The sequence below is a fragment of the Canis lupus genome, chromosome 4 (genome assembly GCF_048164855.1).
Source record: "Canis lupus baileyi chromosome 4, mCanLup2.hap1, whole genome shotgun sequence".
NCBI lineage: Eukaryota > Metazoa > Chordata > Mammalia > Carnivora > Canidae > Canis > Canis lupus.
In genome coordinates, this window is record NC_132841.1 from 6,283,501 (window position 1) to 6,405,396 (window position 121,896).

General features: G+C 42.6%; 2 protein-coding genes across 8 annotated transcripts; one reads left to right on the forward strand and one right to left on the reverse strand.

Annotated features, from left to right (window-relative positions):
• The first annotated feature begins 27,718 nt into the window (after positions 1-27,718).
• On the forward strand, positions 27,719-109,561 carry TARBP1 (tRNA guanosine 2 -O-methyltransferase TARBP1). Of its 6 annotated transcripts, XR_012029304.1 has the most exons (31): positions 27,719-28,662; positions 34,096-34,193; positions 35,573-35,642; positions 37,950-38,098; positions 39,002-39,054; positions 40,744-40,841; positions 43,555-43,690; positions 44,257-44,353; positions 45,484-45,573; positions 50,969-51,110; positions 56,643-56,742; positions 57,724-57,896; positions 67,101-67,198; positions 70,542-70,703; positions 73,230-73,417; positions 73,787-74,048; positions 74,142-74,330; positions 75,848-76,038; positions 76,213-76,284; positions 77,565-77,685; positions 84,277-84,387; positions 86,734-86,883; positions 92,454-92,540; positions 99,602-99,798; positions 102,781-102,862; positions 103,075-103,172; positions 104,767-104,938; positions 107,863-108,054; positions 108,220-108,344; positions 108,740-108,876; positions 109,196-109,561. XR_012029304.1 is itself a non-coding variant. In XM_072823030.1 (30 exons), the coding sequence occupies exons 1-30, from the start codon at positions 27,738-27,740 to the stop codon at positions 109,362-109,364; spliced, it is 4,836 nt and encodes a 1,611-aa protein (XP_072679131.1). In that variant the 5' UTR covers positions 27,719-27,737; the 3' UTR covers positions 109,365-109,561. The 6 variants fall into 6 exon arrangements, 4 of the variants coding, with proteins under 4 accessions (XP_072679131.1, XP_072679132.1, XP_072679133.1 ...); XM_072823030.1 differs by lacking the exon at positions 103,075-103,172; XM_072823032.1 differs by lacking the exons at positions 27,719-28,662; positions 103,075-103,172 and adding an exon at positions 30,465-30,492.
• A 4,852-nt stretch (positions 109,562-114,413) lies between these two features.
• Positions 114,414-121,685, reverse strand: COA6 (cytochrome c oxidase assembly factor 6). Of its 2 annotated transcripts, none has more exons than XM_072823041.1 (3): positions 121,532-121,685; positions 120,978-121,136; positions 114,414-114,761 (listed from the first exon to the last, which is right to left on the reverse strand). In XM_072823041.1, the coding sequence occupies exons 2-3, from the start codon at positions 121,119-121,121 to the stop codon at positions 114,666-114,668; spliced, it is 240 nt and encodes a 79-aa protein (XP_072679142.1). In that variant the 5' UTR covers positions 121,122-121,136; positions 121,532-121,685; the 3' UTR covers positions 114,414-114,665. The 2 variants fall into 2 exon arrangements, with proteins under 2 accessions (XP_072679142.1, XP_072679143.1); XM_072823042.1 differs by lacking the exon at positions 121,532-121,685 and adding an exon at positions 121,371-121,517.
• Between the last annotated feature and the right edge of the window lie 211 nt (positions 121,686-121,896).

Here is a 121,896-nt window from a genome sequence, read left to right on the forward strand (position 1 = left end):
CACACACACACACAAATTGGGTCTCAGAAACACAGAACAGAATGGTGATCTCCAGGGGCTAGGGTGGATGGGGGAATGGGAGAGGTTGGTAAAAGGGTTAAAGCCTTTCAGTGATAAGATGAATAAGTTATGAGGATCTCACGTATAACACAGTGACTATAGTTGATAATGCTGCATTGTATAATTGAAATTTTCTGAGAGAGTAGAATTTATGGATTCTCAAAAAAAAGCAAGTTAATATCTGAGATGTTGGATGTGTTCATTCACTCAATTGTGGGATTTCTTTTACAATGTACATGTTCATCACATCACCATGCTTACATTACAACAATTTTTTTTAATTTTTAAAAGTTTCCTCTATAATATTTGAAAGCTTATAATTTAAATACTTGTAATTTGCAGCACTTTAAATATATATTTAAGACTCTGCAGTGTTCTTACTCCTAATTTTAGTCGTTAGTTATTAAAATGTATTCAGTCATTTATTAGAATTTATTCATAGAATCCATTATTCATTATAAACATCTGGGGAAGGGAAGGTACATAGACCTTCCCGAGTGCCTGAGCTCGAGCCAGGGATGCTGCTGGGGATCTCAACTCAGGACACGGCTGTGTGTTTGGAGGACATTCAGTTTCGTTTGCTCTCTCCTCCATTCCTGGTTGAGGCTTCTGGACCTGTTTCAGTTGGATGGGAAATGAAGGAAGTTATGTCAGATGAATCATTTCACTGTGTGTTGCTTTATAGAATCACTTCCCCTGGATAATTAATAAAAGATTGACAGGAAGAATGTCCCTGGAATAATTAGCAGGCAGCTTCAGAATAGGAACTTCTTTTTTTTCATTGTTCAGTCACACCGAGCACCTAGTTTTTGCCATTGGAGGATTTTTGACAGAGGTGGAGGCAGCCTTAGAGGGATGACATGGCTGATTCTCATTAGGACACAGCCTGTGGGCTCCCAGAGCAGAGACCCCTGTCCTCCTTACCACGGAGACACATCGGAAAGCAACCATGACCAGGGAAGAGCCCCTGCCAGACCTCAAGGCCACCTCTCCAGAATCCTCTGTTCTACACACTGGTTTTGGCATTTCCTAGCTCTGACTCACATCTTTTTAATGAGGGCAAGTTTCTAGTTTGTAGGCAAATAAGTCAGGCAGTGCAAATTCAAGTGGCATAAAGGTTTCTGTTTTTACAGAAGATGGTGCCAAAAGTTTTCAGGGACTTGTGGAATCCTAAATCCTGTTTGGTCAAAACCCACATAGAGCTCACACTACAACAAATTGCCTTAAACTCTGTAAACTAACATGGGGACAATCAACTGATTTGCTTTTGGGGTCAAAATGCTGACCTGACTGGAACTCCTCTTTTTCATTACTATGGTTTTCATAGTTTTGCTTTTAAATGAATTTTGCTCCTTTTTGTGATTATCCTTTCCCGTCTCTTTAACTTTAGCGGAATAACATCTTCTGATTCAACTGCCATGCTGATATGTGTCACAACTTTATTAATAATCTTGAAAATATTCTTCATATAAAATTTAAGTCTGGCACTAATATGGCCTGTGACTTCTTGCAAGTCCCTTAAAGTCTTTGAATTTCAGATTTCCCCACTGTAAAAGGAGGCAATTAGAGCAGGATATTTCTAGTTCCTTCAAATGAAAAAAAAAAAAAAATCTGTAGTCCTGAAGTGTACCTGGTTGGCTTGACTGTGAGGTAGCCAAGGACTCCTTGAGATCCCTCTAGGGACTCTGCTCACTACCCTCTCCCAACCTCCCCCCTTCTCCCCCTCCATCTCTCCTTCAGGTATCTCTACCAGGCTGACCTACCAGCCTCCCAGAGCTCTGCTGCCCCAGGCCAAGAGCTCAGACTCCCAGGCAGGCTGCAGGGAAGAGGAGGCCACGGGACTCCAGCCCCAACCTCCTGGTGGGGTGGTGAAGGGACGCTTTGGGGCACACAGATTTTCTCACTTTTTCACAGGTCCTGCCAGGTAAGGAGTTGTTGGCTTTACAGTCCTCAGGACCGTTCTGGGTGACTTGGATCCTTGCCACTCCCGACAGGATGCTTTCCTAACCTGTGACCATGGGGCACCCCATTCACCCTCTTCCACAGGTCACTAACTTTTTCAGCCCTGTTGGAAAAGTCGCTTTTGCCAGTCATTATAACTGTAACTTAAATAAATAAGTTGTGCTATCACATCTTTAACAGGGTTTCTGCCTCTGAAAGTAAGAGGAACAGCCAGTCACCTTCCTGCTAGACCTCTTGGGGGCTGGGGTCTTGGAAAGACTGCTGCCTGTTTACACTCTCAGGGGCCACAGAGACCTGGGGGCAGGAGTAGGGAGGATGATTTCAGATCAAAGCCAAGTGTGCCTTAGCCAAGCCAGGCACCCCTCAGCTGCTCTGTTGACAACAGGGTGCTAATAAGGAACCTACCTCACCAGGGGGTGTGGGTGCACTTGAACTGATTTTATGTAGCAGGACACAAGTGCTAAGTATTATTACAGTAATAGGAAGAGAGCCACCATTAGCATTTTTAAGCCCTAGGGATACTTGAAAATCAGAAACTCAGAGAGGTACTGATAATGGCTGCCTGAGAGCTGGAACTTGCATATGCACAATCACCAAGCTGCCAGCATTTAACTCATCATCGTGCACAGTAATTTGGATTACATCAGTCTGAAAGGGGGCTGGGGATCTGGAAGAGGTAGCAATTAAAAAAAATCCTTTTCTATGTGTTCATTTAATCAACAAATATCAGGCTGAGTGTCAGGCTTTGCTCCTGGCAGGGGGTGTAAGGCACCCTGCAGCGTAGCCAGCCTTGGAGAACAGAGGGGAGGAGAAATTCTGAGCCTGGGGGTTATTCTGGAGCCCATGGAGAGCAGCAGGATCCTGGGGAAGATGGACAAGTGCTGGGGGCCTTGGAGCCCTAGGACAGGGCCTGGCGCCCTGTGGATATTCCCACCCCCTAAAAAACATTGATGGAATGAATGAAATAAGTAAATGAAAAAGAATGACATGGGCCCAAGGGTGGCTCAGTGGTTGAGCATCTGTCTTCAGCTAAGTCAGGTGGTGGTCCTGGGGTCCTTTGATCAAGTCCTGCATCGGGCTCCCCTGCAAGGAACCTCTTTCTCCCTCTGCCTATGTCTCTGCCTCTCTCTCTCTGTCTCTCATGGATAAATAAATAAAATCTTAAAAAAAAAAAAAAGGAACGATAATCAGAAAGTCCAAACAGGTGTGGGATAAATTGTCTTGTTAGGGGCAGCAAAGCCCAGGAGAAATCATGGCGTGATGGCGTACCTGGCCTCCAAGGGACAGCACAATGGTGGCAAGAGGTCCCAGAGGCAGACCTGTATTGTTCACAAGAACCCAGGGGCCACAAAAGGACAAAGAGAACAGAAGCAGGGCCAGGCCCTGGGAAATGAGCTGACCCAAGTAGCTCCTCTCAGCAACAACGCTGAGTCCCCTGGGCACCAGCCAAGGGAACTCACAGTTCAATCTCTGAGTCCCCACACACCACACCCCCGTGGCCAGTCTTCTCTGCTCAGGCAGGCCTCCTCCCAGCTGCCCCAGCAGGAGATTTTTCTGACCCATTCTTCCATTTCCATCCTCGCTGTGTGTTTCATAAATATTTTTCCATTTCATCCTCACAGCAGTGATTTGGTGATCAGCAAAGGGCCAGTTTTTCAGATGACATACCTCAGAGAGGTTAAGTAGCTTGCCCGAAGTCACACAGTGAGTAAACATGGGAGCTAGGAGTTGGGACCAGGTATGTCTGACTTCGAAGGCAGGATTTGTTCTCCACCATCAGGGGCATTTCATAGACTCACAGAACCTCCAGACTGGGAGGGATCTGGACTATCATCTAGATGAGCCTCTAAGTGAGGCACAAATCCCTTTCCAGCATTCTGCATAAATTGCTTACGCTCTTGCTCGGGAAATTACAAACAAGGACAAAAAGAAAGAAGAGGGTGGAGAGAGACATGGAAAGAGGAAGAGAGGGAGGGAAGGAGAGAGGGAGGGAGGAAACCAAAGTCCAACTTCAATGAACATATTTAGAATTTCATTGACAGAAAAGCCTAGTGAGAAGCTGTTTTAATTTGAGCATGCCTGAACAGTTTGTATGTTATGTTTAGTGTTGTTCTTGTATCAAGTTACATTTGGAGAGGGGCCCCGTCACCTTCTTGGGGTTGGGAGTCTCAGGCGGCGCTGGCCTGCTAGGCTTTGTCCTGGCCTCACAGATGTGCTCTCTTCTTCCCAGGCAAACGCTTTGTGTCCTCTTGACAAAGGTCCTAATTTGCTGCCCTCATAATGCAGCTTTTCGATCACATTTCTCAGTTTGATCCCATGTCAGTAGCAGCCTAGGGGGCCCCATCCGGACGGCCCTGGCCTCCCCAGTGAGACCAGACCCAGGGATAAAGCAGGAAACCAGTGGAAGGTACTCCTCCAGCAGGTTTAGAGAAGAGGTGGTAGCTTTCCCAGATCCAGTTCCTCAGGGAGACAGAAGCTCCAAGAGCCTGGAGTGGAAATGGGGTGCAGAGAGGTGGACTGGCTACTGTGCCCAGTATTTGTGGGGAGACAGCTCTTGGACCTAGAAGAAGAGTAGCAAGTCTATTGCAGGTTGGCAGTTACAGGGGCTTTTGTTCTGTTTACCAAGGAGCCTGTCTGGACTTCCAGGTGAGTGGGGGGACAGCCTGCCGGCAGCCCCACGGCCTTCTGAAGAGGAGACAAGGCTGTGGCTGGGCCACAGTCACTGCCAAGCACCTCCTGATGCCTAAAAATGGGCCAAGCAGCACTGGCTAAGAGCGCAGTAAGGTGGGCTTCCCACCCTCAGGTGGCCTCGGATCTAGGCCAGGGACCAAGTAGAAGGCACTTAGAAGCTAAGCTACATGAAATAACCATGAGGGTAATAGGAACTTAAAAAAGAAGAGACAGATGTGGATGCAGGTACCTGAAGGAGCTTCTGGCAGGAGGAGAGTCCTGAAGAAGGTACGAGAAGCCTGGGATGGATGTGGGTGGAGAGCAAGGAAGATGGGAGGAAGGACGTGGAGAGAGTAGAGGGTATAAGAGCCAGAAGGGTGGAAAGTCCTCACCAGGGTGTGACAAGTCAAAACAGAAAACAGTGCTGCTTTACGTTATCACAGGTCTCCAAGTCACTTCACATACGGCATCCTGTGACGTCAGCACACACCACAACTTGTCAACCTTTCTTGACAAGTTTAGGAAGCTATGGCCCCATTCTTCAAGCACAAGCTGATTCGGGGGAGGGTCGGGGCACCTGCCCTGAGGCTGGACTTTGGGATTTGGAAACCCAGGGTGATTCTGATGAGTTTCTTCCTGGTGGCTGGAGCTATAAGGGGCAACGTTTGGAAGACTGGAAAAGTAGAGGTAGTGGGTCTGAAGGGAGGGAGAGAGTGGGGGTACAGAAGAAGCAGGTGTGCCCAGATTCAGGGGGAGTCCCCCTTCACAAGCCATTTCGGTCTCGGGAAAGAATGAGGCTCGGTGAGAAACTTGTCCCAAATAATTCAGCTGAGAAGTAATTAAACCTACATTCAAACTCAGATCTGTCTGATCTCAAAGCCCAGGGTACCCAGCCGCTCCCCCATAGTGCCCGCATGTCTGTTAGTTGGCTAGGGCTGCTCTAACAAAGTAGCACAACCTTGGTGGCTTTGACAACAGAAACTTACCATCCTGTGGTTCTGGAAGCTACAAGTCTGACATCAAGGTATTGCCAGGACCTTGCTCTCTCTGCAGCCTGTGGAGAATTGTTCCTCACCTTGTCTGGCTTTTGGTGATGTGGGCAACCCTTGCCTTGTGGCTGCAGTACTTGTCGGTGGGTGTTTCTTCTTCCTTTTTAAGGACACCAGTCCTGCTGGATTAAAGACCCATCCTACTCCTGCCCGACCTCCTCTTCACTTGATTACATCTGCAGAGATCCCATTTCCACGTAAGGTCACATTCACAGGTATTGTGGGTTAGGACTTCAACACATCTCCTTCGGGGACACAGCTCAACCCATAACACTCCTCCAGAGAGTGAGTTCTCACTCGTGAGGGAGCTGAAGCTAAGAGATTCACGGACTGACCCAGGCCGCCAGGCCATCTGCCCACAGGGAGCTGGTGCTGGGAACGCTCTCTCCCCTCTTTCATGTTACAGGTAAAGCCATCTTGTAGCCACGGGAGAAAAGACACAGAAAATAACATAAATTGGGGAGGAGTGAGGAAAAGCAGATATTTAAATTCTCGATGATGAAGTGAAAAGATGAGTGGGAGCCACGGGTAAGGGAAAAGAGGAGCCAGCAATGAAATCACAGCGATCCATCTGGCTGGCCAATCACTTATTCCATATTAAGAGACTCCTGTGTACACAGCCCACAGGAACACGTCTGCCACACAGTAAGCCTTAGATGGGTGGTTCACCATTATAAATGCATTTGTGCATTCAGACTCCCTCCTGACATCTTTTCCTCCAGTCTTCTGTTATGTGTCTTCGGGTAATTCTGAAAGATAACCGTGCTTTACAGTCTTTTAAGAACCAAGGTTTTGGCCTGCTGCTTAGTTTCGGAGATTGGTAATAAATTTGTAAAACCAACATCATTGGGGAAGAACCTGAATTAGCCAAGCAAGAGAAGAAAAATGTAGGGAATTATACTAAACATGATGTGGCAATTCAGTTCATCTCTGGAAATCCCTAGCAAACAGTCATCTTCAAAATATACTTCACATACTATTCTGCACTAATAAAGATCTTGCTCCTACATGACTATATATATGTGCCTACCATAGGTCCTAAGTATGTATGTACACGTGTGTATGTATGTGTATACAGGCTGTAAGTGTGTATATATAAGGTTTGTACGTGTGTGTATATGTGTGTGTGTGTATATATGTATGGTATGTGTGTGTGTTTTTATATATACACAGCAGATTATAATTAACAGGCCTTGGTTAAATGTTCATTACCTTCAAGATCTCCAATGTCACTTTAGTCTCAAAACACCAGTATGACACTGGGGAAATGACAAAGGAAAGCTCCTGAGAACATAGAGCGTTACACCATTTGGGCTTGGGAGACTAGAATCGAGGGACCCCCAGAAAGAGGAGGTGCATGCCATAACATTCTGGATTAAGCACAAATCTTCAGCAATGAGGTGCTTCCCCCGAAATGTCTTCCCAGATTCTAAATATTCTCTCCCCTTATATTTCTGACACCACTGTCATCATTCTTCCAGTTCTCCTCCCCGCATAGCCAAGGGCTGGACCCCAGTCGCTCTTAGTTTTGGAGGCACCCCCTCCCCTTTCATGTAAGTCATGTTCAAACACCCCCACCCTCCACGTCAATCGATAACTACACAATGGCTGGGTTCCGTTGCGATACTGCGTTGGCACGTTCCACTTTTAGACATCTGATGACACATTTATTAATTTGGCTTATTTTCTATTCAGATTCTGAGGACAATAAAGTCTCCTCTTGAGTACACGGGCACGTTTGGAATTCCTTATCCGGCATCCGGCCCTCTGATTTGCCTCTCCCAGTGACCTCTCAGTATTGACAAGGCACCAGCGGGCCCAGCCCAGCTTTGATTCCTGGATCTCTCTTTTTTCTCCCTCCTGCGACCTTAGTCATAGGTTTGCTTCAGGACCCAGCACGACCACCTCCTCTTCTCTTTGAACTTCCCTCATCTTGCCACAGCATCCAAAAGAGGCCCCCTCTGAACTTCTGACGGTGCCTCTTGTTTGGCACTTTCTTTTCTATTCCAACTAGATAGATATCGAGCGAGTGTCTGATATGGACCACCGCCGTGCTTTTGTGCCTCACTGAATCCCCTACTACGAGGTTTATTTATAGATGTTGGCTGCAGATACCAACCCAAAGACGCAAAGGGAAAAGTCAGCACTTACCTTCTTTCACTGAATCAAGGTGCACCATAATTTTCAAAACCTGTCTCTCAGCTTACAGACGTGCAAGCCCTCGAGCCCTCGCCCATAGAACCGAAAGAATTGAAAGAGTATTTTAAAACCCCAAAAGAGGACAAACATGAAAAGAAGCTGAGCTTTTCAGCACTCCCCATTAAGCAGGCTGCACCTCGAATGTTCAAAACAGTACATTATCTCTTCAAGTGTCTTCTACACGCTTCGTCCTGGGGCTGAATATTTATTTCGACTTTCACCATTTATTTCCTTTCCACCAAAGGAAAAGAAAGAATCAGAAATCAGAAAGCCACAGCCCATCACTTTCTAAGAAATGGCCCTCATTCTGGCACACATATGTAGATAAGCGAGTCTTTCTGTCTTTCCAAATATAAAATAACATATATAGAGAGAAAGCAGCTATTAATTAATCTAATTGAGGACTGATTATCCAGTCTGGATTGGACTCAGACTCTCACTTTTCTCCTTTATTCTTTTCTCCCACTCTAGTGGGTATCCTGGCCCCCATGGACAGCTGGCTTGGGAAGACAGCCATCACTCTTTTACACAGCAGTTTGGACTTGAACTCTTACAAGATCCTTGCACAGTGTTTGTACCTGGTTTCTTCATAGTTTGCTTGGTCCCCTTAATTAAACTGGATCACTCTAGGCTGGTTTTTCAGAGGATCTTGATGATTTAAAACAAAACAAAGCATTCTCTGCTTAGCCAGGCCAATCGAAGGATGTCTTCTGGTCCCTCCTTCAATCGCCTGGGGTGGGAGTGGGGGTGATCTACTATGTGCCCTGCATGGAGACCACCAGTCTTTGGGGGATGCCCTCCAAGGGTGCTTTGAGGAGTCACTATTTAGCAAGTACAAAGTACTGTGGAAACCGAAATTGTTTTTGAAAATGCTAAACAATAAGACATTGCTCAAAAAGGCCTTGGTCCTTTCAGTTGTTTTACAGGAAATCCAACTCAAGCAGCCTTACACAGCCATTATCACTTAATTACCTATATAAATCTCACTAGCAACTTCCATAACTTCATTTGCAAATGAATAGGCACACCTCCTAAATCATCCCCTCCCCTCCTTTCCTCTCTCTCCGGAAAGCCATTCCCCCCAAACCCAGAGCTCAGAGAAACTCCGCAGCTGTGATTTGCAGAGGCTCCTGGATGCCCCGTGTCACACCAGGCCAGCCTGCACCTGGCACATGGCAATGTGTGCTCCACAGGTCCCGCTTCCCGCTCACACCCATAAATCCCTGCTGGCATCAGTGGGGGCAGAAGTATGGCAGGAGCCTGGCTCCATCTGCTTAAAAGGTTCACAAACCACAGTGAACCTCTTAGTGATCTGAGGCCAAGTTTCCGGTATGTAATGAAAACTGAAACCTGGTTTTGGGTTTCCTCACCAAATTCACACAGAGCTAGTCATGGTGAGAGACGTGTGAGGTAGCAAGGACAAGCAGCACGAGGGTACAATGGAGACATGGCAGTAAGTGGCAGAAATAGTTCTGGCTCTGCCACCAACTTGTGTGGCCTGAAGCCCGTCACCCACACTCACTCCACTTAGGTGGCTTTCTGTAGATTTGAGTGGGTGCTATTGAGCATGACTTTTCCTTCTGGGACCTGTAGGGGGGATCCAGGGCAGAGGACTCTGAGATAGTAGCATTCCCCCCAAGTCTCTTATTTACAGCACACAGAACCTCAGGATGCCATGGCCATCCCACTCATAGCAGCATTATGTGTTGCCCTCTGCCTGCATTCTGAAGAGTTGCTTTTATTTCTTTAGGCTTCAGCTTTGGATTTCAGGCATATTTATACCTGTTTGGCTTTTGACTTAGTGGAGAACACCAGAAGAATGGCTACATTATTTCGAGGGTTCGCCTAAATGACCTCCTAGATCATTCCCAGCGTGGCGCTCCTGCGCGTTTGCTAAATGCCGTGGCGGAAAGAGAATGGACCCGGGCTGTGAAGTCAGGCATACATGGTTCCAACTTGTAGTCCTGGAATCTACTAGCTGTGTGACTTTAAGCAAACTACTTAACCTCTCTGAGCCTGATTTCCTCATCTGAAAAACCAGGCCAATGCCAACGATCACACTGAAGAGTAAGCAAGTACTTCCAAGACCTGGAACAGAGTGCCTAGACAGTAGATGCCGATGTCAACATTAGATTCCGCTTTTCTGTATTCACATGCGTCTCCTATGAGTCAAAAATGTAGGCCATCCTACATTTGAATATTGCTTCTTTCTTCTCACCCAGGGTCCCACTTCAGAATGAAGGAAATAAGGAAATAAACAATAACCCTCAGAGGGCCTTCTGAAAGCATCACTCATCCATTGAAATGTACTTTCCATTCAAAAAGTGGGTTATTAATTATTCATTCCTATTGGAACTGAAATAAGAACAGAGCTCACTGTTACGACCTGGAGCTTGACAAGAACAAGAGTTTTCCAACTGCTTGATTTCAATCATTTCCTGTGATCTTTGTAACATATTCCAAATCTCAGATTTGCAGCATTGAGAATCAGGCAAACTTTAGACTGAATGACTGTCAGGAATATTTAGTAAATGCCCTGGAATGACTGTTCGCTTTACTTTCATTTCCATTCCAGGCAGTGCATTTCTTGAGGATTATTTCACTGCATGGGTGGCCCGAGTACCTTGGCCCTCAGCCTGATGGCTCATTCCAACGCTCTGGGCAAGCAATAACCACCCAAAAACGCAAGCTTCTCTTTCATGCCCCAGTGGCATGAGTAACATCATTAACTCTTCGAGGCTGAGGTTTGGGATTACGTAAAAACCATTCGCCACCCCCCCCCCTTAGCAGTCAGAAGACCTGAGTAACAAAGTGTTTGCAGCCTCTTTTCATGCCAGATGTGGTTGCCCTAATAAACAATCCTTGAGATATTTTTTTTCCCCAGTGATTACATTTCATCGGGATTGGGGGCTTCAAAATGGAAGCTAAGTGCTGCCTACTTCGAGTTCCAGCAGAACAAACAGGCAAGAAGAGACTCGGCTCTGAAACCCTCAAGACCAGGGGAAATGCGGCTGACATGTCCCCAGGAGCGAAAGGGCAGGAAAAGCACAGCTGTGCAGTATGGGGTTTCACGGGCTCCTCTGGAGATGAGCTTTCTAAAGAGTGAAAACCTTGCAGGACGCTGGCAGGAGGAGACACAGGAACACATTTCCTACGGGCCTTGGGCCTTGGGCCTTGGGCCTTGGGCCTGCGCCGGGACCAACCAGAGGCCGGCGCTCGGGCACTGCGGGTTCCGCGCGCCATCTGGTGGCTCCGGGCTTGCATTGCAGGCACCATCCCCGCTTTCGCCCCATCGGGGCGTCGTTCCCGCAAGGAGGGCTTAGAGGGCTTTGAAGTCCTGTTGGGAGGTGATCACCAGGGCCCCAGAGGAAGACACCAAAGGCCAGGTGTTCTGAATTCCATTACTTATTCTACAACAGGATACTGAGGCCCCAGTTTCTCCTGGAAAACAGAGATAACTACCCTTCCTCTGACACAGCACCGTGAGCAATCATCTCTGAGCTGTCTGGCCCTTCACATTCTCCTTCCCATGTCACCGTCTCCCAGCTCTGGGCACAAGAGTCCCCCTCTTGCCCCTGCCTGGAACAGACTTACATTCTCGTCTTAGCCTTCTGGATCCTCCACTTCCCAAGAATCAGTCCACAAGTGCCTTTACATTCCCAGAATACCTTTTGCTCGCCCTCATGTTTCCAAAGCATATTCCAAGAATATTGGATTCATTATTAAGAATTGTAACCTTGGAGCGCCTGGCTGGCTCAGCTGGAAGAGCATGTGACTCTTGATCTTGGGGTTGTGAGTTTGAGTTGGATGTAGAGATTACTTTAAAAAAAATAAACGTTAAAAAATTCAGGGGCACCTGGGTGGCTCAGTGGTTGAGCATCTGCCTTTGGCTCAGGTCATGATCCCAGGGTCCTGGGATGGCATCCTGCATCAGACACCCCTCCGGGAGCCTGCTTCTCCCTCTGCCTATGTCTCTACCTCCCTCTGTGTGTCTCTCATGAATAAATAAAATCTTTAAAAAATAAAAATAAATTTTAAAAAATTTTTAAAAATCACATCTTTAAAAAAAGGCATTCCACTTTGGGAAACTCTTGGTCATACCAAGTTAAAACATGTGGGACATCTCAAGAGCTTCGACCTTCAGAGATCAGAGCAGATTTTTAAGAAGGAACTACTGTTTGCTATATTGCTAAACTTACTTGACATCAAAACCTTTTCCCCATTCTTACTTTGAAGTGCTTCTTGACATATTGACTTGATAAGATAACTTTAGGGAGAAAAGTGTCTAATCTACTCTCTTAATTAGATAGCCATCTTTTCACAAGTGAAAGACATCTGTGTGAGTCTCCTCCAGCTGCCATAACAAAAGTACCATGCTCAAGGCAGAGGTGGGGGTGGGGTGCTTACACAACAGAAATTTATTTCTTACAATCCTGAAGCTAAAAGTCTGAGATCAAGGTGTGGTCAGGGTTGGTTTTTCCTGAGGCCTCTCTGCTTGGCTTATGGAGGGCCATCTTCTCTTTGTGTCTTCTCACGGTCTTCTGTCTGTATGTGTCTGTGTCCTAATCTCTGATTCTAATAAGGACACCAGTCCTATTGAATTAGGGTCCAACTTCATGATCTCATTTAACTTAATTACTTTTTTAAAGATCCTACCTCTACAGACAGTCACAATCTGAGGTACTGGGAAGAGGACTTTAATATATGAATTTTGAAGAGGGACACAATTCAATTCATGATGGCATCTCAGTTTTATATCTGTTGGAGAAAATTTGTGCATCAATGGGAAATTATGCATTCTTTAGGGAAGCGTCCCCTCAACTATAGCTAGGGTGTCAGATAGGGACTGCCACCTATGTTTATAAACAAAGTTTTATTGGCACAAAGCTACACTCATTCCTTCACAGACTGTCTATGGTTACTTTTGTGTTTAAATACCATATGGTTTGCAAAAACCTAAAATATTTACTATCTGGCCCTTTATAGAAAACACTTGTCAATGCCTGGTCTAGAGCACATCCCTCAGGGTTATTTAATTCCATTTCTGTAGGGGCTCTGTCACTTTCATTGCCTTTGGGCTGTTTTACAACTCAGTAAGTTGTAGATGGTAGAGAGCAATGCAAAACAATCTTGATTCATAGACACAAAGCCAGTTCTGCCTCCACTTGCTCATTCCTTTCAACATTCCTCATCTATAAATGTGATGGTTCTTTGGATTCTCTTTTGAACTGGTTGTGACACCTTGCAGTGCCCTCATTAATCATGAGTTAAATAAAATCTTTGACATATATTCATTTTATATCTGGATGAGAGTCATGATTTAACCTTTTTGAAAATTTTCCTTTAACACATCAACGTTATTATTCTCGGGTCTGATAATAGCATTGGGATTATGAAGGACGATGGTTTTGTTCTCAGAAGATGCGTACCAAAGCATTTAGGAGGGAATGTCAGGACACTTATAATTTACTTGCAAATGGTTCGGCATATATGTATATATACACATGTGTGTACATATTCACATACATATAAGGTGCATGTTGAGGAAGACAGAGAGAAAGAGAAAGGGTACACGATAAAATATTAACAGCCAATGAACCTAGGTGAAAGCCACATGATGCACTAGAATGGTATACTACTCCTTCAACTTTTCTGTAGATTTGACAATTTTCGAAATAAAAAATTGGAGGGATAAGATTATGTCACATTCCCAGCTCTGCATGCAGCCAACCTCACATCTTGTGTCTGTGGGTGTTTCTCCAGTACCTCTCTTTTTTTTTTTTTTTTTCTTTTTTGAGACTTTATTTGTTTGAGAGAGAAAGTGAGAGACAGAGAGAAAGCATGAGCAGGAGGAGGGGCAGAGGGAGAAAAAGACTCTCAGATGAGCAGGGAGCCCGATGTAGGGCTTAATATCAGAACCCCGGATCACGACTTGAGCCAAACGCAAATGCCTAACCAAGGAGCCACCCCAGTGCCTCTATTTCTTCAGTACCTCTGAGAGTAGCCAATTACAGATCTTTGTTAGCTCCGACTCTGGAGTTGGTGCCACAAAGAATAGGCAAATGAAACATTGATGTTTCTATTGTCATGTGGCTCCATTTCTTTAGAGACCTTAATGGTACCAAGTGAACAAGATAATAAGGTAGAGATTTTTTTACTAGATTTCTCATGTTCCTAAAGAACTCTCTTAAAATAAATAGATATTGGAGTGCCTGGGTGGCTCAGACTGTTAAGCATCTGTCTTCTGCTTGGGTCATGATCTTGGGGTCTGAGATGGAGCCCCCTCCCCCATTGGGCTCCCTGCTCAGCAGGGAGTCTGCTTCTCTCCCTCCTTCTGTGTTCTCTCTCTCAAATAAATAAATAAATAAACAAATAAATAAATAAATCTTGAAAAATAAAATAAATATTTTCAAATGAGCCCAGGATCTGAGGACCACTTAGAAGATGGTCATGTTCAAGCTTACCGTACTACTTTTGAGGGTGGGCAATGAGGTTTGTGTCTCTCCATTACTGTACAGATATTGTATTAACCCTCCCCCCCCCCCCCAGAATGGCATCACCGCCTTCACACAGTTAGGGACCCCATTAATTGTAAATTCGTCTGGTACTTGAGTTGGGACTGTAAAATTTGGAGCTTTTCACATACTTTGAGGTCTGAACAGCAAGGTATCAATGAAGGAAGAAAGGCAGCTAAATTCTCAAACATTGTGCCATTTAGCGTGAAGGTTTGGGATTGAAATTTTCTGCCTGAGGGAAGCTGAAAAAAATGAATTTTTAGAGAATGCTTCCTGTTTCTAAATCTAAAAGTCACACTAAAAATAGCTAATGGGACGGAGCTGCCCAGAGGCTTCTGGAGCTGCCCAGTGGGGCTCCGCGGGGGGACCCTGGCTGCGTGGGCAGCCCCGGGTGCGGGTGCGCTGAGCCACCGTGTTCTCCCGCTGCCTTTCATCTGCGCACAGGAAGCAGGGGCTGGAGCGGAGGGAGATGCTCCTGAACCGTAGGAGGCCCTAGAGGAGGAGACCTTCGACCTCCGCCAAAGCCGTGGTCCCGAAGGGAGACTCACCATGTGGACTCAAAGACCGGACCACCCCGAAATCGACCAAGAACAATCGGCCTTTGGCCATGACTCACACTGCCTCGAAGGAAACTCTGCCTTTCGTTCCATCCCCACCGATATCATCCTGTTTAAGACACTGGTTTTTCCTATCTGGGTTATCCCCATAGCCTCTCATCTGGGTCCTCTGTATCTAGGTTTGCCCACTCCAGTGCACCTTACTAATGGACCCCAAATCATTTGACTGTCGTCCACTCCCGCTCAGCTTGTTCTAAGTTTTCCTGTCTGTGTCAGGATGGCAGAGGCAGTGGAATATTCATTTGTCTAAACCTCCACAGTGTTGAGTGTGGTGTCATTCCTGGAAAGGAGGTTCAAGAAATCGATTTTGAGGGTATACATTCAAAAGAATATTTGAGGGTTTATAGTTCCTCAAAAGCAGGGACTCAGGTAGAGATGCATATCCGTGTTCACAGCAGCATTATTCATAGCAGCCAAGGGGTGGAAGCCATCCAAGTGCTCCTTGATGGATGAGTTGACACATAAATGTGTTGCATCCATATGATGAAATATTATTCAGCCTTTAAAAGGAAGCAAATCCTGATGCTTGCTGCCACATGGAGGGATCTTGAAGATACTATGCTGAGAGAAATAAGCCAGTCACAAAAGGACAAATACTGTCAGATGTCACTCATAGGAGGTTCTGACAGGAGGCAAATCCACAGAAGGTGAAATGGTGGCTGCCAGGGGCTGGAGGCTAAAAGGCGAGTTGTTGTTTGATGGGGACAGAGTTTCAGTTTTGCAAGATGAAGAGTCCTGGAGGTGATGGTTGCACAAGAGTGTGCATGTGCTTAATGCCAGTGAAACATACAATGAACAAGGATTAAGATGGTAAATTTTACATTGATGTATTTTACCATGATTAGAACAGAAAAATAAATCACCTTCAAGGGCTAAATGTTGAATTAGGGAGCTCCTGAATGATTTCTGCTGCATCTGTGCGGTCCTGCTCTTTCAACAATGTTTTAACAGGCAAATCACATCATTCAACATTCCCTCCTATCCCCTGCAAAGCCCTACAGGGGCTTCCCACCTAGAATCAATTATGAAATTCTTAGCCCAACATTTTGGCCTTCCTGGCCTGCCTCATCTCACACATGCATCCCTATTCTTTTGTCTTTCCTCCTACTCCCTCCTGCCTCATGGTTTCCACAGTTTCCTCACAGTTTCCCCTGGCATTAAGCACATTCACACTCTTGTGTGGACAGACACTGACGGCCCCCAGCACAGGCCCTGGCACATCACAGGCAATCAGACATTTGCCAGATGAACCAGCCTGATGTCACATTGTCCTTTGTGTTGTAGATTCTTTCTGCCAGCCCCACTGTCAGAGGTATGACACGTGCTAAGACCCCAGGCAAAGTAAATTCATTTCAGGCCAGCCATCGGTCATCCCCTAATGCGAAAAAAGGTCAAAGTCACAGGCAATAACAAGTTCTGCCATCATTCCTAACCAAGGGGAATCAATATTTGCAAAGAACTGTGGTCAGGTGCTCAACTCACTGCCCCGCTTATTCACACAGACATTGATATTTGTCACAACATCGGCTCCAGATATAAAAAGAAATTGCCCAAATACTAGATTAAATGTTAGTTTACCAACAGCTAATTTTCAAATTGAATGCAAACAAGATCAAGGACTATTTCTTCCACCTCCCCTACAGACAGCCCCAGCACTCTGCTCCCCTTCACAAAAGGAACTGGTGTTGGTGATGGGATGGTCCATTCCATAACAACTTACCATTGTTTTTCTCCCACTGTTTATTTGTCCTTTTTACCACTTTTGCTCACACCTCTCCTCTCCTCCCCCCACCCCCCCTCACTGCCCCACTCCACCTGCTCCCAAAATCTTCTTCTTCTTGGATCAGGTCTCCCAAAGTTAGAACATCATCCTTTCTCTGTTCTCACCATCTGCTGCTGGATAAGGGGTAGAGCACTGAGTGTGTGTGTGTGTGTGTGTGTGTGTGTAAAGGGTAGGGTGGTCTTCAGTTTTGAGGATGAGGAAGGAAGCAAGAAGAGGGCTGCCAAAGTCAGGTCTCTGGCTAGAGTACCTAAAAAAAACAATTCAATCTTTTTTTAAAAGATTTTATTTATTTATTCATCACACACACACACACACACACACACACACACAGAGGCAGAGACACAGGCAGAGGGAGAAGCAGGCTCCCTTTAGGGAGCCTGATGTGGGACTTGATCCCAGGTCTCCAGGATCACGCCCTGGACCAAAGGCAGGCGCTAAACCGCTGAGCCACCCAGGGATCCCAACAATTCAATCTTTTGCACCAAAAAATCACCCCTCCTTTCAGCATTTCTCCCATACGGTCTTGGGTAAAGTGGCACTCTGTCTCCTTCCACTCAAGCCTTGCCTTGCATTACAAAGGCTCCCTTCTTTCCAGCACAGAGGAAGCAAAGAGCCACCTGAGAGGTAAACCACACTGGCTTCTATAAACCGCTTAAGGGAGTATAGAGTGGATGGATGCTGAACCAATTTATCTTCATTGATAGGTTGATTGAGAAAAGTTAAATAGTGACATAACACCTATTTCTTACAGACTCAGAAACACTGTAGTATTTATTAGCCAATGAGAGCAATGCTGAACTTAAAAAATAAAGCTATCACTAGAAAGATATGAGATTATCAACTGAAAAACACCATAATCTTTCAAATGAACTTCTAACATTCAGCAAATACTTTTTTTTTTTTTTTTACTTAGCATTGCTTTAGCAAACAATGTTTTCAGAAGCACTTAACTGTTTGAGAGCTTTTGTATATCAGTCAACGTTCTCCAGAGAAACAGAACCAATAGGATATGTGTATGTTATATGCAGAGAAAGAGATTTATGATAAATTTGTTCATGTGATTGTGGAAGCTGGCAAATCCAAGCCTGCAGTGTGAGACCCAAGAGGGCCAGTGGTGCAGAGATGTAGTCTGAAGGCCGCCTGCCACAGTGTTTCCTCCTGTTTTGGGAGGCTGGTCTTTTTGTGCTATTCAGGCCATTGACTGATTAGATGAGGTCCACCCACAATCTGCTTTACTCCAAGTCATCAAATAATATTAATCTCACCCAAAAACATCCTTCAAGTTGACACATCAAATTAACCATCACATCTTGTATGTGTACACTGACACAAAAAGAGAACCCAGCAGAGGACATAGTTCAGTAAAAAAAAAAAAAAAAAATGTAGGTGCCCCACTACACACTAGGACCAAGGCTGAGAGCTGCCTTACAGAAGTGACACTTCTGGTATACTTTGTGGGGTGTAAACTACTCTTGCCCTAACTCAACAGGAAAACAAAATAAACCACACAATATCTTTGCATGAAATCTTGCAAAGTGTCTCAATAGTTCACCTTAAAAACCTTGTCCCACCCCCAGTGAAGAATCAGCAATATCTACTTAATGCCCTCTGGCTCTGATCCCAGGTATAAAAATTTAAATCCATACACCAAACCATCTCTAAGGACACCTCCATGTCTATGAGGGAAAGGAAATTTCCAGTATTTCAAGAAAAATCTCCCTGGGCCTCAGCTACGATTGGTGAGAATTTGATTGGCCTCGTATGTCCAAGTTTGGTTGAATGCAACAACCGTTCAATCGCTTATCAGTGGGCTGGCAAAATAGAGACAATCCATAATGGATTTTACCCCCTTCTTTATTGCAAATGCAGCCATTAAAGGCCCCTCCCATGCTCACAGGTTGGCATTGGCAAGAACTCCCTCCACTTCACATTCTCCCCACAGTGACGCAGTGCCTGCTCTGGAATAGCAATGCGTCATTTAAAAGGATCCTAGTCTGGGTGGCACAGCGGTTTGGCGCCTGCCTTTGGCCCAGGGCGCGATCCTGGAGACCCGGAATCGAATCCCACATCGGGCTCCCAATGCATGGAGCCTGCTTCTCTCTCTGCCTCTCTCTCTTTCTCTCTCTGTGACTATCATAAATAAATAAAAAATAAAATAAAATAAAATAAAAAAATAAAAGGATCCTAGTGTGACTGTATATCCTGCCATCACCTCCCAGGCAGCAGCAGCAGCAGCAGCAAAAGGAGAGATGCTGACAGCAAGAGCAAAGTTTGAAAATTCTGATTTGGCCTCAGAAACAGGAGCAGCAGCCTTAATCCTGCTCCCTCTGCCAAACTCATAGGGATGCAGGCCCAGGGATTAGAGCAGCCTCAGTGGGTCATGCTTCATTTGCTGAACGGGGAAGCACGTTTACCCAGAACCCCTTCTGTTTGCAGAAAAACAAAAAAGGAGAGGAAAGGACTTAGTGGTAAAAGCAAAGACAATTTTTTTTTTCTTTTTTAAAAGCTCTTAGATTGTGGTTGACTCAGTTGCTTAAGCATCTACCTTTAGCTCAGGTCATGGTCTCAGAGTCCCGGGATTGAGCCCCATGTCAGGCTCACTGCTCAACAGGGAGTCTGCTTCTCCCTTTCCTTCTGTGCCTCCCCACAACTCATGCCCTCTCTCTCTTATGTTCTCAAAATGAATAAATAAAATCCTAAAAAACTAAAATATAAAAACTGAAAGCTCTTAGATTGTGTTTAAAAGATAAACTGAGGGATCCCTGGGTGGCTCAGCGGTTGAGCGTCTGCTTTTGACTCAGAGCATGATCCTGGAGTTCTGGGATCGATTCCCGCATCAGGTTCCCTGCATGGAGCCTGCTTCTCCCTCTGCCTGTGTCTCTGCCTCTTTGCGTTTCTCATGAATAAATGAATCAAATCTTTAAAAAAAAAAAAAAAGATAAACTGAAAATAGCTGAAAATTTGGATGGATGGCTGAAATGGCTGAAAATGGATGAAAATTTCATAGCCCTCATAGCATCTCAGTGTTTCATTGGGATCTCAGGAGAGACAACACATAGCCCACCGAGAATGAACATGTCCCTCCTGGGGACTGCTGGTCACACCTCCTTCCCTCCCCTTAGTTAGGCCACTGACTCTCTAGGTTCTTCACATTTCTCTTTCTAGGCATCTTCAAATGAGTGAGGCAGTCCCAGGCAGGGGTTAGACAGTGTCGGTCTGTAATAGGCTGCTTTGCTGACTATCAAAAGGATGGCTCGTCCCCAAATATTTAAGGGTTTATTTCTCTCCTCCTCCCCTAATTTATGGTGAATATCTACCATAAGAGTGGGAAATGCATGAGGAAGGCCAGCAGTTCTCAGCCAGCTTGTGGAGCTTTAAAAAAAAAAAAAAAACATAACACGGACGCTGGTACCCCCCTCTCTGAGTTTCTGGTTGGTTGAAAGTGAGTCCAGGTGCTCTGTATGAGCAAGCTGATCTGGGGATTCAAGATCCCTGGTGATTCTTCTTGGCACCAAATTGAAAGCCAACAGATTCTGGGTTAGGCCAACACAAGTGAAGATCTGACTTCCTAGAGAGGCAGAATTAAAAGGTCCATCTTCATGGGATGCTAATGGCAGTCCCTCGCCAACTTCTCTGTGATCACCCACTTGAGTACAAGCTGAGAAAGAGAGGAAGGAGGGATGCATGGCCAAGATGAATTGTGTTCCCTCCTTTTGTATTGGGCCACCAGTCCCAGGACTTAGCAACAGTGCATGTAGGGCTCAAGGAAGACATGATCATGGCAGTTGATTAGAAGAGGCTCTTCAGTCCAGAAACAGTGAGATCCTCAGAATCAATTGAGCTAATAGTACTAAATAATGTGCAACTGGACAAGAGTTCTTGACTGTTCCATACTTGACTGTAAGTATGGAAACTCAAGGAGAGATGCTCAAGCAAACAGGGTCTTGTTTTTCTCATATAATAGTTAAGTCCTGACATAGATACTTCCCAGCAGGGGTTGAACAGCTTCAAGGAAGCCAGGTTCTTCCCATGGTTTCTTCTCTGCTACCTTTAATGTGGGGTCTTTCACCTTGTGCTTGTTCTCTGATGGGCTTGAGATGGCAGCCATCGGTCCAGGGAACATACAGTGTTAAGGCAAGAAGGAGTAGAGGCAGGTTGGGGTGCTGATGGTCTCTCTCCTTTCATCAGAAAGCAAGAGCTTTCCCAGATGTATCGCTAGCAGATTTCTGCTGAAATCTCTTTTTCAAGGACTGGGACACTCACAGCCAGTCCCCTAACTCTAACTCCTCCCTAAATCTAAGGATAGAGAACAAGATCATCCTGCTGGCTGCCTAAGCATGAACTGTTGCCCCGGGAGTTAACATGCCACCATCCGGAACAAAATCAGGTTTTTGTGAGCAAGGGAGGATGGAGGATAGATATTTGATTAACAACTAATGGTGTCTGCCACAGACCCCAAAGGAATTCGAGTCTTCTGGATGTTGTCCTTAAAACAAACCTACTCCTGATACTGCTACAGCAATTTGCTCCATGGAGATTCTCTGAGGGCTTTCTTGGGAGACATCACAAAGCAAAAATCTCAGATAGAACCTATCAAGCAGCTCCCTCCCATTCTTAGACCCTCAGAGGTAAACAGCTGAAGGCGCCAGCTGAAATCTTGCTACTAGTGACTATTCTTTCCTTCTATACATGTCTTCCACTTTGCAACTGTGAGCATCAAGGATGGAAAAGCACACTGCATTGACAACCACACCATCCTCTATCCAGAGAAATGTCAGCTTCTAACTAGATGGGTTTTGGTGATGCGACTATGCATCCACTCCAGAGCACGTGTGCCTACAAGATGCAGGCATTTACAAAAGGACTTTTTCAGTGGGTTTGAGCCCTGTGTTCCTATCTCGTGTTATGTGACCAACACTCACTATTTTTTTGTGGATATCTACTGTCCACAATATTGTAATGCTCTTGTTCACTTATTCCTGGCAGCAGCAGGGAAGGATCCAGCTAAGTACCTGCAGGGTGCCTCAGCAACTGCAAACAGAGAGCTCCTATAAACATTCCCATAAGTAAGAGACATTTGAGAAAACATTTACCTGGATGATTTTCCTTAACTTCACTTCCTCTTCCCCCTTCACCTCTCTTCGCTACCCTTACTAAGAGGAAGCAGTATTCATTGTAAATGGGAAATGTGAGAAGAGTCAGTATTAAAATTCAGAGGCACCGCCAACATTCACATTTATAAGCACACTATTTCAGCTTAGAAGGGAATCCAGGATATCCATCTTTAGAGATCTCATGGGAAGATTTAAAATACATGGCGTAGGCAGCTAAAGCCCATAAATTTGAATTATTTGTATGTTGCAACCTGTGTTGTGAGAGCCTAAGCATGGTGGTCATTCAGCTGTGAGAGCCAGAGGTGGAGCAGGGGGCATATCCTGGGAAATAGCACCTCAGGGGCCATCTCCAGACACTTGCACCCACCAGACAAGGCATGGGCAGAGTCTCTTTCTCAGAAGCATACACATTTGTTGCTGGAGGAAACAGCATGCAGCAGGCTTTGGGTGTAAGGGATGCAAGAAAGAATGCTGAATACATGAATCCTTGAACTAAAGTAGCTAAGAAAGCAGGGGAGACTCTAAAACTTGTCTATACTGGCACCTCTTTTTGCTGTTAAAATAATTGCTAGTCATAGACTCTATTCATTTATGGACGAAGCAGGAAAATTGCCAGGATTAGAGACAACAAATGAGTCTAAACTTCACTCTGTCACTTGCAACCAAACATTCACCTTCACCAGGATGAGTAGGAATAGCTAGAGACTCTGGGTCTCCCCTGAAAGCAGCATATTATTACTACATGTTGATCTAGGTGACAAGGACATCAGCTTTCAAATGCTCATATTGTCAGAGTAATTGTGTCCCTGCAAATTTTCTGACTAATGAATTTATCATACTGTCACAATAAAACACTGAATTCTTGGGGCACCTGGGTGGCTTAGTTGGTTCAGCATCTACCTTTGGCTCAGGTCCTGATTTCAAGGTCCTGCACAGTGGGAAGCCTGCTTCTCCCTCTCCCTCTGCCTCTTCCCCCACTAGAGTTCTCTCTCAAGTGAACAAATAAAATCTTTTTTAAAAATACTGAATTCGGGATCCCTGGGTGGCGCAGCGGTTTGGCACCTGCCTTTGGCCCAGGGCACGATCCTGGAGACCCTGGATCGAATCCCACGTCGGGCTCCCGGTGCATGGAGCCTGCTTCTCCCTCTGCCTGTGTCTCTGCCTCTCTCTCTCTCTCTCTCTCTGTGACTATCATAAATAAATAAAAATTAAAAAAAATACTGAATTCTTATTTCTCCAGGTTCAAGTGCCTACTGCATGGTTACCATGTTTCTGGTACTTTGGTGTGTAGAATATGTGAATTAAAGCAAAATCCTAATTCCCAAGGGGTTCATAAGCTGTGGTAGAGACATACATATTCATCCACTCATACAACAATAATTTACTGAGTGGCTACTCTGTGCAACACAGGAAGTGCAGAGATTATGAGGCAGTAAACCTGACATATTGATTTTATACTTTTGTCTCTTGATGTTTTAGAGGTGACATAGCAGGGTGCATGGCTTTAAGTCAGCTCTGCTGCTTTTTTTGTTGTGTAACATTGGGGCAAGTTACTTAACCTCTTCCATTCTTGGTTTGCTCTTCTGTAAAATGAGAAGAATAATAGCACTTCATTTATGAATTGTTTTGAGGGTCAAATGTAATAATGCATATAGAAAAATATTACCATGTCTTCTTTATAGTAAGTATGATGGGTAACTGTTAGCCACTACTCTTACTACAACTGAAGGTTTAGAGACTACAGAAGTAGAAGCCAGTATGATTCAGGGCTTTGGGAGTGAGTGGCTTCCTGGAGATGCCTTGTAATTTGGGTCTTCATGGAGGAATTAGAGATGGTCAGTCAATAAGCATTGCTTTTATTCTTTTTTTTTAAGATTTATTTATTAGAGAGAGAGAGTGAGAGCTCTAGTGGGGCAGGGAGGGGAAGAGAGAGAGAGAGAAAGAGAGAGAGAGAGAAGAGAGAGAATCTTAAGCAGACTCTCCACTCCAGCTTGGAGCCCAATTTGGGGCTTGATCTCATGACTGTGATATCATAACCTGAGCCAAAATCAAGAGTTGGATACTTAACCAACTGAGCCCCTGGTGCCCCTCAATAGCATTTTTGAGGATGATAGAGCTAGAGGTGTAAGTGCTGGGATTAGTGTGAATAAAGACATAACTCCATACCTCCTCCCCATCACCTCCACTCCTCAAATTGTTCATGGTGGGGAGGCAGGTAAAAAAAGTAAACCTGCAATTACATCATAGCATGACAAATGCAGTGTTAGTGATATGCTAGGATGCTAGGATGTTTGGGGAATTTAGAAGAGAGTTACCTAACTTAAGTGGGGGTGGGTGTTGGTGGTGGGAGATATTAAGAAATGACTTTGCATAGAGACAACATTTGAACAGTGTCTTTTTTCTTTTTAAGATTTTATTTATTCATGAGAGACACAGAGAGAGGCAGAGACACAGGCAGAGGGAGAAGCAGGCTCCATGCAGGGAGCCCGACGTGGGACTCGATCCCAAGTTGCCAGGATCAGGCCCTGGGCTGAAGGCAGCGCTAAACCCCTGAGCTACCCAGGCTGCCCTGAACAGTGTCTTGAAAGGAACTGTGTCTAGTCAGGTGGAGTAGAGGTAAGGGCTTTCCAGATGATGGAAGGGCTCTTGAAAGGACAAAGTGAAAGCACATGGCATGTTTTAGGGACTTCAAAAATTCTGGTATATACTGGGCATGTGGAGATAGGGCTGGAGAAATCAGCAGGGGTCACCTCATAAGACATCTTGGATGTCATGCTAAAAAATTGAAACATTATTCTGAGGGTCGGTGTTTGATTTTAAGAAGATCACCCTGGTAGCAACAGGGAGTGTATATTGGAGTGGAGAGTGACTCAGGCAGGAGATCATTGCTGTTATCTTAGTAAGAAAAGAGAACAGTCAAAAACTAAGGTATTAGTTGGGGATGGAGGGACACTAGAATTTTAGAAAGATTCATGGATAGATTTGAGGAGTGGTGTATGTGAGAATCAAGGAAGGGAGTGAGAAGCCTATGGGCTCTCTGGGTTTTGACTTGGGCAACTGAGTGAAAAGAGGCATTCCCCTTAGTGGGAAGAAGTAAGGATGCTGGGGGAATGAGGATATGGACTCACGTTTGTAAAAGTGTAAACTGAGACCGATGCCCTGAGTGGTATGCCAATGGAGATGTCTGGTAGGCAGTTGGGTAGACAGGTTTGGAGCTCAGGAGAGAGATCAGGGCAGGAGATGCAGATTTTCCTCCCCATCATTAGCATGTAAATGGTAGCCCAATCTACAGGTTTAATGAAGTTATTCAGGGAAAATTTATAAAGTGAGAAGAACAGAGGTCTGAAGATATAACTCTGGAAACAGGTTAGGAAGAGGAAGAGGAGTCTTCCTCCAAAGAGGTGGAGAAGAAACAGCTGGGAATGTCGGGAAAATAAAACAATAGGAAGAAGCTACGTAATGAGAAGCAGAGGAAGACATTTTGTGCTTTAGGAAAAGGAAATCCTTAACTGTCAAGTATAAGGACAGAAAAGGCAGCTTTTGTGGTCAGGAGACTAACCCACACCCCACCTTGGTGAGCCGGTGAAGCGGTGGCTGTGGGAGATATTCCTGCAGAGAAGTGCAAACATGTGAGAATGGGGAGGAGTTCCATGTGGCTGGAACACCAGGCGGAGTAGGGGGAATTATAAGAAGGCTGGCTGGCTTTCACCAGATGCCGAGAAGCCTTCAGTGCATGCTCCAGAGTCGGGCTTTCTCCTGTAGGTAACGGGATGAATACATGGGCCAATGTATGAGCATGTTTTTAATGAGTCATTTGTAAAAACTAAGGCAAAGCTTACACGCAGTGAAATGCAGAGATCCCAAGCTTTCATTTCCAGGAGTTTTGACAAGTGTGAAACCTACATCCTCACCCAGATAAAATATTTCCATTACCTCAGAAAGTTCCTCTGTGTCCTGTTTTAATCTCTATTCTCTATAGGCAACTACCATTCTTATTTCTACCCAAAATATTTTCGTCTTTTCTTGAATTTCACATATACATGGAATCATGCAGTACGTAAACTTCGTTCTCTGGCTTCTTTTGTTGAACATAATGTTTTTGCGACTTATCCATGTTGTTGCCTGGATGAGTAATTCATTTTCTATTGCTGAATAGCAAGCGTTATTATAGGAGTAGATCGCAATTTATCTATTCCTCCATCGATGGACATTTAGGTGGTAATAAACATTTGGTTTTAATGACTAATGTCGGCAAAAACATTCCTGCACAAGCATTTTTGTTGGAGTATGTTTTTGTTTATTTTAGGCAAATATCTAGGAGTGGAACTACCAAGTTATAAAGCAGGTGCACTTTAACTTCATTAGAAACAGCATTCTAAAGTGACTGTGCCACTTACACACCCATCAGTAATATATGCAAGTTTCAATTGTCCCACATCCTTGGCTCTTTTCAGTTTTGAAAAATTCAGCCATTCTAATGGGTGTGAAGTGGTATCTGTGTGATACAACGAATAACTTTTCAGAGGTCTCCATTTTCTTGTCTTCATTTGGTGTCGCTCTGAGAGTTTTGTCCATTTTTGTTTGATAGGTACATGAAAAATGGATGTTGAGGGAAACTGATTATTTACTGGCATATTATATGTTGAAGGCAATTGATATTTATTGACATATTGCGAGCGGGTTTACAATAGAACCATTTATGCATTCTGTCAATGAAAAACTGGATGACTGAAAGCGGGGGAAAAAATCTTGCATCTAAGATGTCCGGTAATTTTAAATTTAAGTAAACTTTCAATTACACAAAATCAAAACTATAAAAACGACTTTAAATGATATAAAATAACCTTAATTTTAGATGACTTTAAATTATACCTTACCAATTATGTTTATTACACGTCAAGTTCTTCGAAGGTGGGATAGTGTCTTCTCCACTGACTACCGGAGAGATCTTTATGGTTAGAAGGCAAAGAAAACCCAACTCACAGGTTCAGTTTGCCTGGGACTAAGCCAGGAGTCAAACCAGTTAGGGTCATGCTAATTAACGTGAGGCTTTGTTCTTGTACGTAGCAGTAGATGCTGTCATAAACGCAGGAAATACATAGATGGACAATCTTTGAGATCGCACAGAACACGAGCATTGTGTAGAAACACGTGCATGCTACGGCTTGGGCCCGGCAAAGGCAGGGGTGGGCCTCTTCTTTTCAGCCCTGTCCCCAAAACATAGCTAACGTGCTTTTCAGCGCCTCTGATCCATTCTCACGTTTCCGTGGGTTGGTTTGCTGCTGTTTGGTTTTGGGGGTTCTTGTTTGGCGCGCGTCCCTAACCATCTCAGACCCACCGTGTCCGTATCTTTGTGGGTGGCGCCAGCCTGCGCCTTGGTGACAACAAGCGGCTCGGTGGCTGTGAAGGGCACCCGGGGGCACCCACGGCCCGCGTGCGCACCGCACAGCTGCTTGGCTTAGGGTCCGGGCAGGCCCACCTCCAAGCAGGAAGCGGTGGGAGCCGAAGCTCCACCTACAGAGACGTTTAACCGGGGGCTCGGGTCTCGGAAAAGCTAGTGAGGGCGGGGCCAGGGGGAGCCGGCTGCGGGCGGGGCCCGCGCTCGGCCGCGGCAGGCCCCCTCCCTGCCGACGCGCGCCCCGGCCGGCCGCGCACGCGCACGCACACTCCACGCGCGCGCACGCACACTCCACGCGCGCGCACGCACACTCCACGCGCACGCGCACGCCCCTCGTGCGGGCGCCGGGCGTCGGCGGCGCGCGCGGCAAATGGAGTGCGTCCTCGCCGAAGCGCTGCTGTCGCAGAGCCGGGACCCCCGGGCGCTGCTCGCGGCGCTGTGCCGCGGGGAGGCGTCCGCGGAGCGCGTGGAGACGCTGCGCTTTCTGCTGCAGCGGCTGGAAGACGAGGCGGCGCGCGGCGGCGGGGGCGCGGGGCCGCTCCCGGAGGCGGCGCGCGAGGTGGCGGCCGGGTACCTGGTGCCGCTGCTGCGGGGCCTGCGCGGGCGCCCCGGGGGCGGCCCCGACCGCCGGCGCGTGCTGAGGGCTGCGGGCGCCGCCCTGCGCTCCTGCGCCCGCCTCGCCGGGGGCCCGCAGCTGGCGGCCACGCTGGCGGAGGAGGCGCTGCGCGACCTGCTGGCCGCGGGCCCCGCGCCCGGCGCCGAGGCGGCCGTGGAGGTGCTGGCGGCCGTCGGGCCCTGCCTGCGGCCCCGCGAGGACGGGCCGCTGCTGGAGCGGGTGGCGCGGGCCGCCCTGGGCCTGGCGCTGGGCGCGGACGGGGCCGGGGCCGGGGCCGGGGCCGGGGCCGGGCGCGCGGAGGACGCGGCGGCGCTGGCGGCCGGGCGGCTGCTGCCGGCGCTGGGCCAGTGCGGCGGGGCGGCGCTGCGGGCCGTGTGGGGCGGGCTGGTCGCGGCCGGGGCGCCCTCGGGGCCGGGCCGCGTCGGGCCGCAGCTGCTGGTGCTGAGCGCCCTGGCCGAGAGGCTGCTGCCCGAGCCCGGCGCCGGCCGCGGTCCGCGCGCGCGCGAGGAGGGCCCGGACGCGCGGCGCTGCTGGCGCTTCTGGAGGACGGTGCAGGCGGGGCTGGCCCAGGCCCAGGACGCCCTGACGCGCAGGCGCGCGCGCTACCTCCTGCAGCGGGCGGTGGAGGTGTCGGCGGAGCTGGGGGCCCCCTGCACCTGCGGGCCCCAGGAAGGAACCGGTACTTGCTTGCCTCTCTGCTTCCCGCCAGCCCCGCCTGGCTTTCTGGGGTGCGGGTGCGGGCGGGGGTGCGGGCTCCTGCTTCCAGCCCCCGTGCCTGCCTGCTGTGTATTCCCCGGAACCCTTGGGAGCCTCACCTGGCGGGCGTGCGCCAGGTGACACAGATCCCTGCAGCTGAGAACCGTCAGCATTTCCTGACCTTTCTGACCCGGAGCAGGGCGCAACCCTGCCCCCGCGGAAGGATCAGGAACGTGACTGAGCCCCCAAGCGGGATTTTGCAGCCCAAGTTTGCGCATCTCGTGTAGGTCCACCCTAATAGGAAGGAAGGGTTAGCATCCGTCAGATTGAAAGGAAAATCATTTACCTGTACTGAACACTGAGCTTTGAATGTTAGAATTCTGTCCTAGAAATAAATCTTCACGTTCTTCGTAAGTTAACCTTGGCAATTCCCTTGCTGAGAGGTAGCCACAGTTTATTAAATGTATGGTCCTTAAGTCGATCTTCTGAGGATATTTTCGCTGTTGATTTAATAGGATGAGTCGGAATTTTTTTTTTTTTTTTTTTTTTTTAGCCTTTTGAGACTATGCTTCCTACTCCCTTATTACACAAGTGGCTGAACTAGAAGTGATTCCCTTCAGTTTGGTACTTACTGTTGATTGGTTTGTTCACGGAATTGTGTGAAAGCCTGCTTCAGTCATCTTTTTGAGTCATCCAAGACCAAAATAGATTGATTCAAAATTGTCCCAATAGATAGAAGATTTCGACTTTTTCAACGTAGCTGATTTTTGTTTGGTTGAAGTTGTGAGTAGATTTTCATGTTTGTCTGAAATGTTAGATTGTAAATATTTTGACAGTCCACAAGTCCCTGATCATCCAACAAAGAGTTTTCACTGGAGAACACTTTCTGAATTACCAAAATTAAAGTCATTTATTTTAGAGAGTCATTCTGCAGAGTTTTAAAGATACGCAATAGTTTTTGCTCCCTGGCCACGGCCAGATTCCTCCCTCAGTGAGGAACCACTTGTACCTCTTTTAGCTGATTATTTTGATACTTAACTCTGTGTCTTCCAATAATCTGGACACATCAAAATCATTCGCAATAGTTATACTTTGGTTTAATGTGATTTCAACATTTACAAAATTATGACTGATAATGCTGTTCACAGATGATCTATGAAGTGAATTGTGATTATCCTTTTTCCTTCCTGCAAGGTTTTCCTGGAATAATGTCATTTAAAAAATTGTTTGGTTCTCTCTATATCACTGGTTCGGCTTCAAAGTGTTAGCTAGTTGCCTGAATCTCCCTTGTACAAGCCAGATCACTTTCATGAAGAAGTCTCTTGAAAGCTCAGCCTGGTGTGCAGCTGCCGTTCTTAGGTCTGCCTTCACTTGGAATTTTTGTTTCTTGAAATTCGTATTCCCCCCCCCTTTTTTTTTGGGTTATGCACTCGTTTTGATGTAGGCATCTTCCAGAGATAATTTTTATCAGAGCATGTTTGATAAATCCATCAAAGGATCCTTTGTGTCTGATATGTTTTTAAAGATTATTTGTTTTAGAGAGAGAGAGAGAGAGTATGAGCTAGGGGAGGGAGAGGGATAGGCTGACTCTGCGCTGAGCACAGAACCTGACGGGGGCTTGATCCCGGGACCCTGAGATCATGATCTGAGCTGAAACCAAGAGCCAGACCCTTAGCCAACCGAACCATGCTGGCACCCCTGGTACATTTTTGTTTGTTTATTTCCTTCTGATATTTAATTCCATTCCCTATCTCTTTCTATAGGTTGTCTACCTTTTCCACTAGATCCTTTAACACGTGAATCGTTGTCATGTGTAAGTCTTCTACGTGGGCCGTCTCTAAGTTTGGTTTTGTTTTTCATTTTATCTCTGGGCAGTGGGGTCACTCTTTTCAGTAGAGTGAAGTAGGTATTCATTCCTAGAGACGGGTGATCGTCCTCTTCCGTGAGACCGTTAGTGTTGGGGGTTGGGTCACACTAGTTTATGGGGAAGTTGTATTTGGATCTTTTTACTGGTATGGTTGTGGGGTATCGCTACCTTGTGTTTAATGTGAAGCCAGGAATCCCTAAAGGTTTTTCTCACTGTTCTTGTTTTTCTGAAGTTGTTGATGCTAATACCACAGATGGGGTTTGCTTCATGCTTTCTTTGGTCCTTCCCTTGGCGGGTAGACCGCTGATGTCTACTCCGTAGTGCAAGGCTTGAGATGGAGGGTGAAGGTGGGGGGATATTTTCATTTCTTCCATTCCAGCCTCTTCTTAGGCCCCATTTGCCTGAAACTCAGGGTTCCAGCCTTTTTGCCATCTCTGCTCTCTCCTCAGTGGCAGATAACCTCTGCCACTCTTCCCTACTTAGGGAAGGGTGTAGGATTCCCTCAGCCCCTCCTGTGGTGGCTGCATTCTGCTCCTATCTGTGTTGGGGACCTTGACTTCTGGTTTCCTGCCCTCCCCCCACAGCAGCCGACCTGCTTTTTATCAGTGCAGGACTCCAGGCATGAGGGGGTTTCCTCCTGCCAGTATGGGGTTGGGGAAGCAGGTTTTCTCTTCATCCCCTAGGGCAGCCAGGTTTTGCCTGTGTCAGGACTGGGACAGGCGTGGGGGATGTGGCAGGGTTTCCTCCAGGGGCAGACAGCTTTGGTCTCATGTTGGAGGAGGGTCCTGGATGCAGATAGGCTTTAGTAGTTGACCACCACCTTGTACTCCTGTAGGGCTGGGATGGGTTTAGACCTGTTGTCCTCTCAAACCTAGGTGGGCCTATATGCCTGTGCTCCAAAGTCTCTTGCTTTTCCCACAGTCTTTCTTAGAGTACCTGGGGGATGCCCAAGGAGACAAACTGGTGAGTGGTTGCAGACTCCCTTGGGGAGTTCTCAGCTGTCAAACTAGCCCACACCCAGCCTTGAAAAACTCATCAAATGTTCATTGTCTTTTTTATCCCCCCTTTTTTTTAAAAAAGATTTTATTTATTTATTCATGAGAGACACACAGAGAGAGAGGCAGAGACACAGGCAGAGAGAGAAGCAGGCTCCATGCAGGGAGCCCGATGTGGGACTCAATCCCGGGTCTCCAGGATCACGCCCTGGGCTGAAGGCAGGCGCTAAACCACTGAGCCACCCGGGCTGCCCTATCCCTTTTTTTAAAAAAAGGATTTTACGTATTTAGAGAGAGAGAGAGAGCAGACTCCCTGCTGAGTACAAAGCCCAACATGGGGCTCGATCTCGTGACCCTGGGAGTGTGACCTCAACTGAAACCAAGAGACTGACACTTAACTGTGCCACCCAGGTGGCCCTCATTGTCTTTTTAAAACTACTTTTTGGTAATCACCTCTTCTTCCTGCGCTTGGCCAGAGGTAGATTCATTTCACGTGTCCTGTCTATTCTTGGAGAGAGTTTTCCTGTCTTTTGGAGTTCCGATCCCCTGATGGCATTGCAGTCTCAGGGGTTTAGGATTATGTGTATTATCCAGCCTTTTCTCTGTTAGTATGGCACGAATATTCTTCTGTAGCTTTCTCTATCCTAAGTGGAAGCTGAGACCAAGCATGTCTAAATGCCTTTGTTTTCCCATCACATTTGATTTATGGTTCAATGGGGCGTATTATTCTAGCTTGGAAAATGTTTCCGTTCAAAATTTTGAAGGCAGTGATCTATTGTCTTTGTAGCTCGAGCTTCCAGTGTTGCTCTGAGCTATCTGAAGCCGTTCCGAATTGTGCTTGTTTATATGTGCTCTGTTTCTTTTCCATGGAAGTTAGTGGGGACTGTGCCTCATCATTCTGAAATTTCACAGTTTTGGTGCTGGTCAGTTTTCATCTTGTGCTGGGCACTTGGTGGATCTAGTCAATTTGGAAGTCATGTTCTTTGGTTCTGGGAACTTTTCCTGAATTAGTTTCTCTCCTCCCTTCCTCTCTGCATTCTGTTCTCTTGTTGGATATTGAAGCCCCTGGACTGGTTATCAAGACATGTCTTCTGTCCTGTTTCCTAGGATTTTGTCTCTTGGTTCTATTTCCTGGGTAACTCTGTCAACTTTATTTCCATTTGTTTCTCTGAGTTTCTGGGTTTTGCTATCAAATTTTTATTCTCATGAGATCTTTTTTGTTCTTACAATGTCCCCTTAATAGTATCCTGTTCTTAAGACAGCGTGAGGTTTTCTTCCTCCTGCATAGTTTTGTTCTCTCCAGATTTCCTCTTTTTGTTTTGGTCTTGATCTTCAATGTAGATGTTTCCCCAGACAGCTCATGATCCTTAGATACCTGTTTATATTTAAGAATAAGGAAGCAGTGCGGTGCCTAGGTTGCTTCAACTTCGTTTCAGCTCAGGTCATGATCTCTGGGTCAAGGGTTCAAGCCCTGCTTTGGGCTCCACGCTTGGCAGGAGTTGGCTTAAGGATTTCTCTCCCTCTGCCCCTCCGCCAGCTTGCTCACGAGCTCTCTCTCCCTCTGTCTCTAATACATAAACCTTTAATTAAAAAAAAAAAAATAAGGAACCCAAATCAAGTTTAAAGCTCAGAACATGTAAGTGGTGTTTGCAACCGTGAACTTCACTGCAAGCTGATCTGGCCACGCCAGATTGGGTAATCTCCGGTGGCGGTATTTTCATGTCTTTCCTCTTGGGCTGGCCAGATTCCATGGAGACCTTCTAGGCTGCTGCCATGTAGTGAAGGTCTGGTGAGCATTCTGGGACCTGAGGGGCTCACATGGTGGAAAGGGCAGGTAGAAGGGGGTCTTGGCACCCTGGGAGCACACATGTTCACTTATTCCCAACCCTAGTAGGGTCTGATGCATCTGAATCCAGAGACCTACCACTTTACCTTCTCCAGAAAATAAATTCCAGGCTTTTTCCTAGTCTGAGCACCAGAAAGGGCGCAGAGGGTCTGTTTCTTAAACACACAGAACAAAACTCCCTTAAGTTTAGCCTTGCTTTTCACCTCTACTTTACAGAGTAGCTTTTGCTGCCAGTTCCTTAGGTATGGGAAGATGTTCAAGTGTAAATCAGTTTTTTTTCTTGGCTTACCATTTGCCACTTTATATTCACTTTACTTGAGACTGCTTGGTTTTTCTCTGATTTTCAAACTAAGTTTCACTACTGTTGTGTGCTCCCCTTATCTCCATTCTTCTGGGTTTCTGCCTTTGAAAAATCCTTGACTGTTATAATGAGGTTCTGAGGGAGAGAAAATAGGGTTTTATGTGTTCAAATCCATGACTCCTACCAAAAGCTCTAAAACAGTAATCTTAATTAAAAGAAAACAAAACCAAACCTTTGGAGATTCTTATTAGCCCAAACCTCCTATCTAGACTTTGATACAGGGACACCCTCCATTGTTAGAGAATACAATATTTGGTAGTAGTGGCATTATTTTAAAAATGACTGTCATTAAGAAACTTATCAAGTCTACAAAGGAGTAACTAATTTTCCTTTTTAAACCATATCAGGCCCAAGTCTGTTTTGGTGGTCTGAGAAGAAAAAGGATGAGCTTCTAAAGTTTTGGGAAAACTATATTTTAATTATGGAAACTCTAGAAGGAAATCAGGTAAGCGTTTTCATATTTTAATGAATCCTATGTTGATGCAGTGTTGATTTTTTTTTTCAAACATTTGTAAAAGCAATGCAGAAAGACCAGTTTGAGTAAAGAATAATAGGAGATATGTGTACTTTGTTTTCTGGCATAAATGCAATTTAAATCTGAATGTTAACTCAGGAAATTAAAGCATACTTTTTAATTGACTTCAATTGCCACTCAAAGAGTTTTAGTCTTGACTTTGAGTTCTGAAGTGTTAGTTTGTACTTTCTCAGCGTTATGCATAATCTCCAAAGAAATACAGACTTAGGAAAATGTTACTTAAGGCAATTTGTGGTAAAGTTAAGTAAATAATTGCCCTTTAATTTTGTAGCTGGCCTGCCTACCTTCCTTCCTGTTTTAGTTCTTAGATCTGTGTACCTGGTCCTGCAAGTGGAAACTTGAAAAATCTTTTTCAGTTACCTTTGAATTAACTTTTACAGAATTTTTAAATTGAGCGGAATCTCTTAAGATGACCTCACTTAGTACAGTGGTTCTCAAACTTTAACATTCCTTAGAATTACCCATATGGCTTGTTAAAGTACAGATTGCTTGTCTGGTCCCCAGAGTTTCTGATTCCATAGGTCTGGGGGTGAGGCCTGAGAATTCATGTGTTTTACAAGTTCCCAGATGATGCCCCTGCTGCTCTGGGATCACTCCTGGAGAACCTGTGGTGGTGCAGGCCCCCCTGGTGTGTCAGCTGCAGACTTGTGGGGGGGCTGGCCATCTGTGTCCTCATTGTTAGGTGTCACCCCAAGTGAGCACCAAGCTTTGTTGGTGGACCAAAATAATTACTCATGTGCTAAATATACATGAGGAACAGAGAAAGCATTTCCAAATTCAGATACACTTTTATGGTTTTCCTTAATCAGTAGATACCTGGGACCCCTGTAATTTATTTAGAAACCCTAATTTACCTACATTTATCTACAATAGTCTACACATGTGACCTTGAACATCACTTGAGGGACTCAAGAGAGTATTTTTTTTTTTTTTGCCTTCTTTGTAAGCTGGTGGTATTATCAGCCCTGCGTATTTCCCAAGACAGTTGAGGATTACATGACATGATTTATGATACTCACTCTACAAATGAGACATTCCTGTCACTACATCCTAGGTTGTATTTATTAGCTTTGCCACACTGAGTCTCATATACTGGAATTTATGTGATATAAAAACTGGAAGAATCAGGCACCTTCTGCACAGTTTTTATGTGGGGAGAAAACAGAAGGACTACTGTTGTATAATAGATGAAACTAAGTTTTGTCTTGGTATTTAAAGTTTTAAAGTTCATCTTAATTTTTAAAGGAGAGTCTTTATTTCATAGGGGTTTTTTTTGTTTTTATTTTCAGATCCATGTTATAAAGCCCGTTTTACCAAAGCTGAAGAGTCTGTTTGAATATGCAGTGTCAGAGGAAGATGGTAATGGTTACTTTTATTTTGATTTTTGCAACATTTATAGTTTTCTTTTCCCCCCTTTATATTATAACTAACCATCATTCATTATAGAGAATTTGGAAAAACTATCAAGGTGTAAAACAGAAAACGTGCATCTGCTCCCACCAAGAGAACAACTGTTAACATTCCAGACACATGCCTTCTGGATTTATTGTTCATAACGTTGTGTCTTACTTTGCAGTATGTCCAGATGCGTTTACCTATGTCCTCAAATAGTCCTTTAGAACATACCTTTAAATGGCTGCGGAGTTTAGCAGTATGGTTAATTCTGTAAACTTTTGATTACAAGACATTTCAGACATTTGCAGAAGGAGAGGAATATGTAAACTGAGCCCCACCACCCAGTTCAGCAGTGACCGGCACGTGACCAGCCTGTGCCTTGGTCCTTTGTTGCCTCTCCTACCACGGACCATGACGGTCACCCCCTGACAGCATATCATGTTATCTGTCATTATTTGAGTATACACCCTCAAGAGATAAGAGCTCTTTAGGAATGTTTTAATGATGATATATTCTACATTTTTAATAGTGGTTCTTTGGTATTATATATTTTAACTGCTTTCCATTCTCATTCTCTGTATCTGTTTCATTGTTAGTTACTTTTTGGGGGTTTCGGTTATTCTGTATCTTGGACTTCATAGGAAAGGCCATGATATGATTTTAGGTATGGTTTTTAAGCCTTTAATCAGTATTGTGTTTCAAGAGCTTCTTAGGAGAAATAGAAAAAAACTGGAGGTTCCTAAAATTATTTTATGAGATTAAGTTTGTATCAGCAAAATAGCTAAATGCAGGCTGACCGTGTTTCATATGCGTATAAATGATCAGCTGCTACATTATTGTGTTTACCCGTGAGAATTAACCTGGGTAAATGGATTTTAGTGCCTACTCCAGATAATTACAACTTTAATAGTTCGACCCCTTAGGAGTTGAGCTTTATCCAGTCGAGTGCTGTGGTTGTTTCTGATAGACTGGGATTTTTCACAGACCGTAAGAATCTATAGTCACCTGGGGCTAGAATTTAATTGAATCCTATTGTGACTTCACTTATGCATTTACTATTAGAATAATTCTCTTATTACCACGTTTTGCCCACAGCCCTTGGCAAACCAAATCAAATAGCAATGACAGGTGTGGAAAAATTACCATTGCCAATGCGTTGAACAAGCAAGCATCTTTGGCATAAATAACAAATAATGGACCAGTTCATATCTAGAATGTCATGAGTTAAAAATACTGAATAATTTTTTTCTAGAAGAATTAAAGGATATTTCAAAAGAATTAACAAATATCTCCAAGGTGCAGGTTTATTCCATTTTTGAGAGGCAGAGGTTTTTTTTTTTTTTTTTGACTCATTTAGAAATTCACTTAGCATCCAGTATATGCCTAGTGCTAGGGATAAAGTGGTGAGACAGATGTACTGTTTTTCACTTAAGTTTTGGCTCTTTTCCATGAAAAGAAAAAGTTGTAATGATAAATCGTATGAAGATACCAAACAAGGGACTGAAATGGAATATACATTGGGGTGGGGGGTATACTGGAGAGAGGCCCACCTCAGGGATAACATCAGAGCTCAGAATCGAGACGGCAGAGAGTACAAAAGCTCTTAGGTGGGAACAGCTCAGTGAGGCAGAGGACCAGGGTGGTGCAGGTGGGGGCCATGGGAGGGTGGGGTAATGTTGGCATTATTGTCAGGGTTGCCTCATGACTCATTCAGATTTTCTTTCAAGAGTATGAGAAGCCATCAAGGGTTTTAAGTAGAGGAGTGACAGTTTCAGATTTCTGTGGGAGAAGTGGATTGAAGTAGGGTGACAAGGATTGTTTGAAATCACTCTAAACCCGAAGCTCCAACCTATGTGCATGGGGTAATAGTTAACTTCTGTGTGCTGTGTTCTCAGTAAAGTTGCTTGCAGTCTTTCTTTCTTTCTTTCTTTCTTTTTTCTTTTCTTCATGAGAGACACAGAAAGAGAGGCAGAGACACAGGCAGAAGGAGGAGAAGCAGGCTCCATGCAGGGAGCTCGGAGAAAGACTCGATCCTGGGAATCCGGGATCACACCCTGAGCCAAAGGCAGACAGATGCTTGCTTGGAGTCTTTCTAAACGAAATGCCTGAATGTGGTTTCTTAGTGAACACCCTTGGATGGATTTATAAATTCACTATACGTTCTAATGAAGTTAGCGTGTTTGTGTGTAACTGTGTTGATTTATGAGACTATAGTCTATGTAGAGCAAGAGTGTGAGAATCAGTGTCAACATCAGGCATTTATTTCCACAGGATGTTGGCTGTTTCACCCATCCTGGCATATGTGTATTTATAAAAGAATGTTTGAAAGTGAAAATAAAATCCTGACCAAAGAAGGTGTTATCCATTTTTTGGAGCTGTATGAAACAAAGATTCTTCCATTTTCACCAGAGTTTTCTGAGGTAATGACAGCCTTTTTCTTCCTCCTTGCTCTCTTTGTTAGGAGATGAGAGGTAAAGACATTTGCTGCATCATCATGTGATCTTCAAAAAAATATACAAAGACTCTCTCATAGCAAGTGATATTTTATAGATTTGCATAATGATGCTATTTTCACCATTCCAAATCTTTGAATTATTACTATTTGTTTAGTGATACTTCTCCCCCATTCTGAGCCAGTGAACTATTGTTAGCTGTGATACTAAGCAGAGATTGCCTTTTGAGCTACATTAGCGTCTATACTTCCATTTGTCAGAAATCACACAAAGGAGAGACTGAATAATTGTAGCTGTGATCCTGTAGCGCTGATGAGTCACATGATCCTGTAGGGTATGGTATTTTCCCTCACTTAGAGGGCACATACCCTCTAGTAAACCTAGTAACCCTCCTGATTGATGACATGCTGTCATGGTTTGATATGTATCATTTTCCACCTTCTCTTGTCCTTCCTGCACTTCTTATACACTTGCTTTTTTGACCCAATGTCTTTTAATATTTTTGAAGATCCCATTTTATTTCCCAGGCACAGGGGTTTACATTTTCTTTTGATATTTCTCTTGCTTTTCCTTTGTAACTATGCTTATTTTCTACCATGTATTTCTCCTTTGGGCTCCTTTCTTCCTTTCTGGTCCTGTGTGATCTTTCTTCTAAGTTTTTATCAGATGGGAAAATTCTGTACCTATTTTGTTGTGGTGGCGGAATTAAAGTACCCTCCAGAATTAGCCTTGAATTAGCCTACAGTGTAAGAGATCAGCTTTGCTCAGAACAGCTTGTCTGCAGCCTTGTTGGGATATGCAGCCAGGGCAGCCAACTTTTCAAAGTTGCAGCTGAAACTTATTATTAATTACATCTTTTGTTTGTTTTAGTTTATCATTGGACCACTAATGGATGCACTTTCAGAAAGCTCTCTGTACATCAGGTAAGCAAACATTGTGTTATCTAGCAGCCATGTAGTAATATGTTCTTGATATAGAAATTGAACGTTTGTGAAATATGACCAGGCTGTTCCATATATTTGGTACATCACACATGGTGCTGAATAGACATTCAACTTTTTCTTATTGTGAAGTCCCTTCTGTGTTTGTTCTTTTTGCTCTTCTGTGAGTTGTACCAAGTATTCTTCTCTTTTTGTTTTCTGTTGTCTTTCTGACCTTGAACCCTTCTACTCTTGGGCTTATGGAGAGTATGTCTCGCTGAGCTGACTTTCTTCCCCTTGCTCTGACTCCTGCTCTCTTGGAAATGGTAGTGACTTTGGCTAACCAACATTCTACACCTTTTTTCCCCTTTTTTGAAAAAATTTTATTTTAACTTAGAAACATCTGCGAGGATAATACAGAGAATTCCCACGTAACTCTTGTCCACGTTCCCCCGATGTTAACTTGTTACCACATTTGCTTGACTATTCTCTCTCGGTTTCCCAGCTATGTCTGCTGAGCAGACTTACTCATCTGTGTCTGTTTCAGGGTCCGTCTGTCCATCCATCCACCTCCATCCATGTGAAAAGCCCCACAAGTTCCCAGCAGTACATCCGATTCTAGTCCTGATGCCACAGGGCTCACTAACCTTGCTCTTTCCAAATGTGACAGAGGCTGCCATGACCAAGAGACCAAGAATCTGTCACTTCTTTGCCTCTTCTCTCCCTTCAGAAAGTTAGACAGCGAGGAGAGTTTGTCAGTATTGTGCCAGAGCCTCGTTTTTTTGAGCATTATCTGTACCCTTGAATTACACCTTCAGAATATTTCCCTGCCTTTGAACTTAAGTTGTTTTTTGAATACTGATGAACTAAATTTATACTTGCAAGTCTTCTGTTCTGAATAGCTCTAAACAGACCACCCTCCCCACCCACTGCCAGTTTCTTTAGAATGTTTAAATTTAGTTTGTGCTAAGTTATACTAATATTTAATTTTCTTTAATAAATATTGAAAGAGCATAGCAATACTTGATTTGCCAATTAGTTTTCAAATAACTCATTACTATTGAATAGTTCTGTGAAGCAATTAGACAGCTGGAGAAGCAGTAAAACCTGCTTGGTGCCTCTAAAGGAGTCGACAGACACATTTATTATGAAATGCCTTCAGTTTCCTTGCACTCTAATGTGTTCAATTAGCAGATAATGTTCCTGGTAGAAGCATATAGCAGGAAAAAAAATGACTTTAGTAGATGTTAACAACCAAATGTTCTTGCAAAAGTCATTAATTACTCATATATGTTTTTCTTTGAGTGTTATTTCTTTTATTTAATACTTAAAGATTTAAAATCATTGGATTACATGTTGGGAACAATAAAATATAAATGAAAATGATCATTTTTGACTTTTAAAAAATTATGCTATTTTAGCAAGATTCATATATGTGTCAGGAAAAGTAACATAAAAAGGAAATCTGTGTCTACTTAGTATGTTACTATACTAACTCATGTCCATTTTCCTAGAAGACCCTGATATTTTATATTCAGAAGGATATTCAAAATTTCGCTGAAAAATAAAATGCAAGTTCCAAAAAAAATGGTCTGATTGTTGTTGAAAGACTCTTGAGCTGTAGTTCATTTAGTTTCAGTATACTTATTTGTAAATTTTAAGTATTTGTTTTTTTTCCTCATTTGTCTATAGGTCCCCAGGCCAGCTGATAGGAAGTGGTTCTCCATTGGGACTGAAATTGCAGAAGTTTTTAGTCACTTATGTTTCTCTTCTTCCAGAAGAAATAAAGAGTATGTGTCAGTAAAGTTTAGTTTTTTTAATTTATTAGCTTTAAAATTTTTAGTATATTGTGATAAAGCACTATCCTATGACTATTATAATCAGTGTTATCCTTTTTCCAGAATATACACATTTTATCAGAATTATGCAGGTTTTCATTGTAATTGGGTACACATTTTTGCCTTTATATATAACATGTATTGTCAGCATTGGCATGAATAGTATGGAAGTCATTTTAGAATGTGTGTTGCAGTTGGTCATCTTTTCTAGTTTTCTGTATTTGCTTTCCAAAAAATTAGCAAAATTGATTGAAGACCTGGGTTTAGGAAAAAGTTGTAAGCAGAGTATCCATTGTGGTTAAACTGTCCCTATATAGATAGGAACTTAACAGGTACAAGAAAAATGTACTTGCTTTATGTAAGACCTTGTGTCTTAGAAATACCCACTTCTTCAGATTAGGGATTTATTTTCCTTTCTGATGAGTTAAGTTGGTAAGCAAAGAGCAAAACTATTGTTATTTTGTTTGTTGAGCAGCAGCAGGATTTAACTCTCCTTCCTGGGTCTTTTTTTTTCACTTGTGGCTTTGTGGTTTATAAAGCAAGCCTGGGTAGGAAACACATTTCCTTTTGTATTTCATCTGCAAATAGGGTGAAACAATGACCAATGGTAATATCTATTCAGAAATCAGGGATAAAAAAGGAAAAAGAAGATGTGTGTGTCTCAACTTTCGGTTTCTAGAAAATTGTTTTGATTACTTTTTTAAAAAGCTAGTTCATGGGGAAGCTAACTTAGGTGTTCTTTGGTTTGCCAGAAGTCAGAGAAGTGTAAGCCCTCTGGGGATTACTTTGCTGACCATGTTGGCACATCCCAGATCAGCAGTACAGAGAGAGAGAGAGAGATTGGGAGGGAGAGGGGATGGTAGGAGCACCCCTAGAGTATGAACACCTGCTGTCTGTGGCCCTGGCACACATGGACATTTATAAGTGTGTTGCATGAATGTGAAATGGTAGCTCAGCCATCACCATCTTCCCTGTGCCACAAGTGAGGTATGAGACAAAAGTGGGAACTTAGTCAACAGAAGAGAGAGCAAGTAAAATGTTAACTCAAGTTACTACTTAGTAGGTTTTTCAGTCAAGTTTCCAGTGAGTATCTTAAATGTGTCTAATTTTGTGTTGGGTACTTAGAAGATCTAAAGTACATGGTATTTTATAAATAAATATAAAATATTATTTTATAAATAAAACACAGGCTCCTTTCAGGAGCTTCCAAGGATTTCTTAAGTCTTCTATAGTGATGATCAGAGGAAACAGAATCATACTACTTGCATGATTTGAGAGTCTGTACAAAATCACGTACTAGCAGAGGAGGCACAACAGAGCACCTTATGTTGGTATCTCAAGTAGGCGAATAGTAATCAGATCCAGAGTAGGTAAGAAACAGTGAATGAGAAGGATCTAATGTTATCATATGGCAATACCAGAGGCCAGTTACCATCAATAATTTCTACCGCGTTTTTCTTTAACCTCTCCAACAAAGGAATGGTTTCTAACAATAAAAACATTGATCTTACACCTTAAACTTTTTAGAAAAAATTATAGCTGCACAGGTATCAGAATCTCTGCAATATAGTAGAGTACTTATCTTATAGGAATGAGATTGAAATAACATTGATTTTTTTTTTCCTCTGACAGGTTTGTTGAGCTATAATTTGTGTACCATAAAACTTGCCCTTCTAAAGTGTTCGTTTCATTGGTTTTTAGTACATTCACAAAGTTCTACTACCACCACTAATTCTAGAATATTTGCATCACCCCTAGAAAGAATATTTTCATCACCATCATCGATCATTTTTTTTTAATTTTTATTTATTTATGATAGTCACAGAGAGAGAGAGAGAGAGATATAGAGGCAGAGACACAGGCAGAAGGAGAAGCAGGCTCCATGCACCGGGGGAGCCCGACGTGGGATTCGATCCCGGGTCTCCAGGATCGCACCCTGGGCCAAAGGCAGGCGCTAAACCGCTGCACCACCCAGGGATCCCCATCGATCATTTTCCATTCTCCTTTCCTGCCAGCTTGTCAGCCACTAACCTTTCTCTACACACTCCCTAATTCTAGACGTTTCATATAAATGGAATCCTATAATATGTGGCTTTTTAATTTATGTCTGATTTCTTTCACTTAGCATAAGGTTTTTAAGAATCATCCATGAATGAGTAGTAATGATCCATGTATCAATATTTCATTTTTTGGGGGGCTGAATAATACTCTCCTGTACAGATACCTCACACGTTATTTATCCGTTTATCAGTTTGGTGGACCTCTAGATTGTTTCCACTTCTGGTTATTAAAAATGCTCCTGTGAATATTCACATGCAGGTTTTTGTGTGAACATAACCTCTAGTGCTCCTGAGTGTATACCTGAGAGTGCCAATTGTTGGCTCCTATGGTAATTTTCAGTTTAACTCAGTTTAGCTCATTAGCTGTTTACCACATTGGCTGCACCAATTTGCATTCCCACCAGCAGTGTGTGAGGGTTCCAGCTTTGCTCTGTCCATGCCAGATAGTTATTGTCTGTCCTTTTGACCACTGCTGTCTTCACCGGTGTGAAGTTCTATCTCATTATAGTTTTTGATTTGCATTTTCATACCTGCTGACTAATGATGTTGAGCAGCTTTCCGTGTGCTGCTTGGGAACAGTGATGTTTTAAAACATTTTCTTACAGGTAGTTTCCTCTTAAAGTTTATTCAGAAGATGACAAGTAGACATTGGTGTGGCATTCCCATTTTGTTTCTGTCTAAGGCTTTGGCAAATGTCCCAAGATGTAAAGCCCTGGGTGTAGACGGGCTCCTTGCTCTCAGGTAATTTACTCTATGTTCACATATGGTTATATCTGTAGTCACTTTCCATCAGTAAATTCTGTTTTCCCCTCTGCTTTAGTCTGTAGTGAGTGGTTTTGGTTAATATTGGCATTGGGCTTTGAGCTGAAGAGCTCTTAATTGAGCTCTTAATTTTATATTAAGAAGTAAAAAATATGTTTATATGATTGAGCTTATTTTGTTTTACGAATGATTTTGGATTTTGATCATTTTAAAACAAGGCCAGTAAGGTTTTCTTAAATTACATTGATATGTAGAAAACTAGAGGTAAAATATCAAACAGTAATGTTGATTGCAAAGGATTTCAAAAAATGTAAAATTAGTACTTTAATAGTATCTTCATGTATAGTCTTTGAAAGAGATATATGCCCTATTAAAATTGAGCTCTACTAGAGATCTTGATGGGAAATAATAGCTTTGAAGTTGTACTGATGGTGACTTTCTATGTTGGGCATTGTAGATACTCTGAATAATTTTGTCAATATTTACAAAGTACCAAAACTGTCTTTGGGAGCATGTAAATGCATGTTTCTGTTTTTTGGCATCAGGGATGTTCTTCAGTGCACTATGATCACCCATCAGATTCTGCTGAGAGGGGCAGCTCAGTGCTATCTTCTTCAAACAGCTATGAATTTGGTAGATGTGGTAGGTTTATTTATTCATTTATTTTTTACTTAAGATGCTTCAGTTTACAAGTTTGTGATGCTATCATTCGAAAGCCCTGCTCGTAGGGTTGGGCCAGCCTTTGCTGGAGGCCACGAATGTGGGTTTCAACAGGGCTCTCCCTGTGCTACTAGGGAGAGTGATGTACTGTGCCTACTGAACCCCTGCTTTCCTTCTCGGGGTTTGGAGTCTTGGTAGGTGCTATGCAAGGGTGCTGCTGTGACCAGCTCCCAATAAAAACCCTGGGCCGTGAGTCTGTAAGGAGCATCGCTGGTAGACAGCATTTCACATGCTGTCACAGCTTGTTGCTGGGGGAATTAAACCCATTTTGGTGGACTCCACTGGGAGAGGACTCTTGGAAGCTTTTGCCTGGTTTCCTCTATACTTTTTCTGCACATCTTCCTGTAAATTGATCTTCAAGGAGTATGTAGTATCTGTTTTTTTACAGACCCCCTTCACTATTCTTGCTGAGAATAAGGGTCAGCGAACTTTTTCTGTGAAGGGCCAGAAAAAGTTTACTTTTTAAGGCTTTGTATATCCCATAGTCTCTGTTAAAACTACTTAAAAGCAACAATAGGCAGTTTATAAATAAAGTGGCTCTGTGCCACTATTTACAAAAGAGCTGTGAGTGGTTTTGCTGACACCTGGCCCAGGGCAAGCTATCTTAATTCAAGATATACAGCCTAAAGAGTGAAAAGATTTCTGTGGTTTTCGTAAGATAGGGGGTCATTTTCATGGCTTTGAAAAGTAAGCATCACTTTTCAACTTAAGTAATAAGTAATTTTTTATAGGATGTTTTTGTTTTTGCTCTTAGACAGTGACCATCTTGTCTCTAAGTTGGTAACCTTGATCATAAGGAACATATTTATAAAATAATTTTCCACTTTATATGACAATGTATTGATTGCTTGTAGTCAGTATCTTCATTTCTAAAGTTATTTTCTTTAAAAAAAGATAGCTTTCTTTTGATTTAACTAGTAACATTCTATTTTAAATAGTATGTTAGCTTGCTTTTACAGTGATTTCATTTTATTCGCTTAAAAATTTTTAAATGAGTAACTTAACTTTTTTAAACTGCCCTGACACCCTCCCCCAACCTGCCCCCCTTGTAGGAAAAGGTGTCACTTTCTGACGTTTCAACTTTTCTCATGTCTCTGAGACAAGAGGAGTCCTTAAGACGAGGAACCTCACTGTGGACAGAGGTAAGATTGAAAATAATTTAATGATAAGGTCTTTTGAGAGTTATAAAAAATTGTTTTCTAATTGAACCCAACCACTAGCCACTTATGTAAAATATGTTGACCTTGTTATCTATGGACAGATTTTTTAATATTGTGTATTTGCTTTGAGTGAACCTAACTAATAATGCTACCAAGAATCTTAAAGGGAGACTGCAGAATGTTTGGGGTAGAGACAGACTCACTTAGAAGAGAAGGTAGGTAGTCCTTATGGGCAGATCTCGAGTCTGGATAACTCAGAAACAGTAACATAGGACCTCCTCCTTCTGGCTTTTTCTGTTAATGACACTTCCTTCTATCCAGTTGCCCAGGTCTGACATTAGGGTAATTCCTGATTCTTCCTGACTTGGTGCATCAAATGTATCATGAAATCCTGAACACCCTTCCTCATCTGCAGCCGTTGGTCTCATGGAGACCCTGGCAGGTGCTACTTCCCCACGATGGCCCTGCAGTCCCACTAGCCTCCTGGTGCTGCTTTTCTGTGTGGGGTCCTCGGTGGTCTGCTTCCTCCTCTCTGTTTTGTCTGAAACCAAGGAACTTCATTCACTCTGCTCCTGTTAGCTCTTACCCATCAGTGTAGCTGGTTGAATTCTAATCTGTGTCCTCTACACGTTATATGGTTTTTGAGGACAGGGAGCTTTTTTAAAAAAATTCTATTTCTCCAGTATGTGAGAGATCACTGAGGATAGGGATGTGATCATTTCTTTTAGAAGGCAGGTCCGTCTGTGTACACACAGAGAGAAACGAGAAATCAGCTTGAACTGTGTTAAAATAATTCAAGTGTGGGGATCCCTGGGTGGCACAGCGGTTTGGCGCCTGCCTTTGGCCCAGGTTGCGATCCTGGAGACCCAGGATCGAATCCCACGTCAGGCTCCCGGTGCATGGAGCCTGCTTCTCCCTCTGCCTATGTCTCTGCCTCTCTCTCCCTCTCTCTCTGTATGACTATCATAAATAAATTTAAAAAAAATTAAAAAAAAAATAATTCAAGTGTGAAATCATGAGGCATAGAGTAGGGTAATAGAGGGAATGAAGAAAAAGAAAATTGGGGTCTTAAAAAAATATGAATTTCATTTTATTTTCTTGATCATAATACATCTAATTAGGTGGAATCTGAAAAATACAGAACCATGTAAAGAAAATAAAAATCAGCTGTAATGCCTACAATCAAATTAAATCCATATTTTTTGGCTTAATTATTTTTTTCAGTATACATATTCTCAGTCTTGCTTTCTCTCTATGTATGTATATTTAAAATGATATATTATTAACATGTATGATTTTTTATTTTATTTTATTATTATATTTTTAAGATTTTATTTATTCATGAGAGACAGAGACAGAGAGAGAGGCAGAGACACAGGCAGAGGGAGAAGCAGGCTCCATGCAGGGAGCCCGACGTGGGACTTGATCCCTGGACTCCAGGATCACACCCTGGGCCGAAGACAGGCACTAAACCGCTGGGCCACTGGGGCTGCCCAACATGTATGATTTTTTTTTTTAAACAAAAATAATGATTATACGTTTTTATTTTTTTTTAAGGCTTATACTGTTTTGAATTTTATTTTTCATCTTCACATTTGAGCATTTTATTTTATTTGAATTTTTTTTTTTAAGATTTTATTTATTTATTCATGAGAGACACAGAGAGAGAGAGAGAAAGCCATAGGCAGAGGGAGTAGCAGGCTTCATGCAGGAAGCCCGATGTGGGACTCCATCCCAGAGTCCTGGGATTATGCCTTGAGCCAAAGGCAGACGCTCAACCACTGAGCCACCCAAGCGTCCCACATTTGAGCATTTTAACATGTTGCTAAATCTCCACTATGTAATATTTAAAAATTCAGTCGATTAAATATTTTATAATTTATTTAATCAGTTACTTTTGTTGGACTTTTAATCTTATCAATTCATCTAGAAATATATGCTGCTAAAAGGTAAAGGCTTTGAAAGGGCCTAAATACTAAATAGGCTCTTACCATACCTAAAAGTGTTAACGACCCATTTCTTGATTTCAAATATTCAGTGTTTAAATTTCTCCAGATGTCCAGTAAATATATTTGTTCTTTGCATTTTGTTCAGATATTCTGCTTTGTTCAAGTATTTAAATGACGTCTATTCATTGATAAGACTAGTTTGTAAATTGTGGTTAATCCATCTGGAATTTATTTTGACATATGTATGAGCTGTGAGGTCTCATTAAGAAAATGCATGTGAAGATGTTTCAGACATGCTTGGTCCACACCGAATGTAAGCACACTTTATGGTCTTTTTCCCTTTGGCCAGCCAGATGTTATTTTATTGTTGGTTAGAAAGGATCACACCCCCACCCCCCCACCCCCCGATTTTCTAACTTGTTCCTCTGATTTTTCTCTGTTCTCTAATTCAGTGTCTTCATATTCTTCTTTCTTTTTAACTTTCTCTTGGTATATTAGCTATCTCTTTATGTCTTCTTTTATTGAAAACTCTATTGCACACCTTGTATACACCAGGCTCCAAGCTGAGTTTTGGGAATACATGATCAGCAAGATAAACAGCCACTGTCCTCAGGAAGCTTTCGTCTGGTGGTTTATAACTGAACCCAAACTTAATTCTTTTGGTTTAAAAACAGAAGGAATTACATATACATGTGTGTCCCTTAGTGTAGATTTGTCTATAGTGTATAACTTGGTGGGTGGTAGTGTTCTCATTATTGTGTAAATATTATTTTGAACCATATAAGATCATTGATATCCAGTCACTTTTAACCTATGGAAATGGCAATTTCCTGTAGCTCAAGCTAAGTAACATTTTAAAAATAATAGGCTTTATTTTTCAGACCAGTTTTAGGTTCATGGAAAAACTGAACAGAAAGTACAGAGAGTTCCCATACAGTTCCTCACCACTCCCTTCCAACGCTCTGGTACTAACATCTTGCATGAATGGGGTGCATTTGTCATGATTGATGGGCCAGTATTGATACAGGATTCTTAACTACTGTGCATGGTTAACATTGGGGTTCACTTTTCGGGTTGTATGTTATACAGACTTTGACAGATGACACGTATTCACCATTGCAGTATCACACCCGTTAGTTTCACTGTCCTAAAAATCCCCTGCACTCCCCTTATTCATCCTTCTTTTTCCTCGTGCCTCCCCACCCCCACACACAGCCACACGCAAACCCTTGACAGCCACTGATGTTTTCTCTGTCCATGGTTTTGCCTTTTCCAGAATGTCATATAGTTGGAATCTACTATGAAGCATTTTTGGATTAACTTCTTTCACTAAGAAATATACATTTAAGGTTCTTCATGTCCTTTCATGGCTTGGTAACTCATGTCTTTCAATCCCTAAATAATATTCCATTGTCTGATGTACCACTGTTTGTTCATTCACCTCCTGGAGGACATCTTGGCTGTTTTTAAATTCTGGCAATTATGGCTAAAGCTGCTATAAACATTCACATATGGGTTTTTGTATGGACATATCTTTTCAACTAATTTGAATAATTACCAAGGGGCACAGTTGCTGGATTATATGTTAAGAAAATGTTCAGTTTCTAAGGAGCTACCAAATTGTCTTTCAAAGTGGATATATCATTTTGCATTCCTACCAGCAGTGAATGAGAGTTCCTGTTGCCCCACATCCTTATCAACATTTGGTATTGTCAGTGGCTTGGATTTTAGCCATTCTCAGAGGTGTATAGTGGTATCTTGTGGTTTTAATTTGCAATTGGCTAGTGACCTATGATAGCATCTTTTCATATGCTCTTTGCTATTTGTATATCTTTGTTGAGGTGTTGGTTCAGATCTTTGGCCCATTTTAAAAAATTGGGTTGTCTGGTTTCTTAATGTGAAGTTTTAAGAGTTCTTTGTATATTTTGGATACCAATTCTTCACCAGTCATGTGTCTTTTACAAATATTTTCTCCCAATCTGTGGCATCTTCTCATTGTCTTGGCAGTATCCAAATAAACTTTTGAGATTTGTATTTTAAAGGGCAATCAAAGGAACCTGTCTCCCAGGAATTGCTAGGTAGATGCCATTTTAACCCAGAATCCTGAAATGAAAACTCTTTGAAGAGAAAAATATCTTGAATCTTGTGCCAGGTTTAATAGAAACAGCAAATAGGAATTTGAGTTTGTCAGTTGTTTTGCTATAATAGGATGGTGCTCGTGGGAATGCAAGATTTGCAAAACCTCACACATTTTATAGCAATAATTAAGAAACTTAGCTGGCCAGTTTGAGAGAAACATAAAGAAAAAGTATATCCTGTTGCAAGGTCAGTATCCTGGCTGACCTCACTGTTAGATTTCACGATTATCCAACTTGATAAAGACCTACATAGAGCAACTTCTTTAGTGTTCTGAACTACTCGTTCATTGGGACCTAAGGTATGTCAGTTTTAGTTTTGACTGATTCAATTTGTTCATCAAGTTTGTCTTTGGTCAGGTGATGTATTATTGTCTCCTATATAATTTTGGACAACCTTAATGCAAGGAATACTTTTAAAAATTATTTTTTAGAAAGACTTATTTCATAATTATTTACTTCATATTTAAATTCATATGTTGAATTTGTACAGTAAGAGATCTGCTGTAAAAAGAAAACTGAGAACATAATTAGATTTCAAAACAAAATTCACAATTACACGTGACCAAAGATGAATTCTGTGGACTTTTAGTTTTGCAAATCTTCTAAAAGGTGTCATGGAGAAGGATAGGTATTTCTCTTTTTAGTTACTATATTTTAAAATGCACATATGATAGACTTGTGAGGAAGGTAGGAACTTTAATTATAGCTAATACATTCTACATTCTTTCAAAAACAAACATATCCTTGTTTTAGTATAGGAAGTAGGAATGAATTTTAATTTAAGGTTGTAATTTGGTTTACACAGTGTGTCATTTTTCACAGAGATGTTCTTTAGAAAACCTTATGAAAATGTGCACTATATATTAGATACCTTAAAACATTTGCCTGTTAAGTTTATATATTCATGTGTATGTATGTACACACGTACACATACATACAAATACGCTTTTTTTTTTCTATCTGCACTGTGCACAGTCATGGCTAAATGTTTTATTACTTTTTTTTTTTTAGATTTACTTGTTTGAGAGAGAGCACAGGAGCAGGGGGATGGGCAGAGGGAGAGGGAGAAGCAGCAGGGAGCCTGATGTGGAGCTCAGATCCCAGGACCCTGAGATCATGACCTGAGCTGAAGGCAAATGCTTAACTGACTGATCCACCAAGGTGCCCCTGTTGTGTTCAGATATTTAAATTTCAGGTTATTGTGGAAGAAAGAAAATTGTCTCAGGGAAATTAGAAACCCTTTGTTCGTTTAGGTTTTTAAAATAAAGAAATAACTGTTTTCTTTCCTAGCTCTGTGATTGGTTGCGTGTTAATGAAAGCCGTTTTAGGCATGCCTCGGCTTGTAGCTCCATTGGACTTCCTGAGACATCCTCTTTAAATGCTTACGTGAAGAACCTAGTTCAAGAGTGTATTAAGTCACCTTCTTGGGAAAGTAAGTCTGAAGTCACTTATATGGATTAATATCACCAAATTGTTTTCAGAGAACTTTGAACTAATTTTTCAGATCAAGACAGAAGCTTAACCAAATGTGTGCCAATTTACTGATAATCAAATTTAGGTTTTCAGCCAAATGATGTGAATAATGAAATGTAAACTTAGGTTTCCTAGCTTGTACTTTATCTGGTGTAGGAGTTGAGATTTTAAACTATTTTTGTATGTTTTAAGAAACTAGTAAATTGTCAGAGTAGGAATTGGACACAGACAAATTTATTCTACAATTAGTTTTTGCAGGCTAGCTACTGCAGCCATGTTTCTAAAGCCTCTGTAAGTGGAAATATTTGTAGACAAATCTATGCATCTTTTGTGCATTTGTTTTCAAAGCATCACCTGCAGTATGAGCTGATTGTGAAAAGTAGTTTTAGGAAATATTATGTTTGAAAGGATTGTTTTGTTAGTTTTTTTTCTTTTTACCAGATACTTAGCCAAGATCAGTTTTCTAGCTTCTTTGGGGAAATGTGTAAGACTGCCATGAGGGAAGAACTATCAGCAGATTCATTAATTAGGATTATTTTTACATTTCTAATGCCTCTTCTTCATTAAAGTCCTTAGTGATAATTTGGGTAAATTGCATCTTTGAATTTGACGCATCTTAAATTTCCTGGCTTTGTCTCAAAGTCATTTTCATGTACCGATTTCTTTAATCTGATAGTGGAATAGGTTTTAAATGATCAGATAATTATCCTTCCGAAATACAAGAGTTTATCTGTTCTTCCTTCTTAGAACATTTCTCTTTCCTGTTTTTTTTTTTTTTTTTTTTCTCTCTCTATGCTGTTACTTGGAAGATTCGTTTGTTAGGCCTATAATAATAAATAAATTATAGTCCCTGCTAGAGTACACATATGTTAAAGTCCCTAAAATACTTACAACCTTGTTTTATAATTCAGAATATATAATAGCATCAGATCTGAGTAAATATTCAAAATCAGATGAAACAAGATTTTTAGAATTTCTTCTGTAATATTTCTAGGACTTAAAATATACTGTTTATAATATACCATTTTAAGTTTTTAAAAAACTTGAAATTTGATTTCAAGTGCAAAGGAGACATTTGTGTGTGTTTTTAGTATTTTTGTTTGACTTTTAATGCCCTTGGCTGAGTGCCTTTATGAGGTTTAATTAGCAGTTACTGGGGCAGTTTTCAGAGCAAGTTAATAAATTCCAAAGCAACAAAATTTAGCTTGAGTTTCTGAACGTAAAATACACGTACTATTCAATTTTGTTTTTATATGAGGACTTAATTGCCCAAAACACTATATACAATCAGGTTCTACATCTAAAGTAGATTTGGGGGGGGGGGGGGGTTGGCACAGTTAGTACAGATAGATTTTACGCTGTTGATTCAGCAAGCATATATCAATTGTTTTCTAAGGATGAGGCATTGGAGTCAGATATAAAAGCTATATCCCTCAGAGATATAAAAGCTATGCCCTCAGAGAGAGCATGATCTAGCAGGGAAGTTGGTAGGTAAGCAGGTAATCCCAGCACAGTGCCTTGAAAGACATAACAAGCACTAGAATGGGGAACCCTTGTAAGCAGTACCTATTTGGAATGGATAGACCAGCAGAGGTAAAGGGAGGCACCAGGTGGGTGACATCTGATGAGTGAGTAGAGATTAAAGGTGAAAAGTGGGAAGGAATATCCCAAAAGGCTGGGATGAACTTGCATCCAAGGAGCTGAAAGTAGGTAGGCACCTATCTGTCTCTGTATTTATAGATCCATCATCTGTCTATGGCATGGAGCCCCAGAAGGAATGGTAAAGGTAAAGATGGCTATGAGGTACACACACACATTATGTCTACGTGTGTATGCATATGGACACATATACTGTCTTGGACACGTTATGTAAGACAACAAAGCAATAGCAGCAAAAACCACACAAAACCAGCATCACCTATAAACAAACAAAAATGTTGAAGAGCTTTCAGGACAGGCTTTCTGAAGTACAGAAAGTGAAACATAGTTTGCAAGTAGCACTAAAGGCTTGTCAGACCTTGGACAGTGCTAAGATTAACCAAAGAGGGAAATACATTTGAAGAAATGTATCTTAAATCAGTCCCTCAGAAAGGATATTTGGTAGAAAGATTTTGTAGTTAAATGATGTGCCTACTTAAAATGTAACCAAGAAATCTAGAGACACAGAATAGCCCTGAAGTAGTACATTGCAGTTGTACAACAAATTTTAAAAACAGCCTTGAGATATCATTGACATACATTACACTGCTGTTCGGTGTGATGGGTTTGGACTTATGTATATATGAAACTACCACATAGCAAGGTAATGAGCATATCTGTCATGCTCAAAAGTGTTTTCATACCTCTTTTTAATCCTCTTCACCTTTCTTTCCTCCATGCTCCGGACGAGCACCCTATGCTCTCCAACACTGTAGATTAATTCGCATGACATTCAATTTTTAAATTTCGTGGTAATATGATTTGACTGGTGATTCAGGGATAAAATGCATTAGGGTGACTAGTAATAGCCAGCAATTCCTTTGTTTCTTTAAAACCATTTTTTGGGCAGCCCTGATGGCTCAGCAGTTTAGCGCCGCCTTCAGTCCAGGGTGTGATCCTGGAGACCCAGGATCAAGTCCCATGTTGGGCTCCCTGCATGGAGCCTGCTTCTCCCTCTGCCTATGTCTCTGCCTCTCTCTCTCTCTCTCTCTGTGTGTCTCAGGAATAAATAAATAAAATCTTTAAGAAAAAAAAAACAAACATTTTTTGCCTCCACTTGTCTGGCTTCAGTGAGCAAAAAGGGAGTGTAAAGAGGTATTCTCCATCAGTGCTTTGCAGAGTATGGTTTTCAGACCAGCAACACCAACATCATCTGGAAACTATTTAGAAAAACAAATTCTCCAGCTCTGTCCCTGTTAATCAAACTCTGGGAGGGGGCTTACCCTCTGTATTAACAAAGCCTCCAGGTGATTCTACAATGTGCTGAAGTTTTGAGAGCCACTGCTCTCTAACGTGGATTTGCTTCGTGTGCTGGCAGGGTACTGAGGAAGCAGCCTATAGCAGAAATACCTGCCAGAGTGTGTCTTCCATTAGGAAGGTACTCTGTTATTATTGGTCTGGTACTGTGGCATTCCTGTCAAAAAAAAGTCCAAAGTCATTAAAAATCCACTACACTTCTGATGTATAACCTTCCCTTTCAGTATCGAAGGTGAAAAACTGCTTAGGATTTCAAACAGGATCTGTGTTTCTGAACTCTGCTGTATTTTGCTAGAGGGAGTGAAACCAGTCAGGTTAGCCACTTTGAGGTCTCAACTCCTGTATGGGTCATAACGACAAGGGTAGTATTATTTACAGGCCAAGGCTTCCTGCTTACATGCTATGGGAGTGGGGCTATGATTGGAGAGCTCTGATTCTCAAGTAGCACCCCCATCCTCACCTCCCCTGAGGTCAGGGGTGTCTGGTTACATGATTGCTCATGAATGACTTCATCTTAGTCTGTGTTTATGAATGACTTTTTAATGTAAATGTGGGGATGAAAGCATTAATGTGAGGAAAATGTTTCTGAGAACAAGTTTCAGTAACTCATCTTTACTACACTTAGAAATTTAGCCTACTACATTTTTCTGAATAGCACCCACATTGGGTGTTGTTTTTTTAATATGCAAATTTTTTTACTGATTGTACCTAAGTCGCATTTATAGCATTTTAATAAATAATACATAACAGAGTTTATCATTTTGTTGTATTTTTAACTGATTTGTCCTCCGTGCAAGTATGTTTTTACTACTATTTTCTGTACTATTCTAGTGCATTTATGTCAAAATATATTAAATTACCTACAAAGTATATGAGGATGTTTAAGAAAATGGTTTAAGTATTTAAGCTTCTGCGCTGGAAAACTAGATGTGCTACCTAAATTTTTCTTGAGAATTGAGGTAAAAAGTGTGATTTCACTATAATCATATACCATGAATGCGAAAGAAATCTATTAATGGCTTATGTTCATTTAATTGGCTTTCAGAGATGGGAAAATATTCATTTTAATCTCTTAACCATTTAATCTGTTTACCATGTTCTCTCTTCCACAACTTATTCTAGAAACTGCGTAAATTCACTTTTTATAATAAACCCAAGGAGAGTCATAGGTTTTAGTAGTTTGATTTCATAGAAGATGACCTAAACTTTGTTTTTTAGGTTTTTCTTCTATTTAATTTAATTTATTTATTTTTAATTTTTATTTTATTTTTTTAAGATTTTATTTATTCATAGAGACAGAGAGAGAGAGAGAGGCAGAGACACAGGCAGAGGGAGAAGCAGGCTCCATACAGGAAGCCTGACATGGGACTCGATCCCGGGTCTCCAGGATCACACCCCAGGCTGCAGGCGACTCTAAACCGCTGCGCCACTGGGGCTGCCCTATTTTCTATTTTTTTGTGTGTAGTTGACACATATTGTTGTGAGTTTCAGCGTAGACCTAATCTTTCTGAGAGGAGAAACAGTTGTCCAGGGTCGCACAGCTGAAAAGCACAGGACTGGGGTCAGACACAGGTCTGAGGCTCCAGAGCCTTTGTCTGGAACCCATCCCATCCTCCTCTGCTTTCCTTTTAGCCAATTCTATTCTCTCAACTGAAATAACCAGAATTGCCTCACATCTCGTTACCTTGAATCTCCTCTTGCTTCCCCTACAATCTCTCTTCCACATTGTACCTGGAGAAATCTTTTTAAACTACCAATTTGGATCTACAGATGTTTCCTCCGTTTATATTTCTTCACTTTAACCTCAAGTAGCTTCTCCTTGCCTTTAGGGTAAAACAAATTCTTTGTATGGCCTGCTAAGGTCTGGGGTCTCTTCCCCAGCTGTCTGTGTCACCTCATCTTTGGCATTCCCTCCCACACGTGTACCCCTGCTGCACTGGCATCCTTCCATCCCCTGGAATGTGGCCTGCTGTGCCCTCCAGAGGGCCTTCAGTATGCTCTTCTTTCCTTGGGAAAGCCTTGTCTCCCTCCCCCTCCTATTCATTTCCCAGCCTCCTTTTTTTTTTTTTTTTTTTTTTAAAGATTTTATTTATTTATTCATGAGAGAGACAGAGAGAGAGGCAGAGACCTAGGCAGAGGGAGAAACAGGCTCCCTGCAGGGAGCCCAATGCGGGGCTTGATCCCAGGACTCCAGGACCATGCCCCAAGCCAAAGGCAGACGCTTTAACCACTGAGCCACCCAGGCGTCCCCTTTCCCAGTCTTCTTGCTCAGCCCAGTTGTCCTTCATGGGACTTTCTTTTGTTCCTGGGACAGATGAGGGCACAGCCTCCTCGTGTGCACTCCCTTCACCCATTTTATACCACTCACTACAACTCTCATTATAACCATGAGCTATGCTGGAGGCCGTTGCATTTTATCTCAGCGCTTGTACTTTGATATTGATACAACATAATCATTTGGCTGTTTTCTTCTTGAAACATCATCTTTAAAGGATTTTTGCTAATGCTTTGCAAACCTCAATTCTCATTGGTTAAGCAGGAGAAGACCACTTTATGCCTGACTGGTTCGAAGCCAAGCTAGTTGCGATGATGGTCTTATTGGCTGTAGATGTGGAAGGAATGAAATCTCAGTATAGGTAAGTGTTTCTAAACTTGTAAAGAAAGCTTTTTTTTTTTTCTATTTTTTTTTTTTTTTTTTAAAAAGACTAATCCAATTTATGGTGCCTGTTCAGACTTTTCCATGATTGGTATGGAATTGATCACAGTATATTAAAGGGAGAAACTAAAATTCTGGCAGTACGCTAAGGAATTATTTAAAATTAATAAATGGATAGGAATAGGGTCTTGTTAATCTTTTGAGGTAAGTTTAACTATTAGAGAAGGTCAAAAAACACTACAGTAATCACTGCTTTTGTATAAGAATATTACAAGAGAGGATTATAAGACTCAAGCATAAGATCAGGTAAAGAAATTTACAGGGTTTAACCCCTTTGTAAAATGTGTAATTTTTTTTAAAGTAATACAGATAAAACAGTCTCATTTATATTTTGAGAATGTGCCCAGATTAGTTCTCACCAGATGATAATCATTGCAAAATAGCTCCATTTGCTAGAGTATTTGTGCAATAGGCAGTTAATTTGATTAACATCAAATCTCTTGTAGACAGAGTTTTAGTGTGAAAGTTGATTCTAATGGGTTTTTTTTAATAAACCCTTATGATTCTTTGTAGTTTTTGTTAACGCCTCATTTCCTTCGTGAACATATATTTGTTTTGTTTTTTTTTGAATTACTATAGTGAGGTCTCAGCATTTCAATTTACAAATAAATTGGGTATAAGATTTCCTTCCTACTTGTGCCTAGAGTCGAGCATGGTATGTGCTTCCCTGTGCTTTCTTTGAGAGCACACTGAAAATTTACTGAGAATGCACAGACTGAAAGGTCAGCGAGGAGGCCAGAGGGGAAGATCAGTTCCAATAGGTGCTAGGTGTCTGGATCGTCCATAAGACTCATTCTGTCTAATCGAATCCAGTAGCTAAACAGCTCCACAAATTAGAGATGGAAAATAATTTCTTCATGCTTTTGAAATGCTTGATTTGGGCATGTCTTTTAATATCTAGTGAAAAGCGGAGAACACAGAATGTATTAAGGATATTCTTAGATCCTCTTCTGGAATCCCTTATGAAGTTTGGTACAAATGCCTACATGCCCTTGCTGAAAACTGACAGATGCCTCCAGTTGCTGTTGAAGTTATTGCACACTTGCATGTTGAAAGGTTCCAGTACCCAAGATGGTGAGGATACAGAGTTTCTGTTGGTGTCTTGCTTGGTATATGGTTGGTGTCTAGAATGAGAGGAAATTCCTGATCTTTTCAAATAAAAGGATTACCTCATGCATTCAGCAGCTCCTGACTGAGTATCCCTTGGTGGTGCTGGGGATACCACAGCGGAGGCACAGATCCTCTGCCCTCATGGAGCGAGCATCATAATGTTCACAGTCGCGGGTTACTGTTGATTTTGGAATGTGATTTTATTTTTCATTGATGCTTGCTCATTGATTTGCAGACATGAAAATGATCCCTGTTTCATATATGTTTAAGCAAGATCCATTTCTAATGGCCACTCTGCTAGAGTTGCAGAGATTAAGCTAAAGCAATAAGAATGGTAGTTTCATAATTACTTATTTTTATTTTTATTTTTTTAAAGATTTTATTTATTTATTCATGATAGTCACACACAGAGAGAGAGAGAGAGAGAGGCAGAGACACAGGCAGAGGGAGAAGCAGGCTCCATGCAGGGAGCCTGACGTGGGACTCGATCCCGGGTCTCCAGGATTGCGCCCTGGGCCAAAGGCAGGCGCCAAACCGCTGCGCCACCCAGGGATCCCTCATAATTACTTATTTTTAAATATGTTTGTCTCTGAGCACCTTTGAAGTAGAATATACTTCATACAGAAAGTATGGTGGTAGTAGAAGCATGGAACCTTTTCTTCTTTCCTTAAATGAAGACGCATGCAAGACAAGAGCTGAAAACCCATGGACACTAGAGACACTATTCACAGAAGAGCCTTGATTCTCAATTTTTTCCCAGCAGTTTCACTTGGAATTTTAGAAACTTGCTGTTTGAGAATCCTAGGGAAACATCGGTATTAGGCTCACCCTGAGATTAACATTGATAGGATTAGATTTTAATATATGCTTATGAAATTTTAAAGCTAGTTTACAAATTCTGATATTTTTAAGAACGGCAGCAGAACCAAATGCTGTACACATAACAGTAATTTTTATAAGCTTTTTGTCTCCTTAAGGGCATAAATTTAGTTTCATTTGACATGTTTTGATTATTTGTAAAAATAGGGTTGGTGCTCTCCAGTGCGGGACTGGGTTGTAAGTACCCTTCAGAAAATTGTGATATTTCTCTCACACACACACACACACACACACACACAAACGAGTGTATGATGGTTCTATATGTTTGATGCCAAGTAATCAAACACCAGTGAGCTTATTGCCTGACCCAAGAACAAATGTACCTGTTACTCCTCAATCCCCGCTTTTGCCTCATTTTGACTTTTGTCTTTATCACTTCCAAGTACTTTCAAAAATGTCTTCACTTTATCGATAGATATTCCCCAACCATGTAGTGTCTCGTTTTCTTGCTTTTGTGCTCTGTAGGAATGTTACTTCACTATAGGAAGTCTTCTGTAACTGTTTTCATTGCATGTGTTTCTAAGATTCATCCACATCCTTTCTTAGACTTCATGATTTTCCCTGTTGTATAATCATCTTTTGTACAGAGATGACACAGTTCATGCATATTCCCAGTGCTGAACTTTGGATTGTAGTTAATACTGTTACGTATCGTGCTGTCACAAACATGTTGTACATGTCTTCTGGGCCTGGGTGTGTGTCTCTCCAGCATGTGTACTGGTTCCTAGGGTCTGTGCATATTCAGCTTCATATTATAATGAAAACTGTTTTTCCAGTTTTCTCTTCCAAAATGTGTGCATATCTTATGTTATTAGCAGCAGCAGAACATGAGTTCCTATAGCACTTCATGCAGGAATTTATGTCACCAAGTTAGAGCCAAAGAAGTACCTGCTTAATTTTAGTAGCTGTTGGCTTTCATACAACTGGTAAACCATATCAAGCTTAATTAACTGTAAATAGATCTTAATCCTGAAAGATTTCTTTTATTGAGACAAGAGAAAAATAGAAAATAGTTATGTCCATTTTATAAATGAGTAAGCAGTCTGAGAATTCATTACCATACCAGGGTCAATGAAGAAATAGTGGTAAAGTCAGAAGTACCCAGGAGTGCTTACTGTGAGCAGGTGAGATTGAGGTTTGGCAGTATGCTGCTGTTTGAGGCAACACTGCCTTTTGTTTAAAAGGTTTTTAATCTAATTTTCAGGATTTTATTATGGAAATCCTTAAATATACAAAAAAAATGGGGATACCATAATGAATCTCCATCATGGCTAAAACAACTGTCATTCTTATGTCTTTGAGAGAGTACTACTGTGATTTCCATTTTTATTCCTTTTTTTCCCCTTTTTATTTAAAACCTATTAATGCTCAGAACATCACATGGGGACAAAAGCAGTGGAAAGAAGGGGTTCAGTGTGGAATCTCTGGCTGGGTGCCGTTCCCCTAACCTGCAGCTGTTACTGTGCTGACCTTCAAGTTTTGAAGATATTTAAATCTTAATAGGGGAGGGGGCCAACTGTGAAAAGCCTTTGAGCTGGAGTTGGGGAATTCATTCAGCAAATATGTACTGATGATCTGTATGCCAAACACTGTTTTGAGCACTGTGATGTCACCATGAAAAATAGAACACCCTTGCCCTTGTCGAAATTTCATGTATTACAGGGGACTGGGGCAAGGTTGGAAGAGGGATAATAAGCAGTGATTACATACCATATATGGTAGTTGCACAGGTGTTGGGGGAAACAAGGTAGAGATGTGGGATGGGGCATGCTGGGGAAGAGCTCGAGGATTGTGGGTATAGTTAGGTTGTTGAGGAAGACATCCCTGTGAAGGGAACAGTTAGATAAGCAAAGACTCTAAATGTTTCCCTCTGCCCTAGTGTTAAGAGTACACTAGTCAGGGGGCAAGGGCAGAGCTCCAAAGACCAACTTCCAGGCTTGCGTGAGGTACTAGCCATGGAAACAGTTGAGTTGCTAAGGGCAGTTTAAGTGCAGAGGACCTGCTGGCTATCCTGGTGGAGTTGGTGAGCCTCTGAGTCTGGAGTTCAGGGAGAAGCGTGGGTTGGAAATATAAATTTGAGAATCATAGCATAGACATGGTATGTAAGGCCATGATGCTGGACGAGAACACTAAGGAAGCCAGTATAGTTGGGGAAGAGGTCCAGGTGCGTGGGGAGCGCCAGTGTTGAGAGGTTGGGGGAGGGCACTCACTACAGCATGGGAAGAAAAGAATCAGGAGAATGTGCTATTCTGGAAGCCAGGGGAAGGAGTGGTAGCTGCACCAGATATTGCTGGTCAGCCAAAGGAAGAGAGGTAACCGTTAGTTTTGGCAACATGGAAATCAGGGTGTTTTGGGTGGCATTGGGCACAGCTCATAGGGAGGCAAGGAGGTACAAAGTCTGGGGAGCTCTTTCAAGGGGTGTTATGTGTGGGGGAACGGAGAAATGGGACTGTTGCTGTGGGACAGGATAAGTTTCATTTCCTTAGGTGGAGAAAATAGCAGTGTCTTATGCTGATAGAAACGATTCAGTAGAGGGGACTTTTGAAGATGTGACCAGGGGACAGACATTTGCTTCCTGATGGCTGAGAGATAGCGAAAGCACATGGGATCTGGGGCACCAGTGGAGGGGCGGCCCTAGATAGGGTGTTGATGGGGAGACAGGTGTAGGTGTAGGTGGGTAGGCAGAGGCAGAGGCTACAGGAGTCCCTTGCTAGCTGCTGTGTTTTCATAGTGAACGAGGAAGCTGGGTGATTGGGGGAGAGGATGATTAGTGGGTGGACCGGGGAGGAGTAGAAGGCTTGCCGGGAAGGCCTGAGGGTGCACGTGCAGCTAGCGCTCTTGAACATAAAATGGAAGCAGGCGTGTGGCTGTTTGCCACCAGTCTGTGATTTGTTGCTGTTGCAGACCATATCTAATGGGATTGGACTCGGGTTGTGAGTCTCCTTTGGTGCATCCACAGTACATATAAATGAGGAATTTTTGTAAAATGCTGTTCCAATCTTTTTTTTTGTTTTGTTTTTCAAAATTCAAGATAACTGCATGCTGCTTATATGTGTGGAAGTGCCCTCTAGTTGCATAGCAGCTCCCCCTTTGGCTCCACTGGATCCCCTGGACCCGAGTACCTGGCCTTCAGCCATGGACGCCTTGCACCCTGACTGCTCGCTACACACACCCTGGCGGGCCTGCAGTCCTCTGTGCAGGGTCTCACTCCTCTCCCAGTGGCTTTTGATTTTGGGCCCAGATTTTTTTTTTTTTTTTAAGATTTTATTTATTTATTCATGAGAGATGCGGAGACATAGGCAGAGAGAGAAGCAGGCCCCATGTAGGGAGCTCTATGTGGGACTTGATCCCTGGACCCTGGGATCACGCCCTGAGCCAAAGGCAGACATTCAACTGCTGAGCCACCAGGCGTCCCTGGACCCTGATTAATCTCTGTGTTTCCTTGAACTTTTCTTCTGGAGGTAGCTTTTATTTTTTTAAATTGTGATAAAATACACATAGCATAAAATGTACACTTTAACCATTTTTAAGTGTACCGTTAGTGACATTCAGTACATTCGCATAGTGACCATCCATTCCCCAAAGCTTTCTTGTCATGCCAAACTGAAACCTCTGTACCTGCTAGGTGCCTCCTCCTTCTTCCCTCCCTCCCCAGCCTCGGCAACTACCTTTGTACTTTTTTTGCTGTGATTTTGACTGTTCTAGTGACCTCAGACAAGTGTAACCACACAGTTTTGTCTTCGTATGTTGGGCTTATTTCACAAACTGTGATGTCTTTAAGGTTCATCCATCCTGGAGCACGAGTCAGAATTTCATTCCTTTTTAAGGCTAAGACTCCATTGGATGTGCATGCCGTAGTTTGTTTACCCATTCCTCTGCTGATGGACACGGGTAGTTTCCACTTCTTGGCTGTGTGAATAATGCAGCTTGTGAACATCAAATGTACAAACATCTCTTCAAGTCCCTGCCTTCCGTTCTTTTTTTGGTTGAACATTTTAAAGAACCGCCATACTATTTTCCTCAGTGGCTGCACCCTTACACATTCCAGTCAGCAGTACACACAATCTGTTTTTCCACATCCTTGCCAACACTTGCTTGTTTGTTGATAATGGCCATCCTAATGGGTGTGTGTGGTGTCATCGTGATTTTGACTAAGGCAGCTTTAGACCAATTCTGAGTCCACTTTTGGGATTCAGATTGCCGCTATTGATTATATGAGGCACAGAAAAGGAAACAAAACCGTATACCCCATTTTGGTTGATGCTTCGTGCACAGTTTGTGTATCGTGATGAGCTGTTAAATTGGAGAGGTGGGCATGACTAGGGGTCTGGGACATTGTTCTGTATGAGGTGTAACTAATGGGAAGCACCCTGAGAGTGAGGATGATGTTGGAAACACAGTCCCTGCTTTTCTTCATGTCTCTTCATTCTTTGTCCTGCAAGCCTTTAGCTTTCCCTGGGAACCTTAGATTAACTTTAATTTCTTTATGTGATTATTAATACATATAGGAAAAGAAAAGATGGAGAATCTGGAAGGAGTATTCTCTTCTTCCATATTGTTGGTTATAATGCTTACTTTTATAGTAGAAAGCTTTACTTTTCAACCATTTGCTGTGGCTTCTTGACCTGACAAGTGAGTCATGACCTCCTTCAGAGGCCAGATAGTGTTGTTGTCTCTATAATAATTAACATGAAAATTTAAAATTAATGCTGTAATTTTTAATGCTGTGTGATCTTTAAAAAAATGAATGTTTCTAAAAGTGATAGATACTACATTTTGCAAAATGTTCAAATCTTTTGCCTGTTTTAAAATTGAGTTGTTTTCATATACTTGTATGAAACATATATAATGAGAATTTGTTATATGATCTGGATACAAGTCCTTTGTTGGATATGTGATTTACAGATATTTTCTCCCCATCTGTAGCTTGGCTTCTCAGTCTCTTAGATGTCTCTTGTAGAACAAAAATTTTCATTTTGATGAAGTCTGATTTGCTTTTCTTTTTATTTTATGAATTGTGCATTAGGTATCATGTTTAGGAAACCTTTGCTTTAATCCAAGGTAATTTAGGATTTTCTCTTTTTTTCTTCTAAATATTTTGTTTTGTATTTTTGGATTTATGATACATTTTGAGTTAAATTTTAAGGTGTAAGGTTTAGGTTGAGATTTTTTTTTTTTTTTTTTTTTTTTTTGCCTGCCTATCCAGGCAGCACTGGATATCCAGTTACTCAGCACTATTTGTTGGTGAGACTGTCCTTTCTCTGTTGTTTTGTACTTTTGTGGAAAAAAAAAAAAGCAGGTAGTGGCCATGGCAGAAATAATCCAAAATAGATGGATAAATGAATGATAAATGGTATATCTATATTTGGCCATGAAAAGGAATGAATTATTGATACATGCTACAACATGGTTGAACTTGGAAAACATGTTAAAAGAAGCCTGTCACAAAAGATCATGTATTATATGATTCCATTTATATGACATATCCAGAATAGGCAAATCTAAGAGATAGAAAGTAGATTAGGGATTGTGTAGGACAGGAAGGGGGCCATGGGTTTATGAGGGTGATGATTAAATGGTATGGACTTTCTCTTTGTGGTGATGAAAGTATTGTAAAAAATTGGCTCTGATGATGGTTGCACCTATCTATGACTGTACTAGACACCACTGAATTATACGCTTTTAATGGATGAATTATGTTATGTGAATTATGTCAATAAAGTTGTTTAAAAATAATCAATTGGCCACATTTGTGTGGATCTGCTTCTAGACTCTCTTCTGTTCTGATCTGTATGTTTATCCCTTGACCGATACCACACTGTTTTGGTTACTGTAGATTTATAGTAACTTTAAATAGGTAGTGTACTTTCAAATTTGTTGTCAAAAATATTTCTAGCTATTCTAGTTCCTTTGTCTTTCCATATAAACTTTATAATCAGCTTGTATTTCCAAAAAAAAAAAAAAATCCTGCTGGAATTTTTACTGGAATTACATTAAGTCTATAGATAATTTATGGAGAATTACCTTTATTATATTGGGGCCTTTGATCCATGAATATAGTGTGTCTCTCAGTTTACTGAAGTATCTTTGCTTTCATTCATCAGAGTTTTTTAGGTTTCAGCATGTACATCTTGACGGGTTTTGTTAGATTTGTGCCCAAGTATGTCTTTTGGGGGGAAGCTATTGTAAATGATGTTTTCAGTTGTGTATTGCTAGTATACAGAAATGAGATTGAATTTTGTGTATTGATCTTGTATCCTCTGACCTTCCTGAAGAACTTATTTATGAGGTTTTTTGTTTTTTTTTTTTAAACATAGAATACTTGGGTTTGGTTTTTTTGTTTTTTGTTTTTTTAATTTATATAGTCATGACAGACACAGAGAGAGAGAGGCAGAGACACAGGCAGAGGGAGAAGCGGGTTCCATGCAGGGAGCCTGACATGGGACTCGATCCCAGGTCTCTAGGATCAGGCCCTGGGCTGAAGGTGGCGCTAAACCGCTGAGCCACCTGGGCTGCCCCTGGATTTTTTCTTTGTAGACAATCATATCATTTGTGAATGGGAATATTTATATTTCTAGAGTTGTCCATGGTACTCCCTTCTCCTTTAAATGTGTGCAGCATCTGGACTCTGTGATAATTTGTTTCCTCACTCTCTCTGCCTCTCTCAAGACTGGCTAGTGGTTTATCTATTTTACTGACCTTTTCAAAACATCAGCTTTTGGTTTCATTGTTTTTTTTTTTCTCTCTTGCTCTTGATTTTTTTTTTTCTTTTTTCAATTTCATTGATTTCTGTTTTTTGTTTGCTTCTGTCTGCTTGCTTTGGGTTTATTTTGCCTTTTTTAAAAAGTTAAGGTGGAAGTTTAGGTTATTGATTTTAGATTTCTTTTTGAAAATGACCTCTCATGCTGTACTTTTTTTTTTTTTTAAAGCAATTTAAACATATTCTGTTTGCTTCTGGCTGCCATGATTTCTCATTAGAATTCTGTAGTAATTCACTGTGTTCTTCTCCTAAGTAACATGCTGTTTTTCTCTGCTTTCAAGATTGTTTCTTTGTCTTTAGGTTTCAGCAGTTTGGTTATACTCTGTTATATTGCATATGATTTATTTTATTGATCTATTTTCATGTTCACTGACTCATTTCTCCTGCTTCTCCTTTCTGTTACTCCCATTCAGTGAGTTTTTGAAACTTCAGTAATCACACTCTTTAATTTTAAAATTCCTATTTGGTTTTTCAGTGTATCTTATGACACTTTTTATTTTCCCGTATGTTTCAAGAGGGTATGTTGACATTTTTATCATTAGCTGCTTTGAGGTCTCTGTCAGGTTTTTCTGGAGTCAGCATCATCTCATTGTTGGCACTGGTAGATTGTCTTTTTCCCTCATGAGCTAGAAATCTTCTGATGCTTCATGTGCCCTGTTATTTTGTATTGAATCCTAGATATTTTGAATATTATGAGATTCTTGGTCTTATTTAAATCCTGTGGAGAATGCTGATAATCTTGTGTCGCAGTCGGCTTCGGGTTAGGCCTTAATTCCTCACGTTCCAGTGTCTGTGCACGTTGCTCCCACTGTCAGCTTTGTGGTGTGGTCGTGACCTGTGTCACGTGTGATCCATGTGGCCGGTCTGGGACCTGGGCAGCTGTCTCTCTGTTAGTTCAGGTTGGAAAGTCTCTGGAAGGCTGCTCACTAGCAGGTCCGTGCATAGCAGCACGGGGTGAGCCCAACAGTTCACGGACCACTCTGGGGCTGTTTTCTTGAGCGCCTCCTGCTCTGGAATTCCTAAGAGCTCACTGTCTGTGTCTCTGGGGTTCCCCTTTTCCATTCTCTGATCAGAAGGTTGGGGCCCTTCGTGCTGCCCACTTTCTTGATTGCTGTTGCACGTGGTCTCAGTCTGTGGAGGACCAGGGTAAACTCATTGCTGTTGGGTGTTAGCTGCTTTCTGGATCCATCTGCTACTTTTTACCTTTTAGAGTCTCCACATAGATGCTTAGATATTCTGTCCGGGTTTTATAGTGAGAGAGGCTGGTGTGTTCTTGTTCCATCTTCTGCACAACTACAACTCCTGAGTGATTTTTAAGGTGAATTAGAGATTTCCCCATGGTACTAATTATATCACTTTACGTTACTATTATTAATATGGTACTGAAATAATATGTTATTGGAATTCATTTTTGGTAAGTGACTCACCCGTATGCTTCACATAGTTGTACTTTTACTAGAAAGTCTGGCATATTTTGGACCAAGGAACTTATATTCTGGCATTTCAGTTCCACTTTTCTCCCCGTACAGATGAGGTGTTCACGCTTCTTCAGAGCTTTGTCCTGTCTACTACCGAAAGTGTTTCCGAATTTATCCTCCGACGGCTCACTATGAATGAACTCAGTAGTGTAAGTACTCACAGGAGTAACTTTTTCTTCATTAATATTTGAGTGATTACTTACTGGCAGGCATTATATGAAATTTAGACTATTAATGTGATACTTTCTGGAAAAGCCACCTTTTAGGAAGCAGAAAAAACTTTAAGCTTTGGAGTTTCATCGTTCCATTCCACCTGGGTCATAACCGAGGCCCCGGGAGAGTTGTGGAGCCTTTCTGAACTTGTGCTTTCTCATCCGCAAAATGGAGATAATATATCCATTCCCCGGGGTGTGAGAATCCACATGGTATGACCTGCTTGGAATACTTCTCATACCTAGGCAGGTTAGGTCCTAGCATCCAGAGTGTCATTTGGCAGGTTTGGGGCCAGACCAGCCATCAGTATGGGTCTGTTTTTAAAGCTCCATAAGCGATTCTGAAACACAGAATAGGTATTAGTGGGTCTGAGGTGAGCATCCTTTTCTGCTGTCTCTGCTTTCCACATATTTTGTTCCCTGTAAGACAGCTGAGAAAAAGAGTACCTGAAACTAAGAAAACACTGCAGGGTGGGATCCTGGGGTGGCTCAGCAGTTTAGCACCTGCCTTCAGCCCAGGGCGTGATCCTGGAGTCCTGGGATCAAGTCCCATGTCAGGCTCCCTGCATGGAGCCTTCTTCTCCCTCTGCCTCTCTCTGTCTCTGTGTCTCTCATGAATAAATAAATAAAATCTTTAAAAGCAACAACAACAAAAAAACAAACAAAAAACACTTCAGGGTAACTGCACTGGGATTTCAAAAAAAAAAAGTTTTCCTTTTTCGTAAATATTTTGAAAATGCCTATCCTTCTAGAAATGTTTATTATGCTTAATTTTTTTTTTTGTTTTGGTCGAAATCTTTAGGGACAAATGTCGAAGCTTTAGAATCAGTAGGTTGTTAATAAATTGAGAAAATATACTTACTTTAATTTTTATTAGAATACTCAAGTACATTTGATAGGCCTGTGAGCAGGTGCGAAAATACAGAAAGGCATGTTGTCTACTGAAAGACCTGAGCTGTTTTGGTAGGAAGGCAAGGCAACTGAAAAAAAAAAACTCTGGAGTGGGGAATGTTAACTGTCTTCTTACTAAGCAGTTATTAATAGTGGTTTTGCTACACCTTCATTTCCAAGAAGGGCTTTAATGAAGAAGTTTGTTTGGTTTGTTTTGCTTCAATAGCAATATCTTACCTTTATATTAGGGAAAATTTCTGGCATACACAAAAGAAGTAAATTGGACCTCTGTGTACCCATTGTAGATCATAACTATTTGTTTGGAATTTAAAGCTAAAAATACCTTTAAAAGGGGGAAGGGTTCATGTGCTTTTGTTTAACAACATTCTCACGGAAAAAAGCCCTCGTTTGAGTACCCATTTCCATGGCTGATTTCAAGTTACAAACAGGAGGCCCTGGACCTGGAGAGTGAGGATGGGCCTGGGGCTTGCTGCAGGCTGCTTGGGCACACCGCAGCCCCCTGCCCTCAGCCCCCTGGGAGCAGCAGCCCCCAGACTGTGAGCCCAGCTCCTGCTCTCTCCTTGGTGCTGCTGACTGCAGCAGTCTGGCCTTCATCCTCTTCCCTCTGCTCCAGGACCTTACTGGTGAGAGTCTGTCATTTTCTCAGTCTCTCCTTGTCTCCTGGGTTCTTTTCATGAGCATCAGAACAGCTTTGAGAGTCCCTCATCTCAAGGAGCCCTGTGTCTGTTCCCCGGTCCCTCCAGTGCCTGATGTCCTTTTCTCCCTGAGCTGATCTGTAAACACACTGTGTAGCTCCCCTCTCATCTGGTTTCTGCCTCGGTCATGGCTCAGAAACAGTTCTCTCTGAAGCTGTCAGTGACTTCTTTCTCATAAACCTGATGGACACTTTTCAAACCATAGTTTTCGTGACTCCTCAGCCCCAGTGGACACATCAGCCACTTCCCCCTCGAATCACTAGCCATCCTGAGCATCCCTGACACCTTCCTCTCCTGGGGCAATCCCATCTCTCCACCATAACCCCACCTTCCCTTCAAACGTGTGTTCTCTATTAGAGAGCCTTGTACATCAGAGCTTTAGAAAGTGGCTCATGCCCTTCTCCCCCACTCCTGCTGCGAGGCGGTCTGGACTGCACCCGCAGTGTCAGCTGTGCCAGGGACCCTACATGACCATCTCTACTGCAGGCTGCTCCCCCGAGCTCCCTGCCCTGTCAGCCAAGTGCCCTTGGACAACTCCAGTTGAATTTCTCACACTTAAGCCATTCAGAACTGAAGCCCTTACCATTCCCTTCCCAGGAATGTTCTACCATCCAGCCAATTTCTCGAGCCTCTAATTTAGGAATTCTGACACTTTGCCTCTCACTCTCAGTACTGGTTTTGGTCTATACCAGGTCCTGCAGTTGTTATTCTGTTTGCATTATGTCCTGGCACTTGGCTACATGCCTAACATGTCGTGGTTGCTCAGCAAAAACTGAGAGAGTGGATGAATTCTGTGTTTCTGGGTGCCCTGGAAGGCTGCTGATTATCAGTAATAGGTATACTGATAATACTTAGGGCCACCACTCAGGGCTACTCCACTTAGCGTACTTTCTCTCAGTTTGTTCAAAACCCTGTGGTGGATGGATTTAATACTCCCCATTTTGTGGATGAGGAATCTGAGGCCTACAGAGGTTGTGTCACAGCTGGTGGGTGGTAGCACTAGACTGAACTCTAAGTCACGGAGACGCGGTTAATTCTGCCTCTGCACTTACCAGCTCTGAGAGGCTGAGTGAGCTATGTGACCTCTCCAGAACTTAGTCATCATCTTAGGAAAGTGGGATCGTAACCTCTCTAATAAGAGTGGAGGTCACTGCTCTAATTGTTACTTATGACGTGTTGGCCCTGGGATGCAAGAGTTGGTAGAGCATAGTTTCTGATTTCCAGGGTCTTCTGAGCAAAGCTTGAGCTGATGAGTACATTTTGATGTGTGCTGCAGTTGTGCTGAATGCACAGTCCCCCTGTAAGCTCAGAGGAGGAAGTCCTTAGTTCTGTGTGGGGAGATCATGGAGGGCTTCTTGGAGGAAATGACTTTTTCTCTCATTAATATCTTGTTTCAATACTTTTAAATACGGTAATTTTTTTAAGTTTTTATTTATTCATGAGAGAGAGAGAGAGAGAGAGAGAGAGGGGCAGAGACATAGAGAAGCAGGCTCCATGCCGTGAGCCTGACGCGGGGCTTGATCCCGGGACTCCAGGACTACGCCCTGGGCCAAAGGCGGGCACTGAACCGCTGAGACACCCAGGAATCCCTGTAATTTTTTTCTTGTCTGAACTCTCATTGTTTTGTGAAATCACAGACCCCGTCTGTTAAGTGTTTTATTGTTTGTCTTTAGGTTTCAGATCTGGATCGTTGCCATTTATACCTGATGGTATTAACTGAGCTTATAAATCTCCATTTGAAGGTTGGGTGGAAAAGAGGCAACCCCATTTGGAGAGTTATTTCTCCTCTGAAAAATGCATCCATTCAGCATCTTCAGGAGTTGGACAGTGGACAGGTAATCCTCGATTCAAGGTGTATAGTTATGTTGAATAAGGCATACATAAAATACATATTTGATTATTAACATTCTGACATAAGCATCTGCTATTTCATTTAAAATAGTGTCCTTTGTTCATAATATCTGATGAAGATTGGGACTCTTCTAATATTAGGTATATAACAAAGGTATGGTGACTTTAATCTTAAAACCATTTGGATACAGATAGTGGATTTGTACAGAGTCTTTGCCCAGGTACCGTTAAGGGACAGTTTAATATATGTAAATAGATATGATATATGATAATGTGACATGTAATATGTGAATATGTGACATAACATATGTACATCCAGCAACCCCCATCCTTGGCTCTCTACCTTGTTGTCTATCCCGGTCTTCTGCTGCTCTCCCCGCATCCCACAGTACCCCTGATGCTGCAGTCACACATAGGGGGGCACCTCCTAGAGCCTCACAGATCACAAGCACATGCCACATCTTTTCTCATCTAGCCTTTCCTTCAGTCTGGTCCTTCTGCTGATGACACCATCTCTTCTAGTATGCGTGTGTCAGTAGTGTCAGTAGTCTGGTCAATTCTTTAGGGCCCAACTTGGATTGATGTCTCATTCTTTCCTTCATTTCTCTGTTGTTCTTTATGCTTCATAGGGTTTATCTTGTTTTTGGAATAACTTACATGTAGATGTCTTGTCCTCTGGATTTTAGTACCTGGAAGCTTTTCTTAAACATGGCATACGAAGGTATAGTTATGAGCATAGACTTTAGAGTTAGACTTCCTAGGTGTAGATCTTGGCTTGATCTTTGCTAGCTGTGTGACCTTAAGGAAGTTACTTAACCTCTCTGTGCCTTATTTACCACACCTGCAAAATGAGGGTTATTAAGTTGATAATGAGAATTAAAGTGAGGTCATGCATGTTAAAACTTCAGAACAGTGCCTGGCACATAGAAGGGCTCACTGAATGTTAGCTACTTTACCTTAACACAGCATAACTGTTTAATAAGATTGAGGTGACTCATAGAGTAGTCCAGGCTGCTGATTAAAGCAGGGAAGGTCCTTGTTTGCTTTAATCATCTTGATATATATATATATATATATATATATATATATATATATATTTTTTTTTTTTTTTTAGAGATGGGGAAGGGGGAGATAAACAGAAGGAGAGGAAGAGAATCTTACACAGGCTTCACGCTCAGCACGGAGCCCAACATAGGGGCTCAGTCTCACGACTCTGAGACCATGACCTGAGCTGAAATCAAGAGTAGGACACACTACCGACTGAGCCACCCAGATGCTCCGATAATCTAATTTTTAAAGTAATTTTAAAGAACTGTCCAAAAAAAAAAAAAAAAAAAGAACTGTCCCAAAATAAAATGGTAAAGAGGCCCAGTTACTACTTGTGCATCCTGTCTAGCACATTTTAGTGTGTTAGTGCTATGAAAGGACATTGTGAATTTTTATGTAGACCCAAATCATGAACCATAACGCCTTTTATTTATTTATTTTTTTAACACAATCATTCTTAAAGATGGCTTTTAGTAATTCAATGAGTTACATTAAGGTTGATGGGTACCATACTGGCTAAAAGTAACATTAAATTATTTCTTGTGTTGAGGGTGTTGTTATGTAAAATTTACACATAGAGATACTTGCTTTATTTTAGGGGAGTTGGTAAGGGAAGGCATGGAGCAGTAGTACAAAGTTCCTCTCAGGTGGAGACGTGTCTGGCTGGCAGCCTATGGGAGCATTATTGCGGTCTCTCCGGGCAGCTGTTTTCAAAGTGTGGACTCTTACTGGCACTCCTAGCTTCTTAGCTTGGGATGACTGATTTTTCTCTCCAAGTACAAAACCAGGCTGTTTTGGTTTCCTTCTTTTGTGTTCCTCCAGGTAGATTTCAAGTGCTTTCCATGAAATCACCCATTTCTGTGATCTTCGCAGTAACCCTATGAATAGATTCTCTTACTGTCCCCATTTCCCAGGTGAGGATGTGTCCACAGCCTTGTCCCTGTGGTTCATGAGTAGCTCTGAGCTGATGGGCTGTGTCACCTCCCCAAGAGCAGCATACAGCTGGCAAAGGAGTTATTTACACAGATGCCTGGAGTCTTTTTCTTTTTTTCTCTTAACATACTTCAGCCAAGCAGTTAAAGTTAAAACTCATCCATAGAAATGTATCTAGATGTGTATGTGAGTAGGAAAAAGGCCAAGAAGTATGGCTTCACATACATGTGGAGGTTCAGTATGTAGCTACTCCTACTTCCAGGAACCCACCTGTCAAGTTGAAGAGATCAAATGTCATCTTAGTTGGAACTGCTGAATTTTTATTGCCACTTTAAATTTGTTCCTAGCCAATTTGTACAGGGGTGGTGAAACTGATTGACTAGTAATACTGGGTTTCCTTTTATTGCCTCTGATGTTCAGTAGCGGGCAGGGAAAGGGGAAGGAGGGTGTGAGGCATCCAGAGGCTGGGAGCTCGGGTCCTGATGGTTAAGATTGGCTCGTGGGAAACAAGACTTCCATTTTTCCCTTAGGATCCGACACTTGCAAGGCAGATCCAGAGGGTTGTTAGTATGGCTGCTTTGGCTATGGTGTGTGAGGCCATTGATCAGAAGCCGGAACTACAGCTCGACTCTTTGGATGCTGGACCTACAGAAAGGTTCCTCTCCTCTCTCCCACTCAATTGTACACTGCAGAAGCCCCATGCAGAGAAGCAGAGCAGGTGTGTTCACGCCAGGGGTCAGCATATATGGGAAGGGCATCTTTTTGCTAATTGTTGAAAATTTCATTCTTGTTTAGTCATTGAGATAATGAGTGATTGCCCAGCCATGTTTATAGAATATAGGAATCTGAAGATGATGATGTATTACCATATCTCTGTTACTGCAAAGCAACCGACTTTATTGCATGTTGTTTTCAGTGAATGACATGAAGTAATAGTTAAGAGGTTGAGGTCTATGTGGTTTCCTTGCTTTTTGGTAGACAGGATCTTTAGTAGTGACCGTTGAATTTCTTTCCTGGTAAAGGTCATTACTGCATGCAGAAGGTACTGACCCAACATGAGGGAGCTGTGACAATGTGTTTGTTTCAGTTCCTTTGAAGAATCATCAGCTTCCCAAGGATGGGGGAAAATAGTTGCACAGTATATCCATGATCAGTGGATTTGCCTGTCTTTCTTGCTGAGGAAATATCACACTCTGATACCAGCGTCAGAGGGTGAGGTTCTGGAACCCATCCTGCCTGCTATTCAGATGCCAGTCCGGACTTTGCAGGCTGCGCTAGAGGCCCTCACAGTACTGCCTTCAGATCAAGTCTTGCCTGTGTTCCGCTGCATGAAAATTCTGGTTCCCAAGGTACAATACAGTGAGGCGCAAACTAAAGAGTAACTGCAAACGCAGAGATTAAGTGATACTTACATATTTCTCTCTTTCCTTTCTTCCTTCCAGCTTTTGACCTCCTCTGAAGCACTTTGTGTAGAGTCTTTTGACACGGCTTGGAAAATTATATCTGCCTTAAGCAATACTCAGCTGATATTCTGGTCTAATTTAAAAGCTTTTGTTCAGTTTGTTTTTGATACCAAAGTTCTTACCATTGCTGCAAAAATCAAGGGCCAGGCATATTTCAAAATAAAAGAGGTAACTTTTTCTTTTTTTACAGGGGTAAAAATGCATAACATGAAATTTGTCATTTTAATCATTTTAAGTGTACAGTTCAGTAGGGTGTGTTCACATTGCTGTATCAGGTCTCCACAACTTTCTTAACTCATTAATTCCCTTTTCTTCCCTCCCCAGCCCCTGCTAACCACCATTCTACTTTACTATTTCTGTGAATTCAACTACTTTAGATGAAAAGGCGGTCATTTTTTCTTTTCTTTCTTTCTTTCTTTCTTTTTTTTTTAAGATTATTTACTTATTTATTTATTCATGAGAGACACAGAGAGAGGTAGAAACATAGGCAGAGGGAGAAGCAGGCTCCATGCAGGGAGCCTGATGCGGGATTCAATCCCTGGTCTCTAGGACCAGGCCCTGGGCTGAAGGCAGCGCTAAACCGCTGAGCCACCCGGGCTGCCCTTATTTTCTTTTTAATTTGTGTGACCTATAGCACATGAGGAAGAAGAGAGTTATGTTTGTAGTTACATACATTTGTTGTTGTGTATTCACACATTCAGTCCCTAAATATTTTGAACCTTCTTCAGTGTCATGAGTTAGAACAAACTGTGAGATGGAAGACTACATGCAGAAGAGTAGCTGGTGAGCCACATGTGCTGCAAAAATTAACTTTATTTGATTCACATAATGCTTAAACATTTTTTAATTAGTTTCCAACTTTTAAGAATTGGGAAATTTGCAAGAAAATCTGTATTTCCCCTTCTCTTAGAATGTTGGCAAATCGGACTGCCTGGCAACACCGGCCATTCCCAGGAGTTGCCCGTCCAGAGAGGGCATGCCCCTTCCACTTCTGTACTCCACAACAAGTCCTTGACTCCTCCTGGATACCAAAAGCAGACCACAGGTGCCATTTGTCACCACACTTATGCTTGTTGCTTTTCTTGTATAGAGAAATACTTCTCTGAATATAAACTTCTCCAAAGATCCCCCTGGTTTCTGCTGGCATTTACGACCACTGATACATAGTAGGGAACATGATGTGGTGGATGCCATCATGCCTCAGAATTAATGTATACCTTGTTATCCAAAAGAAATGAAAAATAAGGTCTTTTTATTATGCTGCTATCCCTGCCCTGCCCCTCTGTCCTTTCTTGCCACACAGGACACACTCAAAGACTGAGGTCATTGCTTCTCAGGGAAAGGGGGTGTTAACAAATTGCAGAGAGAACTGTACATGTAGAGGGTGATACGTTTTTCCTCCCTTTCATTCTGTTACTCTGGGAAGTTCTTTCTCTTGGAAAGTCCTAGAAGGATATCGCTATCAAAATTTTATTTAGTTTTCTTATTGAGAAAGTAAAAAATTAGCATTTTGTGATTATTGATGATCTCACAAAATTTTAGCAATAAATAATTTTTTAATTTTTTATACTCTGTAGTTATATTGAAACTGTCATTTGAAGCCATTCAAGTGAGTTTTCAGTAACACTTTTTTTCTTTTAACTGAATGGGCTAAAGAATAAAATGGCCATTGTTTCTCATTCCAGATTATGTACAAGATAATTGAAATGTCTGCTATAAAAACTGGAGTCTTCAATACACTGATAAGTTATTGCTGCAAATCTTGGATAGTTTCTGCTTCAGATGTCCCCCAAGTATCTTTATCAAGTGCTAAAAATTATAGTGAACTTGTCCTGGAGGCTTGTATATTTGGAACTGTGTTTAGGCGTGATCAAAGGTAAAAGATGCCGTTATTTTAACCTTCATAATTCATACTGAGTACCTATTGGAATAGAATTAGATCTTTCTTTTGAGGCTTTCAATTAGAAAAATATAAAGCATTAATTAAATTTGGCATTTTAATTTTTTTGTATCTAAAACCTCTTCTTTGTCAAATATTTTTTATGGGAAGACTTATTCAGGATGTACAGACCTACATAGAAAATCTTGGACACGATTGTGCAGCAAACATGGTTATTGAAAAGTAAGTATGGTGAATTTTCCATATCTAAATATAAATGGAATATTCAAAATTTAACATCAGATGAGAGACATCCTGTATTTGTTAAATGTAATAAATGTTTACTAGTAATCTCTACAAAATACTGAAAGAGCCATCAAAAGCATGAGAGAAATCATTTTCCCTTGCTAATATATCAGACCTAAAATTCTTTGCTAAAATTTGATAAGCTTAAAAAATTCTTAAAAGGTGAAGAAAAAGTAAGAAGAAATTCTAACATAACATGAGAAGATTTTTTTTTACAATGTTACTACATTCTTGATGGGAATAAATGAATATTTTCTTGGGGAAAAAATTTGGTGCAAGGTCCAGTATAAATAAGAAAATGAGATGGGGAACATAAAACCCCTATTCTTCTCCTTCTTTTAGGTGGAGGGGTGATCATCAGCATACACACGTTATTCTTTTTTGGGGAAGAAAGGGGTCACAGTTCATCATTTAACAAGTCAGTCTCCCACCCACAAAAATAAAATTATGCCTAACATGCTTTTAAAGGCTTTTTTTTTTAACATCTTATGTTAAAGTTTTGATTTCTAGAATAAGACTTTTCTTATCTAACTTCTAAATTTTTTGGAACTTGTCATGTGGCTATTTTTCATTTTATTATTTCACATAATTTTCAAAAATGTGTTTAGATGTTTTAAAAAATGATAATTATATATATGTATCACAAAGTATTAATTAAAGTGACACTTATTCACATTATAACAGCTGCTGTGAACTTTGGAAATGCCTATAAACAGTTTCACTTAATTGATCTTCCCACATTTGGATACAGAAAGTACTGGGATGCTCAGAGCATGCAGTGCTCCCGAGTTCCCAGCACTTGGAGAAGGTGCATATACCGTGCATACCGTGCACAGTAAATATGAGCCATCAGGTGTTTGATGTGTGTGTTCAGCCCCTGAGCAAACAGGCATCCATGGTCTTCTGCAAGGAACTATCTCATGAGCTGTGATCTGTTTTGTCTACAGAGAAGATCTCATTGACCCAGAATGGGTAGTGTGTGTACTGTTTTGCCAGAATTCTGGGGGAATATGTGCTCAGACTCTGTACAGGCTCTCTTTTTGAGATATGTATTTGTTATCTTCCATTATCCTGAATTGAAAAAGCATTGTCATTAAGTATGGAGCTACTTAAACTTAGAAATCCTCGGAAGATTTTGATATTTTGAAATGATTGTTTGACATATTTTTCTGTTGTGAAAATGTATTAACATAGTTTGTCATTTTACATTTTTTTAGTACTAAAAGAGAAGACCACTATGTGAGAATTTGTGCTGTCAAATTCCTGTGTTTGTTACATGGCTCAAATGTATCTCATAAGTTGTTTATGGAAGATCTTGCAATCAAGCTATTAGATAAAGTAAATATACAATATTTACTTTGTTTTTGTTTCTGTGCAGTTAACAAGTCAAAATCAAACATTTGCCCTGTATGTTGACACACTATGTATTCTAAACATTTTTTTATCAGGAAGAAACTTGAGGCTTATGTTCCCTAGTTTTAGTTAACTCTTGGTTAGTGATTGTCCAACCCAAATGTTTGGTTTTCCCTGTACTGTCTAAACTTTGCTCAGTGTATTTGCTAGTGCCAGTCAGAAACAGTTAGGTTTAGAGTGACATATCCATATATTGTTTCGTGTAAGAAATGGGATAAAAAGGTAAAAAATTTAGCAAGTGGCATAATGTGAAGAATTTTTTTTTTCATCTGCAAAATCATTTGTAAATCTGGGGAGAAGATAGGACGGATTAAGTCACAATGCTCTCTTCTGAATTTGAAGCTGCACCAGACAGAGTCCTGGTCTGCTTTGTCACCTCTGGGTTATACTGAGACATAACTGATGATCGTAGCCCCCACTTAATCCACTTGTGTTGAAATCATCATGCATTTATTTTCTGAAGGCAACTGATAAGCTTCAGTTATACACAGTCTGAGAAGTATTTTTTTAATTTAAAAATCCTCCCTTTGCACCATTGGAGTCAAGGGAGACGTCTCAGAGGAAATAGTGTTTTACTAATTCCCTATAGTATGAGTAAGACTTTAAGGTAGCAGAATAGTACCATCATCTAGAACACAAAGATGTATTATAGTGAATATTGATGCACAATACAAAAATAGAAGGGTGTTTTGAGGCAAAGTAAAGCACAATAAGGAGGAGGGATAGCTATTTAGAGCGTCAGAAAGGGCTGCTCTGATGGATGCCATTGGCGGAACTCTGTGTAAGGTTGGGGAATGCCTGGAACGGCTAGTGTCCCCAGGCAAATGAAGGAAGTGCTGCTGGAGGCGTGGAGGGACATGAGGCTGCCCATTGGCTGTTAGATTCAGCACGAAGGCTGTCATTAGTCACCTCTACAAAGACCTTTTCCTGGGATGGTGAAAATGAGAACCTCATGGTTGGGGAGCCAGTGGAGACGGTGAGTATAGGGACTCTTGAGTTTGCTCTGAGAGAGGAGGAGTGGCTGGGATGGTGTCTGGTTGGAGATGTGGTTTAAGGGCTCGTTTGTATGTTGAAGGAATTGATCCAACAGAGGGGAGAAATGATAGCTATGGAGAGGCTGGAAGTGGACACACAGGTGAAACCCTTGAGTTGCCACTTTACAACTACTAGGAGGATGGCTATTATAACAGCCTGAAAATCACCAGCACTGGTGAATCTTGAAATCATCATGCTAGGTGAGAAGAAGCCTGTCAGAAAGGGCCACACACTGTGAGATTTATAGGAAGTGTCAGGATAGGCAAATCTGCAGAGACAGAATAGATTAGTGGCTGCTGGGCCAGGGGCTGGGGGCAAGGAGAGGTTGGGAAGCGATGGTGCAGGATTCCTTTTCAGAGTAATGAGAATGATCTGGAATAGAGAGTGGTGATGCTTGCACAGCTCTATGAATATACCCAAACTCACTGAATTGGACACTTTAAATTGGTGATTTTTATGATTTGTGAATTATATATTTTTTAAAAATCCTTGAATAATCTAGATTGGCTCTAATGTCCATTAGAAGGATCAGCTTTATTTAGGAGATGGAAAAGCAAAGACAGAAATTTTATTTATTTATTTTTTTAAGATGTATTTATTTATTCATAGAGACACACACGGGGGTGGGGGGGGGTGCAGAAACACAGGCAGAGGGAGAAGCAGGCTCCGTGCAGAGAGCCCGACGTGGGACTTGATCCTGGGTCTCCAGGATCACACCCTGGGCTGCAGGTGGCCCTAAACCGCTGCGCCACTGGGGCTGCCCAGAAGATTTATATATTAGACACTGGCTCATGCCAAATTGTTTTTTGAAGATGACGAAAATGAGCAGAGCAACTAATAAATGAAAAGGTAATTTGAAAATAAAGAAAAATGAAAGAATAATCCTAGAGAAAGTGGAAAAAGATTGTATCCAGGGCGGAGTGGGCCTTCTAAGTGTGGTCAGGAGTGATCGCCCTCTGAGCTGGAGAAAGGAGCAGGGCAGGGTTGAAGGAGGGCATGCCTGGGACACTTGTATTCTCAGCCAGGAAGCAGGTTTCTAAAGAGAAGAGGCAGAAACACGGTCAGTGTTTGAAAACCAAGGTGAAGGTTGAAGTTATATCAATGTCCTCAGTTAGAATTAATACCTGGTAATGCTTAAAGCAGGCCTTTCCATCCAGAGTGCAGAGAGCACAGAGGGTGGGGACTATGCACTGCTGTGTCACTGCTTCCATGCTGTGTGTCTAATGTATCACTTTAGAGGTTCAGTTTCAAGTACATGGAGGGACAGAGTGAATCAGGAGGACTTGGAGGTAGAGGGGGAGGTGGTGGAGGTGGAGGAGGAGTAGGAGGTGGAGGAAGAGGTGGAAGGGTGGATGTGGAGGAGGAAGAAGGGTTGAGGTAGAGGAGGAGGAGGAGGCGAAGGTGGAGTAGGAGATGGTGGAGGAAGTGGAACTGGTGAATGGTGGTGGTGGAGGGAAGAGGAGGAGATGAAGCTGGTGGGTGGTGGTGGGTGGTGATGTGATGGTGGAGGAGGAGGTGGAGGGAGGAGGAGGAGGAGGAGGTTGTGGCAAGCTGGGGAGTACTTCAAGGCCCACCTGGCACCCCGCATTCACAGAGCCTCAGCAGCCTGGCTCTGGGCGCATGGCGGCCTGGCCACCCAGCAGGCCAGCAGTTATTGAGCTCCCCACCTTTGTGGTCCTCCCCACTCTCCATTCTCTAGGTTTTACCAAGGCAAATGCGGTTAGTTTTCTGCTTACCTTTTACTGAAAACTTGCTGATATTTTATAAAAAGTAGCTTTAAAAGTGGTCCATTCCTGGCTGGCCTCAGCAGCTACCATCAATGGACAGTCTTGTTGGGTTTACCTCTGATACTCCCCCCAACACATGTTATTTTGAAGCCAATCCCGACATCAGTTTCATCCATAAAAATTTCAATATGCATCTCAGGAAGATAAGAATTATTTTTGTTAGTCATAACTATAATACCATTTTCACACCTAAATTCATAATTCCTTTGTATTATCAAATATCCATCAGTGTTTAAATTTACCATTGCTTTACATTTTTTTCAGTTTCTTTGCTTGAAATATGACCCAAATAAGGTCCATACCCTGCCATTGGTTAGTTGAAATATCTCTAATGCCTCTTAATCTATAGACTTGTCTCATTCACTTTAAACTTGAAAATGTATTTTTTGGAGAAACCAGATTGTTTTCATCTTAGGGACTTTCACAGTCTGAATTTTGCTGTTTGAATTTCCATGATGCCCTTTATGTTTCTCTGGCCCCTGATTTTGTACAAGACAGTATCGAGATCAAGAGTCTTGATCAAATTTAAGTTTGATTTTCCTTTTTGGGGGTAAATATAGGACAAGAGTATCCATCCATCCGGAAGTATAGAATATTCACCTGTTTCTCCTTTCAGGGTGTTAGCTACTGATGAATTCCCTTGTTCTGTGAATTCTTCAGGAGCAGCAGGATGGTGATACTTTAATTCTCTTGTTCCTTTTTATTAGCTGAAGTTCATTGTATCCGAATATGAAGTATCTAGATACCTGGGATATATTTCCTGTAGGAAAGACAGGATAAGTGCTTGCCTTATTTCTGTTATTTATCAGTTTTCAAAATAACAGATTTGCTTCCTAGTGTCTTTTAGTTTCTTCTAAGATGATGAGTTGTTTTTGTTTTTCTTTATTTTTAGCTTAAACATATTGATGTGTTTCAGTCCATTATAGTTACTATTAGTGTTTGAATTATTCCAATTTTGGTCAGGTGAAAGAGAAAACCTGAGAACATAGTGTTGGATGTATTAAATTTGAATTGCTATTGTGCATCCATGTGAAATTACCCAATAATAGGCAGGTGGGAATATGTTGTGTAGGAAAGAAATGGGAGTCCCCAGACCCAGCAATGAATGTGAAGACCGTAGAGAGAGGCCAAGAATGGAGATTTAGGAAACACCAACATTTGAAGTGTATTCATGGGAAAAGGAACCAGAGAAAGATCATGAGAAAGAGGTCAGAGAAGTGAGTATAGAACCAGAATTGAATGGTGGTCTGGTGTTGCTCGTGGCCTTAACTTATCTGGTTGGAGATTCTTGTCTGTCGAAAATCTGGCATAGGAACCTCCATGAATTTGTCCATGATGATGAAGTTTAAACTCAGAGCCTGTTCTGTCCCACCACAAACTGTGTCTAGGTGGCCGTCACTGGGGGAACCACTGTCACCAAGAGCAGGTTAGGCACCGGGGACAGAAGCTCGGGGGATTTCTGGGTTTTCAGAAGCACATGGGGGTATGGCCATTTGGCAGTAGGTGAAGGGACAGCAAACATGCAAGGCAAGATTTGTACTTTTAAAAAGTTGATTTGAAGAACCTCTGAAAGGAACATAAGGACTTTTCTTCCTCCAATATGAGAAGGTAGAGGTTGAAGACAAAGTCAATCAGGAAGGCTGAAGGAAGATTGTTGAGGTAGGAAGGACTGTATAGCCAGAGTAAGAAACTGGACTGGGTTAAAGCCGTGATGAAGGTGGTAAAGATTTCAGATTCTCCTTGTGGACATGGGAATGAGAAAAGACCTGAGAAGAGCAAAATGACTGTCTGGCACTGTCATTTGTTTGTTCTTAATTTGAATGTAGTAGACATGCACGTTAGGTTGGTTCAAGGTGATTTGACAAGTCTTCACGTTATGCTGGGCTCAGGACAGTGTAGCTGCCATCTGTCCTGTTATGACACTGGCACAGTATCATTGTTCCTTATGCACTGTTCCTTATGCTCTGCTTTTTATCCCTGTGACTTATTCATTCCCTAACTGGAGGCTTGGACCATCCCCTGCCCCCTTCACCCGGTCTACCTGGCACCCCATACCTCCCCTCTGCCATCAGCTTGCTCCCTGTTTTGTTGTTCTGGTTCTGCGATTGTTCATTCATTTTTTTTTAAGATTCCGTTTATGAATGCAATCTTATTCTTCTGTTCTCTGGACCAGCAGCTTCCATATCACCAGGGAATGTGTTAGAAATGCAGATTCCTGGGCCCCATCCCCATTCTCCTGAGTCACAGACTCTGGCAGTAGGGCTGGCAGTCCTCACGAGCCCTCAAGGTGATTCTGAGCACTGCAGAATTGGAGACCAGCAGGCTAGTGGTGCTGAGGGTCCAGCCAAAGCTAGAATCCGTACTTTTAATCAAGTCAGGAAGGGCAGGTGATTTTTTTTCTTCTTCAGCAATCCTGACAACTGGAAAGTAGGATCAGATTATTTAAGACCACTGGGTTGATTCAAAAGAAGAGGACTCACAAATAGGTTTGAGGTTGTTGTGAGAAGAATGGAATGTACTCTTGAAGATACTGCAGAGATTATTCTTGGGGCTCAGATGAGGTCAGGAGGTGTGTGAAGCTAGAGAGGTTGGTAGACAGAGAAAAGAACGATCTTTCTGAATATAAAAGAGCATGGTGAGTAGAACAAGTAAAAGGACAGAGGGTTTTGAGCTGAACTGAGTGAGAGCAGCGACTCCAGTGGGGCCTTGATGGCAGGTATGCTGGGGTGCAGATGCTCCCAGAGGCTTGTGTGAACTGCCCTAGTGGTGATTCCATTCTCAGCTGCATCAAGGCTGGGCAGTATGTGAAACGTGAAACACTTCTACCAAAAGAAAATGTTCCCCAAGAAATAATGGAGAGAGAGGAGATTTTAAGACTTTAATCATGGTTAGGAGTCATTAAAATCTGCATTAACTTAGCTATTGTTATAAAATTTTATACACACTGAGATGCATAGAATGGGATCACACCAGAAGAAAGATCGCAGAATTTACCAAGTAATGAGGACTGTCTACATTAGGGGACGGTGGTTTCAGAGATGGTGGATGGCCTATGTTTTCATCTTTAGGACACCTGCGATCATAACTTAGCAGCTAAGCACTTATAGAACACAAGTCAGCCTGGCAGTTGGCTGAATATAGACAGCACAAACCATCACAGCAAGAACATCAGAGAGAGAACTCTGGAGAAGGCTCTGTGCTGCCTTTCTCTGGTGTCTGGTGAAGGTATTGATCACACTGTCCATTTACTGCACTCCTGCTCTCGTGGGGTTCACATCCTACTGCAGACCTCATTACTGCCATCTTGCATAGGACAAAGGGGTAGCAAATGAGAGGCGCCTATTTTGATGCATCACAAAATATGTCACATTTCTTGTCTCCCCACCCCAGTGACTCCATGTCTTCATCTTAAGTGGCCACAAAGATATAGATGGATATTTCCAAATACTTTTTGTACCGAATACAGTTTTATGGTTCCTGTTCTAATTTTAGAAGCAGATAAATTAAATGAAAGTAGCTAAATCCATTGTTTGAAAGGAAACTCAATGTGTATAAGAACATATCTTTCTGCCTTTGGGAGGATAGCAAGCTCCTGTACTCCACTTAAAGCTTTTAAAATTAAAGTTGTGATTGGTTTTGTTTGCATGGATCACAAGTTCAGTGGGTGATTTGGTACCGCTTCTCTCCTGCCCAGGATGACTTGGTGTCCAAGTGCAGGACTCGGTACTATGTGAACTCCCAGCAGCATCGGGTGAAGAACCGAATATGGCAGACGCTACTGGTGCTTTTCCCCAGCTTTGATCAGGTATCAATCTTACTCTGCTGGTCCCTTCAAGCGTCATGTTTCCATATGGAACATACTATAGAAACTGTGATGGGCGGTCTTAAAATTGAGAAAGTCATCTGCTTAAAATTTATACTTTAGCTCTTAAGATTGAAGTTATTCAAGACTGGTTTCATGTCTGTTTTGTGTGTGTGTGTGTGTGTGTGTTTTTAGAAAGAATCCTAAGGCAATTAGGTATTGTAGAGACAAATTGGAAACTGGTTTACAGGGCACCACTTAATAGTTTTTTCTTCTTTTTCTCGTTATTTTATGTCATAACATTTTAACTGTTTAATTCCTGGTGTGCCATTCAATTAGAAAGCATATACACGCAAGCTTCTTGTTTCCCACAGCTGCGTTATTTTGGAATACTCTCGTTTTGGATGAGATTGTCATTTCCTGTAGCTGATTCTCCCTCCCCCCACTTAATTTCACGGGTACCGTGGTAATATAAACCACTATACTGAAACCAAGATCTTGATCTCTTAAAACAGTCTTTACCCAGAGTCCCCTTTTCTCTCCCCCAAGGAAGCAAGGAACAGATGAATTGACTCTGTCTGATTTCTCTAATCACATTAGTTTGATATTCCTGTTAAGAAAATAGATCATTATGTGAAAGTTATGGTATATTTCACATAATTTTAAAAAGCATTTTTGCATTCTAAAGTTTCCCTCTGACTTCAGAGTTTCTTGTTCTCCTCTCTTAAACTCTTTTAAATGTTTTGGAGAATTTTAAAAACCTATCAGACTCTTTTTTTAATTCAATGTTATGAAGCCATATATCTGTGAGAGAGAAACATTTCAGTAACTGTAAGTATGGAAGTATATCCAAATCAGTTGTTTGGATAAAGGTAAGAAGAGATGGCGAAGAGTTCTTCCTGGGGAGGAGCATTAGTGGATATATGGGGGCTGCTAATTTCATCACAGGCTTCTTCATGTTATTTGATTTTTAGAATCCTGTACATATTATATTTAAACTGTAAAACATTTTAGAAATGTTTGGCTAGGTTACTGAGAGTATTTTTTGTCTTGGAATGGAGAGGCGCCCAGGGAGAGACTCGTGCAGGGGGGTGGGGGTGGGTCTGTCAGAGTAGGCGGGCTTGTCAGGAAGAGCAACACAAGCCCACCTGATATGGAGCAGCCACGGCTGAGAATTGTAAATTGTTGTATTTTGTGGTTGCATTTAACCTTCATAACGGGCTTTCACGTCAGGTCATGAGTATTCCCATTTTGTACACGGCGGGGCACTGCCGCACAGGGAGGTGGGGGCCCTGCTTGTAACATAACCTGGCTGGTGAATGGTGGAGATGGAATTCAAAGCCAGGTGCTTTGGGGCCTTCACATGAGCTTTTCTGCTCCTCTTCTGCCAGTTAGAAATTTTTTTAAAGATAGATTGTTCCTTAAAATAAAGAAATATACATAATAAATGTTTTTATATCTTATATAAGTAAATATATGTATATATTTTTACCTGCTACTTGGACATATTCAGTTACCAGATGGAAGTTCAATTTTGAGGAGAAGCCTGGGGTGGGAGGGGATGATGTGAGAGCTCCAGGTCTTGGCCAAAACTGGGCAGGCGACGGAAAGTCGGAAAAGAGAAGTGAGGGGCCCCAGGCCTGCTTCTCCAGGGTCTCATTTACCTCCATAGACTTAGGCATTAGTCATTCTTGTTAATGGTTTAGGCCCGTGACATTTTGGCACATGCTGGTTTGAATCTGAATTCTGCCACCTACTAGGTTTTGAGGAAAACACTTAACTTTTCTGAATTTCTCCCCTGCAAAAATATAGAGTAATAATCTTCCTCACAGAACTGATGTCCAAATGTAAAGTACTCAGTAAAAGTACTTCATCATTATATTCCCGTAAACAGATTTTAGGGTTGATATTTACAGAGAGTTGTAGATCTGATAATTTACTTAAACGAAAACTTGAAGCTGTTCTGGGGCCCCTGCTCAGTCAGTAAAATGTGCGACTCTTGATCTCAGAGTTGTGAGTTCAAGCACCACGTTGGACTTTGTAATGCTTACTAAAAACAGAAAACATAAACTTTGAGTTTTCTTTTTAATAGTGACTGTTTTAAGTTACAATTAATAACCATTTTCAAAGTTGCTACAAGACTAGATCTGAATTGTTCTCACCATAAAAGTAATTTTATGATGTGCTAGAGGTAATGCTGTGGTGGTAATCATATTGTGATATGTGAACATGGCAAACCAACATGGTGCTGGAAACTTACACAGTGTTATATGTCAGTTACATCTCAATAAAATAAAACAAGTAATAACTCTAACCTAACATTTAATAAATGAACTTTATTTTTCTCAGAATTTCTTGAATAGAATTATTGACAAGATTTTCCAGGCTGGTTTCATCAATAATCAAGCATCCATAAAATATTTTATAGAATGGATTATTATATTGATTCTTCATAAATTCCCTCAATTTCTTCTGAAGTTCTGGGATTGTTTTTCTTATGTAAGTAAGAGATTTCTCATAATTTTTGAAATGAAAAGATTTTGGCTATGCTAGGAAATTTGTTTCATTTTAACACTTGCTTTTTGACTGTCTGTTGTCCTGTTCCAATGTATTGACTTCCTAAGTTCTGCTTTGCAAGATTGGAGTTAATTTAAAAGACAGAAATCGCCCTGGCATTCATCTTGAGTTATCAGTCTTGTCTCTCTGCCAGCAAAGTGAATATGGAAAGGTTTATGTTATTAATTAAGAGGGACACCTGGGTGGCTTAATCAGTTGAGCATCTGACTCTCTGATTTCAGCTCAGGTCGTGATCTCAGGGCCGTGAGATGGAGCCTCACGTGGGGCTCCACGCTCAGTGTGAAGCCTACTTCTCTCTCTCCCTCTGCCCCTCCCTGCATATGTCTCTGTCTAAAAAACAAAAAGAAGTAAGAGAAATGGGTGCCTTTTCTATCCTTATTTACCAAGCAATATCTTTGTTTGATTTTAGAAATATGAACGATGATTAAACACAATCTTTACAGAGAGTTTTCGTGTAGGGAAGTTTCGAACAAGCACAGTAGAGAGACTCAAAGGGAACGCCAATCACCAGCTAAGAACAAGTATCACTTGATCTCCATTCTTAATTCATCTGTACCCTCATCCACACCCCTAATTCCTGTCTCTCCTACATTTCTTAGATCTTGAAAATCATTTTTGAGGAACAGATAAGTAGAAAGGTTTACAATTGCAGCTTCCTGATAGTGAACTGTTCCAAAAATGGGTCCTGCTGACTTGCCTCAAATGTTTTCTGTTGGTTCCCAGATGCACACTTCCCTTTCTTAACATAAACGATCTTGCCTTCTACTCCATATGGAAGTGGACATGCCTTCCTTCTCAAAGTACTGCTTTGTCAATTTCTCCCTTCCTGTTTCTGGGGAAGAAATTGTTGTCTTTGTCGCAGCTGTCCCTGTGTCCTTATTTGTATTTTCTTTTGGGAATTTACTCTCAATTCTTTACTCTCCTGTTGACTTTTCCTCTGTCCAGCCATTGCTGTAGTGCCAGCTTTCCTTTACGATGGCCACAGCATTGGGAGTGTGATTTGCTCATTGCATTCCGAAGACACCGTGTCCTTGACAAATGGAAGGTTTGGGGCAGCACTGAGTCAGGCAATTTGTTGGTGCCATTTCTCCAATAACAATTTCCTCACTCTGCGGCTTCACATTTTGGTAGTTCTCACAGTATCTCAAACTTTTTCATTGTATTTGTTATGGTGTTATTGATCGTTTTCATTGTATCTGTTACGTCAACAGATCAGTGATTACGATCTCTTGAAAGCTAAGATCGTGGTTAGCATTTTTCAGCAATACAGTATTTTTAAATTAAGGTATGCACATTGCATCTTTAGGTATAATGTTGCACACTTACTGGTCTGCTATAGTCTAGTACATGTATAGTCTAGTAAACATCACTTTTATATGCAGCAGTATTTCCGAGGTATGCCTGTATTAAACTCTGAGATGAGTGATCTTTCCCTTCCTCTCTTGCTTTACTTAAACCACTGTTGTTAACTACTGTGAGGATTTCACGTGCAGCTCACACAGCCTTTTTCTTGGTCTTCCTCTTCTGTACATTTCACACTGGCAGTGGCTTTCTCTACAGCCAACATGATGTATGCTGTGATGCACTCATGCCCCCTCCCTGTCAGGTTGATTACTTCCTTGTTCCTCTCATGTGTTTCCTTTCCTTGTCCCAATCCTTACACTGGGTTTTATCTTAAGAATCATTCTATACTTGTGAGCAAAGCAAAACATATAAACTTGTTGAGTCACTAAAATTAATGCAACATTATGTGTCGGCTGTACTAAGAAAAGAATTTAATGAGAAAGAAAAAATATATGTACAAGAATGGCCCTGTCTATACTATTTGTAATAAACTCAAATCTCTATATGAGTATGAAAACAAGAAGAATCATCAAGCCTCCGGTGCTTCTCTTTCTGTACTCCCCTTGCTCGATGAACCCATGTCTGCGGTTGCCTGCACCCCCAGCCACCGGCCAGGCTTTCTCACAAGAGCGCTTCACATCACCACGCACACCTGAACTGACAAGAGCATCTTTCCCTGATGCTTCTCTCTTTTCTATCATTCTTTGCCAGTCTCTTTGCTTGAAACCTGGCTGTCCCATAAAGCTGTGGCACCAGCTAGGTCAGGCTGGTTTTGGTTTATTTTTTACAATTTACGTGTAAAGACACTGAAGTTCAGGGAGAGCAAGTAATTCATCACACCAGTAAGAAAGAAGGCTTTAAATCAAGCACCTGTGTAATTCCCAAAGCTGTATATTCTTTTTCACTATTCCAAGGTTCCTCATCTGGCTCCCTCTTCCTCTCTTCATGTCTGTGGAATTGGGAAAAATACTCCGTCATTTTTCCTTGAATTGCTTCTCCTGTCTGTTGCTTCATTGTTTTGTCTGCTCTCCAGTGGGGAAGATCTGCCTCAGAAAGTCTCAGGAAAGGCAGGCTGGCTCTGGTGTCCTTCTGAGACGTCCTCACTCTTCTATATCCCTAAGAAAGCTGGCACTTCTATGAAATTTTTCTACTTAGTACCGCCTCTCTTATCATAGAGAGCTTTCAGACTTTGTATATCATCTTCAGGTCTCTTTCTCTGGACATTGGTCAGGGGTATTCCTTGTAAGCAAATAAAACAACTTTTGATTGAATCAGAAGGGGATTCTTAAGTAGCGGAGGAGCTGGGAATTAGGAGGCATGCAAAGTGCCCAGAGTCAGGGCAGAATCAGGCTTGGAAGATAAAAATAAAGGAGGTTCAGTGGCTCCCAGGGCTGCAGCCACAGCCCTGCCGTTGACCTGGTCCACTGGGGATGCCACTGTACCCCACTGGAGGTATGGTGCCATCACTGCAGCCTGTCATACGCCTGCCACCTCTGTGGGCTTTGCTGTCAGTGCTTCTCAAGGCTAGGCCCTGCCCCCCCCCTTCATCTGTCCTTGTTTATTTTTATTTTTTATTTTTTATTTATTTATGATAGGCACACAGTGAGAGAGAGAGAGAGAGAGAGAGAGAGAGGCAGAGACATAGGCAGAGGGAGAAGCAGGCTCCATGCACCAGGAGCCCAACGTGGGATTCGATCCTGGGTCTCCAGGATCACGCCCTGGGCCAAAGGCAGGCGCTAAACCGCTGCGCCACCCAGGGATCCCTCTGTCCTTGTTTATACTCAGGGGTCACTTCTCATCTGATGTAATGGCTCACTAACTTAGATCTGCATTCCAGACATCTTCCCCTGTGTGCTAAATCAGGAGTTGGCAAAGTTTGGCCTCACAGTGTTATTAGAACAGAGCCTTGTCTGAGGCTGTGTTTGTGCTGAATGAGAGTTCAGTGGTTGCAGCAGAGACTGTATGGCCTGCAAAGCCACACTTTTATTTACTGTTTGATCCTTTACAGAAAAAGCTAGCTGACCCTTCTCCATATGTTCTCCTGAATGTTTGTAGATCATCTAGGACTTGGACATCTAATGGGAATTAGATGTTTCCCCATACATGATCTTCCAACTACAGTGAACACCACCCTCCATACAGTCACAAACCAGAAGCCTTGATGCTTTCTGTGCTTCACATCAGACTCGGGAGCAGCTTCTGTGGACGCTATGTCCCGAGGGTTCCTGGGTTACCTTCTTCTGCCTCAACCATTCTGTCTGGGTCCAAGCCACTGCCGCCTATTACAGGGCTTCTTGGCTGGGCCACCTGCACCCACTCTTGCTTCCATTTCAATCCATTCTCCATGCTGATGCCAGAGCGGGTTTTTCAAAATGAAAATTTGATCAGGTTATCCACTTGCTTCAAACAGTGCTCTCAGAATAAAGAACAAGAGTCCTCAGAATGGCCTGCCCATGTTAGGTGACTGTACACCATCCTCCCCTCCAGCCCCTCTGTGTGCCACACTCCCCATCTGCATGTTAGTCCTTCTGACGGGCTTCTCTTTCTATTGCTAGAACAGTCCAGAACCCGTGAATGTAGGCAACATTTTTGTTGTTGTTGTTTTTAAAGATTTTATTTATTTGAGAGAGAGAGAGAGAGCACAAGCAGGGCAAAGGGAGAGGGAGAAGCAGACTCCCCGCTGAGCAGGGACCCTCCCCCCTCCCCATGCAGGGCTCAGTCCCAGGACCCTGACATCACAACCCAAGCTGAAGGCAGATGCTTAACCGACAGAGCCACCCAGGCACCCAAGGCAACAGTGTTTTAATATTTCACGATTCTATGTGGTGTGGTCCTGGCTGGGCAGTTTTTCTCCACATGTGCCTGCCGGGGCTTGGGCTTCCACAATTGTCACCTCTGCTGCTGTAGTGGGAAGAGCTGTGGTGGCCAGGCCTTGCTCTCCGTGCATGTGACCAGCAGGGTGGCTGGGCCTCTTTCTGTGGTGGCTCAGGATTACCAGAATGAGCATTCTAGGAAGATGTGTCATGGTGTGCATGTGCTTCCCCAGCCTCTGGTTGCATCCTGCTGGCTGATGTCTCATGGGCCAAAGCAGATGGTGTGCCCAAACCTTGCAAGGTGGAAGGGGCCTGCAGTTAGGGCATGAACATGGAGAAGCTGGGGTCACTGGAGGCCACAGATGCAACGGTGTCACTCTGACCCTTTCTGATCTTTCATAGACATCATGTGTCCTCTGGCTCTCAGGCCACTTGCACCTACCATTCCCTCTACCTGAAATGGCCTTTTTCTTCTTCCTCTGTAGAATTGTTTTTCTTCCTTTAAATCTCAGTCCACACGTCCTTTGTATCATTTCTTAAAGGAACAGTGGTTTGGATCCCCTTATTAGAGGTTTTTGTAGCATGTAAAGAGTGCTTGTTATAACTGGAATATTAATGTATTGTGTGATTTTTGTCCTTCCCCACTAGACTAAGATCTTTGAAGGCAGGAACCCTATCTAATTGTTTTCCCTGATGTCTGGTACATAGAAGACATTCAGTAACTGAATTAATCCTCTGATCTGCTTTGGGAGCAGTCTCTGGACAATGCTGTCTGATACCCCCCAGTCTAACTGAAGTCCATCAGTTTATCGTCACCAGAGATGTGTTCTTCTGATCCCCGTTTTGGGGAAAGTCTCTGCCACCCAGTTGAACACCTACATAGTTTTTCGTCCTTGGCTCTAAAGTTGTCTGCAAGGTCCCATGTAACTTTGGACCTTGTCTCTGCCTGCAACCCCTCCCCCCACCTCCTCCCACCCTCTTCCCTCACTACCCACCTCTTCCTGTCCCTTCCCCTCTGCCACACCACCTCTGCCTTCCCATCCAACATCCCTGACCTTGTTCTCACCTGTGCTCTTTCCTTCCCGCTCCCTGGGCCGCCTGCGCCTCTTGTGAGTGCACCCTTGGCTGTACCACTTACTTCACAGTTAAGTTAGTTCCTGCCTGTGGTGTCTGTGAGTTGTGTTGGGGTATGGTTCCAGGAAGTTACTTCCCTTGTTTGCCTTTCACCCCAGATCGCGGCCCAGGCTGTGGGTCACGTCCTGCCTCACGTACTGCCTCTCCTTTGGCCCCTGTAAGTCTTGAGTGACTGTTTCATTTATCTGATTTTTTTTTCAGGGTGAAGAAAACCTTAAAACAAGCATTTGTACATTTTTATCAGTTTTGTCACATTTGGACATCATCACTCAGAATATTCCAGAAAAGGTGAGGTTAAATGGGTAGAAGAGTTTAGACCTATCAAAAAAGAATTGTATGTGTTTGTACTAATTTTTTAAAATGTAGAGTATTTCTTGTGATTTTTGCCACTTCTTCTCTTCCCTCCGACTGCTCACCTGCTGTACATACATACTTAGATACAAATAGACAGGCAGGTGCTACCCACTTGCACACATATTCAGTGAGGTTTGTATGCCTGAGCACATACTAAATCTGTAGACAAATTGATGGGCAATTTCTAGTGACAGATTTTTAATTTTATACAAGTATTTACAAAGATTATTTAAGTAAGACTTCCTTTATTGCATTTAATGTTCTTTGACTTAGTTCTTGAACACATGCTTGTGCAAAAGATTCTTATGGTCAGAGTATTACAAGCTGTTGGGTAATTGAAGGCTGATGTGCTGTGGGTCATTGTTTGTAGTGTGAGGCCAGTTCTTTCCTTTCTCAGGCTTTGAGCAATTTCCCTTGTGGTTTACCCCACAGACAAATAGAGATTGTAGCTAATTCTGGTTAATAGCTTCTGCAAAGTTGTTAAGAATTCAGGAAACAGAGCTGTGACCTCTAGGAGAAACCTGAATATGTGGGACAAGAAGTGTTGTTTGATGTTGGAAGCAAAAGAAAAGTACAGGGGAGAAGAGGTTTCCTAGAATTTCGCAAAGTGTTCTTGTCTTTAAACAGTGAACAAAGTTTAGTTGTTAACCTATTTCATTAATTCTAAGACCCGAGATCTTTTCCCCACCACAATTTGGCTCTTAAAATCCTGAGATTGCCAGTGTCTTACAGAGCCTGTCAGCCAGATGGCAGTGTGTGAGTTATAGTTCCCTGAAAACTTGTGTTCACAGCTTCTGGTGAAATCAGGCAAGCTCTAGCGTCAGGTAACATCATGTGTTACTTTACTGTCTTAATTATGTGCAGGAAAGAGGCTTGCGTGTCATCTACCAAGAGAGGTAGGGTGGACAAGGAACTGTCTTCAAGAACCATTCAGATGAGTTCTGAAAATGAATTCATCTTAGAAGATGCTCCTGCTAGACCTGGAATAAATAGCAGGTTATTATTTATTTACTTATGAGAGGGAGACAGAGCTGGGGAGGTGGAGGTGAGGCAGAGGGGGAGGATGAGAGAGAATCCCAAGCAGGCTCCGTGCTCTGCGCAGAGCCCCGGCACAGAGCTTGATCTCCCGACCCCGAGATCATGACCTGAGCCGAAATCAAGACTTGGACACTCAATCAACTGAGCCCCCCGGGTGCCCCAATAACAGATGATTTTTCCATTCAGCCCTATTTGTATTCACTGTATATTACATATTTTAGATTTATTATTTATTTTCAAAGCATCCAAAAGAAGGAATACTGATTAGTGGAACAGAATAATCTCAATTTCAACATCTTCTGAAAACAACAACAACAACAAATGGAGATACCGAAGTCAAGAGCAGACTTAGTTTACTGTGTTCATCTGTGTCCAGGTCCTTCACAGTGTCTGTTGTAAAGTCCCTTTTCCCTTGTTACCTGAAAAATGTGTTTTTGTTAAAGACTTCCTGGAAACAGTCAAGACTGTTCAAAAGTCAAGACTTTTCATTTTCCTCAAAGTATGGAAATAGTTGCACTTAACCTGGCACAGGTCTGTGCTGAGTAGTTGGGATTCAAAACTTAGTGTCAGGACAGAAGTCAGAACACTAAATGTTTTATGAAATTGAAAGCAGAAGGGAAAAAACAATCTTCTTTAGCATGCTCCTGGCTCCTCTTTAGCATGTGTCATACAGTTCCAGTGTCTAAACCTTGTCAGCAATTACAAGATGGTGTCACTGGTGTTCAAGTCCTGAACAGTATTTATCTCAGTCTTGCCCAAGGTAGTACTAGCACATCTGAGTATAGGATTCATGAAAGGATTCTATTCCCTGTTGAGGATTGTACTGGATTTTTTTTAAAGATTTTATTTATTTGAGAGCACAAGCAGGGGAAGCAGCAGAGGGAGAGGGAGAGGCAGACTCCCCACTGACCAGGGAGCCCGATGTGGAGCTTGATCTCAGGACTCTAGGATCATGACCTGAGCCGAAGGCAGATACTTAACTGACTGAGCCACCCAGGTGCCCCCAGATCATGGTTTCTAATACCATTCTCTCATAAAAAGAACCAGGGCTTCTTGGAGAAACAGCTGGTTCTAGAACTGGGGCAGAAAATATACACAGTTAATAGAAAAGAAGAGCTTTACACACAGGGACATGCACAGGGACCTGCACAGGGCCACAGGAGCCACTGAGAGACCTCTCAGTAGCTACAGCTGAAACAAATAACATAATAAAGTAATAGTGGATTACAACCCAAAGTATAAAATAAATAATGCATGAGTTTATTCTGATACAAGTGAATACTGAATAAACAAATGGAGGGCAGCATGGGTGGCTCAGTGGTTTAGCGCCACCTTCAGCCCAGGGCATGATCCTGTAGACCTAGGATCGAGTCCCATGTCAGGCTCCCTGCATGCAGCCTGCTTGTGTCTCTGCTTCTCTCTCTCTCTCTCTCTCTCTCTCTGTCTCTCATGAATAAATAAATAAAATTTTAAAAAATAAAACAAAAAATAAAAAATAAAAAAACATAATAAAAAAACAAAAAACAAAAGCCTCTGGTGCAGAATTCCAAATAATTTATGTGGCCACTGGCCTCAAGGAGGGGGCACATAATCAATCCGCCAGTCCTTAAGTGTGAGCTGCCCTAGTGATGGCCTTCCAAAGAATAGAGTCTGGAAGGGGAAGAGTGTCCTTCCTGTGGGGGTGCCCACAGCAGTGGTTAAGTCATAGCGTAGTGTGTGCCCCTGCTGGCATGTGATGGAGATGGCCTCTGTGGTTTCCCTCTCCAATGCCATAACCCCAGGCTAGTCGTGGGAGAGACACCACCTGGATCCCAGCTGACCTGGCCACTGCTCAGAACTGACAAGGTCATCAGAATAAGCAAAGTTTTTGAAATTGTCACAGCCAAGAGGAGAGTGAGGAGACACGATAACTGGAGGTAACGTCATGTCCTGGATGGAGGAGGAACAGGACAAGAACCTTATTAGTAAAGACTAAGGAAGGCTGAATAAAGAGAGGATTAAGGTTCTGGGAGAGCGGGGGGAAATTTGAAGGGGAAGGCAGACGTTTGGACTTGATTCCTTCAGTTTTCTTCTGATGTAAAGTGGGCACACCTCCTGATACCTCAAGGGCAGGCATGTAGGATCAGTGAGTGCTGCAGTTAGTGTGGCTGGAGGGGTTGGGGGACCACGGAAGAACTGAGTGCTCCATTGCCCCTGCTGAAGATAAAGAGAGCCGTGGGTCAGGATTTACCACACCTTCTTTTTTTAGATTTTATTATTTAGGAAAGAGAGCGTGACCTGGGGCAGGGAGAAGCAGACCTCCCCCTGGGCAGGGAGCCTTATGTGGGGCTCCATCCCAGGACCTGGGATTATGACCTGAGCTGAAGGCAGATGCTTAACTGACTGAGCCACCCAGGTGCTCCCAAAAACCTCTTGAAAACATTCTGTAGCGGGAGCGTCAGGTAGTTTGCACTTGCATAGGATTCAGAAGGCAGAAGCGGGCCTCTGCTGACGAGTAGAGTCATGGAGGTATTTGTTTTCTCTGGAACAGTGTTAGCTGGGGTCTAGTGTCCTGGCCCTGTGAACGCGGAAAAGCAGAATACAGCTCATTGCTCTGCTTGTGTGAATCTCAGTAGGCCTGTGTGGCTGAGGGTCTGCACGTAGTAGCTGCAGCTTCCGTGGAAGAGAGAGGTGGTCGCCTGGCTCAGTGGCGTAGCTCCCAGTCACTTATCTGAGAGCTGAGAATCCATTTCTTCAGCGCTTCCAGTGATTCTGTGATAAAGCCATTTCTGCCAGACTAGCTGCCAGATTCTGTGTCAGCAGCTAAACTGGGACAGATTAAATTCCATGTAGTTTTTACAACACTGCGCCAGTTGTATAAAAGGTGGCTGTGGAGAGAGGAGTGTGGGTAGGAGATGGCGTAGTGATAAAAGGACAACGGGAGGGTTCCGTGAGCATTGGAACTGTCTGGTTTCGTGACAGTGATGGTGGCTGTGCAAATGCTGTGCTGTGATCTGTTAAATGTTAGCAGGAGGGGAGACTGGACAATTCACAGTACAGCATCAGTTCTGCAGTGAACTCAGGAACATTTCAGTGGGGAGAGGAGGAGTAGCTGTGGCCCACAAGCTTTGGAGCCTCGTCTGGACTGAAGCCATGGAAGCAAATGCAGCTTGACAATACCAGGAAGCTGGGCACAGAGCCCAGAACAGTGCCAGCATTGAAGGGACCGGAGAGGAAAGGAGTGAGAAGGAACGCAGCAGGATGAGGGGGCAGCCTTAGGAATGGGGTGTCCTAAAGGTCATAGGAAGAGCTCTTTTCAAGGAGAGAAAGGCCAAGAGTGTTCAGTACTCCGGAAAAATCAAGAAAGGTGGGCTTTATCCATAGTGTCCAGCAGGGAGGCTACAATTGGGACCAGTTTCATGAAGAATACAGAAGGGAACAGGAGTGCTGGGATGTGGATGGAGCGTAGGGTCTTTGGGTCAGAAGTTGGAATACCTGATGTTAAGGTTTTAGAAGGAAGAACAGTTACAGGGTCTGTGACAAGGCCTGGGCTCTGGCATAGGCAGAGGACAGAAGGCCGTGACTATTTCTGTGATGGCAGAGAAGTGTTGAGGAATAAAATGGGTGCAGACTCTTGGGACTTAAGAGGATCCCAGAGAAAAGTCAGTGAGGGTTTGGAGACCATCTTGGGAAGACCGCTCCAAAACCTCAGTGGAAAGATGTAGAAGGATGGGGAGAACAGTGTAAGCTGCTCAGAGGAGAGGAAGCACTTATTCCTTGGGGAGAAGGCATTGACCTTGGAGATGCATGTGCAGTGCAGGTAGTTGGCCACAGGCCCCGTTGGAGGGGTACTTGGGAGCAGTCACCCCTCTCCTCCCTCTGGTATTTGTCCTGTGCCTTTCATGTGTCCTGGTGAGTTGCCCCAGGTCTTAGGAATTCTGCAGTGAACAAAACCATCCCACCGCCAGCCATTCTTCTGGTGGGGGCACAGATGACAAATAGTCATTATACTGTCAGATGGTGATAACAGGTTTTGAAGAAAATGCAGAACGGGTTAGAGATGGGGTGTCTGGGCAGGACGGCCGTTTCAGGAGGTAGGTTCAGGAGAGACCTTTCCCAAGGAGGTGATCCTGAAAGCAGTAAGTGAGCAAGCCACACGCAGGTCCAAGGGACTTTCCAGGCCAAGGGAACAGCAGGTGAGGGCCGCAGGCTGGAAGTCAGAGTGCTGGTCATGGAATAAGGTCAGGGGGTGCTGGGGAATAGGAGAAATCAGGAGTTTGGGTTTGGATGTTTGGGACAGCTGTCCTTTTACTAACACTATCTGATTTGCATCATCTTCACACCAGTCCTCTGATGTCCTCTGATGTGTAGCTCGTGGATGGTAAGGCCCACTTGTGACGCTGTGCATCTTATAAACAATGTACACAGCCCTGGCAGTCCGTAGCTAATGCTCTCGGTAGTATTTATGTGTAAGTACTTACAGGGATGCTTTGTAAAATTGTAAGGGACTATAAAAGGTTAGTAATCAATAATTAACATTCCCTTTGGATAACATTCCCTGTTTTTTAATTTTTAAGTTCTTTTCTCATGTCCTGGATAACTTTAAATTCTTTTAAATTCTTTATAAATTCTTTTCACGTGTCCTCGATAACTTGTCTTGGTTTTCAACTTCTAAAATACGAGTAAATACTTAATTATGTATCCTTTGGAAGTTGCCACTTTCCTTTGCCACCCCTGACATTTCTCTTTATCTTCCTTCAGCTGAGTAAATCCCTCTTTTCAGTACTGCATTTCCTGATTTCTGAGGTATGCATCTGGTTCAGCCTCCCTTGCCTCTCTCGTTGACAGTTGTCCTGTAGCCTTCGTGCCGGGCCCCACCTGCCTCATTACTGCGCTTAACTTTGCTCTGTGTACACACGGTTCAGGTTGCTCATCATGCAGGGATGGTCGTAGGTAGATTACAGTTGTGTGTGTGTGTTCATGTGTTTCCCAGGCTTGTCCATAGGATGCAGACAGCTCAGTGGCCTTGATAAATGTTGATCATGTTTTGAATCAAGGACTGAAAGGATCATTTCTGTCCGTATTCTGTCCTTCTTGAAGAAGTTTTCGAGATTAAAGCATGCTGTGGCCGTGCTAGCATATCAGTGAAGTCTTTTGTGATCACAGTTGTTTTTAGGACTCTTTGCTAGGTGCAGCTCCAGGAACACATACAGATGAGCCATTTGGTACGAGCATCAGGGTAGCCCCTGATATTTTATTAAAAGTTTCAGCCCATCTGGTTTCCACATGAATCTGTGTCACTTCCTTTGCCTTCCACTGTCTATGGAATTGTGTGGTTTGAAAGTCAGGGCCTGTCACTGCCTGAGATCCCAGGCTGTGAAGATGGAACAGTCTGTGAATTCACAGGAAAAGACTACAGGGAAGTGTAAACTTTTATTATTTTTCTTCCTACTTAATTTTCCTGCCACCACTCCATGCCTGTCCAGGTCCAAGAGCATCATTAGGCAAACAGTTGTTCACACTGAAAACAGAATTATATGAGAACCTTGCTTTGGTAGCACTTCAGAGTGCTCCAGAAGTGGGGCCCTCAGGGAACATTCCTGACTTCTTCAGCCCGGGGTGAGGTGGTAAGTGTAAGTGGAGGGGCTGCTGTTAACACATTGTGGTTGCATAGTGATTAGCATGAGGCTCTCTGTCTACATTAGCCCAGGTGCTGGAGTGTGGGGAAAGTGTACTGCAGCTGCCTCGTCCATGGAAACTACAGAGCTGAGAGGATCTCTTTTCCTTGAGGAAATCACTAATGCCAGCATACCTAATGTGTCTAAGAAGGAAGGAGGAACCCTGCTAAGGCACATCCAGTGAAATAAGCAGGACTGTGCAGCATTTTTATCTTCTGTGCCTACTGTGTGTGGTCACACTGTCAGGGGTGGAATGGTCCATGTGTACATTTGAAGGATTTTTTTCCCCTTTCTTTCCAGAAACCAATTCTGAAGCAAGCCCTTATTATCGTCCTGCAGTGGTGTTTTAATCACAATTTTAGTATTCGACTGTATGCCTTAGTGGCTCTTAAGAAGATCTGGAGCATGTGTAAGACACTGAACATGGAAGAATTTGATGCTTTGACTTCTGTTATTGAATCCAGTCTTAATGAAGTGGAAAACATGCCTGGAGCAGGGTAAGCAAACCTCATGCCCTTTGCTTTACTTCCAGTAGAGCACACAGAGAGATGTAGAGGTGCCAAAGAGGTGCCTCAGCTTCGTTTGCTTCTCATTATTCCATTGTGTGCAGACATCAGAGCTCAGACAAGGCAAAGAGTAAGCACTGCACTATTTGATGTGTGGTTTTATGACAGTTCTATTTGCTGTCAGCCCCATCTCGACCTTTCTTTGCTTTCTTAGTTTTGGTCCTTTGTTTTATAAATAATCTTTTACATGCCTTTAGATATTTGTCTTCAGTAGAGCTGAATGTTATTATCCAATGTTGTCCAAGAAGCTCCAAGAAGCAGAATGATCTGGCCTCTCACTTGTACTAATTAAAAATGAAAGCTTTTTTCTTTGTCTTTTCTTAGAGATTGTCTTTATTTCCCAAACAAAATCCTGCACAGATGCTCACAATCAAGCAGATAAGGTGCTGCTGCTGTGGACGGAGCAGGGGAGAGCTATGTGGCTCAGCAGGCGTCTAGGCTCCTTCTCCCACATGCAGCCCTGGTTAAAACTCACCACACAGAGGCAGGCAGGAGTCTCCCAAGCGTTGCCTGGTGGCTGAATTTTTTCCCCCACTCTAAAAGCACAAGTTTTTATAAACAAACAGATAAAGGTTGGAAGCAGCATATTAAGCATATGAAATAGTGTTTGGAAAACCAGTAACATACAGAAGGTCTTTGCTTGACCATCAAGTGTACAGATGGTGTAAATAAGACTGTGAGTCATTACGAAGCTTCATGTGAGGCCAGGACTTCCATGGCCACAAACTACCTTCTAGCCCCTCTGTCTGTTTTACTCAGCACATTGGTTAAGAGGCATTTAGGTCATTGAGTGGGTAAAGGAGGTTTTGGCAGTTTAGGAGGAGGATACTCAATTCAGATATAACTACTAAAATATAATTACGTGAGATAGAGAAAACTGGAGAAGAGAGTTAGGTGGGGACAAAGGACAGGTTATAGGGGAAAGACAAAAGCCAAAGGGAGGGGGCTAGACACCTCTGATAGGTTGTGCACAGTTGGGTATATAGAAAGCTGCCTCAAATTCTGGTCCCAACTAGTAATTAAAATTAGTAGTTCACCATAGCAATGCCTAGTATTCCCACCTTTCCAGGTATGTTCTGACAGCTAGAATTCCTGATATTTTTTAGGCAAGCCCAAACGTCCCATTTCTCCTTAGTGGGTGTTTACCCACTGCATCCCCTTAGTGGAAGGAAGTTTGAGGGAACTAAATAGAGTTTTACATGCAAATAGGCATTTGCCAGTTTAGAGTTTTCTCTAAGATGAAATCATGATTTATTGTTCAGTGTTGTGATGTTCCTTGGTAGCTGTGTTTTGATTTCTTTTTTTTTTTTTTTTTAAGATTTATTTACTCATTCATTCAGAGAGAGTGAAGAGAGAGGCAGAGACGCAGGCGGAGGGAGAAGCAGGCTCCATGCAGGAAGTCCGATGTGGGACTCGATCCCGGGTCTCCAGGATCACACCCCAGGCTGCAGGCGGCGCTAAACCGCTGCGCCACCGGGGCTACCCTGTGTTTTGATTTCTAAAAACAATTGGTTCAGCTCTTTTTTTTTATTAAGCAGTAAAACACCCTTTTATAAAATAACTTACTCTTTTTAAAATCCTAGTACTGGGTATGAGATAGAACCCATAAAAATAAAGGGCCCTGGGCTCTGGACCATGTCTGCTCTTCAAGTACACAGCAGAATCGTTTTGTGCAGGCTGAGTTCTGAGGCGTCAGCCATGGGCCTGGTAGATTCCCCGACGTCATGTGGCTCACTCTAAGTGGAGAAGTAAAGATTATGATGAGAACGTGCACACTTTAGGCTGGGTGAGCTAGGGAGGGCTTTTCTGAGCAACACAATACGTGTGTTACAACATAGGGGATGGGCAGGAGCTAGGCAGATGACAAGTGGGGCACAGTGAGTCCTGGGCATGTGAGGCTGTGCTCAGAGCCCGGGGAAGGGGTGGCCTGGCCCCAGAGCAGTGAGTGCAGGCAGGGCAGCGGCCAGCTCCTGTTGAGGTAATTGTTGAAACTCAAGAGTGACCTCGCCTGGTTTGCTTTTGCCATTTTTTAAAGTATGAAGAAAAAATAAAGTATGAAGAAGAGAGCAGAGGCAGGCAGTAGAAAATGGGAGGAGATCGTGTGTTAGATTATTTGGGGGCAGAGAAATACCAGGTTTGAGGTAAGTTAAATGAGAGCTTAAAAGCCCCTGCTGGATTTTGTTGAGAGCCTGTCAGTAGCCTTGTTGGCGGGCCCACACCAAATTCAAGTGGGTTAGGGGCTGGGACAGTGTGTTATCTGTTCAGTCCAGTGATAGTCTCAGAGCTGTCTATTATTCATTTCTTTTCTTGACTATTTCAATTACTTCATGTCTTTAATTAAAAAAAAATAATGGATGATGAAGAAAGTAAAACACAGCCATGTGGTGTAGATAATTCTCTCCGAAAACTCCTCTGTGAAATGTCACAGGAAGAACAGTTGTGGTGGATGTACAGTCAGAGGAGGGCTTTTATTTTATTTTTGGTAGCATTCATTGTTTTTCAATTAAGGATTAAGACTTTATAGCCCGTTCAAATCACATTTGTTTGGTTGAGGAATGCTGGTACAGTTTGGCTCTGTGTTGTGGATCTTCAGAATCGAAGTGTTCACTGCCAGACGGAGACTTGAAGACTCCAACCCAAATTAATTTCTCTTTTTCTTTTTCTTTCTCTTTTCTTTTCTTCTTTCTTTCTCTTTACTTATTTGAGAGAGAGAGAGAGTGAGAGGGCAAGAGAGAAAGAGAACATGAGCAGGAGCAGAGGGAGAGGGAGAAGCAGCCTCTCCCCAGGCAGGGAGCCCAATGTGGGGCTCAATCTCAGGATGCTGGGACCATGACCTGAACCGAAGGCAGATGCTCGTCGACTGAGCCACCTAGGCTCCCCACCCACCCCTCATACTGTATGTTTCACCCTTAGGAATGCCAAGAAGAACTGGCAACGCATCCAAGAGCATTTCTTTTTTGCAACGTTTCACCCACTTCAAGATTACTGTCTGGAGGTGAGCGGAGAGTGTCATTTGTAAACTATTGAGTATGTCTTTAATCCTGGCCTGCCCTTCTGCCACTGTTCTCGGAGGGTTATAATTAGGTAAATTTCATATCACCCCCAAGTTGTACAGTTCTAAGTTTAATTTTGTTCCTTCATGCAGATGACTTGCAGTTCACTCAAGCAGTGAAAATTGGCTAGTCATTGTCACTTTCTGTTCCTCAGGCAGTGTCTGGCTTGTAAACCCTGGAAGGGGGAATATTTAACTCTAAACAGAAATCTGTTCTGACATTAAAAGGAAATGAGTAAGAACATTTGTGCAGGTGAGATTTTGTTGTAATGAAGCCCATTCTTAATGAAAAAGCAGAGAGATCTGTCCTTTTGTTACTTCTGGTGTCTGGATTCTGGGTGACTGGAATCATACCACATGAGACATCACCTCCATCTATCCGAGTGTGTTATATAATTTTAGGAACCATAAATATGTTTATTACCATTCGCATGTGAATTAATATATAAATTATTAAAATGTGTATGAATTGTATCACTTTCTCCCTTTTTCAACCATAAATGTAATTAATGTTCTGCCTTTGAATTTAAAACATGTGACCTAGGACTTTTCCACAGGAACTTTAGCTGCTGTGCAAATGCAGTTTGGGGGGTCGGTTACTCATAAACTAGCCTTTTAAAAAATAGCAATCTATATATTGTGAGATACTCACTACAGAATATTAATGCACTTTGTTGGGCATTTGTGCACTTCTGTTGCTTCACTGCAAAAATATAGGATTTTTCAAGTATTTTAACATGTTCTTCAGCCCCAGAATGCTTTCTTTGGCGCCTTCCTGAAGGACTTGTCATAGTTCTCTAGTGTTAAGTCAGCCCTTTCTGTTCTGTTGTCCAGCAGGAGTAAGTCCCTTCTTCCCACTTCCCTTGCACTCTGTCCCTGACGCCTTCCTGTCCTCCCTTCTCCTCTGTTAATGATATGAGCCGTAGGTGTATGTATGTGTAACATGTTGGCTCAAAGGACTCGGCCTCTTTCTGCATTTGGACTGTACTTGGTTCCTAGACAGTAAACACTGTGTGGCAATCGTCACACCCATTTACATTGCACAAATAGTGCCAGTGTGAAGAGAGCCATTATTGCTTCCAAAAACCATTATGAAGACTTGTGTGTTGTCACATTTATTTTCAGTTTTAAATTGCCTGTTACTTGTGCTTCTGTATGTGCCTTTTCACCTTGGATGACTTTCTGGTTCTGTTTCTTTCAGTAGGTTAAGAAAAGGCCAGGAGGATTGCTTATGTAATGGCAGTAATTACCAGGTCCAGTGGTGTCACGCTGTGCAGCTCACACACACCTCGATGTGCTCTTTTAACCCGGTTTTATCCTCGTTTTACAAATGAAGAGGTTGAAGCCAAGAAAGGCTGAGTGGCTGTTTGAATCACAGCTAATACACAGTCAAGACAAAGTTCAGATTCCAAATTTGTCTAATGGTAGCAAGAGGAAAGATTTGGCATCAAAATAGCTTGAACTTGATCGCTTACAGAGGTGTTCGATTATCAACAAATAGCACTTACCTAAATGTTGCCCAACATTAATATTGATTAATCCTAAAATACTTTTTGCTTTTATTAAGAGCACAGTAGTTTATTACATTCAGTGAGAAATACCCAAGTGGACGATCTGCCTGCCTCAAGAATTTCCTCAATTAATCCCCTGATTGCTTAGAGAAGATGAGAAATATGTATAGATATAGTTGCTACAAGATATAAATGAAAGTATGTAATATAATCATTGTGATAGTTTGGGAGAATACATCAATCACAGTAAATAAGTTGTATCTTAAACATGTTACCATGTATTTTTTTGTTATTTTTTAAGGGAAAAACATTCAGATTTTACAATTCTCTTTTCAGACCATATTTTACATCTTTCCACGCCTTTCAGGCCTGGTTGAAGATGAATGGATCGCCATTGGTAAATTCACCAGATTCACAGATATCCCTTTGGATGCAGGATTTCAATGGTACCTTTCTCCAACTCACCTTTGTGAACTAAAACCAGGTGACTGGGCTCAGCAGGACATAGGTACACTTTTCTTTTTCTCCGTCTGTTTGTCTTGATTAGCCTGAGTCGTTTCAGTTACTGAGAACTGGGAGTTGATACTTCCCTTCACTGATGTGGTGAACTCTGCTCCTCCACTTAGAGAAAAGACCGTGGAAAAAATGTGGTATAACTTTGGGACTTCTAATTGGTTGGCTTCACTATAACAAGCCAAAGAGAGCCTGATCTGCTTTATTCTATAAAGCTTAGTAGCTTCTCTTTTCTTTGAAATATTATTAACTAATATTCACTACTCTTCCATCATATATTAATGTAAAAATACAGATTTTAAAAAGGGTCAGATTATGAAATCTCATTTCTTGGCCCATTTAGGAATAAAGCAGAACTCTGGTTTCTCATCAGTTGTGGGTCTGGTTGGACCTCACTCATCTGTTGGACCTCCTCCTCCTGTTTCTCCACCCCTCCGTTATGCTTACTGCTTCCCTTTAGCTTTCCTAAGGATCCATGTTCCCTTCTATGGCTCACCTCCTCCCCATCCCCACAGTCCAGTTATGCCCAGAAAAGCCAAGGACCAAGTCTCCCACCCGTTTTTGAAACCACAGCTCATGTTAATGGTGGTGTAGTGGTCATCTACCATCACTCTCACCGCTGTCACTCCTTTGGTCCTCGTTCTGGCTCTCTCTGACCCAGAACCACCGAGGATTCTTTCAGAAAATCAGAAATGGTCTTGGTCTCCGTCACAGAGCCTGAGTGGGTATTCTCTTATCATACCTGCCCTTTATGAGACCTTAACTTGCTAGCTTCTGGCTATCCTGATTTTCTTCTTCAGTCTGACTCTTCTCACTCCTCTTTGTCCTCTACATTTGTAGTTCCCTAAAACTATAATGTTTTCAAGAATCCTTGGACAACTTGTGCAAAGTACAGATACTTAGATTTTAATTTTAATTCAGTATGTCTGGAAGAGAGTTCTGGGAAAGTGCATTTTTTAAATCAAACACTCTAGATGGTTCACTAATACATTTTAAGACATAATCACCTTAGATTTATTTATTCTTTCAACAAAGACTTACTGATTGCTTCATGTAAACTAGCATTAGGCCAAGTCCATGTCCTTGTACAGCTTACATTCATTCCTGCATAAGTAGTAGCATGAAAACAAATGAAGCAGGGTAGAGATAGTGACCAAGAATCAAAGAGACCTTTCTCAGGAGCTGACATGGAGTAGAGACCCATGTGAAGTGAGAGCAGTTGAGCAGAGATCTGGAGAAAGAGCTTTCCCAAAACAGGACATCAAACAGGGAGATTTGGGGGCAAAGATGGTGACAAAAGCTATTTCATCAGTGTGGTGAGGACATCAGGCTGCGCAGAGACAGAGCAGAGAAAGACAACATATGTGGGCAGCTGGTTTGCCCTGGGCCACGTAGCGGAACAGAGAAGCCAGGTGTCACTTGGGTGGGGAACAGGCTAAGGGGAAGTCTCTGTTTTGTTTGGTGTGTGGTACTGAGAAGGGTGTTGCAATGCGGTTTTTATACCAAGACTTTAGTGTTAGCATCCTCTGAATGTTTTCACTGGCCTGATTTCCTTATTCTGCATTTTTATTAATTTCCCCAACTCGAGACGACTACCTATATAATGTAATCTCTAATCTTTATCCCTGCCTAGCCTCTTTCCTGAGCCTGCTGGACATTTGCACCCAGATATGCCATACTCTTTAAATTCAACATATTCAAATTGGATTTCCCTTTCTGCCCACGCTTGCCTCCTCCCTAAACCTGTTAATGAGGCGCCTCGGTCATCACAGAAGTCATTCTGTTCCCTCATACCGCATAGATCCATCACCAAATCGTGGTGATTCTGTCTCCTGGATCAGGCTGCTTCTGCTGTTGCCTTGACTTGATTTAGACGGTCTTTTGTCTTTGCCTGGACTGGTCCAAAGGCCCCAACTTGTCCTCCACCTCACTTTTAAGAGGCTTTTCCCTAAAGCACAGAACTAGTACTGTTCTCTCCCTTCATAAAACCCTTTAATGACTCCTATCTGTAGAGTCAGTTCTTCATCATTATATACAAGTTTTGTATTATCTTTTTATGGTCTGAGCCATCGTGTTTCATCCGTGGCTGTGAGTTATACCAAAGTTCTGCTGCTGCCTGGGTCACTCCTGCATCCTGCGCTCGTGCACATACTGTTTCCAGTCTGCACTGCCCTTCCTGAGCTGTTTGCAGACTCCTCCCTGAGCCTTCCTGGGTCTTTCTCTCTGCCCTTCCCACCCTCCCTCAGACCTTACATATCCTCACACTGGTACCGTGTTCTAGTGTTTGCATGTCTCTTCCATCCCGGTAAACTAAGTGCCCCTTGATGGCTCAGTCAACAGATTGGAGTAGAGCAGTTGAGGAAGAGCCTGGAAGGACAGTCTCAGTCCTGGGCTGCAGCTCAGAACCCTGCATTAGACAGGTTACTAACATTCTGTGTTCATGTTGCATTGGCTAAGAGATCATTGCTTCTGAGGCTTCATTTTAGGAAAGTTCCCCCAAGTATTTGTAAAATAATTTAGGATAACGACTGTGTATATTTATTTTCAGGAATATATTATTGTTTGTAAGATATACCATTATTTTATGGACCTTGAAGAAAAAAATGCCAAAATCATACCAAACTAGGATAGCTTCTGGATTCAAAGATCCTTCCCAATTTTGGATATGCTAAAATGTAGACAAGTGCATCTTTTATTTTCATCAAATATAGTATATTGGTTGTTGGAGTTGGATTTGAAAATTTAAAATTACTGTTGAAAATGGCAGTTGTACCTGAATCTAAGTAAAATTTTTAGTTAATAAATCTCATTCTAAACTATTATTTTTAAACTCTTAAATGTGTGTGTGTGTGTGTGTGTGTGTGTGTATATATAACAAAGAGATTTTTATATATGGGACTATTTCCTTTTCCTTCCCAGGCTCTCACTCAGGAGAAGCAGATAGCCAATCAGAATGGACTGATGTTCAGAAGAAGATTATCCCCTGGAAAAACAGTGCTCCAGATTTAGATCTGGAGGTAGTATTTCAGGATCGTGTTGCCAGACTTGGAAAGTCAATTAGCAGACTGATTGTAGTGGCCTCGCTCATTGATAAGCCAACTAATTTAGGAGGTAAAATTATAGTTTGCCAGAGGGCTTGCTTGAAATCTTTTGCTCCTGAAGTTTTCTATTCAGTCCAGTACCACTGTGCCCATTTTCCATATGTAACCCTCCTTGGGAGCTTCAGAGGGATATGGCCCAAATGAGCTCAGCGGTGGCCTGGACTGTCCTCTGCAGGGCTATGCCGGACCTGCGAGGTGTTTGGGGCCTCGGCGCTCATCGTGGACAGCCTGCAGTGCGTCAGAGACAAACAGTTCCAGAGCCTCAGTGTTTCAGCAGAACAGTGGCTTCCTTTAGTAGAGGTGGGTGGAAAGTAATTCATTATTAAAACGTTTATTTTCCCAAATTTTTGTAATTCGCTGCCTTCCAGTATCCATCCTTTTATGGGTACTACATCTGTCCAGCTTTAATAGCTTAAAATAATACTCAGCAAAATATACCTCCCTCTATCCTCTCATTCCTTTTATTATCTTTCACATTGTTGTATTTTTAGAATTCTTTTCTTTAATATTGTCCTGTTGCAACTCAGGAATGCTTTTTATAAATGTATTTGATATTGGGGGAGTTTAAGAGTATTATTCTTTTCCCTTTTAAAAAGACTTAGTTTCATAAAAGTTATTTTGAAACTCTGGTTGTACTCCAAGCAAAGCTGTAAATGAATAATTTATTATTCTCCTCTTTTTATACTCATTTTAAGGTGAAACCACCTCAGCTCATCGATTTTCTGCAACAGAAAAAAGCAGAAGGTTACACTGTCATTGGCGTGGAGCAGACTGCCAAAAGTGTGGACCTGACGCAATACAGCTTTCCGGAGAGATCTCTGCTCTTGTTAGGGTAAGAAGATTCATTTGGAGTCTCAGTGTAGAAAATGCTTTCAAAAATTTTACAATTCACCGTGACTCCTGACCTTTAGCCACATCAGGAGTTTTGACTTACATTTATGGAAAGATCTCTAGTTTTTGTTTTATTTCACCTGTTTGGGATGGTCACATGAACTTTAAATCAACCCACAAATCTGTTACTTATTTCCCTGGTGCCACAGACTTTACTTCATTTTGTTAATCTGACTCTTCAGTGACATTCAGGATATCTGAGGAAAAAAAAAACTTATTACAAGAAAACTAACCTTTCTTCTTCCATTTTTCATCATCAGAAATGAACGTGAGGGAATTCCAGCAAATCTGATCCAGGAATTGGATGTTTGTGTGGAAATTCCTCAGCAGGGCATTATCCGCTCACTTAACGTCCATGTGAGTGGGGCTCTCCTGATTTGGGAATATACCAGACAGCAGCTGCTTAGGCATGAGGACACCGAGTCATGAACTTTGTGCCTTATCTGAGATGAATTATTGGTGCTCTTGAAACATTTTTTTAAAAACTATGTGTACTAATGAAATTGATTATAAAATTTACTAGGATAATTTGTATTTTTTTCTTACCAACATAATGCCAAAACTTTTTCATGTGCCTTAAATATATCACTATATGTTGTCTCCTTGAATAAATATTTTTAGCTAAATTGCATTGCTTTGTTAATAAAATATTTTAAGTAACTGGAAATAAAACAATGTATTTTAAGAAAAGAACTCCTTTCATAGAAACTGGTATTGTCAGAAACGCGGACTGTGATGGCAGTAAGGAGAATTACAGCAGCTGTTACCTTTGAACACCATACCTTTCCATCTTCAGGAGGCACAGTGGGGTAGATGGAAAAGTCCTGTGTGGAAGGGAGTCATTAGCCTCTGTTCGCTGCTTTATATGTGCTTAATCCAGGGAGGAAACACGCTTGGCAAGATGTTAAGGCAGCTTCCCTATAGAATTCATAATGGTCAGGTAATAGGTTTTAATTTCCTCTTAAAGCCATGAAATAGGCCATTATCGTTCATATCATTCAAAGTTTTGGAAAATTTTCATATACTGCCTTTGTTTAGAGTTCAGATAATGGTTAGAAATAGTCTGTATTGTGACAAATGTCCACATCGACGCAAAGACAGTGAATTATTCTTGCACATCATCACCAAGAGTAAGAGAGGAGCCCAGGAAGTCTGATTTACTGTTTCTGTTCTTCTGAGGGTGTTTTTGATATTGAGATTACTTTAAAATTTAATGGTGACCATTTATTACCATCCAGCAATGAATTTCAATCATGTCTGGGACCTTTTTAGTAATATTTAAATCTCAGAATCTGTTACCAGCATATATATTTTTTTTTCTTCTGTAGGTTTATTAAAATAATTTGGGTTTGACAGAAGAGTTGCAAAGATAGTACATAGTTTGCATATGGCCTTCACCCAGATGCCTCTATTAGGGTCTTACAGAATTGTGGACACTTACCCAAACTAGGAAATTAACATTGGTAATGGTGCTGTTCACTAAACTGCAGTCTACAGATCTGACCTATCTTGAGATTTCTTATTTTCCCACTAACGTCCCTTCTCTGTTTCAGGACACTGCATCACATTAGGTGGTCCGGTCTCCTTAGTCTCTTGCAATCTCTGCCAGAATTTCCATCTTTCATGGTCTTCCCTGACTTTGACACTTTTGAGTCAGGTATTTTGTGAACGTCTCATGATTTGGGTTTGTCTACTGTTTGTTTTCTCATGGTCAGACTGAGGTTTGGGGTTTTTAGAAGGACCCCCTGGTGATCACATTTCAGCATGACGTACTCCCCTGGTCATTTGTCAAGGCAGTATTTGCCATGTTCTTCTCAATGAAGTTGCTATTTCTTAGTTTCCATGCTTTGTTAGAAGCCAGGTCACTAAGCCTAGCCTACACTCACAGGTAAAAAATAAACTTCACCTCTTGGAAGGAGGAGTATGAAAGACTGGGGGTAGTTGTTGAAAGTACAGTAATTAAGAAGTATTGTGAGAGACAGACTTGGAAGCTTGCTGATCAACTTTTTCCTGATTGTGTTGCCAACTCATTCTAGTACTCGTCCATGGGTGCTCCCTGCAGTGTTCTCACGGTGATAATTGGTGTTTCCCTCATTTCTTCTACATTTAGGGCTCTGGATCCTTCTGTAAGGAATACTAGTCCCAGATTCAGTCATTTGTTCAGATCAGTGTGGATGGTTGGATCTTGTGTCCTTTCGACCTGTTTCCATTCTTCTAATTCTTTTTTTTTTTTTTCTTTTAGAACTTCTTACTCTCTGGTAGTATACAGTGCTCCAGGCACTTTCATTTTCTGCCCCCCAGTTCTAGAATCCAATAGTTCTCCAAGGAGCGCTGGTTGCTAGATGTGCTTGCTGCTGCTGGAGCATTGAGAAGCAGGCCTTCTCGGTGGATGGAGCTAGGGAATCTAGGTGTCTACAACCCATGTGCGCACAAGTGTAATGTCTAGATGTGAATATGAATGTGAATTCTTAGCTCCACAAGGTTAATCCTGACATTCATTTATTTTTAACTGCTTTTTCTGACTTAAACACACTCCTCGTTAGTGTACTTTGAGAGTTGCTGAACCAGAACTCTGTTAAATTTCAGAGTTAAAAAAAAAAATTAGCAGAGTTTGTAAGTTCTTTTGGTCTGTAGCCTTATAGGATCCTGTCAGAACACTGTTTTTCAAAGTTATTTAGATCAGCTTCATTCTTAATCCACCTCCCGTGAGTTCATGTCCTGTATTTATAATATAATTCTATTCATTTATCACAGTCTACATTCTAAATGAGAATCCCTCCAAAATCCTGGTTGATCTTACTTTAATATACATGCAATCATAATCACTCTTGAGTGTGTACAGTTCTTTGGGTTTTGATGAGTGCATAGTCGCAAATCCACCACCAGTGACATAAAGACCATTTAAACACCTAAAAATTCCTTGGTGTGACCCCCTCATAGTTGATCCTTTAACCCATTCCCAACCACTGATCTGTTTTCTGTACTTATTTTGGCTTTTCCAAAATCCTGTAAATGAAGCATATACTACATCACCTTTTGGGTCTGGCTTCTTACAGAAAGTATAGAAGGTTCATCCATGTTGCTACACGATACACATTCCCTTTTTATTGCTGAGTAGTCTATTGTTAGATGTAGCTGTTTTTTCCACTCCTCTGTTGTAGGAATCTGGGTTGTTTCCAGTCTTTGGCAATTATATATAGTGAAGCTGCTATAGACATAGGTTTTGTTTTCAGTTCCTTTGGTAGAATACCTAGGAGTATGATTGCTGGGTCATAAGGTAAGCATTAAGTTTAACTTTATAAGAAATTCCAAACTGTTTTCCAAAGGGGTTTTATTGTTTTTCATTCCCACCAGTGAAAATAAGTTTCTGTTGCTCTGTAGCCCTATCAGCACTTGGTACCATCAGCTTTTTAAATTATTCTGATAAGTGGGTAGTGATAGAGCATCCTGGTTTTAATTTGCATTACTCTACTAATATGGAGGATCTTTTCCTAATATATTAGTTATTATTCAGTACTATGAATAGACATATGACAATATTCACGTAATTTGTCCATTTTTTAAAGCCTGGGTGATTTCCTTTTAAGAGTTTTAAGAATTCTTTATTGGATACAAGGTCTTTATGACATCTGACTTATAAATATTTTCTCCCAGTCTGTAATTTATCTTTTTCTTAACAGAATCTTTTACAGAGAAAACATTTTTAGTTTTTATAAAGTTCAGCTTTTATAAAACTTTTTTTTCCCGTGGACTGTGTTTTTGATATTGTGATCTGAAACTTATTATTTTCAAATCTAAAATGCAGAATTCCTCTCTGTTTTCTTCTAGAAGTTTTATATTTTGCATTTAGGGCTATAATCCATTTTGAGTTTGTTTTTAATAAGGTGTGAGGTGTGTTAAGGTTCATTTTGTCTCATATGGATGTGTACTTGCCAGCACCATTTGTTGAAAAGATGATTCTTTCTCCACTGAGTTACCTTTGTTCAAACTCAGCCAACTCTATTCATGTGTATATTTCTGAACTCTCTTTTCTGTTCTACTAAATTAGGGATCAATCCTTTGCCAATACCATAGTTTTGATTACCTTTAGAATAAGCCTTGAAATCACGTAATATGAATCATCTAAGTCTGTTCTTTTCAAAACTGTTTTGGCTATTTCAGTCCTTTGCCTTTCCATGCAAGTTTTAGAGTCAGCTTGTCAATAGTGTCTACACAAAAAAAAAGCTTGCTGGGATTTTGATCAGGATTCTGTTGAACAAATTGGGAGAATTTAACATTATATTAAGAATAGTTTTCCAGTCCTTGACTACAGTGTATCTAATTAGATCTTCTCTGACTTTAAGTATTTTGTGCTTTAATAGTTCTCAGATTAGGTCCTATACATAGATTTATACCAAGTATTCCTTTTATTTTTTTTTAAGTGCCACTATAAACGGTACATTTTTTATCTTATGTTCCAATTATTACATTCTGGTTTATAGGAATAGGTTTCTTTTGTATGCTGACCTTGTTTCTTGCCATCTAAGGTTCACTTAGTTCTAGGAACTTCTCAGTTTTGTTTTTTAAGTTCTTATTTATTCATGAGACACAGACAGATACATAGGCAGAGGGAGAAGCAGGCTCCTCATGGGGGGCCTGATGCAGGACCATTCTAGATGCTATGAAGAACATCCATGACTCATGGGAAGAGGTGAAAATAATCAGCATTAACTGGAGTTTGGAAGAAGTGGATTCTAACCCCCGATGGATGACTGAGTGGTTCAGAGCTTCAGGGGAGGAAGTCACTGCAGCTGTGGTGGAAGCAGTAAGAGAACTGGAGTCTGAAGATGGGGTTGAGTTGCTGCAAATCTCATGATCAAATTTGAAAGGATGAGTTATTCCTTATGGAGGAGCAGAGTGGTTTCTTGAGATGGAACCTACTCCCGGTGTGAAGATGGTTGAAATGGCAGCAAAGGATTTAGAATATTACTTAAGCTTAGTTGATAAGCAGTGGCAGGATGTGAGAGGACTCCAATTTCAAAACAAATTCTACCATGGGTAAAAGGCTGTCAAACAGCATAAGGTGTTAAGAGAAATCACTTGTGAAAGGAAGAGTCCATCTTCATTACCTTTAAGAAAAGGCCAGAGTGACCCACCCTTTGGCAACCACCACCTTGAGTAGCCATCCACATCAAGACACTCTACCAGCAAAAGAAGTATGGCTCGCTGAAGGCTCAGATGATGGTTGGCATTTTTTTTAAGGTGTGTGCATTTTTTTTTAGACCTAATGCTATTGTGCACTTAAGATTTCAGTATAGTGTATAACTTTTCTATGCACTGAGAAATTTAAAAAACTCACCTGACTTGCTTTATTGTGATATTTGCTTTATTGTAGTGGTCTAAAACTGAATCTGCAATATCTCCAAGGTATGCCATGCCTGTATTTAGATCTGTAATATTCACCTACTACTCCAACCGAAAAAAAAAAAAAAAAGGACATGGGTTTTTATAATAGGCTTTAATTTTTCTTGAAATATACCTTTCTTACTAAAACTAAGCATACTTCATACCATTTCAATTCTTCATAGTATGAATGATGGAATCCGTTAGTTGATCATTTTAAAGAGCTGTATATGTGGAACAGTCCTATTGTTCACCATGATTCAAACTACTACTGTCCCATAGTCCATGGAGCATTTTTGCAAGGTCAGAAATAATAATTTCAACCATTCTGAAAAGTTCAGGAACAGCCTAGGACTTTGCGGTTGTTTTTGAAGGCTGGAATTGTCCTGCTTCAAATTTTTCTTTGAACTTTAAGTAGTCTCTTCTTTTATCAAAATATTTTATCTGTTGAGAAAAAAGTGTTTGAAATAAGGGCAAGTTTTGCAGCTGACTTAAATGTTAACAACTTATCAACATAAGTTGAGTAAGTGGCATAAGTGATTTGTATTCTAGAAATCATTCTGAATCAATGCCTATGATGTAGAAGAGTCCCCACAGAAAGTGTAAACCAGTGAGCCCTAACCCTTTCTGAGTTATAGATCCTGTTGAGAATTCAAATAACCCATGAACCTTCTGGAGAAATGTCCCTGTGCTTGGACTTGTGAACCTTGCCATGTGGGCTCAGAGAGTTCATAGACCATAAAACTTCATGATTTAAAGACACTGTACAATTTTTTGTTTGTTTGTTTGTTTGTTTTTTAAGATTTTACTCATTTATTCATGAGAGACAGAGGCAGAGACATAGGGAGAGGGGGAAGCAGGCTCCATGCAGGGAGCCTGACGTAGGATTAGATCCTGGGTCTCCGAGATCAGGCCCCGGGCCAAAGGCGGCGCTAAACCGCTGAGCCACCAGGGCTGCCCTGTACAAGTTTTTCTTATCAACTGTAAGTTCAGCAAATTTTGTAGTTTATCAGCTGTGATCATTTATCTCATCCAGAAACACACATTGTAACAAATAGTTAAATATTGTATTTATAAATTGAGTGGATGGTAAAACTTTAATAAAGACTTTATCTTTTTTATATCCTTCTCTTGCCATAGGGAATTTGAAGTACCTTAAAGCCCCATGTCCTGAAACAGTAAAATTACCGTAGAAAATCAAGGTCACAGACAAAACTGTCACAGTTTCTATATCTGAGCTGCTTTGCAAACAAGGCAGAGACAGAACACCATTCTCATTGTCCGGATTAAAAAAAAAAAACACTAGTTCTTCTGTTAAAAGCTTTTTAACTCCACTGAATAACTTAAGAATTAAAGTCTATGTGAAAGTTAGACTGAGAATGTATACTTCTGTCTCAAGCTGACATGAGAGGGACAGATAAGCCAGGTATAGAGTTAAAATTTCTCCTGAGGAGACAATAGCCATGGAATGTCCTAACAGTCCCCTCTGACTATGGCTTTCTTGCTGGCCAAAAAACCTTGTCCTCTGAAAACCAAAGACTCTCAGAAATGTATTATATCAATAAAAATGAAATCTCCTACTTTTGCTTAGGGGATCTAAGGCAATTTAACACAAGGAAGCAGCCTTGATTTCCAGCCCAGAAGCAAGATCTCAGATAAGGGATTTCTGAACATGACATTCATCTTTAAGAAAATAGGACCCTGGGTCCCTTTCTCAGTCCAGAGCAGACAATGACCTGTTTATATGCAGCACTGCTTTGAGCTTATCAGAGCATGGCTTCATTTCACTTTTACCTAACTTCCACCCTGCCCTGAAATCCTCTGATGATTCCTTTCCTGCGCTTGGGAGATGCGCACAGTTCCTGTGATGTGCACTCTCCCTGGTTACCAGACCCCAGGGTACCTCCCCCCGTTGGCTAGGATGGGTATTCTGCATAAAAGACACCACAGGAAGAAGTGGACAGTGTCTGTACATTTGTGTTAACAGATCTTTGCGACAGATCCTGTCACATCTCCAACTGCCTATCCAATAATTGCATGGAGATGTCCTATTAGCACGTTGGTCCCAACTCATCCCGAACCAAGCTCTTTTTCAAATGTGTTTCTCTTAATACTTCTTTCAGTGAACGCACCTTTGTCCACCTAAATGCTTCGATCCCGCTCCCTCTCCACACCTGACAGGCCCTCGTTTCTCATTCGGACTGTTGTAATAGGACTTGAACCAGTTTCTCTACCCTCCTTAATTCACCGGCCACACTGCTGCCAAATATGATCTTTTGTGAAACCCAAATCTGGTCATGTCCCTTGCTGGAAGGTGTTTCAGGGCAACCCTACAGACTTGAAGCTCCACATCCAACTTCTCAAACAAGGCTGTCCATGGCTTATTCTCTACCCACCTGTCAGTCCTTTCTGAATCTGCCACCAGTCCCTGAAATGCTGGCCGTTCAGCACTGCTCTGGTTCCCGGATGTGCTTATTTCTTGTGCGCCGTGCTTCCATGCCTTTGCATGGCCCACACACTGCCTGGACCGCTCTCCACTCCAGCTTTCCCCTCCTCAGTTAACATTCGAGGATCCTCAACGTGGGGCAATGTGACCTCTCTAGAGGCTCAGGAGCCAAGGAGCACTGACTGAGAAGGACTGTATACACGTGATGCTGGTATCCCTGAGCTGTTACAGGAGAGGCAGAAAGCAGCACCAATGCCAGAACACTGGGATTTCTGAAAGTGACATTGGGATCAAGTGTCTTGGATAATGCTGGGATGAATGATGGATCTCATCCCTGCTCCTTCCTCAGTGAAGAACCAACAGGACTTTCAACAGGCCTGTTACACAAGTTAGGCTACTGAGCGCCATCAAAGCAGCAAAGCACTAGAGAAGAGAAATTCATTCTGATGACAGCATTTTAGTTGTATGACATACTTACTATGTAACACATTTATTTACTACTTACTGCTTAGCAGACCTCGAACAAAGTCTGAGCCTTAGTTCCTACTGTATAAAACAGACACACGAGTACGAGACTGAATGAAAAATTAAAGCTAATAAAAAAAAAATGCCTCAGACTGGACCCAAACAATACTTTTATGACCCCCCCCCTTGCCCCCACGTACCTCCCCCTTCTCACACTTGGCTCTGGAAAAGTCTCTCCGTTTCTAGTGTATGGCTACTGGGTACGACTTCAACAGGCAATCTCTGAGCAGAGCTCATAGGTGAGGGGGGAGCAGGCTCAGAAGGAACACTATGGAAGAACTGTGAGAGTGTTCTAAACACCTACAACAAACACAACACTATCAAAAGCTGAAGTCAGCTGGAACACTTTGCTACACTGCCTCCCTCCTCAGTTGGGGTCCGCTACAGCTTTGCAGACTGCTCACTAAACCAGCACTCCTGTCCTATTGCTTGCATGGCTCCATGTCCGCATGGTCAGTCCTGCAGCTTGGATCTCTCAGCTCCTTAACCTCGTCAGTGATCTTGTCCTGCAACCTGTCTCATCCCAGGATCACAGCGTAGTCTTGGCCTCACCAGCTTCTCCCTAATCCTCCCATTCTGAATTGGCTACCAATTCTCCGATCACTGCTTCTTCCTTTTCTCTGTAGGACCCTAATGCTGACAACCCACTGACCCCACCACCTTTCCACGGATTCCCTCTGTATCCTCCCAGGTACCCTTCCTGCCAAACTCAGAGCTCTCCAGTAGCTTCCTATAGCACTCCGAGTAAATACCACTGGCCCTGGCCTCCTATCACCTCTCTGACCCTAACTTCTGCTACTCTCTCCTTGCTGTTCCTTAAACAACCTGGGCCTGCCCCCACTGCAGGGCTGCTGTGTTGTCCTGCTTCCCTCCTGAGGATGCTCACTCAGTTAAAGGCAGAGGCCCTGGCCTCTGGGACTGTGCTGATGTTGGTGTCTTTCATTGAGGTTAGGAGCACAGACGAGAGGCCTGCTGGGTATAGGATGGATAAGCGTTCAGTCTCATATATGCAGAGGTCAGAGTTAGTCCTGTGAGCACCTAAACATCTGAACCTGTTAAGCAGCTTTAGCTCAGCAAGTGCCTCTGGTTGGAGAAAGGGCCAGGCTGGAGCTGCAGGCTAAGCATCAACACCTGAGACCAGATTGCCTTGAGGTAGTGAACAGCTTAGAAGAGCCCTGGCATTTAAGAGATTGCCTTGAGGTAGTGAACAGCTTAGAAGAGCCCTGGCATTTAAGAGATGCACAGGATAGTTCCCCAAGAGGCATGGCCGCTAGACATGGAGGAGGAAGACTAGGGGAAGGAATCATAATGGCATCCAAGGAGATAGCACTTTGTATTTAAATAACTACAGTTATGACTAAGTTTCTAGGACACCATGCGGCTTGTGCAGGCTATTTTCGTGGATCCTCTTCTTGCATGACAGGTCCAGGAGGGAATATGTGGAGAAAGGAAAAGCATGAGGTCCAGACCTCCGAGCTCAAATCCAGGCTCTGCACTTAATGGTGACTTCATTTCAATGCACCTGTGTCCTTGTCTGCAAAACTAGGTGACAGTTACCATGAGGAATAGCAGAGTTGGAGGACACCTCTGAAGTGCTCAAAGCACATACTCAGTAAATGAGCTATGCCCAGGACAGAGTACCCTGGAACGGTGCGGCCCCCTGGGCATGGCACTCAGCCAGTGCCAAGTGGAAGGGACGGAGAATAAGGAAGCAACTGACTGGCTGTAAAAAATCCTTTATGATACAGAGAACAGGAGCTGCCCAGAAAGTAGGGGAGTGGGAGGGTCTGCTAATCACCAGGCTCGAGAGAAAGCAGGGAGTTTCCAAGGAGAGAGAAAGGCTAAAAACAGGATGAAGTGTGACTTTACAGAGCGGTTAAGACAGAGATTCCCATCGATGGTTATCAGAATCACCTGTAGAGCCAGAGCTGTTTCAAAAGCTCAAGTTCTGCTGAGTGAAGTAAGTCAGTCGGAGAAGGACAAACATTATATGTTCTCATTCATTTGGGGAATATAAATAATAGTGAAAGGGAATATAAGGGAAGGGAGAAGAAATGTGTGGGAAATATCAGAAAGGGAGACAGAACGTAAAGACTGCTAACTCTGGGAAACGAACTAGGGGTGGTGGAAGGGGAGGAGGGCGGGGGGTGGGAGTGAATGGGTGACGGCACTGGGGGTTATTCTGTATGTTAGTAAATTGAACACCAATAAAAAATAAATTTAAAAAAAAAAGCTCAAGTTCTATTTCTAGATATTCAGTAAATCTGAGGTGAGGTCTAGCACACAACTCTTTAAAAAATCTCCACATAATTATGACATGTCACCTGAGTGGGAAATCATGGCAAGGCTGGCAAAAGTCAAGTCTCACGGGGACAAAATTCTCCTGGGAAAATGTGGGGCTGGGGTGAGAACAATCCACCACCAACACCCTGGCCCCCACGGCCCCTGTCCTGCCCTGCTCTCAGTGACCAAGGGGCTGGAGAGCCCAGTGAGAAAAGGAAAGCACAGGCAGTAAAGGCCACTCAAGGACTTGGGTCTGTGTCAGCCCAAGCGCCCACATTCTCCACCTACTTCTTAAATCACGAGTTCTCGGTGCATCAATCCTAATGGGAAACCAGGGATGTATAACATTTTTTGCCTAAATCATTATACAGTGCAATCACAAAACCCCATAGTTAACAGGTTTCTGTTTCTAAGTCAAGTAAGACACTGAATCTTCATAGGAATCCCATGAGATCGGTTGCATTATGCTATTTTACAGAAGACTTAGTCTAAAGCAACCTCTTCTGACTGCATTCACTCCCAGTGCAGCCCTCCAGGATGACCCCCACCCCTCGTGGTCTCCTGCACCCCACCTCCACGTCATCTAGAAACGTGAGGTGTGACCGTGAAGACCCTAAACCGTGTCCTCTGTAAGGTGAGCTGTCCTCACAGCTTTGTGGCATACTCTGCAGCAGCATGACGGAGAAGAAAAGCACAAATTCAGGTTTAAACCTTAGGTCGGCCAGCCGGGCCTGACTCAGAATCACAGTTCTGCCTCTGACCAATACTGAACAAGATGTGCCCTGACCCTCAGAGGCCTCCCCCCCGAAACGGAGAGCAAACCAGACACCTGAAAGGACGTGGATACACGAGTGTCACGCACTGCAAACAGGACATTCCCTGGGCTCAATGTGAGTTCCCCTCCCTCTCCAGCCCTCTCCCAGAGGAAGGACGTGCCGCGCAGAGCAGGGGAACACCTGTCAGGGAGGCGCTGGGGGCAGCTGCGGGCAGCTGGGGGCAGGTCCATCATGGGAACATCCTCCTACTTCCTAAGCCACTCCTAATATTTCGGTTAAATGACCATACGATTTTGGGTGGGCAACAGGGAATGCTTTATTTCTGACAGTAGCTCTACGCCAGTGAATTGCCCAACTCTCGCCCAAGATTAAATATTGTTCTTAAGATCCTGGAGAAATCTACCAACTGGGAGGATCGGAATTTTTGGTTACTGTCTAAAGATCACTGGAAACAAACCTGTAAAACGTCAGGGGACGTTTCGCCGACCACCGGCCTGATCACGGAGGCCTCAGCGGGGCTTGGTCCGCGGCTCACACGCCCTCGCGCGGCGCGCGCCTCCTCCACCGCCTCCCGCACACGCCGAGCCCCACGCGCGGGGACAGCGCGAGACGCGCCCGCGTGCGCCTTACCCACTGCTGGGGACAGCTGGATTCGAACGAGCTCCTTAGCTTCTCGCACCGGGACGCGTCCTCCGTGTGCTCATCTAAGCACCGCCAGTACTCATCCCGGGCTCCCCAGCAAGCCTGCCTCTCCTTCATGGTCGGGGCCGCCATTTCCGAGGGCTCGGGCTGCAGCCAGAACAGCACTGGCGTTAACGAGGACAAGCGGCCCCCGCTCCCCACCCAGGGACGCTGACGAAGCGCCTGAGATCCACCACGTCTAAGCTCACGAGACCGTAAGGGCGCTCGCTTTCCAGGCTCGTCTCCCACACGCAGCCGGGCCGCTGGCGCCCGGGGCTCAGGAAGCGCGGCGCCCGCTCCCGGTGGAACCCACGCGCCCGGGGCACGACCAGCCGGGCCCACCTGCCGGCAGGCACTCACGGCCGCCCGGACCAGGCTCCCCTCGGCGCCGACGGGAGGAGACGGTCGTGAAACCCACACGCGGGGAAAGGAGGCCGTGCGGGGCCGTCCTGGCGCCGGAGGCCCGCCCCGCCCGGTGGGGGCTCAAACGGCGCAGGACTCACCACCTAAGAGCACTTCCAGCGGCGAATCCGCCGCCGGCTCGGGGTGACCCTGACGGGATCCCGTTCCCGGCGCTGGGAGGGCGGGACTTCCGGCCCCGCTGTCTTTCCTACGGGGCGACTTCCGTCCGGACGTGCGGGGCGGGCGAGGGGGGCGGGGCCTGGGGCGCGCGGAGGTGGAGGCCGGGTGGGGCGGCGTCGCGGCTCCGGCGGCCTCGGCCTTGCCGGTGGGCCGGCGCCTTTCTCCCCGAGGCTTTTAGCCGCTGTGAGGGACTGTGCTTTCGGGAATCTAATTTTCTATGTGTGTCTCTCCCCGCGCCGCCCGGAAGGCTTGACGTTGGAGCCCTGCTGGACAAGGCGGCCTGGGG

Bases quoted from the DNA above. Each gene is read 5' to 3' on its own strand.
- TARBP1 (XM_072823030.1), top strand. From the start codon at position 27,738: ATGGAGTGCGTCCTCGCCGAAGCGCTGCTGTCGCAGAGCCGGGACCCC. The intron at 35,643-37,949 runs GTAATGGTTACT...TTATTTCCACAG, and splicing joins TGCAGTGTCAGAGGAAGATG to GATGTTGGCTGTTTCACCCA. The intron at 74,049-74,141 runs GTACAATACAGT...TCTTCCTTCCAG, and splicing joins TGAAAATTCTGGTTCCCAAG to CTTTTGACCTCCTCTGAAGC.
- COA6 (XM_072823041.1), bottom strand. From the start codon at position 121,121: ATGGCGGCCCCGACCATGAAGGAGAGGCAGGCTTGCTGGGGAGCCCGG. The intron at 114,762-120,977 runs GTAAGGCGCACG...TTTTCTCAACAG, and splicing joins CCAGCTGTCCCCAGCAGTGG to ATAAAATATTTTGATAAAAG.